Here is a 144179-nt window from a genome sequence, read left to right as displayed (position 1 = left end):
CTCCCCTCCTCCCCTCCTCCCCTCCTCCCTCCATCCTCCTCCCTCCACCCTCCTCCCCACCCTCCCCCCTCCCTCCCACCCCCACCTCCCCTCCACCCCTCCTCCCTCCATCCCCCACCCCTCCACCCTCATCCCCACCTCCCTCCACCCCTCCCCCACCACCCCCTCCCACCACCCTCCACCCCACCACACCCACCACCCCACCACCCCCACCCACCCCCACCTCTCCTCCTCCCCCTCCTCCCCCTCCTCCACTCCACCCCTCCACCCCCTCCCCACCCCCCCACCTCCCCACCTCACCCCACCACTCCACCCACCACCCACCTCCCCTCCACCCCTCCTCCCCACCCCCTCAAACCACTCACCCTCCTCCACTCCTCCCCTCCTCCCTCAACCCACCTCCCTCCACCCACCACCCTCCTCCCCTCCTCCCTCCCACCCTCCTCCCCCCCACCCCTACCACTCACCCTCCACCCCTCCACCCCCAACCCACCACCCCTCCACCTCCACCCCTCCACCCCACCACCCACCACCACCATCCCCTCCTCCCCTCCTCCCCACCTCCCCTCCTCCCACCAACCCTCTACCACTCACCCTCCTCCCCTCCTCCCCACCATCCCCACCTCCCCTCCTCCCTCCTCCCCTCCTCCCCACCTCCCCCCACCCACCACCCTCCTCCCCTCCACCCACCCTCCACCCTCCCACCTCCCCCCTCCCCTCCTCCCCTCCTCCCTCCACCCCCTCCCCTCCTCCACTCCTCCCCACCATCCCTCCTCCCCTCCTCCCCTCCTCCCCACCTCCCCTCCTCCCTCTACCACTTCACCCTCCTCCCCTCCTCCCTCCATCCCTCCACCCCTCCACCCTCCTCCCCACCACCCCCTCCTCCCTCCACCCCACCTCCCTCCTCCCCTCCACCCCTCCTCCTCAACCACTTCACCCTCCCCCCTCCTCCCTCCACCTCCTCCCTCCTCCCCACCTCCCTCATCCCTCCATCCCCCTCCCCTCCTCCCCTCCTCCCCTCCTCCTCAACCACTTCACCCTCCTCCCCCCACCCCTCCACCCTCCTCCACTCCACCCTCCATCCCTCCTCCCCTCCTCCCCTCCTCCCCACCTCCCTCTACCACTTCACCCTCCTCCCCTCCTCCCCTCCTCCACTCCTCCCTCCATCCCTCCTCCCCTCCTCCCCTCCTCCCCTCCTCCCTCTACCACTTCACCCTCCTCCCCTCCTCCCCTCCTCCCACCTCCCCTCCTCCCCTCCTCCACTCCTCCACTCCTCCACTCCTCCCTCCTCCCCTCCTCCCTCTACCACTTCACCCTCCTCCACTCCTCACTCCTCCACTCCTCCCTCCTCCCCTCCTCCCTCTACACTTCACCCTCCTCCCCTCCTCCCTCCTCCACTCCTCCCTCCATCCCTCCTCCCCTCCTCCCCTCCTCCCTCTACCACTTCACCCTCCTCCCCTCCTCCCCTCCTCCCTCCTCCCTCCTCCACTCCTCCCTCCATCCCTCCTCCCCTCCTCCCCTCCTCCCCTCCTCCCTCTACCACTTCACCCTCCTCCCCTCCTCCCCTCCTCCCTCCTCCACTCCTCCCTCCATCCCTCCTCCCCCTCCTCCCCTCCTCCCCTCCTCCCTCTACCACTTCACCCTCCTCCACTCCTCCCTCTCACTCCTCCCTCCTCCACTCCTCCCTCCTCCACTCCTCCCTCTACCACTTCACCCTCCTCCACTCCTCCACTCCTCCACTCCTCCTCCCCTCCTCCCCTCCTCCCTCTACCACTTCACCCTCCTCCACTCCTCCACTCCTCCACTCCTCCCTCCTCCCCTCCTCCCTCTACCACTTCACCCTCCTCCCCTCCTCCCTCCTCCACTCCTCCCTCCATCCCTCCTCCCCTCCTCCCCTCCTCCCTCTACCACTTCACCCTCCTCCCCTCCTCCCCTCCTCCCCTCCTCCCTCCTCCACTCCTCCCTCCATCCCTCCTCCCCTCCTCCCCTCCTCCCCTCCTCCCTCTACCACTTCACCCTCCTCCCCTCCTCCCCTCCTCCCTCCTCCACTCCTCCCTCCATCCCTCCTCCCCTCCTCCCCTCCTCCCCTCCTCCCTCTACCACTTCACCCTCCTCCACTCCTCCCTCCTCCACTCCTCCCTCCTCCACTCCTCCCTCCTCCACTCCTCCCTCCTCCACTCCTCCCTCCTCCACTCCTCCCTCCTCCACTCCTCCCCTCCATCCCTCCTCCCCTCCTCCCTCTACCACTTCACCCTCCTCCCCTCCTCCCTCCACACCTCCTCCCCTCCTCCCTCCTCCACTCCTCCCCTCCTCCCTCCTCCACTCCTCCACTCCTCCACTCCTCCCTCCTCCCCTCCTCCCTCTACCACTTCACCCTCCTCCACTCCAACCTTTAAAAAACCTCTTATGAACCTGTTCATCTAGTCAATACAAAAGTGCTCATTAAGGGAATACAAACCTGTTATAAATCTATTATAAACATGTTATAAACCTATTTCATATAGTCAATACAACCTGTTATAGACCTGTTCATATAGGCAATACAAACCTGATATGAACCTGTTCATATAGTAAATACCAATCTGCTATGAACGTGTTTGGAACCTGCTTATATATTCAATACAAACCTGTTATAAACCAGTTAAGAAACTGCTCATAAAGCCAATAAAACCTGTTATAAACCTGTTCATATATTCAATACAAACCTGTTATGAACTTATTATAAACCTCTTATAAACCTGTTCATTTAGTCAGTACAAACCTGTTATAAACCTGTTCATATATTCAATACAAACCTGTTATGAACTTATTATAAACCTCTTATAAACCTGTTCATTTAGGCAATACAATATTTTTATAAACCTGTTAAGAACCTGTTCCTATAGTCACTACACACATGTTATAAACCTGTTATAGACCTGTTATAAACCGGTTCCTATAGTCACTACACACATGTTATAAACCTGTTATAGACCTGTTATGAAGCTTTCTATATAGTCAATACAAACTTGTTTTAATGCTGTACATATACCCAATAAAAGCTCTTTTACACTTATTATAAACTTGCTATAAACCTGTTATAAACCTGTTCATATAGGCAATGCAAACCTGTTATAAACCTGTTCATATAGGCAATGCAAACCTGTTATAAACCTGTTCATATAGTCATTATTAATCTGTTAATAACCTGTTCATATAGTCAGTATAAACCTGTTATAAACGGGTTCATATGTCAATATAAACATCTTATAAACCTGTTATGAACCTGTCATGAACTAGTTCATTTAGGCAACACAAACCTGTTATAAACCGATTCATATAGGCAAAACCAACCTTCTATAAACCTGTTCAGATGGTCACATGGTATGGTTGGGAGGGATGAGGCAAAAGGTCTGTTGCCCAACTGATTGGCAAACATACTGCAAATTAAGAAATCATGTGACTAAACTTCATAAATCCAAAAGGAAACTATACTATGAAACAAAAATAAATGACATAAAGAATGATAGTAAAAATCGTTGGAGCACCTTCAATGACATTTTGGGGAAAAAGACAAACTCGGCTCCCTCATTCATTGAATCAGATGGATCATTCATCACAAAACCCTCTGATATTGCCAACTACTTTAATTACTTTCTAATTGGCAAGATAAACAAATGTAGGTATGACATGCCAGGAACCAACGCTGACACTACATGACATGCCAGGAACCAACGCTGACACTACATGACATGCCAGGAACCAACGCTGACACTACATGACATGCCAGGAACCAACGCTGACACTACATGACATGCCAGGAACCAACGCTGACACTACATGACATGCCAGGAACCAACGCTGACACGTCATGTAGTGGTTCCTGGCATGTCATGTAGTGTCAGCGTTGGTTCCTGGCATGTCATGTAGTGTCAGCGTTGGTTCCTGGCATGTCATGTAGTGTCAGCGTTGGTTCCTGGCATGTCATGTAGTGTCAGCGTTGGTTCCTGGCATGTCATGTAGTGTCAGCGTTGGTTCCTGGCATGTCATACCTACATTTGTTTATCTTGCCAATTAGAAAGTAATTAAAGTAGTTGGCAATATCAGAGGGCTGACACTACATGACATGCCAGCAACCAACGCTGACACTACATGACATGCCAGGAACAAACGCTGACACTACATGACATGCCAGGAACCAACGCTGACACTACATGACATGCCAGCAACCAACGTTGACACTACATGACATGCCAGGAACCAACGCTGACACTACATGACATGCCAGCAACCAACGTTGACACTACATGACATGCCAGGAACCAACGCTGATACTACATGACATGCCAGGAACCAACGCTGACACTACATGACATGCCAGGAACCAACGCTGATACTACATGACATGCCAGGAACCAACGCTGACACTACACATCCAACTATATCTGACCAAATTATGAAAGACAAGAATTGTACTTTTGAATTCTGTAAAGTCAGTGTGGAAGAGGTGAAAATGTTATTGTTGTCTATCAACAATGACAAGCCACCAGGGTCTGACAATCTGGATGGATAATTACTGAGGATAATAGCGGACGATATTGCCACTCCTATTTGACATATCTTCAATCTAAGCCTACTAGAAAGTGTGTGCCCTCAGGCCTGGAGGGAAGCAAAAGTCTTTCCACTACCCAAGAATGGTAAAGCCCCCTTTACTGGCTCAAATAGCTGACCAATCAGCCTGTTACCAACCCTTAGTAAACTTCATGAAAAAATGGTGTTTGACCAGATACAATGTTTTTTCACAGTAAACAAATTGACAACAGACTTTCAGCACGCTTATAGGGAAGGACACTCAACAAGCACAGCACTTACACAAATGACTGATGATTGGCTGAGAGAAATTGATGATAAAATGATTGTGGGGGCTGTTTTGCTAGACTTCAGTGCAGCTTTTGACATTATCAACCATGGTCTGCTGCTGGAAAAACGTATGTGTTATGGCTTTACACCCCATGCCATAATGTGGCTAAAGAGTTACTTATCTAACAGAACACAGAGGGTGTTCTTTAATGGAAGCCTCTCAAACATAATCCAGGTAGAATCAGGAATTCCCCAGGGCAGCTGTTTGGGCCCCTTACTTTTTTTCAATCTTTACTAACGAGATGCCACTGGCTTTGAGTAAAACCAGTGTCTCTATGTATACGGATGACTCCACACTATACACGTCAGCTACTACAACAACTGAAATAACTGAAGCACTTAACAAAGAGCTGCAGTTAGTTTCGGAATGGGTAGCAAGGAATAAGTTAGTCCTAAATATTTCCAAAACTAAAAGCATTGTATTTGGGACAAATCATTCACTAAACCCTAAACCTCAACTACTAATTGAGCAAGTTGAGGAGACTAAACTGCTTGGAGTAACCTTGGTTTGTACACTGTCATGGTCAAAACATATTGATACAACAGTAGCTAAGATGGGGAGAGGTCTGTCCATAATAAAGCACTGCTCTACCTTCTTAACAACACTATGAACAAGGCAGGTCCTACAGGCTCTAGTTTTGTCGCATCTGGACTACTGTTCAGTCGTGTGGTCAGGTGCAACAAGGAGGGACTTGGGAAAATTGCAGTTGGCTCAGAACAGGGCAGCACGGCTGGCCCTTGGATGTACACAGAGAGCTAACATTAATAATATGCATGTCAATCTCTCCTGGCTCAAAGTGGAGGAGAGATTGACTTCATCACTACTTGTATTTGTGAGAGGTATTGACATGTTGAATGCACCGAGCTGTCAGTTTAAACGACTAGCACACAGCTCAGACACCCATGCATACCCCACAAGACATGCCACCAGAGGTCTCTTTACAGTCCCCAAGTCCAGAACAGACTATGGGAGGCGCACAGTACTACATAGAGACATGACTACATGGAACTCTATTCCACATCAGGTAACTGATGCAAGCAGTAGAATCAGATTTAAAAAACAGATAAAAATACACCTTATGGAACAGCGGGGACTGTGAAGCAACACACACATAGGCACAGACACATGCATACAAACACATGATAACATACGCACTATACACACACGTACACATGGATTTTGTACTGTAGATATGTGGTAGTGGAGTAGGGGCCTGAGGGCACACACTTAGTGTGTTGTGAAATCTTTTATGAATGTATTGTAATTTTTTTTTTTTTTTATAACTTTCTTAATTTTGCCGGACCCCAGGAAGAGTAGCTACTGACTTGGCAACAGCTAATGGGGATCCACAATAAATACAAATACAAATACAAACGGATTAAAAACCTCTTGAGAACCTTTTCATATTGTCAATACAAACCTTTCATAAATCAATTACAAACATGTTGTGAAGGTGTTTATATAGTCATTACAAAAGTGCTATAAACCTGTTCATTAAGGGAATACAAACCTGTTATAAATCTATTATAAACATGTTATAAACCTATTTCATATAGTCAATACAACCTGTTATAGACCTGTTCATATAGTCAATACAACCTGTTATAGACCTGTTCATATAGTCAATACAACCTGTTATAGACCTGTTCATATAGTCAATACAACCTGTTATAGACCTGTTCATATAGTCAATACAACCTGTTATAGACCTGTTCATATAGTAAATATAAATCTGCTATGAACTTGTTTAGAACCTGCTTATATATTCAATACAAACCTGATATAAACCTGTTCATATAGTAAATACAAATATGCTATGAACTTGTTTAGAACCTGCTTATATAACCAATACAACCTGTTATAAACCTGTTCATTAAGGGAATACAAACCTGTTATAAACCTATTATAAACCTATTAACTTCTACTGGATGGGTGTCCCGAAATCGGGACAGTTGTTGCTCAATATGGATAATGTGACTACAATGACGTTGTAAACAAAAGCACATGTTCACTGACATATACATGTCTTATATGGGCCGAAAGCTTAAATTATTGTTAATTTAACTGCATTGTCCAATTTACAGTAGCTATTACAGCGGAAAAATACCATGCTATTGTTTGAGGATGGTGCACAACAACAAAACACTTTTATCAAGACAACTGGTTTGATACATTCACCTCTGAAGGTAAATAATGCACTTACATTCAGTAATCTTGCTCTGATTTGTCATCCTGAGGGTCCCAGAGATACAATATAGCGTAGTTTTTATATCCTTATACGATCCATGTTGTATTCCCACTTGTTCAACTTGCAAAGAAAGAAATCTTTGAAAATCGAAAGCTAAACCTTGTTTCAGCCAGTCAAGTTAGGTTCCTATTTATTGCTCAGACACTCCAGAAGGTAACCAGCTTTTCCTTCATCATTCTGCATCTATATCTGATACAGAAACAATTTTAGCCACGAAGACACGACTTCATTACGCGCCAATGAGACGGGCGGTGTTCACTTGATTTTTTCTTTGATTGCTATATATACAGTGGGGAAAAAAAGTATTTAGTCAGCCACCAATTGTGCAAGTTCTCCCACTTAAAAAGATGAGAGAGGCCTGTAATTTTCATCATAAGTACACGTCAACTATGACAGACAAATTGAGAATTTTTTTTCCAGAAAATCACATTGTAGGATTTTCTATGAATTTATTTGCAAATTATGGTGGAAAATAAGTATTTGGTCACCTACAAACAAGCAAGATTTCTGGCTCTCACAGACCTGTAACTTCTTCTTTAAGAGGCTCCTCTGTCCTCCACTCGTTATCTGTATTAATGGCACCTGTTTGAACTTGTTATCAGTATAAAATACACCTGCCCACAACCTCAAACAGTCACACTCCAAACTCCACTATGGCCAAGACCAAAGAGCTGTCAAAGGACACCAGAAACAAAATGGTAGACCTGCACCAGGCTGGGAAGACTGAATCTGCAATAGTTAAGCAGCTTGGTTTGAAGAAATCAACTGTGGGAGCAATTATTAGGAAATGGAAGACATACAAGACCACTGATAATCTCCCTCGATCTGGGGCTCCACGCAAGATCTCACCCCGTGGGGTCAAAATGATCACAAGAACGGCGAGCAAAAATCCCAGAACCACACGGGGGGACCTAGTGAATGACCTGCAGAGAGCTGGGACCAAAGTAACAAAGCCTACCATCAGTAACACACTACGCCGCCAGGGACTCAAATCCTGCAGTGCAGACGTGTCCCCCTGCTTAAGGCAGTACATGTCCAGGCCCGTCTGAAGTTTGCTAGAGTGCATTTGGATGATCCAGAAGAGGATTGGGAGAATGTCATATGAAACCAAAATATAACTTTTTGGTAAAAACTCAACTCGTCGTGTTTGGAGGACAAAGAATGCTGAGTTGCATCCAAAGAACACCATACCTACTGTGAAGCATGAGGGTGGAAACATCATGCTTTGGGGCTGTTTCTCTGCAAAGGGACCAGGACGACTGATCCGTGTAAAGGAAAGAATGAATGGGGCCATGTATCATGAGATTTTGAGTGAAAACCTCCTTCCATCAGCAAGGGCATTGAAGATGAAACGTGACTGGGTCTTTCAGCAGGACAATGATCCCAAACACACCGCCCGGGCAACGAAGGAGTGGCTTCGTAAGAAGCATTTCAAGGTCCTGGAGTGGCCTAGCCAGTCTCCAGATCTCAACCCCATAGAAAATCTTTGGAGGGAGTTGAAAGTCCGTGTTGCCCAGCGACAGCCCCAAAACATCACTGCTCTAGAGGAGATCTGCATGGAGGAATGGGCCAAAATACCAGCAACAGTGTGTGAAAACCTTGTGAAGACTTACAGAAAACGTTTGACCTGTGTCATTGCCAACAAAGGGTATATAACAAAGTATTGAGAAACTTTTGTTATTGACCAAATACTTATTTTCCACCATAATTTGCAAATAAATTCATTAAAAATCCTACAATGTGATTATCTGGAGAAAAAAAATCTCCTTTTGTCTGTCATAGTTGACGTGTACCTATGATGAAAATTACAGGCCTCTCTCATCTTTTTAAGTGGGAGAACTTGCACAATTGGTGGCTGACTAAATACTTTTTTCCCCACTGTATATACAGTACCAGTCAAAAGTTTGGACACACCTACTCATTCAAGGGTTTTTATTTATTTTTTACAATTTTTTACATTGTAGAATAATAGTGAAGACATCAAAACTATGAAATAACACATATGGAATCATGTAGTAACCAAAAAACGTGTTAAACAAATCATCATATATTTTATATTTGAGATTCTTCAAATAGCCACCCTTTGCCTTGATGACAGCTTTGCACACTCTTGGCATTCTCTCAACCAGCTTCACCTGGAATGCTTTTCCAACAGTCTTAAAGGAGTTCTCACACATGCTGAGCACTTGTTGGCTGCTTTTCCTTCATTCTGCCATCCAACTCATCCCAAACCATCTTAATTGGGTTGAGGTCGGGGGATTGTGGAGGCCAGGTCATCTGATGCAGCACTCCATCACTCAGTCATCTAAAAAAAAACAGTGAAGGACCTCTGCGTTAAAAAATTTGATCATATTACTCCAGTGCTGGCCTCTCTACACTGGCTTTCTGTTAAGGCTAGGGCTGATTTCAAGGTTTTACTGCTAACCTACAAAACATTACATGGGCTTGCGCCTACCTATCTCTCTGATTTGGTCCTGCCGTACATACCTACACGTACGCTACGGTCACAAGACGCAGGCCTCCTTATTGTCCCTATAATTTCTAAGCAAACAGCTGGAGGCAGGGCTTTCTCCTACAGAGCTCCATTTATTATGGAATGGTCTGCCTATCCATGTGAGAGACGCAGACTTGGTCTCGATCTTTAAGTCTTTACTGAAGACTCATCTCTTCAGTAGGTCCTATGATTGACTGTAGTCTGGCCCAGGGATGCCTGATACCATTCCACTGGTGAACAAAAAATGGTTGCATTAAGTTTCCTTAAAGGGTCTCTTCCCATCAGCCACAGGAGTTGTAGCGCTTACTATAAATTAATGTTGAAAATTAATATCGTCCAAATCAATTTGTAACGGGAGAGAAACAGGATCAGTTTGTAACGGGAGAGAAACAGGATCAGTTTGTAACGGGAGAGATACAGGATCAGTTTGTAACGGGAGAGATACAGGATCAGTTTGTAACGGGAGAGATACAGGATCAGTTTGTAACGGGAGAGATACAGGATCAGTTTGTAACGGGAGAGATACAGGATCAGTTTGTAACGGGAGAGATACAGGATCAGTTTGTAACGGGAGAGATACAGGATCAGTTTGTAACGGGAGAGATACAGGATCAGTTTGTAACGGGAGAGATACAGGATCAGTTTGTAACGGGAGAGATACAGGATCTGCGGAGTTCCGCTAATTCCGATAGACTGGACCTTCTGATTACTTAAAGGACACTTTAAATCTCCTTGCCTTAAACATGACATGAGTTTCCCCAGTATCTATTAGAAATTGAATTATTTTACCAGATACACGTAAACTTAACTGTGGTATTTCCAATGGGTTATCCGAAATATGCAATTGTGGGTCATTGATCATGTATTTAATATTCTCCTTGCCTATCGGTGTTGTATGTCATTGTCCCCATAAAAGATTACCCAGAGTCTCCTCTCTAGGTTTATTCTGGGGTTCAGGGTGCGGTTGGGTGGATTCCAATTCCCCCTCTCTCTATCTATCTTCTCTATCTCCATATCTTAGCCTCTCCTCATCCTGTATTCCAACCCAATGTCCCCAGTGTTGACAATAAATGCAAGTATCCATGTCTCTGTTAAACCTCCTTCTTCCTCCTCTGGAATTACCATTGGCCCTTCCTCTCCCTCCATTATTATTATAAGGTACGAATTGCCCGTTTTAAAGGCTGCTGAAATGGGACCATTTTATCCTGCTGTTTGTATTGGGGAAATTGTAGTGCCTGAATTGTAGGTTTCTGTTCATTGAATAATCCTACTGCCTCTAATTCCCTACTATTTTGTAATAACTGTAATGGTTTTATTGAATATATTTCTGGTGTAGACAGTTTCAGAGTATACGCAGACTCTTGGTCCATGCCATTAAAAAACATGCTTATGAAAAAAGTGTCCTCCAAATCATTGATTTCCAATTTACCCTCCTCTCTCCATGATTTTTGAAAACGCGTTGCATATTCAGACATTGTTTCATTTGGTTTACGTTTACAATTTAACAATTGGGTAACATCTCGTTCCTGACTAGCATGTTATTTTAAGAATACTTTAAGTTCTTCGATATGTGCTTCTTTATGATCCCTATTCAACCAAGGAAACCTGACTTCTGGATCCCTCCCATCTCTAGGACCATCGTTATCGTATGATCAAGTCTCACATGAAGTTATCAATGTTTCCATGTTAACATTTGGCATTAGAGTATTTAAAATGTATCTGAAGTCTTTACCACTCATAGATCCATGCATTAAAGCTGTGCGCCACCAATTTATAAATCCTAGTGGGTTGATTAATGGCTGCGGTGCATCTTTTGTAATTTGAGAAATTTCAGCTAAAGTAAGCGGCTTATCCAAAACCCTGTCTTCCATAACTAACAGCGGTGCCATCACTTGGTCCTCCTGTATATTATCCTCTTCATATGGTCTACTTCCACCTCTACATGCCAAATCATCCACAATCAATTGAACTTTCTGAGAAATATTTTTCACTTCACTAAAATACAAGATACAACTCCTTTTATATCCCTTGTATGAACTGAGGATGTTGGATCAAGTTTAATCTTTTTCTCTAATTGGTATCGTTTCACTGCTTCAACAAAAAAATCCATAATTTTATTTGCTAATCTATCGTTTAAATCAACGTTTTGGCTTTGTCTGACTATTGCAAATACCTTTTTATATTGACTTTCCATACTTTCTCTAGTATATTTCATTTTTTCAATTTCTATTCATCCTGCATTACCTCTAAACCTTCTTTCTGCCATTTCGATAGCTCTACTAAATCGTTGTAACCACAATTTTTATTTTTTTATTTTTTTATTTCACCTTTATTTAACCAGGTAAACCAGTTGAGAACAAGTTCTCATTTACAACTGCGACCTGGCCAAGATAGAGCAAAGCAGTGCGATAAAAACAACAACACAGAGTTACATATGGGGTAAAACAAAACAAAGTCAAAAATACAACAGAAATAAATATATATACAGTGTGTGCAAATGTAGCAAGTTATGGAGGTAAGGCAATAAATAGGCTATAGTGCAAAATAATTACAATTAGTATTAACACTGGAATGATAGATGTGCAAGAGATGATGTGCAAATAGAGATACTGGGGTACAAATGAGCAAAATAAATAACAATATAGGGATGAGGTAGTTGGGCGGGCTAATTTCAGATGGGCTGTGTACAGGTGCAGTGATCGGTAAGGTGCTCTGACAACTGATGCTTAAAGTTAGTGAGGGAGATAAGTGTCTCCAGCTTCAGAGATTTTTGCAATTTGTTCCAGTCATTGGCAGCAGAGAACTGGAAGGAATGGCGGCCAAAGGAGGTGTTGGCTTTGGGGATGACCAGTGAGATATACCTGCTGGAGCGCAGACTATGGGTGTTGCTATGTGGGTGTTGCTATGGTGACCAATGAGCTAAGATAAGGTGGGGATTTGCCTAGCAGTGATTTATAGATGGCCTGGAGCCAGTGGGTTTGGCGACAAATATGTAGTGAGGACCAGCCAACAAGAGCGTACAGGTCACAGTGGTGGGTAGTATATTGGGCTTTGGAGACAAAACGGATGGCACTGTGATAGACTACATCCAATTTGCTGAGTAGAGTGTTGGAGGCTATTTTGTAAATGACATCGCCGAAGTCAAGGATCGGTAGGATAGTCAGTTTTACGAGGGCATGTTTGGCAGCATGAGTGAAGGAGGCTTTGTTGCGAAATAGGAAACCGATTCTAGATTTAACTTTGGATTGGAGATTCTTAATGTGAGTCTGGAAGGAGAGTTTACAGTCTAACCAGACACCTAGATATTTGTAGTTGTCCACATACTCTAGGTCAGACCCGTCGAGAGTAGTGATTCTAGTCGGGTGGGCGGGTGCAAGCAGCGTTCGGTTGAAGAGCATGCATTTAGTTTTACTAGTGTTTAAGAGCAGTTGGAGGCTACTGAAGGAGTGTTGTATGGCATTGAAGCTCGTTTGGAGGTTTGTTAACACAGTGTCCAATGAAGGGCCAGATGTATACAAAATGGTGTCGTCTGCGTAGAGGTGGATCTGAGAGTCACCAGCAGCAAGAGCGACGTCATTGATATACACAGAGAAAAGAGTCGGCCCAAGAATTGAACCCTGTGGCACCCCCATAGAGACTGGCATAGGTCCAGACAACAGGCCCTCCGATTTGACACATTGAACTCTATCAGAGAAGTAGTTGGTGAACCAGGCGAGGCAGTCATTTGAGAAACCAAGGCTATTTAGTCTGCCAATAAGAATGCGGTGGTTGACAGAGTCGAAAGCCTTGGCCAGGTCAATGAAAACGGCTGCACAGTACTGTCTATTATCGATCGCGGTTATAATATCGTTTAGGACCTTGAGCGTGGCTGAAGTGCACCCATGACCAGCTCGGAAACCGGATTGCATAGCGGAGAAGGTACGGTGGGTTTCGAAATGGTCGGTGATCGGTTTGTTGACTTGGCTTTCAAAAACTTTTGAAAGGCAGGGCAGGATGGATATGGGTCTGTAACAGTTTGGCTCTAGAGTGTCACCCCCTTTGAAGAGGGGGATGACCGCGGCAGCTTTCCAATCTTTGGGGATCTCAGACGTTACGAAAGAGAGGTTGAACAGGCTAGTAATAGGGGTTGCGACAATTTCGGCGGCTAGTTTTAGAAAGAAAGGGTCCAGATTGTCTAGCCCAGCTGATTTGTAGGGGTCCAGATTTTGCAGCTCTTTCAGAACATCAGCTGTCTGGATTTGTGTGAAGGAGAAGCGGGGGGGGGGGCATGGGCAAGTTGCAGCGGAGGGTGCAGAGCTGGTGGCTGGGGTAGTGGTAGCCAGGTGGAAAGCATGGCCAGCCGTAGCATAATGCTTGTTGAAATTCTCGATTATTGTAGATTTATCGGTGGTGATAGTGTTTCCTAGCCTCAGTGCAGTGGGCAGCTGGGATGAAGTGCTCTTATTTTCCATGGACTTTACAGTGTCCCAAAACTTTTTGGAGTTAGTGCTACAGGATGCAAATTTCTGTTTGAAAAAGTTAGCCTTTGCTTTCCTGACTGCTTGTGTATATTGGTTCCTAACTTCCCTGAAAAGTTGCATATCGTGGGGGCTATTTGATGCTAATGCAGTACGCCACAGGATGTTTTTGTGCTGGTCAAGGGCAGTCAAGTCTGAGGAGAATGTCATGAGGTGAGGTGTATGTGTGGTGGAAGTCAGGCGCAGGACACCGAGGCTCAGTCCAACAGAGTTTACTCAGAATTCCAAAAAGGACACGGTAAACTAACGACCTCAAACAAAAAGAGGCGAGCATTTACGCACATGCGTAAAACACTAAAATAACAAACAAGAAACGTAACACGCAACACAAGACAGGCGAACAACAACACACAATCCTACCAAGCAAAAAGACGGAACTTATAGGACAGGTGATGAATACACAATAGGACACAGGTGTGACAGACAGACAAAAGCAATCACACACAGAAACATAGATCGGTGGCAGCTAGTACTCCGGGGACGGCGACCGCCGACGCCTGCTCGTACCAGGAGGGGGAGCAGCCTCGGCAGAATCCGTGACAGTACCCCCCCCTTGACGCGCGGCTCCAGCCGTGCGCCGACCCCGGCCTCGGGGACGGCCAGGAGGACGCGGACCCGGGCGCGTGGGATGCCCACGGTGGAAATCAGTCAGGAGGGATGGATCGAGGATGTCCCTCCTGGGCACCCAGCACCGTTCCTCCGGACCGTACCCCTCCCACTCCACGAGATACTGGAGACCACTCATCCGGCGCCTCGAGTCCAAGATGGTCCGGACTCTGTACGCCGGGGCCCCCTCGATGTCCAAAGGGGGCGGAGGGGTCTCTCCTATCTCATTATCCTGGAGTGGACCAGCTACCACCGGCCTGAGAAGAGACACATGGAACGAGGGGTTAATATTTTTGTACTCTATAGGCAGTTGTAACCTGTAACACACCTCGTTCAACCTTCTCAGGACTTTAAAGGGCCCCACAAACCGCCGACCCAGCTTCCGGCAGGGCAGGCGGAGGGGCAGGTTTCGAGTCGAGAGCCAGACTCGATCTCCCGGTGCGTACACCGGCCCCTCACTGCGGTGGCGATCGGCGCTCGCCTTTTGTTGACGGATGGCACGCTGCAGATGGACATGGGCAGCGTCCCACGTCTCCTCCGAGCGCCGAATCCACTCGTCCACCGCAGGGGCCTCGGTCTGGCTCTCGTGCCACGGTGCCAGGACCGGCTGATACCCTAAAATACACTGGAAAGGTGTTAATCCGGTGGAGGAGTGGCGGAGAGAGTTCTGGGCCATCTCTGCCCAGGGGATATACCTCGACCACTCCTCCGGCCGGTCCCGGCAATAGGACCTCAAAAACCTACCCACATCCTGGTTCACACGTTCAACCTGCCCATTGCTCTCTGGGTGGTACCCCGAGGTAAGGCTAACCGAGACCCCCAGGCGTTCCATGAAAGCCCCCCAGACTCTGGAGGTGAACTGGGGACCTCGGTCGGACACAATATCCTCGGGGACCCCATAGTGCCGGAACACGTGGGTAAAGAGGGCCTCGGCGGTCTGTAGGGCAGTAGGGAGACCCGGCAGTGGGAGGAGACGACAGGCCTTAGAAAACCGATCCACAACGACCAAAATGGTGGTATTACCCTGGGAAGGGGGTAGATCGGTCACAAAATCTACCGAGAGGTGGGACCATGGTCGTTGTGGAACGGGCAGAGGATGTAACTTACCTCTGGGCAAATGTCTAGGTGCCTTACACTGGGCACATACCGAGCAGGAGGAGACATAAACCCTCACATCCCTGGCTAACGTTGGCCACCAGTATTTTACGCTAAGGCAGTGCACCGTCCGACCAATACCAGGATGTCCAGAGGAGGGTGATGTATGAGCCCAAGAAATAAGCCGATCACGAACCTCGAGCGGAACGTACGTCCGCCCCACAGGACACTCGGGGGGAGTAGGGTCGGTACGCAGCGCCCGCTCGATTTCCGCATCGACCTCCCATACTACCGGAGCCACCAGACAAGACTCCGGCAGTATGGAAATAGGCTCAATGGACCTCTCCTCTGTGTCATACTGCCGGGACAGGGCGTCTGCCTTACCGTTCTGGGACCCAGGGATGTATGTGATCTTAAAAACAAACCGGGTCAGGAACATGTTCCACCTAGCCTGACGAGGGTTCAATCTCCTAGCTGCCCGGATGTACTCCAGGTTACGGTGATCAGTCAGAATGAGGAAAGGGTGTTGAGCCCCCTCAAGCCAATGCCTCCACACCTTTAGGGCCTGGACTACAGCTAACAGCTCTCTGTCCCCAACGTCATAATTGCGCTCCGCCGAGCTGAGCTTCTTAGAGTAGAATGCACAGGGGCGGAGCTTAGGTGGCGTGCCGGACCGTTGTGACAGGACTGCCCCAATACCGGTCTCGGACGCGTCCACCTCTACTTGGAAAGGCAAAGAGGGATCCGGATGCGCCAGCACCGGGGCCGAGGCGAACAGGTTCTTCAGCTTGACAAATGCCATGTCCGCCTCAGCTGACCACTGCAAGCGCACCGGACCCCCCTTTAGCAGGGACGTAATGGGAACTGCAACCTGTCCAAAGCCCCGGATAAACCTCCGGTAGTAATTAGCAAAACCCAAGAACCGCTGCACCTCTTTTACGGTGGTTGGAGTTTGCCAATTACGCACAGCCGATACCCGATCTACCTCTATCTCCACGCCAGACGCGGACAACCGATAACCCAAAAAGGAGACGGACTCCTGGAAGAACAGGCATTTCTCTGCCTTGACATACAAGTCATGCTCCAACAGTCGTCTCAATACTCGGCGCACCTGGGCTACATGCTCGGCTCGTGTAGAAGAGTACACCAGGATGTCGTCGATGTAAACTACTACACCTTGCCCATGCATGTCCCGGAAAATCTCGTCAACAAAGGATTGGAAGACTGAAGGAGCATTCATTAACCCGTATGGCATGACGAGATACTCGTAATGACCCGAGGTGGTACTAAATGCTGTCTTCCATTCATCCCCCCCCTTAATGCGCACCAGATTGTACGCGCTCCTGAGATCTAACTTTGTGAAGAATCGCGCTCCGCGTAATGATTCCGTCATCGTCGCAATCAGTGGCAGTGGGTAGCTGTATTTAACTGTAATCTGATTGAGACTACGATAATCAATACACGGGCGCAATCCCCCGTCCTTCTTCTTCACAAAGAAGAAACTCGAGGAGACTGGGGAAGTAGAAGGCCGTATGTATCCCTGTGCCAAGGACTCGGCTATGTATGTCTCCATAGCCGCTGTCTCCTCTTGAGACAGGGGATACACATGACTCCTGGGAAGAGCTGCTCCAGTCTGGATATTTATCGCACAGTCCCCCTGTCTATGAGGAGGTAGCCTTGTTGCCCTCGATTTACTAAAGACCAGTGCTAAATCCTCATACTCGGGGGGAATGCGCAGTGCGGGCACTTGGTTCGGACTCTCTACCGAGGTCGCCCCTAAGGAAACACCTAGACATCTCCCTACACACTGGGCAGACCACTCCATAAGAGCCCTCTGTTGCCACGCTATGGTAGGATCGTGGGTACTTAACCAGGGAAGCCCCAACACCACTGGGTACGCAGGAGAGTCAATCAGATAGAACTGAATGATCTCCTCATGACCCCCCTGCGTAGTCATCGTCAGCGGTGCTGTGACATCCCTGATCAGACCCGACCCCAACGGCCGGCTGTCTAATGCATGGACAGGGAATGGAACTTCTACCGGCCGAAGGGGAATTCCTAACCTAGCACAAAATTTACGATCAATAAAGTTCCCAGCTGCGCCTGAATCTACTAGCGCCTTATGCTGGGAATGAGGTGCCACCTGTGGAAAACGCACAGGAATACTCATGTGACCAACAGAGAGCTCTGGGTAAGTGGGGCGCCTACTCACCTGAAATGACTCCCCAGTGCGTGACCTGTTGTCCCCTCTCTCAGAAGACCCTCCCCAGCACCTGGCCGTGGTGTGTCCTCCACGGCCACACTTGGTGCAGGGGTGGGCCCTCCTCGGGTTCTCCCTCCTCCTCTCTCTAGCGCCAGCACCCCCGAGCTCCATAGGAATAGGCTCGGAGGTGCTGGAGGATGGAATGGACGACCCCCACTCGGGACGTCCGCGGGTAGCCAGCAGGGTGTCTAGACTGATGGAGATGTCCACCAGCTGGTCGAACGACAGGTTGGTGTCCCTGCAGGCCATCTCACGACGAACGTCCTCTCGTAGGCTACACCGATAGTGGTCAATGAGGGCCCTCTCATTCCATCCCGCATCCGCTGCTAGTGTCCGGAACTCCAGTGCGAACTCCTGTGCGCTCCTCTTCCCCTGTCGGAGGTGGAATAGACGCTCTCCCGCCGCTTTCCCCTCAGGTGGATGATCGAAGACAGTCCTGAAGCGGCGGGAAAACTCCGCGTAGGTGATGGTGGCGGCGTCTATTCCCCTCCATTCGGCGTTGGCCCACTCCAACGCCTTCCCGGAGAGACAGGAGATGAGGGCGGAGACGCTCTCGTATCCCGAGGGCGCCGGGTGTATGGTGGCAAGGTAAAGTTCTACCTGTAGGAGAAAGCCTTGACACCCGGCTGTAGAACCGTCATATGCCCTCGGGAGCGAGAGCCGAATGCCACTGGGTTCCGGTGCTGAGAGAGGAGGACTGGCCGTTGGTGCTGGGATGGTGTGAGAAGGCGTGGGCACCTCCCGATTCATCAACCGGCGCAGACTGTTGGACACCTCGTCCATGGCGACCCCGAGTTGCCGGATCATGGCGTCCTGGTAATTAATCCGGTCCTCCAGGGAATCGGGTATCGCCGCTGTTCCTGCTGACTCCATGGAGATGGTGTGTTGTTCTGTCATGAGGTGAGGTGTATGTGTGGTGGAAGTCAGGCGCAGGACACCGAGGCTCAGTCCAACAGAGTTTACTCAGAATTCCAAAAAGGACACGGTAAACTAACGACCTCAAACAAAAAGAGGCGAGCATTTACGCACATGCGTAAAACACTAAAATAACAAACAAGAAACGTAACACGCAACACAAGACAGGCGAACAACAACACACAATCCTACCAAGCAAAAAGACGGAACTTATAGGACAGGTGATGAATACACAATAGGACACAGGTGTGACAGACAGACAAAAGCAATCACACACAGAAACATAGATCGGTGGCAGCTAGTACTCCGGGGACGGCGACCGCCGACGCCTGCTCGTACCAGGAGGGGGAGCAGCCTCGGCAGAATCCGTGACAGAGAACCAGGGGCTATATCTGTTCTTAATTCTGTATTTTTTGAATGGGGCATGTTTATTTAAGATTGAGAGGAAATTACTTTTAAAGAACAACCAGGCATCCTCTACTGACGGAATGAGATCTATATCCATCCAGGATACCTGGGCCAGGTCAATTAGGAAGGCCTGCTCGCTGAAGTGTTTTTGGGAGCGTTTGACAGTGATGAGGGGTGGTCGTTTGACCGCGGACCCGTTACGGACACAGGCAATAAGGCAGTGATCGCTGAGATCCTGGTTGAAGACAGCGGAGGTGTATTTAGAGGGTAAGTTAGTCGGGATGATATCTATAAGGGTACCCATGTTTACGGATTTAGGGTTGTACCTGGTAGGTTCGTTGATAATTTGTGTGAGATTGAGGGCATCTAGTTTAGATTGTAGGATGGCCGGGGTGTTAAGCATATCCCAATTTAGGTCACCAAGCAGTACGAACTCTGAGGATAGATCTTATGATAAGTATCTTATGATAAGCTGTAGACCACACTATTTACCAAGAGAGTTTTCATCTATATTTTTCATAGCTGTCTATTTACCACCACAAACCAATGCTGGCATTAAGATTGCACTGAATGAGTTGTACAAGGCCATTAATCAACAGGAAAACGCTCATCCAGATGCAGCGCTCCTAGTAGCCGGGGACTTTAATGCAGGGAAACTTAAATCCGTTCTACCTCATTTCTACCAGCATGTTAAATGTGCAACCAGAGGGGAAAAAACTCTAGACCACCTTTACTCCACACACAAAGACGCATACAAAGCTCTCCCTCGCCCTCCATTTGGCAAATCTGACCATAACTCTATCCTCCTGATTCCTGCTTATAAGCAAAAACTGAAGCAGGAAGCACCAGTGATTCGGCTAATAAAAAAGTGGTCAGATGACGCAGATGCTAAGCTACAGGACTGTTTTGCTAGCACAGACTGGAACATGTTCCGGGATTCTTCAGACAGCATTGAGGAGTACACCACATCAGTCACTGGCTTCATCAATAAGTGCAACGATGATGTCGTCCCCACAGTGACCGTACGTACATACCCCAACCAGAAGCCATGGATTACAGGAAACATCCGCACTGAGCTAAAGGGTAGAGCTGCCGCTTTCAAGGAACGGGACTCTAACCCGGACGCTTATAAGAAATCCCGCTATGACCTCCGACGAACCATCAAACAGGCAAAGAGTCAATACAGGTCTAAGATTGAATCATACTACACTGGCTCTGACGCTCGTCGGATGTGGCAGGGCTTGAAAACTATTACAGACTACAAAGGGAAGCACAGCCGCGAGCTGCCCAGTGACACAAGCCTACCAGACGAGCTAAACCACTTCTATGCTCGCTTCGAGGCAAGCAACACTGAAGCATGCACGAGAGCACCAGCTGTTCCGGACGACTATGTGATCACGCTCTCCGTAGCCGATGTGAGTAAGACTTTTAAGTAGGTCAACATTCACAAGGCCGCAGGGCCAGACGGATTACCAGGACGTGTACTCCGAGCATGTGCTGACCAACTGGCAAGTGTCTTCACTGACATTTTCAACATGTCCCTGACTGAGTCTGTAATACCAACATGTTTCAAGCAGACCACCATAGTCCCCGTGCCCAAGAACTCTAAGATAACCTGCCTAAATGACTACCGACCCGTAGCACTGACGTCTGTAGCCATGAAGTGCTTTGAAAGACTGGTCATGGCTCACATCAACAGCATAATCCCAGAAACCCTAGACCCACTCCAATTTGCATACCGCCCCAACAGATCCACAGATGATGCAATCTCTATCGCACTCCACACTGCCCTTTCCCACCTGGACAAGAGGAACACCTACGTGAGAATGCTATTCATTGACTACAGCTCAGCATTCAACACCATAGTGCCCTCTAAGCTCATCACTAAGCTAAGGATCCTGGGACTAAACACCTCCCTCTGCAACTGGATCCTGGACTTCCTGACGGGCCGCCCCCAGGTGGTAAGGGTAGGTAACAACACATCTGCCACACTGATCCTCAACACGGGGGCCCCTCAGGGGTGCGTGCTCAGTCCCCTCCTGTACTCTCTGTTCACCCATGACTGCATGGCCAGGCACGACTCCAACACCATCATTAAGTTTGCCGACGACACAACAGTGGTAGGCCTGATCACCGACAACGATGAGACAGCCTATAGGGAGGAGGTCAGAGATCTGGCCGTGTGGTGCCAGGACAACAACCTCTCCCTCAACGTGACCAAGACAAAGGAGATGATTGTGGACTACAGGAAAAAAAAGAGGACTGAGCACGCCCCCATTCTCATCGACGGGGCTGTAGTGGAACAGGTTGAGAGCTTCAAGTTCCTTGGTGTCCACATCACCAACGAACTATCATGGTCCAAACACACCAAGACAGTCGTGAAGAGGGCACGACAAAGCCTATTCCCCCTCAGGAGACTAAAAAGATTTGGCATGGGTCCTCAGATCCTCAAAAAATTCTACAGCTGCACCATCGAGAGCATCCTGACTGGTTGCATCACCGCCTGGTATGGCAACTGCTTGGCCTCTGACCGCAAGGCACTACAGAGGGTAGTGCGTACGGCCCAGTACATCACTGGGGCAAAGCTCCCTGCCATCCAGGACCTCTATACCAGGTGGTGTCAGAGGAAGGCCCTCAAAATTGTCAAAGACTCCAGCCACCCTAGTCATAGACTGTTCTCTCTGCTACCGCACGGCAAGCGGTACCGGAGTGCCAAGTCTAGGTCCAAAAGACTTCTCAACAGCTTCTACCCCCAAGCCATAAGACTCCTGAACAGCTAATCATGGCTACCCGGACTATTTGCACTGCCCCCCCCACCCCATCCTTTTTACGCTGCTGCTACTCTGTTAAGTATTTATGCATAGTCACTTTAACTCTACCCACATGTACATATTACCTCAACTACCTCAACTAGCCGGTGCCCCCGCACATTGACTATGCAACGGTACCCCCCTGTATATATAGCCTCCCTACTGTCACTTTATTTTACTGTATATATAGCCTCCCTACTGTCACTTTATTTTACTTCTGCTCTTTTTTTCTCAACACTTTTTTGTTGTTGTTTTATTCTTACTTTTTTGTTTAAAATAAATGCACTGTTGGTTAAGGGCTGTAAGTAAGCATTTCACTGTAATGTCTGCACCTGTTGTATTCGGCGCATGTGACCAATACAATTTGATTTGATTTGATTTGATTTGAGATGGGGGGCAATCAATTCACATATGGTGTCCAGGGCACAGCTGGGGGCTGAGGGGGGTCTGTAGCAAGCGGCAACAGTGAGAGATTTATTTCTGGAAAGGTGGATTTTTTGAAGTAGAAGCTCAAACTGTTTGGGCACAGACCTGGATAGTATGATAGAGCTCTGCAGGCTATCTCTACAGTAGATTGCAACTCCACCCCCTTTGGCAGTTTTATCTAGACGGAAAATGTTATAGTTGGGGATGGACATTTCAGAATTTTTGGTGGCCTTCCTAAGCCAGGATTCAGACACTGCTAGAACATCAGGGTTGGCGGAGTGTGCTAACGCAGTGAATAACTCAAACTTAGGAAGGAGGCTTCTGATATTTACGTGCAGAAAACCAAGACTTTTACCGTTACAGAAGTCAACAAATGATAGCTCCTGGGGAGTAGGAGTGATACTGGGGGCTGCAGGGCCTGGGTTAGCCTCTACATCACCAGAGGAACAGAGGAGGACTAGAATAAGGATACGACTAAAGGCTTTAAGAACTGGTCTTCTAGTGCGTTGGGTACATAGAATAAAGGGGGCAGTTCTCCGGGCGTTGTAGAAAAGATTCAGGGCATTATGTACAGAAAAGGATATGGAAGGATATGAGTACAGTTCAGGTAACCCTAAGCGTTGGGTAACAATGAAAGAGATAGCATCACTGGAGGCACCGATTGAGCCGGTCTCGGCGTGTGTATGGGGGGTGGAACAAAGGAACTATTTGAGGCAGTTTGAGAGGGACTAGGGGTTCTACAGTGAAATTGTATAATAAGAACTAACCCAAACAGCAATAGGCATAATTGACATGGGAGAGAGGCATAAAGCAGTCACAGGTGTTATTAGAGAGAGCTAAGACAACAACTGGTAATAGCGATAACGTTTGGGCTAAGGCTAAACAGAATTAACAGGACAGGGTACCGTGTAAAGGAACAGTCCAGCAGGCATCAGCTGTGCAGCTGAGTGATCATAAGGTCATAAGGTCCAGTGAACAGCAATATGTGAGTCCGAGAGCAGTTCAAATTGGTGCTTCAGCACAATGCCCTACATTCCTCACACCACCGTCTTATCTCAAAGTTATCTGTTAACTATAGGAAACATGTATGTTGAACTGATTTTAGGAATACTTTTTTTCTTAGCCTGACTTTCCATAAGATTCTATAAATAACCAATCACTAAATCCCATTTCGGGTTGCTTACAGCTGTATTATCAATTATATATTTTCTCGCTACCTGTAATTTATCCCTTTTAAAACTACCATCTTGAGGATAGTCATTATCTGTCCATGCTGATAAATCACTGAGATATGGTTCCACATAGAAAAATCCTAATTTAATTAACATCCATTCGCATGGTGTTTGATCTTCGATACTTTTAAAAGAGATATGTTTTAGATGCGGATTTGTCTGCAATAATTTCGTCATTACCTTTCATTCTCTACGAGGTAAATCAAGTTCTGATTTATTCTTAATGGTCACTGTCCTGCCAGATACCGGTCTACTGAGTTGACTTCCTCAACAACATCTGGTAACCATCAGTGGGCACTCCCCACTCTGATGGTATCACCTTGTACCCAAGTCAGTATATTCCATCTATCAATCTTTCTAAGATAAACACGAGTAAGCTCCCTCGACATACTGGAATCCTTGGCATTCAGACTCTGTGGCACCAAGAGTTACCTATCTAACATATTTAAATTTGTTCCTACAACACTATGAAAAGACGTCATATCAAAACCTGTTATAAACCTATTAAGAGCCTGTTCATATAGTCAATACAAACCTGTTATAAACAGTGTCCCCAGCAAAGCACCCCCACAACATAACACCTCCTCCTCAGTGCTTTACGGTGGGAACTACACATGCAGAGATCATCCGTTCACCCACACTGCGTCACGGCGGTTGGAACCAAAAATCTCAAATTTGGACTCCAGACCAAAGGACAGATTTCCTCCAGTCTAATGTCCATTGATCGTGTTTCTTGGCCCAAGCAGGTCACTTCTTCTTATCGGTGTCCTTTAGTAGCGGTTTCTTTGCAGCAATTCGACCTGTTCATATAGTCAGTACAAACCTGCTGTAAACCTGTTCATATAGTCAGTACAAACCTGCTGTAAACCTGTTCATATAGTCAGTACAAACCTGCTGTAAACCTGTTCATATAGTCAGTACAAACCTGCTATAAACCTGTTCATATAGTCAGTACAATCCTGCTGTAAACCTGTTCATATAGTCAGTACAAACCTGTTATAAACCTGTTCATATAGTCAGTACAAACCTGCTGTAAACCTGTTCATATAGTCAGTACAAACCTGCTGTAAACCTGTTCATATAGTCAGTACAAACCTGCTGTAAACCTGTTCATATAGTCAGTACAAACCTGCTGTAAACCTGTTCATATAGTCAGTACAAACCTGCTATAAACCTGTTCATATAGTCAGTACAAACCTGTTATAAACCTGTTCATATAGTCAGTACAAACCTGCTGTAAACCTGTTCATATAGTCAGTACAAACCTGCTGTAAACCTGTTCATTAAGGCAATACAAACCTGTTATAAACCTATTATAAAACGTTCATTATAGTCAATACAAAAATGCAATACAAACCTGTTATAAACCTGTTCATATAGGCAATACAATCCTATTATAATCCTATTATAAACCTGTTCATATAGGCAATACAATCCTATTATAATCCTATTATAAACCTGTTCATATAGTCAATACAAACCTGTTATAAACTTATTAGATTTGTAGCTTAAGAAACAAGGTTCATGAAATTAATAAGTTGCTAGTAACAGATGACATTCATATTCTGACAATCTCTGAAACTCACTTAGATAATACCTTTGATGATACAGTGGTAGCAATACAAGGTTATAACATTTACAGAAAATACAGAAATGCCAATGGTGGAGGTGTTGCTGTTTATATTCAGAACCACATTCCTGTAAAGATTAGAGAGGATCTCACGTTAAATACTGTTGAAGTAATATGGCTGCAGGTTCATCTGCCTCACCTAAAGCCCATTCTTGTGGGAAACTGCTATAGACCATGAAGTGTTAACAGTCAGTATCTGGATAACATGTGTGAAATGCTTGATAATGTATATGATATCAACAGAGAGGTATATTTTCTGGGTGATTTAAATATTGACTGGCTTTCATCAAGCTGCCCACTCAAGAGAAAGCTTCAAACCAGTGCCTGCAACCTGGTTCAGGTTATCAGTCTACCTACCAGGGTAGTTACAAACAGCACAGGAATGAAATCATCAACATGTATTGATCACATATTTACTAATGCTGCAGAAATGTGCTTGAAAGCAGTATCCAGATCCATCGGATGTAGTGATCACAATAGGGTATCCATATCTAACCAGTGGTGTAAAGTACTGAAGTAGTTTTTGGTGGTATCTGTACTTTACTATTTATATTTTTGACAACTTTTACTTCACTACATTCCTAAAGAAAATAATGTACTTTTTACTCCATACATTTTCCCTGACACCCAAATGTAACGGTGACTAACCCCAATCCGTACACATTTGTGCAACCGTGGCATTCAAACAAGGCTGCAATGAAAACTAATGAGACTGTAGTGACTGTCTTGGCATCAGAATGAAAACTAATGGGACTGTAGCGACTGTCTTGGCATCAGAATGAAAACTAATGGGACTGTAGCGACTGTCTTGGCATCAGAATGAAAACTAATGGGACTGTAGCGACTGTCTTGGCATCAGAATGAAAACTAATGGGACTGTAGCGACTGTCTTGGCATCAGAATGAAAACTAATGGGACTGTAGCGACTGTCTTGGCATCAGAATGAAAACGAATGGGACTGTAGCGACTGTCTTGTCATCAGAATGGAAACTAATGCAACTGTAGCGACTGTCTTGGCATCAGAATGAAAACTAATGGGACTGTAGCGACTGTCTTGGCATCAGAATGAAAACTAATGGGACTGTAGCGACTGTCTTGGCATCAGAATGGAAACTAATGGGACTGTAGCGACTGTCTTGGCATCAGAATGAAAACTAATGGGACTGTAGCGACTGTCTTGGCATCAGAATGGAAACTAATGGGACTGTAGCGACTGTCTTGGCATCAGAATGAAAACTAATGGGACTGTAGCGACTGTCTTGGCATCAGAATGAAAACTAATGGGACTGTAACGACTGTCTTGGCATCAAAATCCGTGGTGTGAACTACGTTTCATTCAAGCGTTGATTGACATGGTAATAGCCCAATAGTATCGGGGAAAAGTTGAAAAAAACGGACCCCTCTGACGCTGTACGTTAAATTGTGTTGTGTCACGACGCATTATTCAACTCATTCTGGCCGTACAGCCTCTTTCATCCAGGTGTAGCGCTTCTCTCGCCGATAAAAAACAAGAAATGATCAATGGTGATTGTAAAGTTAATTACTCGTGAGTTCATCAATAGTTAATTCAATCAATTGTACATTTTTTGCGTAATCACTGCGAGCCATCATGACTCTCAAAAACCGTGACAGCCGCAGTTTAATTGTGAATATAAATTTAGCGCCACCTTAAAAACCCTATTCAAATTTGACACAAATCTTCAAATAGGTATGTTCTTTGGCTTGCAAGCCCCCCCCCCCCTTTTCCCTCCAAACATAACAATGGTCATTATGGCCAAACAGCTCTATTTTTGTTTCATCAGACCAGAGGACATTTCTCCAAAAAGTGCGATCTTTGTCCCCATGTGCAGCTGCAAACCGTAGTCTGGCTATTTTTATGGCGGTTTTGGAGCAGTGGCTTCTTCCTTGCTGAGCGGCCTTTCAGGTGATATAGGACTCATTTCACTGTGGATATAGATACTTTTGTACCTGTTTCATCCAGCATCTTCACAAGGTCCTTTGCTCTTGTTCTGGGATTGATCCTTAGGAGACAGAACACGTTGTGGAAATTGCTCCCAAGGATGAACCAGACTTGTGGAGGTCTACACATGCCAAGCAAAGAGGCACTGAGTTTGAAGGTAGGCCTTGAAATTCATCCACAGGTACACCTCCAATTGACTCAAATGATGTCAATTAGCCTATCAGAAGCTTCTAAAGCCATGACGTCATTTTCTGGAATTTTCCAAGCTGTTTAAAGGCACAGTCAACTTACTGTATGTAAACTTCTGACCCACTGGAATTGTGATACAGTGAATTATAAGTGAAATAATCTGTCTGTAAACAATTGTTGGAAAAATTACTTGTGTCATGCACAAAGTAGATGTCCTAACCGTCTTGCCAAAACGATAGTTTGTTAACAAGAAATTTGTGGAGTGTTTGAAAAACGAGTTTTAATGACTCCAACGTAAGTGTATGTAAACTTCCGACTTCAACTGTACTCATTCAAGGGTTTTTCTTGATTTTTACTATTTTATTTACATTGTAGATTAATACTGAAGACATCAAAACTATGAAATAACACATATGGAATCATGTAGTAACCAAAAAAGTTTTTTCTTTTTTAAATCAAATTATATTGTCACACTCGTCGGAGGAAGAAGTGGACCAATGCGCAGCGTGATAAGTGAACATACTTCTTTTATTCCAGAACAAAACAACAAACGATACGAAACGTGCAGTCCTACGGTTACACAAACCAAACGGAACAAGATCCCACAACACACTGTGGAAAACAGGCTGCCTAAGTATGGTTCCCAATCAGAGACAACAAGCAACAGCTGATTCACGTTGCCTCTGATTGAGAACCACACCGGCAAACATAGAAACAAATGAACTAGAATATCACCCTAGCACACAAAACACAAAGAAACAACACACCCTGGCTCAACATAACAGAGTCCCAGAGCCAGGGCGTGACATATATTTTATATTTGAGATTCTTCTAATAGCCACCCTTTGCCTTGATGACAGCTTTGCACACATTCTCTCAACCAGCTTCATGAGGTAGTCACCTGGAATGTATTTCAATTAACAGATGTGCCTTGTTAAGAGTTAATTTATGGAATTTCTTTCCTTCTTAATGCATTTGAGCCAATCAGTTGTGTTGTGACAAGGTAGGGGTGGTATACAGAAGATAGCCCTATTTGGTAAAAGACCAAGTCCATATTATGGCAAGAACAGCTCAAATAAGCAAAGAGAAACGACAGTCCATCATTACTTTAAGACATGAAGGTCAATCAGTACAGAAAATTTGAAGATCTTTCTTCAAGTGCAGTCGCAAAAAACATAAAGCACTATGATGAAACTGGCTCTCATGAGGACCGCCACAGGAATGGAAGACCCAGAGTTACCTCTGCTGCAGAAGATAAGTTCATTAGAGTTACCAGCCTCAGAAATTGCAGCCCAAATAAATGCTTCACAGAGTTCAAGTAACAGACACATCTCAACATCAACTGTTCAGAGGAGACTATGTGAATCAGGGCTTCATGGTTGAATTGCTGCAAAGAAACCACTACTAACGGACACCAATAAGAAGAAGAGACTTGCTTGGGCCAAGAGGTGTTATGGTGTGGGGGTGCTTTGCTGGTGACACTGTCTGTGATTTATTTAGAATTCAAGGCACGCTTAACCAGCATGGCTACAACAGCATTCTGCAGCGATACACCATCCCATCTGGTTTGGGCTTAGCTATCATTTGTTTTTCAACAGGCCAATGACCCACACACCTCCAGGCTGTGTAAGGGCTATTTTACCAAGAAGGAGAGTGATGGAGTGCTGCATCAACCAAATTGAGATGGTTTGGGATGAGTCGGACTTTGCTTTGAGACACACTGCTTTGAGTAAAGCCAGTGTGTCTATGTATACGGATGACTCAACACTATACACCTCAGCTACTGCAGCGACTGAAATGACTGCAACACTTAACAAAGAGCTGCAGTTAGTTTCAGAATGGGTGGCAAGGAATAAGTTAGTCCTAAATACTTCAAAAGCAATGTATTTGGGACAAATTATTCACTAAACCATAAACCTCAACTAAATCTTGTAATAAATAATGTGGAAATTGAGCAAGTTGAGGTGACTAAACTGCTTGGAGTAACCCTGGATTGTAAACTGTCATGGTCAAAACATACTGATACAACAGTAGCTAAGATGGGGAGAAGTCTGTCCATAATAAAGCGCTGCTCTGCCTTCTTAACAGCACTATCAACAAGGCAGGTCCTACAGGCTCTAGTTTTGTCACACCTGGACTACTGTTCTGAAATCTGTTATGAATGTATTGTAATGTTTTTAGAAAGAGTATCTGCTACCTTGGCAGCAGCTAATGGGGATCCATAATAAATACAAATGCAAATACACCTTTTATAAACCTGTTCACATAGTCAATGCAAATCCGTTATAAACCTGTTCATATAGGCTTACGAAATACGAACATGTTGTAAACCTATTATAAACCTGTTAAAAATCTGTTCATATAGTCAATACAAACATGTTATAAACCAGTTCATATAGTCAATACATACCTGATATAAAACTATTCATATAGTCAACACATACCTGTTAAAAACCTATTATAAATCTGTTCATATAGTCAATATATACCTCTTATAAACCTGTTCATACAGTCAATACAATCCTGCTATAAACCTGTTATAAACCTGTTCATATAGGCAATACGTCATTTTTACATCATTTGAATATGTCATTTGAATATGTCAGGTGAGTATGTCATGTGAATATGTCATGTGAATATGTCAGGTGAATATGTCAGGTGAGTATGTCATTTGAATATGTCAGGTGAGTATGTCATGTGAATATGTCAGGTGAGTATGTCATGTGAATATGTCAGGTGAGTATGTCATGTGAATATGTCAGGTGAGTATGTCATGTGAATATGTCATGTGAATATGTCAGGTGAATATGTCAGGTGAGTATGTCATGTGAATATGTCAGGTGAGTATGTCATGTGAATATGTCAGGTGAGTATGTCATGTGAATATGTCAGGTGAATATGTCATGTGAATATGTCATGTGAATATGTCATGTGAATATGTCAGGTGAGTATGTCATGTGAATATGTCATGTGAATATGTCAGGTGAGTATGTCATTTGAATATGTCAGGTGAGTATGTCATGTGAATATGTCAGGTGAGTATGTCATGTGAATATGTCAGGTGAGTATGTCATTTGAATATGTCATGTGAATATGTCAGGTGAATATGTCAGGTGAATATGTCAGGTGAGTATGTCATGTGAATATGTCAGGTGAATATGTCAGGTGAATATGTCAGGTGAGTATGTCAGGTGAATATGTCATGTGAGTATGTCATGTGAATATGTCAGGTGAGTATGTCATGTGAATATGTCAGGTGAGTATGTCATGTGAATATGTCAGGTGAGTATGTCATGTGAATATGTCAGGTGAGTATGTCATGTGAATATGTCAGGTGAATATGTCAGGTGAATATGTCAGGTGAGTATGTCAGGTGAATATGTCATGTGAGTATGTCATGTGAATATGTCATGTGAATATGTCATGTGAATATGTCAGGTGAGTGTGTCATGTGAATATGTCATGTGAGTGTGTCATGTGAATATGTAATCTGAACATTCTTTCAAAGAGTCAATAAATGACAGTCAGTCAGTCGGTCCGTTTTTATACGTCTGAACTTTACTGGAGAATAAGAAGCATAACATTATGAGATACATTTTAGAAACATCATGTTCACACACACACACACACACACACACACACACACACACACACAGGTGTCCATATTGTGTCCAGTGCGTCTATATCATCTGTGTCTGGGAGTTGCAGCGCGGCCACCGGGATCGGAGACTGAGGAAGAGGAGGAAGAGGAGGAAGAAGAAGAGGAGGAGAGAGATGAAGAATTGGACGGTGATGTAGCCGGCGTGAGGAAGAGGAGGAGTGTCTGGAGCCTCGGCTGGAATCATATTGGTCAGATTCAGCATGTAGCCCAACGTCCAACCTGCATCACTACCTGAAATCTACACACACACACACACAAACACACAAAACATCACAGTCAGTGTTGAAGATATATTTCAGAAAGTCAAGAGAACAGGATATAGAATCTAAATGATCCTCAGTAGAGAACATTGTTCAGGTCAAATCAAAATCAAATCAAATCAAATGTATTGGTCACATACACATGGTTAGCAGATGTTATTGCTAGTGTAGTGAAATGCTTGTGCTTCTAGTTCCGACAGTGCATTAATATCTAGCAAGTAATATCTAACAGTTCCACTACAAATATCTAATACACAGAAATCTAAGTAAAGGAATGGAATAAGAATATATACAGTGATGGAAAAGAAGTATTTGATCCCCTGCTGATTTTGTAAGTTTGCCCACTGACAAAGAAATGATCAGTCTATAATTTTAATGGTAGGTTTATTTAAACAGTGAGAGACAGAATAACAACAAATAAAGTGGCATTATTAAAGTGACCTGTGTTCCATTTATTAAAGTGGCCAGTGATTTTCAAGTCTGTATGTAGGCAGCTGCCTCTCTGTGCTAGTGATGGCTATTTAACAGTCTGATGGCCTTGAGATAGAAGCTGTTTTTCAGTCTCTCGGTCCCAGCTTTGATGCACCTGTACTGACCTCGCCTTCTGGATGATAGCGGGGTGAACAGGCAGTGGCTCGGGTGGTAGTTGTCCTTGATTATCTTTTTGGCCTTCCTGTGACATCGGGTGCTGTAGGTGTCCTGGAGTGCGGGCAGTGTGCCCCCGGTGATGCGTTGGGCAGACCGCACCACCCTCTGGAGAGTCCTGCGGTTGTGGGCGGTGCAGTTGCTGTACCAGGCGGTGATACAGCCCGACAGGATGCTCTTAATTGTGACTCTGTAAAAGTTTGTGAGGATCTTAGGGGCCAAGCCAAATTTCTTCAGCCTCCTGAGGTTGAAGAGGCTCTGTTGCGCCTTCTTCACCACACTGTCTGTGTGGGGTGGACCATTTCAGTTTGTCAGTGATATGTACGCCGAGGAACTTAAAACTTTCCACCTTCGCCACTGCTGTCCCGTCAATGTGGATAGGGGGGTACTCCCTCTGCTGTTTCCTGAAGTCCACGATCATCTCCTTTGTTTTGTTGATGTTGAGTGAGAGGTTATTCTCCTGACACCACACTCTGAGAGCCCTCACCTCCTCCCTGTAGGCTGACTCATCGTTGTTGGTAATCAAGCCTACTACTGTTGTGTCGTCTGCATACTTGTTGGAGGCGTGCATGGCTATGCAGTCATGGGTGAACAGGGAGTACAGGAGGGGGCTGAGCACACACCCTTGTGGGGCCCCAGCGTTGAGGATCAGTGAAGTGGAGATGAGCTTGGAAGGTACTACGGTGTTGAATGCTGAGCTATAGTCAATGAACAGCATTCTTACATAGGTATTCCTCTTGTCCAGATGGGATAGGGCAGTGTGCAGTGTGATGGCGATTGCATCATCTGTGGACCTATTGGGGCGGTGAGCAAATTGAAGTGAGTCTAGGGTGACAGGTAAGGTAAATAATAATAATAATATAATATGCCATTTAGCAGACGCTTTTATCCAAAGCGACTTACAGTCATGCGTGCATACATTTTTTTGTGTATGGGTGGTCCCGGGGATCGAACCCACTACCTTGGCGTTACAAGCGCCGTGCTCTACCAGCTGAGCTACAGAGGACCATGAGGTGATATGATCCTTGACTAGTCTCTCAAAGCACTTCATGATGATAGAAGTGAATGCTACGGGGCGATAGTCATTATAGTCATTTAGCTCAGTTACCTTTGTATTCTTGGGTACAGGAACAATGGTGGCCATCTTGAAGCATGTGGGGACCGCAGACTGGGATTGGGAGAGACTGAATATGTCCGTAAACTCACCAGCCAGCTGGTCTGCACATGCTCTGAGGACGCGGCTAGGGATGCCGTCTGGGCCTGCAGCCTTGCGGGGGTTAACACGCTTAAATGTCTTACTCACGTCGGCCATGGAGAAGGAGAGCCCACAGTCCTTGGTAGCTGGCCGCGTCGGTGGCACTGTGTTATCCTCAAAGTGGGCAAAGAAGATGTTTAGCTTGTCTGGAAGCAAGACGTCGGTGTCCGCGATGTGGCTGGTTTTCCTATTGTAGTCCGTGATTGTCTGTAGACCCTGCCACATACGTCTCGTGTCTGAGCCGTTGAATTGTGACTCCACTTTGTCTCGATATTGACGTTTAGCCTGTTTGACTGCCTTGCGGAGGGAACGACCACTCTGTTTGTATTCTGCCATATTCCCAGTCACCTTGCCATGGTTAAATGCGGTGGTTCGTGCTTTCAGTTTTTCGCGAATGCTGCCATCTATCTACGGTTTCTGGTTAGGGTAGGTTTTAATAGTCAGAGTGGGTACACCATCTCCTATACACTTCCTTATAAACCCACTCACTGAATCAGTGTATGCGTCTATATTATTCTCAGAGGCTACCCGGAACATATCCCAGTCTACGTGATAAGGGGAGTGATATACAGTTGAAGTCGGAAGTTTACATACACTTAGGTTGGAGTCATTAAAACTAGTTTTTCAACCACTCCACAAATGTCTTGTTAACAAACTATAGTTTTGGCATGTCGGTTAGGACATCTACTTTGTGCATGACACAAGTCATTTTTCCAACAATTGTTTACAGACAGATGATTTCACTTATAATTCACTGTATCACAATTCCAGTGGGTCAGAAGTTTACATACACTAAGTTGACTGTGCCTTTAAACAGCTTGGAAAATTCCAGAAAATGATGTCATGGCTTTAGAAGCTTCTGATAGGCTAATTGACATCATTTGAGTCAATTGGAGGTGTACATGTGGATGTATTTCAAGGCCTACCTTCAAAATCAGTGCCTCTTTGCTTGACATCATGGGAAAAATCAAAAGAAATCAGCTAAGACCTCAGAAAATAAATTGTAGACCTCAACAAGTCTGGTTCATCCTTGGGAGCAATTTCCAAATGCCTGAAGGTACCACGTTCATCTGTACAAACAATTGTATGCAAGTATGAACACCATGGGACCACGCAGCCGTCATACCGCTCAGGAAGGAGACGCGTTCTGTCTCCTAGAGATGAACGTACTTTGGTGCAAAAAGTGAAAATCAATCCCAGAACAACAGCAAAGGACCTTGTGAAGATGCTGGAGGAAACGGGTACAAAAGTATCTATATCCACAGTAAAACGAGTCCTATATCGACATCACCTGAAAGGCTGCTCAGCAAGGAAGAAGCCACTGCTCCAAAACCGCCATAAAAAAGCCAGACTACGGTTTGCAACTGCACATGGGGACAAAGATCGTACTTTTTTGAGAAATGTCCTCTGGTCTGATGAAACAAAAATAGAACTGTTTGGCCATAATGACCATCGTTATGTTTGGAGGAAAAAGGGGAAGGCTTGCAAGCCGAAGAACACCATCCCAACCGTGAAGCACGGGGGTGGCAGCATCATGCTGTGGGGGTGCTTTGCTGCAGGAGGGACTGGTGCACTTCACAAAATAGATGGCATCATGAGGAAGGAAAATTATGTGGATATATTGAAGCAACATCTCAAGACATCAGTCAGGATGTTAAAGCTTGGTCGCAAATGGGTCTTCCAAATGGACAATGACCCCAAGTATACTTCCAAAGTATTGGCAAAACGGCTTAAGGACAACAAAGTCAATGTATTGGAGTGGCCATCACAAAGCCCTGACCTCAATCCTATAGAAAATGGGTGGGCAGAACTGAAAAAGTGTGTGCGAGCAAGGAGGCCTACAAACCTGACTCAGTTACACCAGCTCTGTCAGGAGGAATGGGCCAAAATTCACCCAACTTATTTTGGGAAGCTTGTGGAAGGCTATCTGAAACATTTGACCCAAGTTAAACAATTTAAAGGCAATGCTACCAAATACTAATTGAGTGTATGTAAACTTCTGACCCACTGGGAATGTGATGAAAGAAATAAAAGCTGAAATAAATCATTCTCTCTACTATTATTCTGACATTTCACATTCTTAAAATAAAGTGGTGATCCTAACTGACCTAAGACAGGGAATTTGTACTAGGATTAAATGTCAGGAATTGTGAAAACTGAGTTTAAATGTATTTGGCTAAGGTGTATGTAAACTTCCGACTTAAACTGTAGATCTAAATGATCCTCAGTAGAGAACATTGTTCAGGTCAGGATATAGAATCTAAATGATCCTCAGTAGAGAACATTGTTCAGGTCAGGATATATAATCTAAATGATCCTCAGTAGAGAACATTGTTCAGGTCAGGATATATAATCTAAATGATCCTCAGTAGAGAACATTGTTCAGGTCAGGATATATAATCTAAATGATCCTCAGTAGAGAACATTGTTCAGGTCAGGATATAGAATCTAAATGATCCTCAGTAGAGAACATTGTTCAGGTCAGGATATAGAATCTAAATGATCCTCAGTAGAGAACATTGTTCAGGTCAGGATATATAATCTAAATGATCCTCAGTAGAGAACATTGTTCAGGTCAGGATATATAATCTAAATGATCCTCAGTAGAGAACATTGTTCAGGTCAGGATATAGAATCTAAATGATCCTCAGTAGAGAACATTGTTCAGGTCAGGATATAGAATCTAAATGATCCTCAGTAGAGAACATTGTTCAGGTCAGGATATATAATCTAAATGATCCTCAGTAGAGAACATTGTTCAGGTCAGGATATATAATCTAAATGATCCTCAGTAGAGAACATTGTTCAGGTCAGGATATAGAATCTAAATGATCCTCAGTAGAGAACATTGTTCAGGTCAGGATATAGAATCTAAATGATCCTCAGTAGAGAACATTGTTCAGGTCAGGATATATAATCTAAATGATCCTCAGTAGAGAACATTGTTCAGGTCAGGATATAGAATCTAAATGATCCTCAGTAGAGAACATTGTTCAGGTCAGGATATAGAATCTAAATGATCCTCAGTAGAGAACATTGTTCAGGTCAGGATATAGAATCTAAATGATCCTCAGTAGAGAACATTGTTCAGGTCAGGATATAGAATCTAAATGATCCTCAGTAGAGAACATTGTTCAGGTCAGGATATAGAATCTAAATGATTGGTATTTTTTGTATTTTATTAGGATCCCCATTAGCTGTTGTGAAAGCAGCAGCTACTCTTCCTGGGGTCCACACAAAACATGAAACATGACATAATACAGAACATGAATAGACAACAACAGCTCAAGGCACACGTAGCCTACATATCAATACATACACACAAACTATCTAGGTCAAATAGGGGAGAGGCGTTGTGCCGTGAGGTGTTGCTTTATCTGTTTTTTGAAACCAGGTTTTGCTGTTCATTTGAGCAATATGAGATGGGACGGAGTTTCATGCAATAATGGCTCTATATCATACTGTACACTTTCTTGAATTTGTTCTGGACCTGGGGACTGTGAAAAGACCCCTGGTTGCATGTCTGGTGGGGTAAGTGTGTGTGTCAGGACTGTGAAAAGACCCCTGGTGGCATGTTCTGGTGGGGTAAGTGTGTGTGTCAGCTGTGTGTAAATTGACTATGCAAAAGATTTGGGATTTTCAACACATTAATGTTTCTTATAAAAACAAGAAGTGATGCAGTCAGTCTCTCGTCAACTCTTAGCCAAGAGAGACTGGCATGCATAGTATTTATATCAGCCCTCTGATTACAATGAAGAGCAAGACGTGCTGTTCTGTTCTGACAAAGCTAGAGCCTGCAGGAATTGCTTTTTGGAGGGTGGTGTCAAAACAGCAGAGCATCTCTTTATTATGGACAGACCTCTCCCCATCTGTACAACCATTGAATCTCTATGTTTTGACCATGACAGTTTACAATCTAAGGTAACGCCAAGTAATTGAGTCTCCTCAACTTGTTCAACACTCTGTTGATCATATATCCTGATGCCTAGTCACCTTCCCCCCGTGTAACTCAGTTGGTAGAGCATGGCCTTTGCAACGCCAGGGTGGTGGGTTCGATTCCCACGGGGGCCAGTATGAAAAAATTAAAATGTACGCACTCACTAACTGTTAGTCGCTCTGGATAAGAGCAGCTGCTAAATAACTAAAAAAAAATATATATATATCAAACATACAAAATAAAAACATATCTATCACTCCATTTACGTCATTTAGCAGACGCTCTTATCCAGAGCGACTTACAACTTGGTGCATTCACCTTATAGCCAGTGGGATAACCACTTTACAATATGTTTTTTTTTTTGGGGGGGGGGGGGGGGTAAGGGGGGGGGGGGTAGAAGGATTACTTTATCCTATCCCAGGTATTCCTTAAAGAGGTGGGGTTTCAAGTGTCTCCGGAAGGTGGTGAGTGACTCCGCTGTCCTGGCGTCGTGAGGGAGCTTGTTCCACCATTGGGGTGCCAGAGCAGCGAACAGTTTTGACTGGGCTGAGCGGGAACTATGCTTCCGCAGAGGAAGGGGAGCCAGCAGGCCAGAGGTGGATGAACGCAATGCCCTCGTTTGGGTGTAGGGACTGATCAGAGCCCGAAGGTACGGAGGTGCCGTTCCCCTCACAGCTCCGTAGGCAAGCACCATGGTCTTGTAGCAGATGCAAGCTTCAACTGGAAGCCAGTGGAGTGTGCGGAGGAGCGGGGTGACGTGAGAGAACTTGGGAAGGTTGAACACCAGACGGGCTGTGGCATTCTGGATGAGTTGTAGGGGTTTAATGGCACATATCCCTATACATATCTACCTCCATCACTACAGTATCCCTGCACATCGTTAATATGGTATTGGAACTGACCATGTATACAGCTTACATACTTTATAATGTTCTCCTTATTTCTTATTTGTATATTTCTACTGTGTTTTTGTTAGACTTTACTCTAGTTTATAGTACTATACTGATATTGATTACTGCATTGTTGGGAAAAGGCATTTCACTGCACATGAATAAAAACTTGAACATGAAGACTGATAGTATGACATGAATGCATATTTTACTACTAACAACATGCCAACTCTCTGCTAAATGGCATATTATATTATATTATATTATATTATAACTCTTAACAGTCATCAGCTATCAATACAGATAACATGTTTCTACCAACTCTTAACAGTCATCAGCTATCAATACAGAGAACATGTTTCTACCAACTCTTAACAGTCATCAGCTATCAATACAGAGAACATGTTTCTACAGGCCTGTTTATATCGACAGGTGTGTGTGTCTGACCTTCTTGATGAATGTGATGTGTGTCCAGGTGTCTGAGGTGAAGTTGTATCCGTCAGTCAGTAGAGAGAGGATGTAGCTCCCGGAGAAACAGTACTCTGCCAGATACTTCTCCTTCACATCAGGATGCTGCTGCTTGATCTGCACACACACACACATTACACACTGAGTGGGAGTGGGAGAAAGTGCATGTGTGTGCTTACGTGTTTGTGTGTGTTGCGTCAAAAGACAGGTATTCATATTCAAGGCATTCACATTTTCAACTTATTTCAAAGATAAAATACCAGCAGGGGGCGAAAAAGTGTATGCATTGTGGAACCCATCATTAGCTTGTGTTTCCCTGGGGAACATATATACAGGTGCACCTTTGTGACAGCAGGTGGTGAAATGTTTGGTGAAAAATCATTTCACTGGAGTTCCTTCATGGAAGAGGAGACTCTCATTCATACACATTCAGCTCATTTAGGATTCTGGAGACTCAACCGGTCGGCACATGGACATTGGTGTGTAAAATTGTTGCCAGTTAGGTGTTTATTTGTGTTGAGAATTGAGACCAATTGTCTAATTTAGTATATATAGTATAATTTAGATAATATGACTACATTGAGATTATATATTTAATTTGAAATGACCTTACTTGAAGTAATGTATATTTATTTATGTGTTTTGCCTTTAAAGGTTATCAACCTAACTATCTAACTAACTAACTGACTAACTGACTAACTAACTAACTAACTATCTAACGAACTGGAATTAAATAAAATAAGTCAGAAGAAAATTGAGTTGTCCCTTGCGTCCTTCAGTCCTTAAAGAGGCCTTTTTCAAGTTTGGTCAAAGAGCTGCAGTGTGAACCATACACAACTTGACAGTTGATAACCGGCGTGGCAGTGAAGACAAAAGGATTAACGGCCTGAAGTCAGGAAAGCTGTCGTCGCAGAGAGGAGTATTGACTGACATCTCAACATGGCGGAGGAAGCTCTTGGAATAACAGTGAAGGAGCTGAAGCAAAAAATAACTTTAGCTAAAAGCACTTTTACCAAGCAGGCAAACTTCCTCAGCAGAGGCGCAAAGCACATGACTAAAAGAGAACTACAAGAGGAGTTCAAGAAGCTCAAGTCGGAGGCGAGGACGGTCAGTGAGACAAATGACGAATACAGGGCTGGCCTTCTGGCAGACATTGAAGCTGGAACCGATGAGGGTGAAGAAGCTGAACTGAGCAAGGAGCAGCAGACTGAACTTGAGAAGACGTTCCAAGAATGCGAAGCACGATTGGATGAAGGTCAGGGAGATGGTCCAATCTATGGCCTAGATACGGTGAGAATGAGGTGAAGTCTGCAATCCATGAAGCCGAGACAGCCAGTGATGGAGTTGCTCAGATACCTGTTACCGCTGTAAACAGAGATGGCTTTGAGCTACGGTGGGATAGTGTGAAAACACTATTCCAAAATGCAATCCAAAATGCAATCGCAAGCCTAGCAGAGTGGGAGATGTGGATTCCAGTGGCGGAAAAGGAAAGGCTGGGAGGCAGAGTGAAGGATCTGAAGGCATTCGGCAACAACCTTGAAGCAAGGAGGGCAGGATTTCTCACAGCACTGAGGATAAAGCCAATCTGTCTACCCAGGTTCAGTGGGTATAAAAGAAATGTCCATCGATGGAGAAGAGACTGGGAGAGTCTGCAAAAGCAGGGGGAACCAACAGGCTCAGTCGAAGTAAAGAAGATCCAACTCATTGACAGGAGAGATGAGAGGATATGCAGAGACCTCCGTTTGTCTTCTCACAACACTGCTGAGGACATGTTCAGGGTGCTGGAGAACAGGCCCTCCTTGCTTCAAGGTTGTTTCAAGGTTGTTGCCGAATGCCTTCAGATCCTTCACTCTGCCTCCCAGCCTTTCCTTTTCCGCCACTGGAATCCACCCTCATTGCCACTCTGCTAGGCTTGCGATTGCATTTTGGATTGCATTTTGGAATAGTGTTTTCACACTATCCCACCGTAGCTCAAAGCCATCTCTGTTTACAGCGGTCCTCTGTAGCTCAGCTGGTAGAGCACGGCGCTTGTAACGCCAAGGTAGTGGGTTTGATCCCCGGGACCACCCATACACAAAAAAAATGTATGCACGCATGACTAAGTCGCTTTGGATAAAAGCGTCTGCTAAATGGCATATTAAATTAAATTAAATTTAGGTATGGAAACAAGTCTACAATTGCCTTGGAGATAATGGAGGATCTGGAGAAAAGTCCTGCTTTAAGGGCAAAACAGCCTAGGAAAGTTATCGACATGATCCAAACTATAGAGAAGGCCCTGGATGACCTCACGGAGCTTGGAAACACAGGCGCCATCAACAACCCTCTAGTGATCAGATCCATAGAAAGCAAGTTACCTGACAACATCAAGAGAGATTGGCTTGTCTTCATGGTTAATCCGTGGAATAATGTCACACCAGACAATCACTTTGAGAACCTTCTTAAATTCCTGAAAACACGAGGAAATTCTTGAAAAACTGGAGCAGCTGGGAGTGAGTGAAAGGCCTGAATAGAAAAATGCTTGCATGGAGAGGAAATATGCGTCCACGCGGTCCACAACGAAAGGCGGCTGTGTTGTGTGTGGAGATGAAAAGCACAGAGAAAATATATTATTTTGCAAGCGTTTCAAAGAACTGAAGCCGGTGGAAAAGTTGGCTGCTGTAGAAAAGCTGGGGGCCTGCAAGAGGTGCTTGGTCTGTCATGGAGAAGATGATGAATGCAAAGAGACATACCTTTGCAGGAACAGAAACTGTAAAAAAGACCACAATTTCTTTCTATGCCTGAAGGGAGACTTCAAGAGGAGTGACTCAGAAAGAAGACAATTCAATGTGAGAAGGCATAAGTGGACTGAGGAGCAGGAGGAATTTGTATCTAAACTCTCCCCAGAGATGGCGGACAAATTCAAGAGAGCGTTCACCAACATCACCGCAAAGACAAACTGTGTTGAAAAGATCCAGCTTGGAGAGATTGTGCCAAGTGCAGTATAATAATTGCCAGTTATTCTAATGCTGCTCGAGGTAACTGCCAATGCAGGACAAAAATTGGAACCCTGATCGACTTGGCATCGGACACAAATTATATCACCCACAGAGCTGCCAGGAGATTAAATCTTCGAAGTGAAAACATCACTTTAGTCGTCCATGGAGTTGGGGGAATGGCCATGAAGGTTACAACCAGAAGATATCTCCTCAGAGTGAGGGTCAAAATGCCTAGAGGCACAGAAAGAGCCCATGAGCTTGTCTGCTATGGTTTGAATGAAATTGCCAACATCCACAGAGTCATCAAACCTGAGCAACTCAAGAAGTTCTTCCCAGAAGTCAATCTAGGAGATCTGAGGGGACCAGAGAGCATTGAGCTACTGATAAGCCACCGCGAAGGAAGACTTGCTCTGCAAAGAGTGAAGGTGATTGGAGACCTTGTTTTATGGGAGAGCCCACTAGGAAAGACTGTTGGTGGAGCACATCCAGATCTGTTTGAAGAAGTCGATATGGCCGCACACAGGTCTGGAACGCACTTTGCTCGATCCATGAGAGCAACCGCTGTCAAGTATCAAGAGATAACTAAAACACAAGAGTTCACAGCTGAAACCAAAAGCACAGTTGCTCGCAGAGAGTTCTTGGATTGGTGGAAATGGGATAGCATTGGAGAAGCTGGCGAACCGAAGTGTGGAGGATGCCGGTGCGGCAATTGTCAACCAGGAGGCAAGGAAATGACTCTGAGTGAGGAAAGAGAGCTGGAGATCATAAGGAAAGGCCTCACCTACATCAAAGCAGATGCTCACAGCGATGAACCACACTGGGACACAAAATACCCCTGGATTCAAGATCCATGGTCCCTTCCCTACAACAGGAGTGGGGTTGAAGCCACCTTCTTAAGAACAGAAAAACAACTCAAAAAAGAGCCAGAGTGGAAAATAGCATACACAGCTCAAGTGCATGAAATGGTGGAGAGAAGAGCAGCAAAGAAACTCACCAAAGAGATGATCACCAGCTGGAAAGGACCAGTATGGTATGTCATCCACTTGGTGGCGCCAAACCCACACTCTGTCACAACACCTGTGCAACTGTTTTTGAACAGCAGCCAGAAGTTTAAAGGGGTCAGCATGAATGACCTGCTGCTGAAAGGGCCTGATGTCCTCAATCCCATCCGAGCAGTACAACTCAGGTTCAGAAGAGGTGTCCATGCTGCTCTTGGCGACATCAGGAAGATGTACAATTCGGTGTGGTTAGAAAACCTGGAGATGCATCTCCACAGATTTCTCTGGAGAAACACTGAGGAAGAAGAGATTGAAGAGTATGCCATCACCAGAGTCAACATTGGCGATCGACCAGCAGGGTGCATTGCACAACTGGCCATGTTCGCACACCTGGAGGAGGAACGTAGGATCCTTGAAGAGGATGCCTATGTCGATGACATCCTGACTTCCCATAATGACTTACAAAAGCTGGACAAGGACACCAAAAGAGTTGAAGAGATCCTGAGGACAGGCGGATTCTTCCTCAAACCCTGGGTCCGGTCAGGCCAAAGTGGGAGGCGGGAGATCGTACCAGGAGAACAAGGAGCGGAATCAAGCACAGTACTTATTCTCCCAAACCAGATGAGGAAACGAGACACTAAAGCCCTTGGAGTTGGATACATTGTTGAAGAGGATAAACTGTACCTTATGACTTCAATCAATTTCTCAAAGAGGAAAAAGAAGATGAGTCGGACAAAATCTCCTTGAAGAAGAGGTGAGAGGGAAAACTCCAAACCCACTGATGAGAAGAGAACTGCTAAGCCAAGTAGCTACCCTGTATGACCCAATAGGCCTCGTCACACTTGCCAAACAAAAGGGTGCTATTCTTGTCAGAAAGGCGTTTTAAGAAGCTGGAGGCAAAACTCTGACCCGAAACACGTGGGACAAACCTCTGTCTGAACAATTGAGAGAAGAAGCCATCAAACTGTTTGAGGAGTACACACGTCTTGGCCAAATCACCTTCCACAGAAGCCTCACACCAGTCAACTGGATTGGTGAACCTTGGGGAATAACATTCTCTGACGGAAGTGGAATGGAGCTGGAAGATCCACCCGGCAGACTCCCCTCACAGGAATGGAGCTGGAAGATCCACCCGGCAGACTCCCCTCACAGGAATGGAGCTGGAAGATCCACCCGGCAGACTCCCCTCACAGGAATGGAGCTGGAAGATCCACCCGGCAGACTCCCCTCACAGGAATGGAGCTGGAAGATCCGCCCGGCAGACTCCCCTGACAGGAATGGAGCTGGAAGATCCACCCGGCAGACTCCCCTCACAGGAATGGAGCTGGAAGATCCACCCGGCAGACTCCCCTCACAGGAATGGTGCTGCAGAAGCAGCTGTTCGCACTGTGAAACGGGCCTTGCACAATATGAGAGGAGAAGGACTCTTCACACGGAGTGAATATCAAACATTTATGTTCATGGCTGCTAACCTTGCCAATGAAAGGCCCATAGGTGCCAGGACTCAGAGCCGGGAGGACTGCATAGAATACATCAGCCCTAATTCTCTTCTGCTTGGAAGGACTGGACCTAGGGGAGACTTAGGAAGCTTTGAGTTTGAAGAATACTCCTACAAACGGTTAAGAGTCATTCAAGCGGAAGTTAACTGGTTCTGGAGGAAGTGGAGTCAGTTGGCTGGACCTAACCTGTTTGTGAGGAGTAAGTGGCACACAAAGCAGCGAAACGTGGCCGTTGGAGACGCCGTCTAGCTTGCAGACCAGAACGCTTTAAGGAGTCAGTATAAGCTTGGTAGGGTCATCAATGTCAACGCTGACAAGAAGGGCATTGTGAGAGATGCAAATATATGAACCTTCCCAAGTTATCCCATCTCAACTTTGAAGCATGTTCATGGAGACAAAACAAAGAAACGTTCAACCAAAATACCTGCTACAATTCTTCACAGGGACGTCAGGCGTTTGGTTGTGTTATTACCTGTAGAAGAGCAGAAGTAAAGGCATCGAAGATGAAGCCGATGTGACCTCCTTGGGTTCAACAACCAGGAGATCAAGTGGGAGGTGTTGCGTCAAAAGACAGGTATTCATATTCAAGGCATTCACATTTTCAACTTATTTCAAAGATAAAACACCAGCAGGGGGCGAAAAAGTGTATGCATTGTGGAACCCATCATTAGCTTGTGTTTCCCTGGGGAACATATATACTGGTGCACCTTTGTGACAGCAGGTGGTGAAATGTTTGGTGAAAAAGCATTTCACTGGAGTTCCTTCATGGAAGAGGAGACTCTCATTCATACACATTCAGCTCATTTAGGATTCTGGAGACTCAACCGGTCGGCACATGGACATTGTTGTGTAAAATTGTTGCCAGTTAGGTGTTTATTTGTGTTGAGAATTGAGACCAATTGTCTAATTTAGTATATATAGTATAATTTAGATAATATGACTACATTGAGATTATATATTTAATTTGAAATGACCTTTACTTGAAGTAATGTATATTTCTTTTTGTGTTTTTCCTTTAAAGGTTATCAACCTAACTAACTGACTAACTAACTAACTAACTAACTAACTAACTGACTGACTGGAATTAAATAAAAGAAGTCAGCAGAAAATGTAGTTGTCCCCTTGTCCTTAAAGAGGCCTTTTTCAAGTTTGGGCAAAGAGCTGCAGTGTGAACCATACACAACTTGACAGTGTGTGTGTATTTGTATTAATTATGGATCCCCATTAGTTCCTGCCAAGGCAGCGGCTACTCTTCCTGGGGTTTATTATGGATCCCCATTAGTTCCTGCCAAGGCAGCGGCTACTCTTCCTGGGGTTTATTATGGATCCCCATTAGTTCCTGCCAAGGCAGCGGCTACTCTTCCTGGGGTTTATTATGGATCCCCATTAGTTCCTGCCAAGGCAGCGGCTACTCTTCCTGGGGTTTATTATGGATCCCCATTAGTTTCTGCCAAGGCAGCAGCTACTCTTCCTGGGGTTTATTATGGATCCCCATTAGTTCCTGCCAAGGCAGCAGCTACTCTTCCTGGGGTTTATTATGGATCCCCATTAGTTCCTGCCAAGGCAGTGGCTACTCTTCCTGGGGTTTATTATGGATCCCCATTAGTTCCTGCCAAGGCAGCAGCTACTCTTCCTGGGGTTTATTATGGATCCCCATTAGTTCCTGCCAAGGCAGCAGCTACTCTTCCTGGGGTTTATTATGGATCCCCATTAGTTCCTGCCAAGGCAGCAGCTACTCTTCCTGGGGTTTATTAAGGATCCCCATTAGTTCCTGCCAAGGCAGCAGCTACTCTTCCTGGGGTTTATTAAGGATCCCCATTAGTTCCTGCCAAGGCAGCAGCTACTCTTCCTGGGGTTTATTATTGATCCCCATTAGTTTCTGCCAAGGCAGCAGCTACTCTTCCTGGGGTTTATTATGGATCCCCATTAGTTCCTGCCAAGGCAGCAGCTACTCTTCCTGGGGTTTATTATGGATCCCCATTAGTTCCTGCCAAGGCAGTGGCTACTCTTCCTGGGGTTTATTATGGATCCCCATTAGTTCCTGCCAAGGCAGCAGCTACTCTTCCTGGGGTTTATTATGGATCCCCATTAGTTCCTGCCAAGGCAGCAGCTACTCTTCCTGGGGTTTATTATGGATCCCCATTAGTTCCTGCCAAGGCAGCAGCTACTCTTCCTGGGGTTTATTAAGGATCCCCATTAGTTCCTGCCAAGGCAGCAGCTACTCTTCCTGGGGTTTATTAAGGATCCCCATTAGTTCCTGCCAAGGCAGCAGCTACTCTTCCTGGGGTTTATTATGGATCCCCATTAGTTCCTGCCGAGGCAGCGGCTACTCTTCCTGGGGTTTATTATGGATCCCCATTAGTTCCTGCCGAGGCAGCGGCTACTCTTCCTGTGGTTTATTATGGATCCCCATTAGTTCCTGCCAAGGCAGCGGCTACTCTTCCTGGGGTTTATTATGGATCCCCATTAGTTCCTGCCAAGGCAGCAGCTACTCTTCCTGGGGTTTATTATGGATCCCCATTAGTTCCTGCCAAGGCAGCGGCTACTCTTCCTGGGGTTTATTATGGATCCCCATTAGTTCCTGCCAAGGCAGCAGATACTCTTCCTGGGGTTTATTAAGGTTCCCCATTAGTTCCTGCCAAGGCAGCAGCTACTCTTCCTGGGGTTTATTATGGATCCCCATTATTTCTAAAAACTACATGAGATTACATTTCATAACACTTTTCACAACACATTAAGTGTGTTCCATCAGGCCACTACTCTTACCACATACTGCATATACAACACAAAGTTAATGTGTACGTGTGTAGAGTGCGTGTCTTGTGTGTGTGTGTGTGTGTGTGTGTGTGTGTGTGTGTATGTGTAAGCGTGTGTGTATACCTGGGTCCAGGGTGTAGAACAGTAGAGCGCCAGCTTCTCCCTGCTCCTTTCCAGAGAGTCTGATGTCAAGTTCAGAAAGTTCATCACAAAGTAGAATGCTGAGAATGCCTGAGAGAGAGAGAAGAGAGAGAGAGGGAGAAGAGAGAGACATGAAGAGAGGGAGAAGAGAAGAGAGAAATAAATAGAGGGAGAGAGAAGAGAGAGAAATAAAGAGAGGGAGAGAGAAGAGAGAAATAAAGAGAGAGAGAGAAGAGAGAGAGAGAGACAGAAAGAGAGGGAGAGAGAGAGAGAGAGAGAGAGACAGAAAGAGGGAGAGAGAAGAGAGAGACAGAGACAAAGAGGGAGAGAGAAGAGAGAGAGACAGAGAGGAACAGAAAGGGAGGGAGAGAGAAGAGAGAGACAGACAGGGAGACATAAAGAGAGGGAGAGAGAAGAGAGAGACATAAAGAGAGGGAGAGAGAAGAGAGAGAAATAAAGAGTTGGAGAGAGAAGAGTGAGAAATAAAGAGAGGGAGAGAGAAGAGAGAGAAATAAAGAGAGGGAGAGAGAAGAGAGAGACAGAGACAGAAAGAGAGGGAGAGAGAAGAGAGAGACAGATAGACAGAGAGAGAGACAGAAAGAGAGAGAGAGAAAGAGAGTGAGAGAGAAGAGAGAGACAGACAGAGAGACAGAAAGAGAGTGACAAAGAGAGAGAGAGAAAGAGACAGTTAAATTAAAAAGATAGAGATGATTCTGTGCATTTTCTCACAACTTGTCATTCTCATCGCTAAGAAGTGTTCTGCATTTTTAAATCCCAGAAGGGGTTACCAGGGGTTGACAAGACCCTGTCGAATGAGCCCTTTGAAGAATCCTTTTGGGTTCCATGAATAACCCTTTCCACAGACGGTTCTACATGGAACCCAAAAGGGTTCTACCTGGAACCAAAAACGGTTATCCTATAAGGACAGCCGAATAACCCTATTTTTTCTAAGAATGTAGGGTTAGGGTAAAAGTTAAGCTCACCCCAAACGGCCCCTGTAGTGGTGGCTGGTAGACCCCGTTGAAAGAACAGCGACTGAAGCTGCAGCCACTGAAGTTGAAGATTCTTCGGACTACTTCCTGGCACTGCGATGCGTTTCCTGTTCCTATGTGGGTGAAACTGTCCCTGGAGACGAGGGGTTTCCCAGTCATGACGCAGGGGCTGGAGTACACGCTAGAGTAGTCCCGATCAACACTGTAACCTGGGTGGAAACACGGGTCCAGCACTGAGCTGTCCCCAGACTGACACACAGACAGAGAGTTAACCCTAACCCTAACCTGGGTGGAAACACGGGTCCAGCACTGAGCTGTCCCCAGACTGACACACAGACAGAGAGTTAACCCTAACCCTAACCTGGGTGGAAACACGGGTCCAGCACTGAGCTGTCCCCAGACTGACTCACAGACAGAGAGTTAACCCTAACCCTAACCTGGGTGGAAACACGGGTCCAGCACTGAGCTGTCCCCAGACTGACACACAGACAGAGAGTTAACCCTAACCCTAACCTGGGTGGAAACACGGGTCCAGCACTGAGCTGTCCCCAGACTGACACACAGACAGAGAGTTAACCCTAACCCTAACCTGGGTGGAAACACGGGTCCAGCACTGAGCTGTCCCCAGACTGACACACAGACAGAGAGTTAACCCTAACCCTAACCTGGGTGGAAACACGGGTCCAGCACTGAGCTGTCCCCAGACTGACACACAGACAGAGAGTTAACCCTAACCCTAACCTGGGTGGAAACACGGGTCCAGCACTGAGCTGTCCCCAGACTGACACACAGACAGAGAGTTAACCCTAACCCTAACCTGGGTGGAAACACGGGTCCAGCACTGAGCTGTCCCCAGACTGACTCACAGACAGAGAGTTAACCCTAACCCTAACCTGGGTGGAAACACGGGTCCAGCACTGAGCTGTCCCCAGACTGACACACAGACAGAGAGTTAACCCTAACCCTAACCTGGGTGGAAACACGGGTCCAGCACTGAGCTGTCCCCAGACTGACACACAGACAGAGAGTTAACCCTAACCCTAACCTGGGTGGAAACACGGGTCCAGCACTGAGCTGTCCCCAGACTGACACACAGACAGAGAGTTAACCCTAACCCTAACCTGGGTGGAAACACGGGTCCAGCACTGAGCTGTCCCCAGACTGACACACAGACAGAGAGTTAACCCTAACCCTAACCTGGGTGGAAACACGGGTCCAGCACTGAGCTGTCCCCAGACTGACACACAGACAGAGAGTTAACCCTAACCCTAACCTGGGTGGAAACACGGGTCCAGCACTGAGCTGTCCCCAGACTGACACACAGACAGAGAGTTAACCCTAACCCTAACCTGGGTGGAAACACTGGTCCAGCACTGAGCTGTCCCCAGACTGACACACAGACAGAGAGTTAACCCTAACCCTAACCTGGGTGGAAACACGGGTCCAGCACTGAGCTGTCCCCAGACTGACACACAGACAGAGAGTTAACCCTAACCCTAACCTGGGTGGAAACACGGGTCCAGCACTGAGCTGTCCCCAGACTGACACACAGACAGAGAGTTAACCCTAACCCTAACCTGGGTGGAAACACGGGTCCAGCACTGAGCTGTCCCCAGACTGACACACAGACAGAGAGTTAACCCTAACCCTAACCTGGGTGGAAACACGGGTCCAGCACTGAGCTGTCCCCAGACTGACTCACAGACAGAGAGTTAACCCTAACCCTAACCTGGGTGGAAACACGGGTCCAGCACTGAGCTGTCCCCAGACTGACACACAGACAGAGAGTTAACCTTAACCCTAACCTGGGTGGAAACACGGGTCCAGCACTGAGCTGTCCCCAGACTGACACACAGACAGAGAGTTAACCCTAACCCTAACCTGGGTGGAAACACGGGTCCAGCACTGAGCTGTCCCCAGACTGACACACAGACAGAGAGTTAACCCTAACCCTAACCTGGGTGGAAACACGGGTCCAGCACTGAGCTGTCCCCAGACTGACACACAGACAGAGAGTTAACCCTAACCCTAACCTGGGTGGAAACACGGGTCCAGCACTGAGCTGTCCCCAGACTGACACACAGACAGAGAGTTAACCCTAACCCTAACCTGGGTGGAAACACGGGTCCAGCACTGAGCTGTCCCCAGACTGACACACAGACAGAGAGTTAACCCTAACCCTAACCTGGGTGGAAACACGGGTCCAGCACTGAGCTGTCCCCAGACTGACACACAGACAGAGAGTTAACCCTAACCCTAACCTGGGTGGAAACACGGGTCCAGCACTGAGCTGTCCCCAGACTGACTCACAGACAGAGAGTTAACCCTAACCCTAACCTGGGTGGAAACACGGGTCCAGCACTGAGCTGTCCCCAGACTGACACACAGACAGAGAGTTAACCCTAACCCTAACCTGGGTGGAAACACGGGTCCAGCACTGAGCTGTCCCCAGACTGACACACAGACAGAGAGTTAACCCTAACCCTAACCTGGGTGGAAACACGGGTCCAGCACTGAGCTGTCCCCAGACTGACACACAGACAGAGAGTTAACCCTAACCCTAACCTGGGTGGAAACACGGGTCCAGCACTGAGCTGTCCCCAGACTGACACACAGACAGAGAGTTAACCCTAACCCTAACCTGGGTGGAAACACGGGTCTAGCACTGAGCTGTCCCCAGACTGACACACAGACAGAGAGTTAACCCTAACCCTAACCTGGGTGGAAACACGGGTCCAGCACTGAGCTGTCCCCAGACTGACACACAGACAGAGAGTTAACCCTAACCCTAACCTGGGTGGAAACACAGGTCCAGCACTGAGCTGTCCCCAGACAGAGAGTTAGGAGCCAGGGATCAAAGGTAAGACATCAGGGTTTAGAGGTTAGGGGTCAGGGGTCAGGGGTCAGGGTCAGGGGTTAGGGGTCAGTGGTCAGGATTACCTGAGTCTGCTGAGAAAGTGCCAGTTTGAGCACCTGGTCTTTCCCGTAGCACAGGAAGCTGTGTGTGTAAAGGAAGTAGTCATTTCCATAGAGACGGAAGGTCACAGCGTTCTCCGCCGATTCCTCCGCCCCATCCTGATTGGCCACAAAGCTGATCTGAGTGGAGGCTCCGCCCAGGTCAAGAGCTCCGGTGGTCCCTGAGCCCTGCAGCACACACACACACACATACACACACACACACACACACACACACACACACACACACACACACACACACACACACACAGAGCCATATTACAACCTATGTGATGTGGTAATTGCATTGTTTGCTCTATAACCTGTTACTTCATATGCCTTGCGACCGTGATATACAGTTGAAGTCAGAAGTTTACATACACCTCAGTTTTTCACAATTCCTGATATTTAATCCTAGTAAAAAATTCCATGTTTTAGGTCAGTTAGGATCACCACTTTTTTTAAGAATGTGAAATGTCAGAATAATAGTAGAGAGAATTATTTATTTAAGCTTTTCTTTCTTTCATCACATTCCCAGTGGGTCAGAAGTTTACATACACTCAATTAGTATTTGGTAGCGTTGCCTTTAAATTGTTTAACTTGGGTCAAACGTTTCGGGTAGCCTTCCACAAGCTTCCCACAATAAGTTGGGTGAATTTTGGCCCATTCCTCCTGACAGAGCTGGTGTAACTGAGTCAGGTTTGTAGGCCTCCTTGCTCGCACACGCTTTTTCAGTTTTGCCCACAAATGTTCTATAAGATTGAGGTCAGGGCTTTGTGATGGCCACTCCAATACCTTGACTTTGTTGTCCTTAAGCCGTTTTGTCCATTTGGAAGACCCATTTGCGACCAAGCTTTAACTTCCTGACTGATGTCTTGAGATGTTGCTTCAATATATCCATATAATTTTCCTTCCTCATGATGCCATCTATTTTGTGAAGTGCACCAGTCCCTCCTGCAGCAAAGCACCCCCACAGCATGATGCTGCCACCCCAGTGCTTCACGGTTGGGATGGTGTTCTTCGGCTTGCAAGCATCCCCCTTTTTCCTCAAAACATAACGATGGTCATTATGGCCAAACAGTTTTATTTTTGTTTCATCAGACCAGAGGACATTTCTCCAAAAGGTACAATCTTTGTCCCCATGTGCAGTTGCAAACCGTAGTCTGGCTTTTTTATGGCGGTTTTGGAGCAGTGGCTTCTTCCTTGCTGAGCAGCCTTTCAGGTTATGTCAATATAGGACTCGTTTTACTGTGGATATAGATACTTTTGTACCTGTTTCCTCCAGCATCTTCACAAGGTCCTCTGCTGTTGTTCTGGGATTGATTTTCACTTTTCGCACCAAAGTACGTTCATCTCTAGGAGACAGAACGCGTCTCCTTCCTGAGCGGTATGACGGCTGCGTGGTCCCATGGTGTTTATACTTGCATACTATTGTTTGTACAGATGAACGTGGTACCTTCAGGCGTTTGGAAATTGCTCCCAAGGATGAACCAGACTTGTGGAGGTCTCCAATTATCCTAGATTCCTTTTGATTTTCCCATGATGTCAAGCAAAGAGGCACTGAGTTTGAAGGTAGGCCTTGAAATACATCCACAGGTACACCTCCAATTGACTCAAATGATGTCAATTAGCCTATCAGAAGCTTCTAAAGCCATGATGTCATTTTCTGGAATTTTCTAAGCTGTTTAAAGGCACAGTCAACTTAGTGTATGTAAACTTCTGACCCACTGGAATTGTGATACAGTGAATTATAAGTGAAATAAACTGTCTGTAAACAATTGTTGGAACAGTTACTTGTGTCATGCACAAAGTAGATGTCCTAACCGACTTGCCAAAACTATAGTTTGTTAACAAGACATTTGTGGAGTGGTTGAAAAACAAGGGTTAGGGTTAGTAAACTTCAGGCCAGATGCTCGCTGGCTTCCCAATGCTACGGGGTTAGGGTTAGTAAATTTCAGGCCAGATGCTCGCTGGCTTCCCAATGCTACGGGGTTAGGGTTAGTAAACTTCAGGGCAGATGCTCGCTGGCTTCCCAATGCTACGGGGTTAGGGTTAGTAAACTTCAGGCCAGATGCTCGCTGGCTTCCCAATGCTACGGGGTTAGGGTTAGTAAACTTCAGGCCAGATGCTCGCTGCCTTCCCAATGCTACGGGGTTAGGGTTAGTAAACTTCAGGCCAGATGCTCGCTGGCTTCCCAATGCTACGGGGTTAGGGTTAGTAAACTTCAGGCCAGATGCTCGCTGGCTTCCCAATGCTACGGGGTTAGGGTTAGTAAACTTCAGGCCAGATGCTCGCTGGCTTCCCAATGCTACGGGGTTAGGGTTAGTAAACTTCAGGCCAGATGCTCGCTGGCTTCCCAATGCTACGGGGTTAGGGTTAGTAAACTTCAGGCCAGATGCTCGCTGGCTTCCCAATGCTATGGGGTTAGGGTTAGTAAACTTCAGGCCAGATGCTCGCTGGCTTCCCAATGCTACGGGGTTAGGGTTAGTAAACTTCAGGCCAGATGCTCGCTGGCTTCCCAATGCTATGGGGTTAGGGTTAGTAAACTTCAGGCCAGATGCTCGCTGGCTTCCCAATGCTACGGGGTTAGGGTTAGTAAACTTCAGGCCAGATGCTCGCTGGCTTCCCAATGCTACGGGGTTAGGGTTAGTAAACTTCAGGCCAGATGCTCGCTGGCTTCCCAATGCTACGGGGTTAGGGTTAGTAAACTTCAGGCCAGATGCTCGCTGGCTTCCCAATGCTACGGGGTTAGGGTTAGTAAACTTCAGGCCAGATGCTCGCTGGCTTCCCAATGCTATGGGGTTAGGGTTAGTAAACTTCAGGCCAGATGCTCGCTGGCTTCCCAATGCTACGGGGTTAGGGTTAGTAAACTTCAGGCCAGATGCTCGCTGGCTTCCCAATGCTACGGGGTTAGGGTTAGTAAACTTCAGGCCAGATGCTCGCTGGCTTCCCAATGCTATGGGGTTAGGGTTAGTAAACTTCAGGCCAGATGCTCGCTGGCTTCCCAATGCTACGGGGTTAGGGTTAGTAAACTTCAGGCCAGATGCTCGCTGCCTTCCCAATGCTATGGGGTTAGGGTTAGTAAACTTCAGGCCAGATGCTCGCTGGCTTCCCAATGCTACGGGGTTAGGGTTAGTAAACTTCAGGCCAGATGCTCGCTGGCTTCCCAATGCTACGGGGTTAGGGTTAGTAAACTTCAGGCCAGATGCTCGCTGGCTTCCCAATGCTATGGGGTTAGGGTTAGTAAACTTCAGGCCAGATGCTCGCTGGCTTCCCAATGCTACGGGGTTAGGGTTAGTAAACTTCAGGCCAGATGCTCGCTGGCTTCCCAATGCTATGGGGTTAGGGTTAGTAAACTTCAGGCCAGATGCTCGCTGGCTTCCCAATGCTACGGGGTTAGGGTTAGTGATGCTACGGGCGGCAACAACGTCCTACTCTTTTGAACCAACAGCATCAGATAGATGACCTACACATGCAGAGACAGAGGGGCGCTGTTTCGCTCACTCTAATGCTTTCTCAGGTGAGATACAGTGCATTCAGAAAGTATTCAGACCCCTTCCCTTTTTCCACATTTTGTTACAATACAGCATTATTATAAAATTGATTAAATAAAGAATTTCCTCATCAATCTACACACAATACCCCATCATGACAAAGTGAAAACAGGTTTTAGAAATTGTTGCAAATGTATATAAAATAAAAAACAGAAATACCTTCATTACATGGGCTGCTTTAATATTAGTTTGTCCAGCATGAGGAAGACAAAAGCAGTTTAATTCATAACTATCAGTGGTGTAAAGTACTTCAGCACTTCATTAGGGGCTGTGTGTTCACCTAATCACAGTGGTGTAAAGTACTTCAGCACTTCATTAGGGGCTGTGTGTTCACCTAATCACAGTGGTGTAAAGTACTTCAGCACTTCATTAGGGGCTGTGTGTTCACCTAATCACAGTGGTGTAAAGTACTTCAGCACTTCATTAGGGGCTGTGTGTTCACCTGATCACAGTGGTGTAAAGTACTTCATCACTTCATTAGGGGCTGTGTGTTCACCTAATCACAGTGGTGTAAAGTACTTCAGCACTTCATTAGGGGCTGTGTGTTCACCTAATCACAGTGGTGTAAAGTACTTCAGCACTTCATTAGGGGCTGTGTGTTCACCTAATCACAGTGGTGTAAAGTACTTCAGCACTTCATTAGGGGCTGTGTGTTCACCTAATCACAGTGGTGTAAAGTACTTCAGCACTTCATTAGGGGCTGTGTTCACCTAATCACAGTGGTGTAAAGTACTTCAGTAAAAATACTTTAAAGTACTACTTAAGTTGTGTTTTGAGGTATCTGTACTGTACTTTACTATTTATATTTTTGACAACTTGTACTTTTACTTCACTACATTCCTAAAGAAAATCATGTACTTTTTACTCCATACATTTTCCCTGACAGCCAAAAGTACTTGTTACATTTTGAATGCTTAGCACGACAGGAAGATATTCTAATTCACACACTAATCAAGAGAACATCCCTGGTCATCCCTGCTGCCTCTGATCTGGTCATCCCTGCTGCCTCTGATCTGGTCATCCCTGCTGCCTCTGATCTGGTCATCCCTGCTGCCTCTGATCTGGTCATCCCTGCTGCCTCTGATCTGGTCATCCCTGCTGCCTCTGATCTGGTCATCCCTGCTGCCTCTGATCTGGTCATCCCTGCTGCCTCTGATCTGGCGGACTCACTAAACACACATGCTTCGTTTGTATAGATGTTGGAGTGTGCCCCTGGCTATCCGTAAATTTAAAAAACAAGAAAATGGTGCTGTGTGGTTTGCTTAATATAAGGAATTTAAAATGATTTATACTTTTACTTTTGATACTTCAGTATATTTTAGCAATTACATTTACTTTTGATATTTAAGCATATTTAAAACCAAATACTTCTAGACTTTTACTCAAGTAGGATTTTACTGGGTGACTTTCACTTTTACTTGAGTCATTTTCTATTAAGGTATCTTTACTTTTACTCAAGTATGACAATTGGGTACTTTTTCCACCACTGCTTCTCGATTTGTCTTTTCGGATAATGGGATAATTTGGAGTACAGCTACACCTTCCACCCCTAGATTGAGGGACGTTGACGAGGCATATCCCGCATCCGGCACCGGGGTGCAAACATTATGGATGAGCTGTGTTTCAATGCGAAAGAGAAGTCCAGTTTTGTCTAGTTTCAGTTGATCACTCACCTGTTTCAGTCGGTCACTCAGGTAGTTAACAGTGACCCAGCCGAAGGCTCCCTCCTCCTGGCCTGTGATGATGCGAGCGCCCTGATAGGAGAACGGAGAGGAACGCAACGCCTCCTCTACCGACCCAAGCACCAGATCAGACAAACTCTGGTTCTCCATCCTAAACACATACACACACACACACACACACACACACACACACACACACACACACACACACACACACACACACACACACACTTTCTGGTTAGAGTCCAGTGTTTTCATATTAACTTCCTAGTTAGTGTCTAGTGTTTTCATATTAACTTCCTGGTTAGTGTCCAGTAACTTCCTAGTTGGTGTCCAGTGCTTTCATAAAAACTTCCTGGTTAGTGTCTAGTGTTTTCATATTAACTTCCACGTTAGTGTCCAGTGTTTTCATATTAACTTCCTGGTTAGTGTCCAGTGTTTACAAATTAACTTCCTGGTTAGTGTCCAGTGTTTATATATTAACTTCCTGGTTAGTGTCTAGTGTTTACATATTAACTTCCTGGTTGTTGTCCAGTGTTTTCATATTAACTTGCTGGTTAGTGTCCAGTAACTTCCTAGTTAGTGTCCAGTGTTATCATATTATCTTCCTGGTTAGTGTCCAGTAACTTCCTAGTTGGTGTCCAGTGCTTTCATAATAACTTCCTGGTTAGTGTCTAGTGTTTTCATAATAACTTCCTGGTTAGTGTCTATTGTTTTCATAATAACTTCCTGGTTAGTGTCTAGTGTTTTCATAATTACTTCCTGGTTAGTGTCCAGTGTTTTCATAATTACTTCCTGGTTAGTGTCCAGTGTTTACATATTAACTTCCTGGTTAGTGTCTAGTGTTTTCATAATTACTTCCTGGTTAGTGTCCAGTGCTTTCATATTCACTTTCTGGTTAGTGTCCAGTTTTTTCATATTAACTTCCTGTATAGTGTCCAATGTTTTCATATTAACTTCCTGTTTAATGTCCAGTGTTTTCATATTAACTTCCTGTTTAATGTCCAGTGTTTTTATGTTAACTTGCTGGTTAGTGTCCAGTGTTTTTATGTTAACTTGCTGGTTAGTGTCCAGTGTTTTTATGTGAACTTCCTGGTTAGTGTCCTGGGGGCGACATTTCCTTTCATATTATAGCCGGAGGCAAAGTCAATAATATCCATGAGTCTGGTGATTGGTTGAGCCTTCTTGGGCATGTGGACCCCTGGCTAATAGCTAATATGGATCCCAATAACATCCCAATAACACTGATCCGCTGCAGAGCTGTCTATTTAGCTGGCTGGCCAGCATTAGCAGTAAGCGCTGAACGACTTGGGAAACCCAGCTTCAGCTTCATTCATTGGGAAATAAACGAAAGCCTCACAAGCTATTTTATACTGAACAAAAATATAAACGTAACATGCAACAATTTCAAAGATTTTACTGAGTTACAGTTCATATAAGGATATCAGGAAATGGAAATAAATAAATTACAACCTAATCTATGGATTTCACGACTGGGAATAAAGATATGCATCTGTTGGTCACAAAGAAAAGTAGGGGTGTGGATCAGAAAACCAGTCAGTATCTGGTGTGACCACGATTTGCCTCATGCAGCGCGACACATCTCCTTCGCATAGAGTTGATCAGGCTGTTGATTGTGGCCTGTGGAATGTTGTTCCACTCCTCTTCAATGGCTGTGTGAAGTTGCTGGATATTGCCGGGAACTGGAACACACTGTCGTACACGGCGGTCCAGAGCATCCCAAACATGCTCAATGGGTGATATGTCTGGTGAGTATGCAGGACATGGAAGAACTGGGACATTTTCAGCTTCCAGGAATTGTGTACAGATCCTTGCGATATGGGGCCTTGCATTATCATGCTGAAACATGAGGTGATGGCGGCAGATGAATGGCACGACAATGAGCCTCAGGATCTCGTCACGGTATTTCTGTGCATTAAAATTGCCATCGATAAAATGCAATTGTGTTCACTGTCCGTAGATTGTGCCTGCCCATTCCATAACCCCACCGTCACTATTGGGCACTTCGTTCACAATGTCGATATTAGCAAACCGCTCGCCCACACAACGCCATACATGTGGTCTGCGGTTGTGAGGCCGGTCTCTAAAACAACTTTGGATGGTAGAAAAAGGAATATTCAATTATCTGGCAACACTAATGGTGGACATTCCTGCAGTCAGCATGCCAATTGTAGGCTCCCTCAAAACTTGAGACATCTGTGGCATTGTGTTGTGTCACAAAACTGCACATTTTAGAGTGGCCTTTCATTGTCCCCAACACAAGGCACACCTGTGTAATGATCATGCTGTTGAATCAACTTCTTGATATGCCACACCTGTCAGGTGGATGGATTATCTTGGCAAAGGAGAAATGCTCACTAACAGGAATGTAAATACATTTGTGCACAAAATAAGCTTTTTGTGCGTCTGGAAAATGTCAGGGATCTTTTATTTCAGCTTCATGAAACATGGGACCAACACGTTTTGTTTATATTGTTGTTCAGTGAAGTTTCACTGTCTGATCATTCATAAAACGAGTCCACTAATTGTTATTTTTACCTTTCCACAAACTGTCTATTGCTTGATATAAGCAAGATTAGCCAAATGTGTCAAAGAATAAGTAATCCCCTATTAGATGGCTAGTAGTGGCTAATGCCTGGCCTGAGAGTCATTTCAGTCATTTTTGCTATCTTCCTAAATGCGGTGATCAGTGGATAACTTTAAGATAAGCATCATTGAAGTTGGGGGTTCGTTACTACTAATTTCTGATCTGTCGTCACTAGTTACCAGAGCCACAAAGTCAGAAACCCCGCCTATTTCTACAATTTATCATCTTAAAATTAGGTTTTAAACCTAAACCTAACCCTAACCCTAACCGTAACCGTAACCACATTGCTAACCTTATGCCTAACCCTAACCTTTAATTTTAGTTTATTTTTACTATATAGCCAATTTTGACTTTGTGGCTGTACTATCTGGTGGAAATCTTTCAGATCTGAGGCGAGAGAAATTGTCTGCCATATTTTGTGTTTTGGTAAGGGCTCGGAGTGGTCACGCACCCAAGAAAGCTCAACCAATCATCCAACTGATAATATTGGCTTTGCCTCCGGCTTTCCTACGAAAGGACATGTTGTGTCCAAGGGTCAGGGTACCTGAGCAGCCTCATTCCGGCGGTGGCCCCCAGGTAGAGAGGGGTCTCGTGGTGCCTGCGTAGGGGGATGAGGCTCTCTGCTTCCTTCATACAGCTCTTCAGAGACGCCCCTGCCTGCCCTGGAAACACAGAGTAGCTGGAGATACCAGCACCTGGACACGAAACACACACACACACACACACACACACATATTAGCTAGATAACGTTAGCATTGTTAGGTTTTTATGATTATAGTGTGTGTTTGTCTACCTTTGACTTTGCAGGCATGTGTCTGCTGCACTCTTCCTGTGTCATTCTCCTTCTCTGCCGGCCACTCGTAGATATACACTGCTGTATGTGAGGAGCCAGCATCCAGGACGATTCCATACTGAGAGAGGGAGAGAGAGACATTTTCAACCGCTCTCTGACCCAGTCTGTAATACTGAGAGAGGGAGAGAGAGACATTTCCAACCGCTCTCTGACCCAGTCTGTAATACTGAGAGAGGGAGAGAGAGACATTTCCAACCGCTCTCTGACCCAGTCTGTAATACTGAGAGAGGGAGAGAGAGACATTTCCAACCGCTCTCTGACCCAGTCTGTAATACTGAGAGAGGGAGAGAGAGACATTTCCAACCGCTCTCTGACCCAGTCTGTAATACTGAGAGAGGGAGAGAGAGACATTTCCAACCGCTCTCTGACCCAGTCTGTAATACTGAGAGAGGGAGAGAGAGACATTTCCAACCGCTCTCTGACCCAGTCTGTAATACTGAGAGAGGGAGAGAGAGACATTTCCAACCGCTCTCTGACCCAGTCTGTAATACTGAGAGAGGGAGAGAGAGACATTTCCAACCGCTCTCTGACCCAGTCTGTAATACTGAGAGAGGGAGAGAGAGACATTTCCAACCGCTCTCTGACCCAGTCTGTAATACTGAGAGAGGGAGAGAGAGACATTTCCAACCGCTCTCTGACCCAGTCTGTAATACTGAGAGAGGGAGAGAGAGACATTTTCAACCGCTCTCTGACCCAGTCTGTAATACTGAGAGAGGGAGAGAGAGACATTTCCAACCGCTCTCTGACCCAGTCTGTAATACTGAGAGAGGGAGAGAGAGACATTTCCAACCGCTCTCTGACCCAGTCTGTAATACTGCGAGAGGGAGAGAGAGACATTTCCAACCGCTCTCTGACCCAGTCTGTAATACTGAGAGAGGGAGAGAGAGACATTTCCAACCGCTCTCTGACCCAGTCTGTAATACTGAGAGAGGGAGAGAGAGACATTTCCAACCGCTCTCTGACCCAGTCTGTATACTGAGAGAGGGAGAGAGAGACATTTCCAACCGCTCTCTGACCCAGTCTGTATACTGAGAGAGGGAGAGAGAGACATTTCCAACCGCTCTCTGACCCAGTCTGTAATACTGAGAGAGGGAGAGAGAGACATTTCCAACCGCTCTCTGACCCAGTCTGTAATACTGAGAGAGGGAGAGAGAGACATTTCCAACCGCTCTCTGACCCAGTCTGTAATACTGAGAGAGGGAGAGAGAGACATTTCCAACCGCTCTCTGACCCAGTCTGTAATACTGAGAGAGGGAGAGAGAGACATTTCCAACCGCTCTCTGACCCAGTCTGTATACTGAGAGAGGGAGAGAGAGACATTTCCAACCGCTCTCTGACCCAGTCTGTAATACTGAGAGAGGGAGAGAGAGACATTTCCAACCGCTCTCTGACCCAGTCTGTAATACTGAGAGAGGGAGAGAGAGACATTTCCAACCGCTCTCTGACCCAGTCTGTATACTGAGAGAGGGAGAGAGAGACATTTCCAACCGCTCTCTGACCCAGTCTGTAATACTGAGAGAGGGAGAGAGAGACATTTCCAACCGCTCTCTGACCCAGTCTGTAATACTGAGAGAGGGAGAGAGAGACATTTCCAACCGCTCTCTGACCCAGTCTGTAATACTGAGAGAGGGAGAGAGAGACATTTCCAACCGCTCTCTGACCCAGTCTGTAATACTGAGAGAGGGAGAGAGAGACATTTCCAACCGCTCTCTGACCCAGTCTGTAATACTGAGAGAGGGAGAGAGAGACATTTCCAACCGCTCTCTGACCCAGTCTGTAATACTGAGAGAGGGAGAGAGAGACATTTCCAACCGCTCTCTGACCCAGTCTGTAATACTGAGAGAGGGAGAGAGAGACATTTCCAACCGCTCTCTGACCCAGTCTGTAATACTGAGAGAGGGAGAGAGAGACATTTCCAACCGCTCTCTGACCCAGTCTGTAATACTGAGAGAGGGAGAGAGAGACATTTCCAACCGCTCTCTGACCCAGTCTGTAATACTGAGAGAGGGAGAGAGAGACATTTCCAACCGCTCTCTGACCCAGTCTGTAATACTGAGAGAGGGAGAGAGAGACATTTCCAACCGCTCTCTGACCCAGTCTGTAATACTGAGAGAGGGAGAGAGAGACATTTCCAACCGCTCTCTGACCCAGTCTGTATACTGAGAGAGGGAGAGAGAGACATTTCCAACCGCTCTCTGACCCAGTCTGTAATACTGAGAGAGGGAGAGAGAGACATTTCCAACCGCTCTCTGACCCAGTCTGTAATACCTACATGTTTCAAGCAAACCGACATAATCCCTGTGCCTAAGAATGTAACCTGTCTAAATGACTACCACCCCGTAGCCAAGGTAACCTGTCCAAATGACTACCACCCCGTAGCACTCACATCTGTAGGCATGAAATGCTTTGAAAGGCTGGTCATGGCTCACATCAACACCATCATCCCAGAAACCCTGGACACACTCCAATTCGCATACCGCCCCAACATATCCACAGATGACGCAATCTCTAATGCACTCCACACTGCCCTTTCCCACCTGGACAAAAGGAACACCTACGTGAGAATGCTGTTCATTGAATACAGCTCAGCGATCAACACCATAGTGCCTTCCAAGCCCATCACTAAGCTAAGGACCCTCGGACTGAACACCACCCTCTGCAACTGGATCCTGGACTTCTTGACGGGCTGCCGCCAGGTGGTGAGGGTAGGCAACAACACATCCGCCAATCTGACCCTCAACACGGGGGCCCCTCAGGGGTGCATGCTTAGTCCCCTCCCTTACTGCCTGTTCACCCACAACTGCTTTGCCGTGCACAACTCTAACACCATCATTAAGTTTGCAGATGATCCAACGGTGGAAGGCCTGATCACCGACAATGAAGAGACAGCCTATAGGGAGGAGGTCAGAGACAACAACCGCTCTCTCAACTTGGGCAAGACAAAGGGGCTTAGTGTGGACTACAGCAAACAGAGGGCTGGACACGCCCCCATTCACATCGACGAGGCAGTTATGGAGCGGGTCGAGAGCGTCAAGTTCCTCAGTGTCCACATCACTAAGGACCTATCATGGTCCAAACACACCAACACAGCCATGAAGACGACACGACAACGCCTCTTCCCCCTCAGGAGGCTGAAAAGATTTGGCATTGTAAGAATATTCAAAGATAAATACACAATGCAGAGGACTAGAGGTCAAGAGAGAATTAACGATCAATGGAAATAGTTGTTATCAGTTCAACATCTGTTTAGAATCTGTGTAGGGGCTCCAGTCTGGGACTTATAGCTACATGTGGCAAGTTCCCATTGGTCCAAATTGTCTATACATTGAGCCTGAAACGGGATACTTGGTATTTGGCCATTGGCCCAATTTTATTGCAAGGAATTCTAATTGGTCAACCACAGGCTAGGCTTGGGTATAAACTACATTTGTTCAGTGGAGAAACATTGAGGACAGGGAAGAATGAACGTCTACCATCTACTTTCCAGCATAACAACTATGATTTGTTCTCTTTGAATAAATATATTTTTCTCCCCCTGATTTGCTTTGGGGTCTGTGTTATTGAAGAATAACATAAACTGCTAACACATTGTGCCGTGACCCGGATGAATTGGTCTGGACCAACAACAATAAAAAACGAATCAACTGTGTGTTGATCCAGGGGAAAGAGAGAGGGCTGTGGGAGTCAGCTCTTCATCTCCTGATAGACGGCATATTGCTGGATGAGTCTAGACCATCATCTAAAAGAACCAAATCAGGTTAATAGAAGAGTGATACCTATCTGTGATTTATAGGGGTTTGAGTCCTTTGTAAAAGCTCTATCAGTTAAAATGAGCTATGATTGATTAAGGGTGTGAAACCTTCTTGTTGCATAGAAGTGAGTTGCTAGTTAAGTAGCAATTTAGGGTAATGTAAGCCTTGTACAAGCTTTTGAAGTGAACACAAGTTTTAGGAGGTTCGAGTCCTCAACAAGCTTTTGAAGTAAACACAAGTTTTATGGTTAACAAGTTGTGTTCTATAGATAGAGGTTTGAGTCCTCAGGGGGTTATAAATATATAAACACATACAGAGCATCTGGTCAGCGTGGCGGTGGCACAGGAATCCTCATCTCTCCCAAGTGGACATTCTCTCTTTTTCCCCTGACCCATCTGTCTATCTCCTCATTTGAATTCCATGCTGTCACAGTCACTAGCCCATTCAAGCTTAACATCCTTGTCATTTATCGCCCTCCTGGTTCCCTTGGAGAGTTCATCAATGAGCTTGACTCATTGATAAGTTCCTTTCTTGAGGATGGCTCACCCCTCACAGTCCTGGGTGACTTTGACCTCCCTACGTCTACCTTTGACTCATTTCTCTCTGCCTCCTTCTTTCCACTCCTCTCCTCTTTTGACTTCACCCTCTCACCGTCCCCCCCTACTCACAAGGCAGGCAATACGCTTGACCTCATCTTTACTAGATGCTGTTCTTCTAACCCTAACCCTAACCCTTCTCCCACCAATCTCCTGATTCTGCCTCCTCAACCCTCCTCTCCTCCCTTTCTGCATCCTTTGACTCTATATGTCCCCTATCCTCCCGGCCGGCTCGGTCCTCCCCTCCTGCTCCGTGGCTTGACAACTCATTGCGAGCTCACAGAACAGGGCTCCGGGCAGCCGAGCGGAAATGGAGGAAAACTAGACTCCCTGCGGACCTGGCATCTTTTCACTCCCTCCTCTCTACATTTTTCCCTCTGTTTCTGCTGCTAAAGCCACTTTCTACCACTCTAAATTCCAAGCATCTGCCTCTAACCCTAGGAAGCTCTTTGCCACCTTCTCCTCCCTGCTGAATCCTCCTCCCCCTCCCCCCCGGTTCCCTCTCTGTGGATGACTTCGTCAACCATTTTGAATAGAAGGTAGACGACATCCGATCCTCGTTTGTTAAGTCGAATGACACTGCTGGTCCTGCTCACACTGCCCTACCCTATGCTTTTACTTCTTTCTCCTCTCTCTCTCCAGATGAAATCTTGCGACTTGTGATGGCTGGCCGCCCAACAACCTGCCCGCTTGACCCTATCCCCTCCTCTCTTCTCCAGACCATCTCCGGTGACCTTCTCCCTTACCTCACCTCGCTCATCAACTCATCCTTGACCGCTGGCTATGTCCCTTCCGTCTTCAAGAGTGCGAGAGTTGCACCCCTTCTCAAAAAACCTACACTCGATCCCTCTGATGTCAACAACTACAGACCAGTATACCTTCTTTCGTTTCTCTCCAGAACTCTTGAGTGTGCCGTATTTAGCCAACTCTCTTGCTATCTCTCTCAGAATTACCTTCTTGATCCAAACCAGTCAGGTTTCAAGACTTGTCATTCAACTGAGACTGCTCTTCTCTGTGTCACGGAGGCTCTCCGCACTGCTAAAGCTAACTCTCTCTCCTCTGCTCTTGTCCTTCTAGACCTGTCTGCTGCCTTTGATACTGTGAACCATCAGATCCTCCTCTCCACCCTCTCCGAGTTGGGCATCTCCGGCGCGGCTCACTCTTAGATTGCGTCCTACCTGACCGGTCGCTCCTACCAAGTGGCGTGGCGAGAATCTGTCTCCGCACCACGTGCTCTCACCACTGGTGTCCCCCAGGGCTCAGTTCTAGGCCCTCTCCTATTCTCGCTATACACTAAGTCACTTGGCTCTGTCATATCCTCACATGGCCTCTCCTATCATTGCTACGCAGACGACACACAACTAATCTTCTCCTTTCCCCCTTCTGATAACCAGGTGGCGAATCGCATCTCTGCATGTCTGGCAGACATATCAGTATGGATGACGGATCACCACCTCAAGCTGAACCTCGGCAAGACGGAGCTGCTCTTCCTCCAGGGGAAGGACTGCCCACTCCATGATCTCGCCATCACGGTTGACAACCCCGTTGTGTCCTCCTCCCAGAGTGCGAAGAGCCTTGGCGTGACCCTGGACAACACCCTGTCGTTCTCTGCTAACATCAAGGCGGTGACCCGATCCTGTAGGTTCATGCTCTACAACATTCGGAGAGTATGACCCTGCCTTACACAGAAAGCGACACAGGTTCTAATCCAGGCACTTGTCATCTCCCGTCTGGATTACTGCAACTCGCTGTTGGCTGGGCTCCCTGCCTGTGCCATTAAACCCCTACAACTCATCCAGAATGCCGCAGCCCGTCTGGTGTTCAACCTTCCCAAGTTCTCTCACGTCACCCCGCTCCTCCGCACACTCCACTGGCTTCCAGTTGAAGCTCACATCTGCTATAAGACCATGGTGCTTGCCTACGGAGCTGTGAGGGGAACGGCACCTCCTTACCTTCAGGCTCTGATCAGTCCCTACACCCAAGCGAGGGCATTGCGTTCATCCACCTCTGGCCTGCTGGCCCCCCTTCCTCTGCGGAAGCACAGTTCCCGCTCAGCCCAGTCAAAACTGTTCGCTGCTCTGGCACCCCAATGGTGGAACAAGCTCCCTCACGACGCCAGGACAGCGGAGTCACTCACCACCTTCCAGAGACACTTGAAACCCCACCTCTTTAGGGAATACCTGGGATAGTATAAAAGTAATCCTTCTACCTCCCCCACCCCACCCCCACGAAATATATAAAATAATAATAATAATTAAAAATAATAATAATAATAATTTACAAATATATATTTACAATTTGTAAGTCGCTCTGGATAAGAGCATCTGCTAAATGACTTAAATGTAAATGTAAGGACCTTACAGATAATTGTATGTGTGTGGTACAGAGATGAGGTAGTCATTTAAAAATCATGTTAAACACTATTATCGCATACAAAGTGAGTCCATGCTAATTATTATGTGACTTGTTAAGCACATTTTTACATCTGAACTTATTTAGGCTTGTCATAACAAAGTGCTTGAATACTTATTGACTCAAGACATTTCAGCTTTCATTTTTCATGAATTGGTAAACGTTTCAAAAAACATAATTCCATTTATGACAAAAAATCTCAACTTAATCAATTTTAAATTCAGGCTGTAACACAACAACATGTGGAAAAAGTCCAGGGGTAGGAAGCTCTCTCATCCATTTATATACAGATGATACAGTCTAATATTCAGCTGGCCCCTCCCCGGATTTACTGCCTGTGAGGGTTTAGAGCTTGAGGTAGTCACCTCATACAAGTCCTTGGGAGTACGGCTAGACGGTACACTGTCCTTCTCTCAGCACATATCAAAGCTGCAGGCTAAGGTTAAATCTAGACTTGGTTTCCTCTATGGTAATCACTCCTCTTTCACCCCAGAAGCCAACTAACCCTGATTCAGATGACCATCCTACCCATGCTAGATTACGGAGACGTAAGTTATAGATCAGCAGGTAAGGGTGCTCTCGAGTGGCTAGATGTTCTTTACCAGCTCCTGAGTGGCGCAGTGGTCTAAGGCACTGCATCGCAGTGCTAACTGTGCCACTAGAGATCCTGGTTCGAATCCAGGCTCTGTCGCAGCCGGCCGCGACCGGGAGACTCATGGGCGGCGCACAATTGGCCCAGCGTCGTCCAGGGTAGGGGAGGGAATGGCCGGCAGGGATGTAGCTCAGTTGATAGAGCATGGCGTTTGCAACGCCAGGGTTGTGGGTTCGATTCCCACGGGGGGCCAGTATAAAAAAAATATGTATTCACTAACTGTAAGTCGCTCTGGATAAGAGCGTCTGCTAAAAATGACTAAAATGTTTTTAAAAAATACCATTCGGCCATCAGATTTGCCACCAATGCTCCTTATAGGACACATCACTGCACTCTATAATCTGTAAACTGTCCATCTCTGTATAACGCAAGACACACTGGTCAATGTTTATTTATAAAACCCTCCTATGACTGGGTGTATTGATACACCATCCAAAACGTAATGAATAACTTCACCATGCTAAAAGGGATATTCAGTGTCTGCTTTTTTTTACCCATCTACCAATAGGTGTCCTTCTTTGCGAGGCACTGGGAAACCTCCATGGTCTTTGTGGTTGAATCTGTGCACCTCCCTGGTCTTTGTGGTTGAATCTGTGCACCTCCCTGGTCTTTGTGGTTGAATCTGTGCTTGAAATTCACTACTCGACTGTGGGACCTTACAGGTAATTGTATGTGTGGGGTACAGAGATGGGGTAATCCCTCAAAAATCATGTTAACCACTATTATTGCACACAGTGAGTCCATGCAACATATTATATAAGAGAAAAAAACATTAATGTGACTTGTTTATTTTTACTCCTGACTGTATTTAGGCTTGCCATTACAAAGAGGTCAAATACTTATTGACTCAAGACATTTTAGCTTTACATTTTTAAATAATTGGTAAAAATGTCTATAACCAAAATTCCACTTTTTACATTGTGGGATATTGTGTGTAGATCAGTGCACAAAATCTCAATGTTAACCATTTTAAATTCAGGCTGTAAGACAACAAAATGTGGAAAAAGTCAAGGGGTGTGAATACTTTCTGAAGGCACTGTATGGCATAGTCTCGTTGGCTTGTGACTACTGGCTACTGGCTAATTGGCTAGCTAACTGGTTATAATAGCAGCCAAGGACGTTCGCTAGCTTGTTTGTTTGTGCTCTGATTTATTTTACACAGATGACTTCAGCCATATGAAAAACCTTCCATAGAAAAATACACCTATCTAGCTAGCTTCCTTTGCTTGTAGCTTGCTTCTCATCTGACTGGTGTTAGCTAGTTAGCTACAGCTGCTAGCCTGCTACTAGCTAGCTGCTGCTGTTACGCAGCAATCGAGTTGCTGGTCCTGGTAGCACATCGTTGGTTCTTAATGGACAGAAATGAGCATGTGATAAATTATACATTTAATAAAAACTGATGCACCTACAACCTTAGCCAATCAGACATTGTTTAAGTCCAATGGTCACTTTATGGATGCTACAGTCTCGTTTTAATCCGACATCTAGAATTTGAGCTAGGTAGACGCAGAAAATACTCTGAAAACTAAATAGTCAACGACCCTGTTAAGATATCCGGTATGTGGTTCTTGGTAATGGCCGGACAGCTCATGAGGAGAGGTGGGGAGTGTGCTGTGTACCTCCAATCAAGTTGATTTGTGAATTTTCATAAACATTGGTGTCATATTGGCTTAGATATGATGGTAGGGATATTTAAATGCAACATCGAGCTTCAACCAATGCATACTATAGTTTCTCCGACTGGCACGACTACAATATTATGACATTTTCCATCCAAGCCACAGAATCTGAAAAATCTGGTACCTTGTACTTCTGTAGGAGAGGCTGGTTCTGCAATACTGCTGTTGTCACCAGGGCAACTATCGCTGTGATAACAAGCACAGTGATGAAGAGGATCACAGCCTTATGCCAGGCGTTATTTTCTTTAATCTCTGAGGAAGAGGGAGAAGATGAGAGAGGAGGAGAGAGGGTGAGAGGGAGGAGAGAGGAGGTGAAGAGAGGACGGAGAGAGAAATGGAGGAGGAGAGAAGGAGAGAGGGAGAGAGGTAAGAAGAGAGGGAAAGTTGGAGAGAGAGAGTTAGCATCTTCCATCTAGCTGTTGATGATGTCACATCTGTATTATTGATGACATTAGGGTTCTGAGTGTTGTTGTTATTGTTGCTTCTGTTGTTGTTGTTGTTGTTGTTGTGTAACTAGGGACTCGTTCTAAATGTGTTTTAAATGTCCACATGAACTCAAGTTACGCTCTAACCAGAGGTTCCCCCCTAGGAAACTATTTTCCACCTTCTCCTCCCTTCTTCATCCTGCACCCCTCTCCTTCCCTCCTCCCTCTCTGCGGACTACTTTGAAAAGGTTGACAACATCCTCTCCTCATTCACTCAGCCTATTGAGTCCACTGGTCACACTCACACAGAACTACCCTACGGCTTGAACTCTTTCTCAAATCAAATACAATGTTATTGGTAGCATACACATATTTAGCAGATGTTAGAGACAAATTCTCATTTTCTTTATTTGTGCTCTATTTATTGTTTTACTCCATTTAGAAAAATATGATTATTGAATATAAGTATATGTTTTGTATTAGGAATGATGGAGTATGGTTGATGAGCTCATGTTGTTTGGTTGTCTATGGTTATCATGGGTATTTGATAGAATGATGGAGCCTTTCCTGGGCCACTCCCTTTACCTATTTGTTCTCCTTCCCTTTACCTATTTAGGTTTTTGGCAGTATGGGTCTACTAGGCCTCAGGCATGGCGGTACCTTACAGTGTTTTGACCGCTACACTACGCCATGCCACGTCACGCCACGTCATGCCACTTCACGCCACACCACGTCACGCCACGCCACTAAGAAAGTTGCTACCTTTTGTTTACAATTTAAATCTGATCGCTTTGACTTTGTTCATCGATGGAATGTAGCCTATGCAATTATCTTTTGTTTGGAAAATAAATGTTAGTTTTTTACACTTGGAACTTTGGATGAACTGTTCTGTGGTTACTTTGGAAGCACGTCTGACTACTGCATCACATACCTGTCGCCTCAAGGCTAGTTTGTTATTGGATTACGAATTGCCTTTATATTTGTCAAAAAACTACAGCTGGATGGAATGCCGACGAATGGTTTATCAGCTTGATCAAACATCGGATCGGAGGTAAAGATTTCATCTGAACAAGGTAAAACAAGCTGCTACTCTACTGTATATTCCAAGTGAAGAAGTGACTGACGCTATTGTAGCTCTCTGACTTGGCGCTACTCACTGTGGAGAGAGGGGAATGGTGTCTGGTTGCTCTGACTTGGCGCTACTCACTGTGGAGAGAGGGGAATGGTGTCTGGTTGCTCTGACTACTCACTGTGGAGAGAGGGGAATGGTGTCTGGTTGCTCTGATTACTCACTGTGGAGAGAGGGGAATGGTGTCTGGTTGCTCTGATTACTCACTGTGGAGAGAGGGGAATGGTGTCTGGTTGCTCTGACTTGGCGCTACTCACTGTGGAGAGAGGGGAATGGTGTCTGGTTGCTCTGACTTGGCGCTACTCACTGTGGAGAGAGGGGAATGGTGTCTGGTTGCTCTTTCTATTGCTCCAGGTGTTGGATGAATTGGGGGAACTTTTGAGAATTGTGGAGCTTGGACTTCACTCGTGGAGCTTGAATTGTGTGCGTCTTCTGTTGTTTGGATTCGTGCTCTGAGTTGAGAACTCGCTGTGGAGCGGAGAGAAAATCGTATCCTTTGCTGATTGGCTGTTGTGTCTGTTGTGATGATGTCATGTGTTGGGCTCAAACTCCACAAACAAAGAGAGACCCAGTACAGACAAACAACCTGCTGAGAAAGTATGTTTTGTTTTTACATACTGGTAACCAGAGTCGTTCAAGGGGATTTGGGACATGGGTGACTAGTTAACGTTAGCTTGGCTCTCTCTGTGTGTTCGTGCCGTGGGAGGAGGGGTTGGTTCGTTGGCAGAGAGCAATGGCTAGCTAGTATGCTAACTATTCTAGCTAACTAACTGGCTGAATAAGTTGACGACGTACTCACTCAAACTGTCAAAACTAACCCAAAGTTAGACACGAATGATCTGCTTGGCGTGTTAACACACTGGTGGGTATTGGTGCTAAACCGTATTATTGGAAGCTAGCATGCTAGTTGGCTATTTACAGTCATTTAGCAGACGCTCTTATCCAGAGCGACTTACAGTTAGTTAATGCCTATATATTTTTTTTTCATACCCCCTGTGGGAATTGAACCCACAACCCTGGCATTGCAAACACCATGCTCTATCAACTGAGCTATGTCCCTGCGGCCATTCCCTCCCCTACCCTGGACAACGCTGGGCCAATTGCGCGCCACCCCATGGGTCTCCCGGTCGCGGCCGGCTACGACAGAGCCTGGATTCGAACCAGGATCTCTAGTGGCACAGCTAGCACTGCGATGCAGTGCCTTAGACCAAGGATGGCTATGGTGTCTATGCTACCCTCCAGTCCCTCGACTTCTTGGCACTGACGGAAACTTGGATTACCACAGAAAACACTGCTACTCCTACGGCTCTTTCCTCATCTGACCATCTGGTCAGCGCGGCGGTGGCACAGGAATCCTCATCTCTCCCAAGTGGACATTCTCTCTTTTTCCCCTGACCCATCTGTCTATCTCCTCATTTGAATTCCATGCTGTCACAGTCACTAGCCCATTCAAGCTTAACATCCTTGTCATTTATCGCCCTCCAGGTTCCTTTGGAGAGTTCATCAATGAGCTTGACGCCTTGATAAGTTCCTTTCCTGAGGATGGCTCACCCCTCACAGTTCTGGGTGACTTTAACCTCCCTACGTCTGCCTTTGACTCATTTCTCTCTGCCTCCTTCTTTCCACTCCTTTCCTCTTTTGACCCCACCCTCTCACCGTCCCCCCCTACTCACAAGGCAGGCAATACGCTTGACCTCATCTTTACTCGATGCTGCTCTTCTACTAATCTCACTGCAACTCCCCTCCAAGTCTCCGACCACTACTTTGTATCCTTTTCTCTCTCGCTCTCTTCCAACACTACTCACTCTGCCCCTACTTAGATGGTAATGTGCCGTCGCAACCTTCGCTCTCTCTCCAGCTACTCTCTCCTCTTCCATCCTATGATCTCTTCCCTCTGCTAAATCCTTCTTCCTCCGATCTCCTGATTCTGCCTCCTCAACCCTCCTCTCCTCCCTTTCTGCATCTTTTGACTCTCTATGTCCCCTATCCTCCCGGCCGGCTTGGTCCTCCCCTCCTGCTCCGTGGCTTGACGACTCATTGCGAGCTCACAGAAGAGGGCTCCGGGCAGCCGAGTGGAAATGGTGGAAAACTAGACTCCCTGCGGACCTGTCATCTTTTCACTCCCTCCTCTCTACATTCTCTTCCTCTGTTTCCGCTGCTAAAGTAACTTTCTACCACTCTAAATTTCAAGCCTCTGCCTCTAACCCTAGGAAGCTCTTTGCCACCTTCTCCTCCCTGCTGAATCCTCCTCCTCCTCCTCCCTCCTCCCTCTCTGTGGATGTCTTCGTCAACCATTTTGAAAAGAAGGTTGACGACATCTGATCCTCATTTATTAAGTCAAATGACACCGCTGGTCCTGCTCACACTGCCCTACCCTATGCTTTGACTTCTTTCTCCCCTCTCTCTCCAGATGAAATCTTACAAACTTGTGATGGCCGGCCGCCCAACAACCTGCCCGCTTGACCCTATCCCCTCCTCTCTTCTCCAGACCATTTCCGGAGATCTTCTCCCTTACCTCACCACGCTCATCCACTCATCCTTGACTGCTGGCCATGTCCCTTCCGTCTTCAAGAGAGCGAGAGTTGCACCTCTCCTCAAAAAACCTACACTCGATCCCTCCGATGTCAACAACTACAGACCAGTATCCCTTCTTTCTTTTCTCTCCAAAACTCTTGAGCGTGCTGTCTCTAGCCAACTCTCCTGCTATCTCTCTTAGAATGACCTTCTTGATCCAAACCAGTCAGGTTCCAAGACTGGTCATTCAACTGAGACTGCTCTTCTCTGTGTCACAGTGGCTCTCCGCACTGCTAAAGGTAACTCTCTCTCCTCTGCTCTTATCCTTCTAGACCTATCCACTGCCTTTGATACTGTGAACCATCAGATCCTCCTCTCCACCCTCTCTGAGTTGGGCATCTCCGGCGCTGCTCACTCTTGGATTGCGTCCTACCTGACAGGTCGCTCCTACCAGGTGGCGTGGCGAGAATCTGTCTCCGCACCACGTGCTCTCACCACTGGTGTCCCCCAGGGCTCAGTTCTAGGCCCTCTCCTATTCTCTCTATACATCAAGTCACTTGGCTCTGTCATATCCTCACATGGTCTCTCCTATCATTGCTACGCAGACGACACACAATTGATTTTCTCCTTTCCCCTTCTGATAACCAGGTGGCGAATCGCATCTCTGCATGTCTGGCAGACATATCAGTGTGAATGTCGGATCACCACCTCAAGCTGAACCTTGGCAAGACGGAGCTGCTCTTCCTCCCGGGGAAGGACTGCCCACTCCATGATCTCGCCATCACAGTTGACAACTCCATTGTGTCCTCCTCCCAGAGTGCAAAGAGCCTTGGCTTGACCCTGGACAACACCCTGTCGTTCTCCGCTAACATCAAGGCGGTGACCCGATCCTGCAGGTTCATGCTCTACAACATTCGCAGAGTACCACCCTACCTTACACAGGAAGCGGCACAGGTCCTAATCCAGGCACTTGTCATCTCCCGTCTGGATTACTGAAACTCGCTGTTGGCTGGGCTCCCTGCCTGTGCCATTAAACCCCTACAACTTATCCAGAACGCTGCAGCCCGTCTGGTGTTCAACCTTCCCAAGTTCTCTCATGTCACCCCGTTCCTCCGCACACTCCACTGGCTTCCAGTTGATGCTCGCATCTACTACAAGAACATAGTGCTTGCCTACGGAGCTGTGAGGGGAACGGCACCTCCTTACCTTCAGGCTCTGATCAGACCCTACACCCAAACGAGGGCACTACATTCATCCACCTCTGGCCTGCTAGCTCCCCTACTTCTACGGAAGCACAGTTCCCGCTCAGCCCAGTCAAAGCTATTTGCTGCTCTGGCACCCCAATGGTGGAACAAGCTCCCCCACGACACCAGGACAGCGTAGTCACTGACCACCTTCCAGAGACACTTAAAACCCTACCTGATAGAACTTGGGAAGGTTGAACACCAGACGGGCTGCGGCATTCTGGATGAGTTGTAGGGGTTTAATGGCACAGGCAGGGAGCCCAGCCAACAGCGAGTTGCAGTAATCCAGACGGGAGATGACAAGTGCCTGGATTAGGAACTGTGCCGCTTCCTGTGTAAGGCAGGGTCATACTCTCCGAATGTTGTAGAGCATGAACCTACAGGATCGGATCACCACCTTGATGTTAGCAGAGAATGACAGGGTGTTGTCCAGGGTCACGCCAAGGCTCTTTGCACTCTGGGAGGAGGACACAACGGAGTTGTCAACCATGATGGCGAGATCATGGAACAGGCAGTCCTTCCCCGGGAGGAAGAGCAGCTCCGTCTTTTCGAGGTTCAGCTTGAGGTGGTGATCCGTCATCCACACTGATATGTCTGCCAGACATGCAGAGATGCGATTCGCCACCTGGTTATCAGAGGGGGGAAAGGAGAAGATTAGTTGTGTGTCGTCTGCGTAGCAATGATAGGAGAGGCCATGTGAGGATATGACAGAGCCAAGTGGCTTGGTGTATAGCGAGAATAGGAGAGGGCCTAGAACTGAGCCCTGGGGGACACCAGTGGTGAGAGCACGTGGTGCGGAGACAGATTCTCGCCACGCCACTTGGTAGGAGCGACCTGTCAGGTAGGACGCAATCCAAGAGTGAGCCGCGCCGGAGATGCCCAACTCGGAGAGGGTGGAGAGGAGGATCTGATGGTTCACAGTATCAAAGGCAGCAGACATGTCTAGAAGGACAAGAGCAGAGGAGAGAGAGTTAGCTTTAGCAGTGCGGAGAGCCTCCATGACACAGAGAAGAGCAGTCTAAGTTGAATGACCAGTCTTGAAACCTGACTGCTTTGGATCAAGAAGGTAATTCTGAGAGAGATAGCAAGAGAGTTGGCTAAAGACGGCACGCTCAAGAGTTTTGGAGAGAAAAGAAAGAAGGGATACTGGTCTGTAGTTGTTGACATCGGAGGGATCGAGTGTAGGTTTTTTGAGAAGGGGTGCAACTCTCGCTCTCTTGAAGACGGAAGGGACATAGCCAGCGGTCAAGGATGAGTTGATGAGCGAGGTGAGGTAAGGGAGAAGGTCACCGGAGATGGTCTGGAGAAGAGAGGAGGGGATAGGGTCAAGTGGGCAGGTTGTTGGGCGGCCGGCCATCACAAGTCGCAAGATTTCATCTGGAGAGAGAGGGGAGAAATAAGTCAAAGCATAGGGTAGGGCAGTGTGAGCAGGACCAGCAGTGTCATTTGACTTAACAAACGAGGATCGGATGGACGGAGGGGGGGGGATTCAGCAGGGAGGAGAAGGTGGCAAAGAGCTTCCTAGGGTTAGAGGCAGATGCTTGGAATTTAGAGTGGTAGAAAGTGGCTTTAGCAGCAGAAACAGATGAAGAAAATGTAGAGAGGAGGGAGTGAAAAGATGCCAGGTCTGCAGGGAGTCTCGTTTTCCTCCATTTCCGCTCGGCTGCCCGGAGCCGAGTGGAAATCAATATGATTGATCAATATGATTGATTTTGTTACATTGGATAAACTCGACAACGATACTGGAGGGGATGCATCACTGGAGTCAAAGGATTCTTCAAGGGATGGAAAACTGGCAGAGCGAGCAAACGTGAATGTTGTAAACCATTCTTCTTCAGACAGGAGGCATGGTTAGAGCTTGATACTACCGATGAAGCACATAAGATGGTGAAATTCTACAAAGGCAAAGGACAGATGCTGGGGAAACCTGTCGATGTTAGCATGTGATTTTCACAGAAACAGTTGGAGAGTCCCAATGGGAGATCCATATATATTTGAAAGCTTCCACTCCAGAAGTACTCAGACATTGATACTACTTACTACGAAGACAGACAGAGTAGAAACAGAGAGAGTGTGGACAGAGAAAGAGAGAGAATAGACAGAGGGAGAACAGAGAGAGAGAGGGAGGACAGTGAGAGGAATAGAGAGAGGGATAGAGAGAGGAATAGAGAGAGGGATAGAGAGAGGAATAGAGAGAGGGATAGAGAGAGGGATAGAGAGAGGGATAGAGAGAGGGATAGAGAGAGAAAGATAGAAAGAAAGGGAAAGAATAGAGAGAGGGATAGAGAGAGGGATAGAGAGAGGGACAGAGAGAGAAAGATAGAAAGAAAGGGGAAGAAGAGAGTGGGAGAGAGGGAGAGCTAACAGTTAACTATGTGATATGGCTGGTCTTTTCTAGAACCAGGAGGTTCATCCATCTCAAAAGAACTGAGTTGCAGCCCTGTGTGTTTGTGTTTGTGCATTTCATAGGAACAGGCACTGAGACACAGAGTTTGGCATTTCCTCTCCAAGCCTGGGCAGTGCATCCTGTCGGCATGGAAACTCAGCTGAAGTGTGTGTGTGTCTGTGTGTGTTAAACTCTGAAAGGGGCTTATTAGGGGAGCCAATGTCTGTCTCGAAGCTGTGTGTGTGTTTGGGGAGGAGGAAGTGGGGACTCCCTTCCTGCAGTAGTTCTGTCAGCCTTAGGACCCTTCTGGGTTAGCTTCCCTTCCTGCAGTAGTTCTTTCAGCCTTAGATCCCATGTGGGTTAGTTTCCCTTCCTGCAGTAGTTCTTTCAGCCATAGATCCCATGTGGGTTAGCCTCCCTTCCTGCCCGTGCCTGCGCACACAGACAAGCACGCACAAGCACCACACACACACATCCACACACACGCAGGAAAGCACAAACACGCAAACGGACATATACACACGCGCACACACACTCACACACATTTCCCCCTTAACTTTTCTGTTAAAGTTACCGTAACTTTAAGACAGTTGCAGAAAATATTTGAAGCTACATTTTCCCCTTAAATTATGTTTACAAAAATCAAGGGTGCCCCTGAGGTCCCTTAACTGCTTCATTCAGTGTGGATATCAATGTGAACAGCAATTCCTATCCCCTCATTGCAAAGCAAAACTTAAACCGCCTAGCTAGTTAGCTAGCTAACTAAATTACGGAAAATAGTAGTTTTATTCTAGGTTGAAGATAGATACAGTGAGCTCCAACAGTTTAGGGACAGTGACAAGTCGTTTGTTGATTTGGGTCTGTACTCCCGCCCCTCTTATAATAATGGCGAGAGGTTAGCATGTCTTGGGGATATGATATTTGTTAATGGCGAGAGGTTAGCATGTCTTGGGGATATGATATTAGTTAATGGCGAGAGGTTAGCATGTCTTGGGGATATGATATTTGTTAATGGCGAGAGGTTAGCATGTCTTGGGGATATGATATTTGTTCATCTGTAACTTTCTCACTCATCAGTATTCACGATTCATTCAGGATTATCCTTACTCATGGTAGCTTCACATTAATTTAGAAGTGTTTAGAAACATATTATATTCTTATTTACAATTAAAGTGACTCCAAAATGACACAATACATTATTTACCAGTCATTTCTATTGGGCACAAAATAATCTGAAACACAACCAAAAAAAGCAAATGCATCCAACAAGTTTGTACAGTCACAAGCTTAATATAGTCATTGCGTGCTAGGAATATGGGACCAAATACTCATCTTTTTATTCCTTTAATAACACCCCTTGACTTTTTCCACATTTTGTTGTTTTACAGCCTTCAATTAAAATGGATTACACATATATATTTAGTCACTGACCTATACAAAATACCACATAATGTCAAAGTGGAATTATTATTTTAATTAATAAAAAATGAAAAGCTGAAATGTCTTGAGTCAATAAGTATTCAACCCTTTCATAATGGCAAGCCTAAATAAGTCCAGGAGAACAATTTGCTTAACAAGTCACATACTGTAATAAGTTGCATAGACTATAGTGTTTAACATGATTTTTGAATGGCTACCTCATCTCTGTACCACACACATACAATTATCTGTAAGGTCCTTCAGTCGAGCAAAGAATGAGCTTTTCAATTAGCCGAAATACATGCTAAGAGCCGACAACAACAACGCATGTGGAGGTATAAGATGGGGAAAATGTAGCTGGCAATTATGAATGATCATCAATGCCTCGCAAAGAAGGGCACCTATTGGTAGATGGGTTTTTAAAAATTTGAAGCAGACATTGAATATCCCTTTGAGCATGGTGAAGTTATTAATTACACTTTGGATGGTGTATCAATACACTCAGTCACTACAAAGATACAGGCATCCTTCCTAACTCAGTTGCCGGAGAGGAAGGAAACCGCTCAGGGATTTCACCACGAGGCCAATGGTGACTTTAAAACAGTTACAGAGTTTAATGGCTGTGATAGGAGAAAACTGAGGATGGATCAACAACATTGTAGTTACTCCACAATACTAACCTAATTGACAGAGTGAAAAGAAGGAACCCTGAACAGAATACAAATATTCCAAAACATGCATCCTGTTTGCAACAAGGCACTAAAGTAATACTGCAAAAAATGTGGCAAAGCAATTAACTTTATGTCCTGAATACAAAGCATTATGTTTGGGGCAAATCCAATACAACACATTACTGAGTACCACTCTCCATATCTTCAAGCATAGTGGTGGCTGCATCATCTTATGAGTATGCTTGTAATCGTTCAGGACTGGGGAGTTTTTCAGGATAAAAAATAAATGGAATGGAGCTAAACACAGGCAAAATCCAAGAGGAAAACCTGGTTCTGTCTGCTTTACACCAGACACTGGGAGATGAATTCACCTTTCAGCAGGACAATAACCTAAAACACAAGGCCAAATCTACACTAGAGTTGCTTATCAAGAAGACATTGAACGTTCCTGAGTGGCCGAGTTTCAGTTTTGACTTAAATCTGCTTGAAATGTATAGCAACACCTGAAAATGGTTTTCTAGCAATGATCAACAACCAATTTGACAGAGCTTGAAGAATTGTGAAAAGAGTAATGGGCTAATATTGTACAATCCAGGTGTGGAAAGCTCTTAGAGACTTACCCAGAAAGACTCACAGCTGTAATCGCTGCCAAAGGTGATTCTAACATGTATTGACTCAGGGGTTTGCCTACTTATCTAATCAAGATATAACAGTTTTTTATTTTTCATATTATTCTACAAATGTTCGAATTTGTCTTCCACTTTGACATTACAGAGTATTTTGTGTAGAGCGTAGACAAAAAATGACAATTAAATCAATTTTCATCCCGCTTAGTATTGTACTGTTCAATGAGAGAAGTTAATCAGCCTTGGATTAGGGTTAGGCTTAGTATTGTACTGTTTAATGAGAGGAGTTAATCAGCCTTGGGTTAGGCTTAGTATTGTACTGTTTAATGAGAGAAGTTAATCAGCCTTGGGTTAGGGTTAGGCTTAGTATTGTACTGTTTAATGAGTTAATCAGCCTTGGGTTAGGTTAGGCTTAGTATTGTACTGTTCAATGAGAGAAGTTAATCAGCCTTGGGTTAGGCTTAGTATTGTACTGTTTAATGAGAGAAGTTAATCAGTGAAGCCTTGGGTTAGGGTTAGGCTTAGTATTGTACTGTTTAATGATAGGAGTTAATCAGCCTTGGGTTACAGTTAGGCTTAGTATTGTACTGTTTAATGAGAGAAGTTAATCAGCCTTGGGTTAGGCTTAGTATTGTACTGTTTAATGAGAGAAGTTAATCAGCCTTGGGTTAGGGTTAGGCTTAGTATTGTACTGTTTAATGAGTTAATCAGCCTTGGGTTAGGGTTAGGCTTAGTATTGTACTGTTTAATGAGAGAAGTTAATCAGCCTTGGGTTAGGTTAGGCTTAGTATTGTACTGTTCAATGAGAGAAGTTAATCAGCCTTGGGTTAGGGTTAGGGTTAGTATTTTACTGTTCAATGAGAGAAGTTAATCAGCGAAGCCTTGGGATAGGGTTAGGGTTAGTATTGTACTGTTTAATGAGAGAAGTTAGTCAGCGAAACCTTGGGTTAGGGTTAGGCTTAGTATTGTACTGTTCAATGAGAGAAGTTAATCAGTGAAGCCTTGGGTTAGGGTTAGGCTTAGTATTGTACTGTTTAATGAGAGAAGTTAATCAGCGAAGCCTTGGGTTAGGGTTAGGCTTAGTATTGTACTGTTCAATGAGAGAAGTTAATCAGTGAAGCCTTGGGTTAGGGTTAGGCTTAGTATTGTACTGTTCAATGAGAGAAGTTAATCAGCGAAGCCTTGGGTTAGGGTTAGGCTTAGTATTGTACTGTTTAATGAGAGGAGTCGATCAGTGAAGCCTTGGGTTAGGGTTAGGCTTAGTATTGTACTGTTTAATGAGAGAAGTTAATCAGCGAAGCCTTGGGTTAGGCTTATTATTGTACTGTTTAATGAGAGAAGTTAATCAGCGAAGCCTTGGGTTAGGGTTAGGCTTAGTATTGTACTGTTTAATGAGAGAAGTTAATCAGCGAAGCCTTGGGTTAGGCTTAGTATTGTACTGTTTAATGAGAGAAGTTAATCAGCGAAGCCTTGGGTTAGGGTTAGGCTTAGTATTGTACTATTTAATGAGAGGAGTCGATCAGTGAAGCCTTGAGTTAGGGTTAGGATTGTGCTGTTTAATGAGAGGAGTCAATCAGTGAAGCCTTGGGTTTGGGTTAGGGTTGGTATTGTGCTGTTTAATGAGAGGAGTCAATCAGTGAAGCCTTGGGTTAGGGTTAGGAATGTGCTGTTTAATGAGAGAAGTTAATCAGCCTTGGGTTAGGCTTAGTATTGTACTGTTTAATGAGAGAAGTTAATTAGCCTTGGGTTAGGGTTAGTATTGTACTGTTTAATGAGAGAAGTTAATCAGCGAAGCCTTGGGTTAGGCTTAGTATTGTACTGTTTAATGAGAGAAGTTAATCAGTGAAGCCTTGGGTTTGGGTTAGGGTTGGTATTGTGCTGTTTAATGAGAGGAGTCAATCAGTGAAGCCTTGGGTTAGGGTTAGGATTGTGCTGTTTAATGAGAGGAGTCAATCAGTGAAGCCTTGGGTTAGGGTTAGGGTTAGGGTTAGTATTTTACTGTTGAATGTGATTAGTTAATCAGTGAAGCACATTAAGTGTGTGCCCTCAGGCCTCTACTCTACTACCACATATCTACAACACAAAATCCATGTGTACGTGTGTGTATAGTGGGTATGGGTCATGTGTGTGTGTGTATGTGTCTGTACCTGTGTGTGTGTGTCTCTTCACAGTCCCCGCTGTTCCAGAAGGTGTATTTTTATCTGTTTTTAAATCTGATTCTACTGCTTGCATGAATTACTTGATGTGGAATAGAGTTCCACCACACTATCACAAGGGGGAGTTAGAACGCTGATCTATCGGTAGTCTAAACTGTGGCACAAATTGACTATCTTTTGGTAAATTAATGGAGGTGTGAATGTTTCAGTCCGAGAGTCTCTCTTCTCTGGCGCTAGAGTCCTGCATCAGGGAAAAAAGAAATAGCTGGCGGTGGTCCCGGAGTTGAGAGAGAACTTGAGTAAGTACAATGCCGCAATTACACTTGACATGTGGACTGACGATTTTCAAAAAATAGGCACGGTGGGCTTTTGGTTTCTCTCCCTTTAAAAACAGAAATAAATCATTCTAAATAACAAACTGGCTTTATTTACCACAATGTGAAAGAGTGACAGCCCATCTATATAAAGTGGGTTTCTGAAACACAGTGTCCTTCTTTACTGATGTGAAGAAGAAACTGAATGAAAGAGTCCAGGGAGGACAGGAGGACAGGGAGGACAGGGGGACAGGGAGGACAGGAGGACAGGGAGGACAGGGAGGACAGGGAGGACAGGGAGGACAGGAGGACAGGGAGGACAGGAGGACAGGGAGGACAGGGAGGACAGGGAGGACAGGGAGGACAGGAGGACAGGGAGGACAGGGAGGACAGGGAGGACAGGGAGGACAGAAGGACAGGGAGGACAGGGAGGACAGGGAGGACAGGAGGACAGGGGGACAGGGAGGACAGGGGGACAGGGAGGACAGGGAGGACAGGGAGGACAGGGAGGACAGGGAGGACAGGGAGGACAGGAGGACAGGGAGGACAGGGAGGACAGGGAGGACAGGAGGACAGGGAGGACAGGGAGGACAGGGAGGACAGGGAGGACAGGAGGACAGGGGGACAGGGAGGACAGGGGGACAGGGAGGACAGGGAGGACAGGGAGGACAGGGAGGACAGGGAGGACAGGGAGGACAGGAGGACAGGGAGGACAGGGAGGACAGGAGGACAGGGAGGACAGGGAGGACAGGGAGGACAGGAGGACAGGGGGACAGGGAGGACAGGGGGACAGGGAGGACAGGGGGACAGGGAGGACAGGGGGACAGGGAGGACAGGGAGGACAGGAGGACAGGGGGACAGGGAGGACAGGAGGACAGGGAGGACAGGGAGGACAGGAGGACAGGGGGACAGGGAGGACAGGGGGACAGGGAGGACAGGGGGACAGGGAGGACAGGGTGGACAGGAAGGACAGGGAGGACAGGAGGACAGGGAGGACAGGGAGGACAGGGAGGACAGGGAGGACAGGGAGGACAGGGGGACAGGGAGGACAGGGGGACAGGGAGGACAGGGGGACAGGGAGGACAGGGAGGACAGGAGGACAGGGAGGACAGGAGGACAGGGAGGACAGGGAGGACAGGGAGGACAGGGAGGACAGGGAGGACAGGAGGACAGGGAGGACAGGGAGGACAGGGAGGACAGGGAGGACAGGAGGACAGGGAGGACAGGGAGGACAGGGAGGACAGGAGGACAGGGAGGACAGGGAGGACAGGGAGGACAGGGAGGACAGGAGGACAGGGAGGACAGGGAGGACAGGGAGGACAGGAGGACAGGGAGGACAGGGAGGACAGGAGGGCAGGAGGACAGGGAGGACAGGGAGGATATGGAGGGGAAAAAGGTTTTCCGTATTTTCAAGTCCTGAGCTTCTTCATTTATTTATGAAACGTACTAGTTTATTTAGGCAATTTAATATATTCCTTTAGGCTTGGCCTATTTAGTCGGCTATTTAATATATTCCTTTAGGCTTGGCCTATTTAGTCGGCTATTTAATATATTCCTTTAGGCTTGGCCTATTTAGTCGGCTATTTAATATATTCCTTTAGGCTTGGCCTATTTAGTCGGCTATTTAATATATTCCTTTAGGCTTGGCCTATTTAGTAGGCTATTTAATATATTCCTTTAGGCTTGGCCTATTTAGTCGGCTATTTAATATATTCCTTTAGGCTTGGCCTATTTAGTCGGCTATTTAATATATTCCTTTAGGCTTGGCCTATTTAGTCGGCTATTTAAAATATTCCTTTAGGCTTGGCCTATTTAGTCGGCTATTTAATATATTCCTTTAGTCTTGGCCTATTTAGTTGGCTATTTAATATATTCCTTTAGGCTTGGCCTATTTAGTAGGCTATTTAATATATTCCTTTAGGCTTGGCCTATTTAGTCGGCTATTTAATATATTCCTTTGCTCTGCCAGCCATTCCCTCCACTACCCTGGGCCAATTGTACGCCGCCCCATGGGTCTCCCTGTCGCGGCCAGCTACGACAGAGCCTGGATTCAAACCAGGATCTCTAGTGGCACAGCTAGCACTGCAATGCAGTGCCTTAGACCACTGCGCCACTCAGGAGACAATTTGTTTTTTGTTTCTACTTTGTCAGAAGAATCTGTAACTGGACCGTAGCTTATTACTTACTAAAACTGTTGTTACACTGGAAGGTTTTTATTCTAAGAGAAACTAAAATGTCATGTTATATTCCATTATAATCTTAAAATATATGTGTTGACTGAATATACGCAAGTGATGTCTGCTAAATGAACAGGTTGATGGCGAAGCCATGAAGCCTCGGCTACTCAGCACGGATAAATAAAACATTTTTAACAGTTTAAACAGCACAACAAATACAATAATGATTTACAAACAAATTATAATCAATCCCATATAGTCGGATCTAACGTAACAAGGTTTTAAAGTCTCTTGTACAGCCAATATAAACAGCTTCTACCCCCAAGCCATAAGACTCCTTAACATCTAATCAAATGGCTACCCAGACTATTTGCATTGCACCCCCCCCCCCCCCCTCCCTCTCCCCCCCACACACACTTTTACGCTGCTGCTACTCTCTATTCATTATCTATGCATAGTCACTTTAATAACTCTACCTACATGTACATACAGTGGCCTGCGAAAGTATTCACCCCCCTGCCTTACAACCTGGAATTTAAAATGATTTTTTGTGAAACAAAATCAATACTTTGTAGAACCACCTTTTGCAGCAATTACAACTGCAAGTCTCATGGGGTATGTCTCTGTAAGCTTGGCACATCTAGCCACTGGGATTGTTGCCCATTCTTCAAGGCAAACCTGCTCCAGCTCCTTCAAGTTGGATGGGTTCCACTGGTGTACAGCAATCTTTAAGTCATACCACAGATTCTCAATTGGATTGAGGTCTGGGTTTTGACTAGGGCATTTCAAGACATTTAAATGTTTCCTCTTAAACCACTCGAGTGTTGCTTTAGCAGTATGGTTAGGGTCATTGTCCTGCTGGAAGGTGAACCTCCGCCCCAGTCTCAAATCTCTGGAAGACTGAAACAGGTTTCCCTCAAGAATTTCCCTGTATTTAGTGCCATCCATCATTCCTTCAAATCTGACCAGTTTCCCAGTCCTTGCTGATGAAAAACATCCCCACAGCATGATGCTGCCACCAACATGCTTCACTATGGGGATGGTGTTCTCGGGGTGATGAGAGGTGTTGGGTTTGCGCCAGACATAGCGTTTTCCTTGATGGCCAAATAGCTCAAGAGTACCTTCTTCCATATGTTGTCCATATGGAGCCTCCCACATGCCCTTTGGCGAACACCAAATGTTTTGCTTATTTTTTTCTTTAAGCAATGGCTTTTTTCTGGCCACTCTTCCGTAAAGCCCAGCTCTGTGGAGTGTACGGCTTGAATTGGTCCTATGGACAGATACTCCAATCTCCGCTGTGGAGCTTTGCAGCTCCTTCAGGGTTATCTTTGGTCTCTTTGTTGCCTCTCTGATTAATGCCCTCCTTGCCTGGTCCGTGAGTTTTGGTGGGTGGCCTTCTCTTGGCAGGTTTGTTGTGGTGCCATATTCTTTCAATTTTCTAATAATGGATTTAATGGTGCTCCGTGGGATGTTCAAAGTTTCGGATATTTTTTTATAACCCAACCCTGATCTGTACTTCTCCACAACTTTGTCCCTGACCTGTTTGGAGAGCTCCTTGGTCTTATGGTGCCCCTTGCTTAGTGGTGTTGCAGACTCTGGGGCCTTTCAGAACAGGTGTATATATACTGAGATCATGTGACAGATCATGTGACACTTAGATTGCACACAGGTGGACTTTAACTAATAAATGTGACTTCTGAAGGTAATTGGTTGCACCAGATCTTATTTAGGGGCTTCATAGCAAAGGGGGTGAATACATATGCACACACCACTTTTCCGTTATTAATTTTTTTGAATTTGTTTGAAACAAGTTATTTTTTTCATTTCACTTCACCAATTTGGACTATTTTGTGTATGTCTATTAAATGAAATCCAAATAAAAATCCATTTAAATTACAGGTTGTAATGCAACAAAATAGGAAAAACGCCAAGGGGGATGAATACTTTTGCAAGGCACTGTATTACCTCAATTACCTTGACTTACCGGTGCCCCCGCACATTAACTCAGTACCGGTACCCCCTGTAAATAGCCTCGCTATTGTTATTTTACTGGTGCTCTTTAATTATTTGTTACTTTTTGTCCTTATTTTTTTTAGGTATTCTTTCTTAAAACTGCATTGTTGGTTAAGGACTTGTAAGGAAGCATTTCACTGTAAGGTCTACACCTGTTGTATTCGGCGCATGTGACAAATACAATTTGATTTTATTTGATTTATTAATGCATTTGTGAATTAAATCACTTTAGCTGACGTTGCGATTTATTCATTGTTTAATTATTCAAGGCTCCCTTTGTTATTTCGTTTTATAACTAAAATGCTTGACTGTATTTGAAGACATGGATGACTTGTATGCTGTGTGACGACACGCACAAATGAATGAATAATTGATTGATATAATGTATTTTGAAGAAGGTCTTTATGCCAATAAGTAAGTTCCACTAAAACAGCTACAGTAAACAGGGCTCTTAGGCCTACAGCTCCATGGCATTTCAATAACTTCATTTAAATAAAAGCCTTAAACCCACCTGTCCCTGACTTTTCCCTAATATATTTATTTCCCACTCTAGCAGTAGGCCTACATTGAGATAAATATCATAATAGACTAAAACTTTCGGAGCATTTTATCCTCAAAGCCGCATGTGCTGAGGCTCTGGCTGCGCCAATGGAATGAACTTGCTTATATTCCCCAGCCCTTTACAATATGCATATGGTGGAATATAAGAGAATAAAATCGAAAGGATATTTTCCCCAAATGGGTATTTGCTGATTGTCATCAGTATTTATGGAGCTGTGGTTATTCTAGGAAAACCTATTTTGAAAGAGAGACCATCTGTAAAATATTTTGTGTTGTTTGGCAAAACTACGTTAATTACAAACCTTGGAATATGGTCTTTCGGATAGGGTATCGCAATCAAAACGTCTGGCCTGCATGGACCTCTGTAGGATTATTTGGAAAAGTAAGCAAACACAAACAAGTTTCATAAAGACGCCATCAAAGATGCCCTCTGGTGGTCAAACTAGCATAAATGGCAACAACGGCTGACAGTAAAATACTATGGCTTCATGCCCTCCCCAGTAAAATACTATGGCTTCATGCCCTCCCCAGTAAAATACTATGGCTTCATGCCCTCCAACATGTCATAACACTCAGCAGCAAGATGTGCTGCAGTATGACACTACTTTTAAACGAGGATCCACTGTAGTAGTTTTAACAGACAGCTCATTACTTCTCACAAAAACAAATAGTGATGAAGTCAATCTCTCCTCCACTTTGAGCCAGGAGAGATTGACATGCATATTATTAATGTTAGCTCTCTGTATACATCCAAGGGCCAGCCGTGCTGCCCTGTTCTGAGCCAATTGTAAGTCCATCTTTGTGGCACATGACCCCACGACTGAACAGTAGTCCAGGTGCGACAAAACTTGAGATAATCAGTGAAGCCCTGGGTTAGGGTTAGTATTGTGCTGTTTAAAGTGATGAGTTAATCAGTAAAGCTTTGGGTGAGGGTTAGGGTTAGTATTGTGCTGTTTAAAGTGATGAGGTAATCAGTGAAGCCTTGGGTTAGGGTGTGGTTAGTATTGTGCTGTTTAAAGTGATGAGTTAATCAGTAAAGCCTTGGGTTAGGGTTAGTATTGTGCTGTTTAAAGTGATGAGTTAATCAGTAAAGCCTTGGGTGAGGGTTAGGGTTAGTATTGTGCTGTTTAAAGTGATGAGTTAATCAGTAAAGCCTTGGGTTAGGGTTAGTATTGTGCTGTTTAAAGTGATGAGTTAATCAGTAAAGCCTTGGGTGAGGGTTAGGGTTAGTATTGTGCTGTTTAAAGTGATGAGGTAATCAGTGAAGCCTTGGGTTAGGGTGTGGTTAGTATTGTACTGTTTAATGTGATGAGGTCATCAGTGAAGTCTTGGCTTAGGGCCAGGGTTAGGGCCAGGGTTAGGGCCAGGGTTAGGGCCAGGGTTAGGGCCAGGGTTAGGGCCAGGCTTAGGGCCAGGGTTAGGGCCAGGGTTAGGGCCAGGGTTAGGGCCAGGGTTAGGGCCAGGGTTAGGGCCAGGGTTAGGGCCAGTTGACGTAAGGGAAAAGGAAAGACAGTGTCTCTTCTCGCGTGTTAGATATTAATGTTGCTCCATTCTTGTGTTCAATCTGACGACACCACTACACACACACACACTCCAACACACACACCTTCCACCCTCAGAGTACAGAGTCCTGTGTGTCATGATAGATTTGTAAAATAAAATCCATTCATTATAGTTTTTGTCATGGACGAAATTCAGACCACAGTTCTTTAGCACTCTAACAACACCGGAAACCACAGTTCTTTAACCTTCTAAAAACAATGGAAATAGTTTTTACTTTCAGCAAACCAACACGTTTCTGCCTTACATATTAGCTCAAGATGCCTTAGAGTTGTACCTTAAGCTTCTGGTGAATGACCCTTTAACAATGTAGGTTTCAATATATAAATATATTGATATCACCTTCTACTGTCCCCTAACCCTTTAACAATGTAGGTTTCAATATATCAATATATTGATATCACCTTCTACTGTCCCCTAACCCTTTCACAATGTAGGTTTCAATATATAAATATATTGATATCACCTTCTACTGTCCCCTAACCCTTTCACAATGTAGGTTTCAATATATAAATATATTGATATCACCTTCTACTGTCCCCTAACCCTTTCACAATGTAGGTTTCAATATATAAATATATTGATATCACCTTCTACTGTCCCCTAACCCTTTCACAATGTAGGTTTCAATATATAAATATATTGATATCACCTTCTACTGTCCCCTAACCCTTTAACAATGTAGGTTTCAATATATCAATATATTGATATCACCTTCTACTGTCCCCTAACCCTTTCACAATGTAGGTTTCAATATATAAATATATTGATATCACCTTCTACTGTCCCCTAACCCTTTCACAATGTAGGTTTCAATATATAAATATATTGATATCACCTTCTACTGTCCCCTAACCCTTTCACAATGTAGGTTTCAATATATAAATATATTGATATCACCTTCTACTGTCCCCTAACCCTTTCACAATGTAGGTTTCAATATATAAATATATTGATATCACCTTCTACTGTCCCCTAACCCTTTAACAATGTAGGTTTCAATATATAAATATATTGATATCACCTTCTACTGTCCCCTAACCCTTTCACAATGTAGGTTTCAATATATAAATATATTGATATCACCTTCTACTGTCCCCTAACCCTTTCACAATGTAGGTTTCAATATATAAATATATTGATATCACCTTCTACTGTCCCCTAACCCTTTCACAATGTAGGTTTCAATATATAAATATATTGATATCACCTTCTACTGTCCCCTAACCCTTTCACAATGTAGGTTACAATATATAAATATATTGATATCACCTTCTACTGTCCCCTAACCCTTTAACAATGTAGGTTACAATATATAAATATATTGATATCACCTTCTACTGTCCCCTAACCCTTTCACAATGTAGGTTTCAATATATAAATATATTGATATCACCTTCTACTGTCCCCTAACCCTTTAACAATGTAGGTTTCAATATATAAATATATTGATATCACCTTCTACTGTCCCCTAACCCTTTCACAATGTAGGTTTCAATATATCAATATATTGATATCACCTTCTACTGTCCCCTAACCCTTTCACAATGTAGGTTTCAATATATAAATATATTGATATCACCTTCTACTGTCCCCTAACCCTTTCACAATGTAGGTTTCAATATATACATATATTGATATCACCTTCTACTGTCCCCTAACCCTTTCACAATGTAGGGTCAGGGTTCAATATAGAAACATATTTATATCAACTATAACTGTCCTCTAACCTTAACCCTTTCACATTATAGAAACATGTTTACAGTGCCATCAGAAAGTCTTCACACCCCTTGACTTTTTCCACATTTTGTTGTGTTACAGCCTGAATTTAAAATTGATTAAATTGAGACTAATTAATTAACAATGAAAAGCTGAAATGTCTTCAGTCAATAAGTATTCAACTCCTTTGTTATGAAAAGCCTAAATAAGTTCAGGAGTAATAATCTGCTTCACAAGTCACATAATACGATGCATGGACTCACTGTGGGATAATACGTTGCATGGACTCACTGTGTGGGATAATACGCTGCATGGACTCACTGTGTGGGATAATACGCTGCATGGACTCACTGTGTGGGATAATACGTTGCATGGACTCACTGTGTGGGATAATACGTTGCATGGACTCACTGTGTGGGATAATACGCTGCATGGACTCACTGTGTGTGATAATACGCTGCATGGACTCACTGTGTGGGATAATACGCTGCATGGACTCACTGTGTGGGATAATACGTTGCATGGACTCACTGTGTGTGATAATACGTTGCATGGACTCACTGTGTGGGATAATACGTTGCATGGACTCACTGTGTGTGATAATACGCTGCATGGACTCACTGTGTGGGATAATACGTTGCATGGACTCACTGTGTGGGATAATACGCTGCATGGACTCACTGTGTGTGATAATACGTTGCATGGACTCACTGTGTGGGATAATACGTTGCATGGACTCACTGTGTGGGATAATACGTTGCATGGACTCACTGTGTGCGATAATACGTTGCATGGACTCACTGTGTGGGATAATACGTTGCATGGACTCACTGTGTGATAATACGTTGCATGGACTCACTGTGTGGGATAATACGTTGCATGGACTCACTGTGTGGGATAATACGTTGCATGGACTCACTGTGTGGGATAATACGCTGCATGGACTCACTGTGTGGGATAATACGTTGCATGGACTCACTGTGTGGGATAATACGTTGCATGGACTCACTGTGTGGGATAATACGTTGCATGGACTCACTGTGTGCGATAATACGCTGCATGGACTCACTGTGTGCGATAATTTTTTTTGTGTATGGGTGGTCCCGGGGATCGAACCCACTACCTTGGCGTTACAAGCGCCGTGCTCTACCAGCTGAGCTACAGAGGACCACATGTTTAATGTGTTTGGACCCCAGGAAGAGTAGCTGCTGCCTTGGCAGGAACTAATGGGGATCCATAATAAACCCCAGGAAGAGTAGCTGCTGCCTTGGCAGGAACTAATGGGGATCCATAATAAACCCCAGGAAGAGTAGCTGCTGCCTTGGCAGGAACTAATGGGGATCCATAATAAACCCCAGGAAGAGTAGCTGCTGCCTTGGCAGGAACTAATGGGGATCCATAATAAACCCCAGGAAGAGTAGCTGCTGCCTTGGCAGGAACTAATGGGGATCCATAATAAACCCCAGGAAGAGTAGCTGCTGCCTTGACAGGAACTAATGGGGATCCATAATAAACCCCAGGAAGAGTAGCTGCTGCCTTGACAGGAACTAATGGGGATCCATAATAAATCCCAGGAAGAGTAGCTGCTGCCTTGGCAGGAACTAATGGGGGTCCATAATAAACCCCAGGAAGAGTAGCTGCTGCCTTGGCAGGAACTAATGGGGATCCATAATAAACCCCAGGAAGAGTAGCTGCTGCCTTGGCAGGAACTAATGGGGATCCATAATAAACCCCAGGAAGAGTAGCTGCTGCCTTGGCAGGAACTAATGGGGGTCCATAATAAATACAAATGCAAATACAAAAGTAATGCTGCTTAAAATGTGGCAAAGCAATTAACTTTTTGTCCTGAATACAAAGTGTTATGCTTGGGGCAAATCCATTATAAAACATTACTGAGCATAGTGGTGGCTGCATCATGTTAAGGGTATGCTTGTCATCGTTAAGGACTGAGGAGTTTATCAGGATAAAAAAGAAAATGGAACGGAGCTAAGCACAGGCAAAATCCTAGATGAAAACCTGGTTCAGTCTGCTTTCCTCCAGACACTGGGAAATGAATTCAACTTTCAGCAGGACAATAACCTTAAACACACAAAAAGGCCAAATACAGTGCTTTGCAAATGTATTCATCCCCCTTGGCGTTTTTCCTATTTTGTTGCATTACAACCTGTAATTTAAATGGATTTTTATTTGGATTTCATGTAATGGACATAAACAAAATAGTCAAAATTGGTGAAATGAAAAAAATAACTTGTTTCAAAAAATTCTAGAAAATTAATAACGGGAAAGTGGTGCGTGCATATGTTTTCACCCCCTTTGCAATGAAGCCCCTAAATAAGATCTGGTGCAACCAATTACCTTCAGAAGTCACATTTATTATTTAAATAAAGTCCACCTGTGTGCAATCTAAGTGTCACATGATCTGTCACATGATCTCAGTATATATACACCTGTTCTGAAAGACCCCAGAGTCTGCAACACCACTAAGCAAGGGGCACCACCAAGCAAGCGGCACCATGAAGACCAAGGAGCTCTCCAAACAGGTCAGGGACAAAGTTGTGGAGAAGTACAGATCAGGGTTGGGTTATAAAAAAAGTATCAGAAACTTTGAACATCTCACGGAGGACCGTTAAATCCATTATTAAAGAATGGAAGGAATATGGCACCACAACAAACCTGCCAAGAGAGGGCCGCCCACCAAAACTCACAGACCAGGCAAGGAGGGCATTAATCAGAGAGGCAACAAAGAGACCAAAGATAACCCTGAAGGAGCTGCAAAGCTCCACAGCGGAGATTGGAGTATTTGTCCATAGGACCACTTTAAGCCGTACACTCCACAGAGCTGGGCTTTACGGAAGAGTGGCCAGAAAAAAGCCATTGCTTAAAGAAAAAAATAAGCAAACACGTTTGGTGTTCGCCAAAAGGCATGTGGGAGACTCCCCAAACATATGGAAGAAGGTACTCTGGTCAGATGACACTAGAATTGAGCTTTTTGGTGATCAAGGAAAACGCTATGTCTGGCGCAAACCCAACACCTATCATCACCCAGAGAACACCATCCCCATTGTGAAGCATGGTGGCGGCAGCATCATGCTGTGGGGATGTTTTTCATCAGCAAGGACTGGGAAACTGGTCAGAATTGAAGGAATGATGGATGGCGCTAAATACAGGGACATTCTTGAGGGAAACCTGTTTCAGTTTTCCAGAGATTTGAGACTGGGACGGAGGTTCACCTTCCAGCAGGACAATTACCCTAAGCATACTGCTAAAGCAACACTTGAGTGGTTTAAGGGGAAACATTTAAATGTCTTGGAATGGCCTAGTCAAAGCCCAGACCTCAATCCAATTGAGAATCTGTGGTATGACTTAAAGATTGCTGTACACCAGCGGAACCCATCCAACTTGAAGGAGCTGGAGCAGTTTTGCCTTGAAGAATGGGCAACAATCCCAGTGGCTAGATGTGCCAAGCTTATAGAGACATACCCCAAGAGACTTGCAGCTGTAATTGCTGCAAAAGGTGGCTCTACAAAGTATTGACTTTGGGGGGGGGGGGGGGGGGGGTGAATAGTTATGCACGCTCAAGTTTTCAGTTTTTTTGTCTTATTTCTTGTTTGTTTCCAAAAAAAAAAGATTTTGCATCTTCAAAGTGGTAGGCATGTTGTGTAAATCAAATGATACAAACCCCAAAAAAATCCATTTTAATTCCAGGTTGTAAGGCAACAAAATAGGAAAAATGCCAAGGGGGGTGAATACTTTTGCAAGCCACTGTATACACTGTAGTTGCTTACCAAGACTACATTGAACGTTCCTGAGTTGCCTAGTTACAGTTTTGACTTAAATCGGCTTGAAAATCTATGGCAAGACTTGAAAATGGCTGTCTAGCAAGGATCAACAACCAACTTGACAGAGCTTGAATAATTTTTTTATAATAATTTGCAAATATTGTACAATCCAGGAGTGGAAAACTCTTAGCGACTGACCCAGAAACACTCACAGCTGTAATCAAAGGTGATTGTAACATGTATTGACTCAGGGGGGTGAATACTGATGGAAATGAGATATTTCTGTCTTTCATTTTCAATACATTTGCAAACATTTCTAAAAACATATTTTCACTTTGTCATTATGGGGTATTGTGTGTAGACGGGTGAGAGAAAAAAATATATTTAATCCATTTTGAATTTAGGCTGTAACCCAACAAAATGAGGAAAAAGTCCTCTAAGCCTTTCACATTAAATTCCACTGTCCTCTCACCCTTCCAATGTCCTCTGAGACCGAACACCCTTAAAAGAATCCTAAACCTAAAGAAACTAACCTCAACCCTCAGAGTCTCTCATCTAGTCACTTCCTGTTAAAAGTGGACCCTCTGACTGACATGACTCAGCAACAGGAAGTTGGCTTCCTCTTTGAGAAAGCAAAGCATCATGGGAGCTTGGAGGACAGACACCATATTACACATACTAACCTAAAACGATCCTCTAATCCCTAAAGCCCCTTAGAACTAACCTCTAACCCTTAACCGTAACACCTAACCCTAACACAAAACCAGACACTAAACCTAACTCTACATTCATTAGAACCCTCAGGCACCTGCTGTAGAACACTCAGACACTATTTAGAACACTCAGACACTATTTAGAACACTCAGATACTATTTAGAACACTCAGATATTATTTAGAACACTCAGACACTATTTAGAACATTCAGATATTATTTAGAACACTCAGACACTATTTAGAACATTCAGACACTATTTAGAACACTCAGACACTATTTAGAACATTCAGACACTATTTAGAACATTCAGACACTATTTAGAACATTCAGACACTATTTAGAACATTCAGACACTATTTAGAACATTCAGACACTATTTAGAACATTCAGACACTATTTAGAACACTCAGACACTATTTAGAACATTCAGACACTATTTAGAACACTCAGACACTATTTAGAACATTCAGACACTATTTAGAACATTCAGACACTATTTAGAACATTCAGACACTATTTAGAACACTCAGACACTATTTAGAACATTCAGACACTATTTAGAACACTCAGACACTATTTAGAACATTCAGACACTATTTAGAACACTCAGACACTATTTAGAACATTCAGACACTATTTAGAACACTCAGACACTATTTAGAACATTCAGACACTATTTAGAACATTCTGTCCTGGGGACCCCAAGGGGTGCACATTTTGGGTTTTTTACACAGCTGATTCAAATGATCAAAGCTTGATGATTAGTTGATCATGTGCATCAGCTGTGTTGTGCTAGGGCAAAAAACTAAAAATGCACCCCTTGGGGTCCAGAGGACCGAGTTTGGGAAATTCTTATTTAGAACATTCAGACACTATTTAGAACATTCAGACACTATTTAGAACAACGTCCTGCGTCCCATTGACCTCTTTACTGCATCAATTGTAACGTTGTCACAGAAAAGGAAGTGGTGTGTGTGTGTGTGTGTGTGTGTGTGTGTGTGTGTGTGTGTGTGTGTGTGTGTGTGTATGTGTGTGTGTGTGTGTCAGGCAGAGCTGTAACCCTACCTCTCTGTTCAGCCATGGTCTGTATCGCTCAGCAGTGATATAATGGTCTTTCTATTCTCTCTCTCTCCCCTCTTCTCTCTATAACCTTCCCCCTCCCTCTCTCTCCCCTCTTCTCTCTGACACACAAACGGCTCTCTTTGCTCTCTTTCTTTCCTCTCTCTTTCCTCTCTCTCTCTTCTCTCCTCCCCCTCTCTCTTCCCTCCTCCCCCTTTCTCTTCCCTCCTCCCCTCTCTCTTCTCTCCTCCCCCTCTCTCTTCTCTCCTCCCCCCTCTCTCTCCCCTCCTCCCCTCTCACTTCCCTCCTCCCCCTGCCTCTTCCTGCCTCCCCTCTCTCTTCCCCAATCCCACTCGCTCTTCCTCCTCCCTGTCTCTCTTCCTCCTCCCCGTCTCTATTCCCTCCTCCCGTCTCTCTTCTCCCCTCTCTCTTCCCTCCTCCCCGTCTCTCTTCCCTCCTCCCCGTCTCTCTTCCCTCCTCCCCTCTCTCTTCCCTCCTCCCCCTCTCTATTCCCTCCTCCCCTCTCTCTTCCCTCCTCCCCTCTCTCTTCCCTCCTCCCCTCTCTCTTCCTCCCCATCTCTCTTCCCTCCTCCCCTCTCTCTTCCTCCTCCCCGTCTCTCTTCCCTCCTCCCCTCTCTCTTCCCTCCTCCCCCTCTCTCTTCCCTCCTCCCCCTCTCTCTTCCCTCCTCCCCCTCTCTCTTCCTCCTCCCCGTCTCTCTTCCATCCTCCCCTCTCTCTTCCCTCCTCCCCCTCTCTCTTCCCTCCTCCCCCTCTCTCTTCCCTCCTCCCCCTCTCTCTTCCCTCCTCCCCTCTCTCTCTTCCCTCCTCCCCCTCTCTCTTCCCTCCTCCCCTCTCTCTCTTCCCTCCTCCCCCTCTCTCTTCCTCCCCGTCTCTCTTCCCTCCTCCCCTCTCTCTTCCTCCTCCCCGTCTCTCTTCCCTCCTCCCCTCTCTCTTCCCTCCTCCCCCTCTCTCTTCCCTCCTCCCCTCTCTCTTCCCTCCTCCCCCTCTCTCTTCCCTCATCCCCTCTCTCTTCCCTCCTCCCCCTCTCTCTTCCCTCCTCCCCCTCTCTCTTCCCTCCTCCCCCTCTCTCTTCCCTCCTCCCCTCTCTCTTCCCTCCTCCCCCCTCTCTCTTCCCTCCTCCCCCTCTCTCTTCCCTCCTCCCCTCTCTCTTCCCTCCTCCTCCCCTCTCTCTTCTATCCTCCCCCCTCTCTCTTCTCTCCTCCCCGTCTCTCTTCTCTCCTCCCCCCTCTCTCTTCTCGCCTCCCCCTCTCTTCTCGCCTCCCCCTCTCTCTTCCCTCCTCCCCCTCTCTCTTCTCTCCTCCCACTCCAACCTCTCAACACTCCCCTCCTCTCTCTCTTCTCTCCTCCCACTCCAACCTCTCAACACTCCCCTCCTCTCTCTCTTCTCTCCTCCCACTCCAACCTCCCCTCAACACACCCTCCTCTCTCTCTTCTCTCCTCCCCCTCTCTCTTCTCTCCTCCCACTTCAACCTCCCCTCAACACACCCTCCTCTCTGTTCCTCTCTCTGGGTTCAAGGAGGGCTGGGTACATCTAAATGTGTGTGGGTGAGTGGGTGTGGGTGAGTGGGTGAGTGTGTGGGTGAGTGGGTGGGTATGTGGGTGAGTGGGTGAGTGGGTGAGTGGGTGTGTGAGTGTGTGTACACATACAGTACCAGTCAAAAGTTTGGACACACCTACTCATTGAAGGGTTTTTCTTTATTTCTACTATTTTCTACATTGTAGAATAATAGTGAAGACATCAGAACTATGAAATAACACACATGGAATCATGTAGTAACCAAAAAAGTGTTAAACAAATGAAAATATATTTTATATTTGAGATTCTTCAAATAGCCACCCTTTGCCTTGATGACAGCTTTGCACACTCTTGGCATTCTCTCAACCAGCTTCACCTGGAATGCTTTTCCAACAGTCTTGAAGGAGTTCCCACATATGCTGAGCACTTGTTGGGTTGAGGTCGGGGGATTGTGGAGGCCAGGTCATCTGATGCAGCACTCCATCACTCTCCTTCTTGGTAAAGTAGCCCTTACACAGCCTGGAGGTGTGTTGGGTCATTGTCCTGTTGAAAAACAAATGATAGTCCCACTAAGCCCAAACCAGATGGGATGGTGTATCGCTGCAGAATGCTCTGGTAGCCATGCTGGTTAAGTGTGCCTTGAATTCTAAATAAATCGCAGACAGTGTCACCAGCAAAGCCCCCTCACACCATAACACCTCCTCCTCCATGCTTTACAGTGGGAAATACACATGCGGAGATCATCCGTTCACACACACCGCGTCTCACAAAGCCACAGCGGTTGGAAACAGTTTGGACTCCAGACCAAAGGACACATTTCCACCGGTCTAATGTCCATTGCTCATTATGCATTTCTCTTTCGGTGCTTCTTCATAGTTTCCTAATTTTTCATTTTGATAGTCTGAAAGTGATTAATCAGCTCTTTTAGTTCCTCAAACACACAGACTGTCTGCATCACTTCCAATCCCCCAAATGCTCCACGCAAGATCTCACCCCGTGGGGTCAAAATGATCACAAGAACGGTGAGCAAAAATCCCAGAACCACACGGGGGGACCTAGTGAATGACCTGCAGAGAGCTGGGACCAAATTAACAAAGCCTACCATCAGCAACACACTACGCCGCCAGGGACTCAAATCCTGCAGTGCCAGACGTGTCCCCCTGCTTAAGCCAGTACATGTCCAGGCCCGTCTGAAGTTTGCTAGAGTGCATTTGGATGATCCAGAAGAGGATTGGGAGAATGTCATATGGTCAGATGAAACCAAAATATAACTTTTGGGTAAAAACTCGTCATGTTTGGAGGACAAAGAATGCTGAGTTGCATCCAAAGAACACCATACCTACTGTGAAGCATGGGGGTGGAAACATCATGCTTTGGGGCTGTTTTTTTGCAAAGGGACCAGGACGACTGGGGACCAGACGAGCTAAACCACTTCTATGCTCGCTTCGAGGCAAGCAACACTGAAGCATGCATGAGAGCACCAGCTGTTCCGGACGACTATGTGATCACGCTCTCCGTAGCCGATGTGAGTAAGACTTTTAAGCAGGTCAACATTCACAAGGCCGCAGGGCCAGACGGATTACCAGGACGTGTACTCCGAGCATGTGCTGACCAACTGGCAAGTGTCTTCACTGACATTTTCAACATGTCCCTGACTGAGTCTGTAATACCAACATGTTTCAAGCAGACCACCATAGTCCCCGTGCCCAAGAACTCTAAGATAACCTGCCTAAATGACTACCGACCCGTGGCACTGACGTCTGTAGCCATGAAGTGCTTTGAAAGACTGGTCATGGCTCACATCAACAGCATAATCCCAGAAACCCTAGACCCACTCCAATTTGCATACCGCCCCAACAGATCCACAGATGATGCAATCTCTATCGCACTCCACACTGCCCTTTCCCACCTGGACAAGAGGAACACCTACGTGAGAATGCTATTCATTGACTACAGCTCAGCATTCAACACCATAGTGCCCTCAAAGCTCATCACTAAGCTAAGGATCCTGGGACTAAACACCTCCCTCTGCAACTGGATCCTGGACTTCCTGACGGGCCGCCCCCAGGTGGTAAGGGTAGGTAACAACACATCTGCCACACTGATCCTCAACACGGGGGCCCCTCAGGGGTGCGTGCTCAGTCCCCTCCTGTACTCTCTGTTCACCCATGACTGCATGGCCAGGCACGACTCCAACACCATCATTAAGTTTGCCGACGACACAACAGTGGTAGGCCTGATCACCGACAACGATGAGACAGCCTATAGGGAGGAGGTCAGAGATCTGGCCGTGTGGTGCCAGGACAACAACCTCTCCCTCAACGTGACCAAGACAAAGGAGATGATTGTGGACTACAGGAAAAAAAAGAGGACTGAGCACGCCCCCATTCTCATCGACGGGGCTGTAGTGGAACAGGTTGAGAGCTTCAAGTTCCTTGGTGTCCACATCACCAACGAACTATCATGGTCCAAACACACCAAGACAGTCGTGAAGAGGGCACGACAAAGCCTATTCCCCCTCAGGAGACTAAAAAGATTTGGCATGGGTCCTCAGATCCTCAAAAAATTCTACAGCTGCACCATCGAGAGCATCCTGACTGGTTGCATCACCGCCTGGTATGGCAACTGCTTGGCCTCTGACCGCAAGGCACTACAGAGGGTAGTGCGTACGGCCCAGTACATCACTGGGGCAAAGCTCCCTGCCATCCAGGACCTCTATACCAGGCGGTGTCAGAGGAAGGCCCTCAAAATTGTCAAAGACTCCAGTCACCCTAGTCATAGACTGTTCTCTCTGCTACCGCACGGCAAGCGGTACCGGAGTGCCAAGTCTAGGTCCAAAAGACTTCTCAACAGCTTCTACCCCCAAGCCATAAGACTCCTGAACAGCTAATCATGGCTACCCGGACTATTTGCACTGCCCCCCCACCCCATCCTTTTTACGCTGCTGCTACTCTGTTAAGTATTTATGCATAGTCACTTTAACTCTACCCACATGTACATATTACCTCAACTAGCCGGTGCCCCCGCACATTGACTATGCAACGGTACCCCCCTGTATATATAGCCTCCCTACTGTCACTTTATTCTATTGTATATATAGCCTCCCTACTGTCACTTTATTTTTTACTTCTGCTCTTTTTTTCTCAACACTTTTTTGTTGTTTTATTCTTACTTTTTTGTTTAAAATAAATGCACTGTTGGTTAAGGGCTGTAAGTAAGCATTTCACTGTAATGTCTGCACCTGTTGTATTCGGCGCATGTGACCAATAAAATTTGATTTGATTTGATTTGATTTGACTGATCCGTGTAAAGGAAAGAATGAATGGGGCCATGTATCGTGAGATTTTGAGTGAAAACCTCCTTCCATCAGCAAGGGCATTGAAGATGAAACGTGGCTGGGTCTTTCAGCATGACAATGATCCAGAGAGGTTAGAAAATGTGTCTAGATCCTCTATGAGGCTGTGGAGGGATTCAAGTTGTGGATTTAAAAGATAACATGAATCAACAGCGTACAATGACACCTTTGTTTTTAAGCCCTGGATTTCTAATCCCTTGAAATTATTGTTGGATCTGATTTTAATAGCGATGGCCATAATAAATAGATATGCCAATAGTGGACAACCTTTTTTCACTCCTCTTGACAGTTTTAAACTTTAGGAGAAATAGCCATTATTTACTATTTTACACCTAGGGTTACTATACATGATTTTAACCCATTTTATAAGAGATTCTCCAAAATTGATATGCTCCAGGCATTTATATATAAACCCCAGTCGTACTTTATCAAATGCCTTTTCAAAGTGTGCTATGAATAGCAGGCCTGGTTTCCCAGATGTTTCATAGTGGTCTATTGTTTCCAGACTGGTTGGCTAATAACCCTTACCCAGGGGGGAACTGAGACTGGAAGCGTTAGGGAGACAGACAGAGAGATGGTGAGAGAGAGAGAGAGACAGTTAGAGTGAGACAGTGAGAGAGTAGCATTTTTCAAGTAGAATTTTCCGTAGTGTAGTGGCTATCGTGTTTGCCTCACTGTCGGAATTCAAATACATGCAACGAATATCAGTGAAAATCCGTTTACTCCTTGTAGATGCTTCAAGCAGCAGTTTCCTTAGTGTAGTGGTTAATCAGTTTACTCCTTGTAGATGCTTCAAGCAGCAGTTTCCGTGGTGTAGTGGTTAATCAGTTTACTCCTTGTAGATGCTTCAAGCAGCAGTTTCTGTAGTGTAGTGGTTAATCAGTTTACTCCTTGTAGATGCTTCAAGCAGCAGTTTCTGTAGTGTAGTGGTTAATCAGTTTACTCCTTGTAGATGCTTCAAGCAGCAGTTTCTGTAGTGTAGTGGTTAATCAGTTTACTCCTTGTAGATGCTTCAAGCAGCAGTTTCCTTAGTGTAGTGGTTAATCAGTTTACTCCTTGTAGATGCTTCAAGCAGCAGTTTCTGTAGTGTAGTGGTTAATCCGTTTACTCCAGCAGTTTCTGTAGTGTAGTGGTTAATCAGTTTACTCCCTGTAGATGCTTCAAGCAGCAGTTTCCTTAGTGTAGTGGTTAGTTTCTGTGGTGTAGTGGTTAATCAGTTTACTCCAGCAGTTTCCTTAGTGTAGTGGTTATCACGTTAGACTAACATGCAGTGGCCTGTCATGGATAGGGTTAGGGTTAGTGTAGTGGTTAATCATTTTACTCCAGCAGTTTCCTTAGTGTAGTGGTTAGTTTCTGTGGTGTAGTGGTTAATCAGTTTACTCCAGCAGTTTCCTTAGTGTAGTGGTTATCACGTTAGACTAACATGCAGTGGCCTGTCATGGATAGGGTTAGGGTTAGTGTAGTGGTTAATCAGTTTACTCCAGCAGTTTCCTTAGTGTAGTGGTTATCACGTTAGACTAACATGCAGTGGCCTGTCATGGATAGGGTTAGGGTTAGTGTAGTGGTTAATCAGTTTACTCCAGCAGTTTCCTTAGTGTAGTGGTTAGTTTCTGTAGTGTAGTGGTTAATCAGTTTACTCCAGCAGTTTCCTTAGTGTAGTGGTTAGTTTCTGTAGTGTAGTGGTTAATCAGTTTACTCCAGCAGTTTCCTTAGTGTAGTGGTTATCACGTTAGACTAACATGCAGTGGCCTGTCATGGATAGGGTTAGGGTTAGTGTAGTGGTTAATCAGTTTACTCCAGCAGTTTCCTTAGTGTAGTGGTTAGTTTCTGTGGTGTAGTGGTTAATCAGTTTACTCCAGCAGTTTCCTTAGTGTAGTGGTTATCACGTTAGACTAACATGCAGTGGCCTGTCATGGATAGGGTTAGGGTTAGTGTAGTGGTTAATCAGTTTACTCCAGCAGTTTCCTTAGTGTAGTGGTTATCACGTTAGACTAACATGCAGTGGCCTGTCATGGATAGGGTTAGGGTTAGTGTAGTGGTTAATCAGTTTACTCCAGCAGTTTCCTTAGTGTAGTGGTTATCACGTTAGACTAACATGCAGTGGCCTGTCATGGATAGGGTTAGGGTTAGTGTAGTGGTTAATCAGTTTACTCCAGCAGTTTCCTTAGTGTAGTGGTTAGTTTCTGTAGTGTAGTGGTTAATCAGTTTACTCCAGCAGTTTCCTTAGTGTAGTGGTTAATCAGTTTACTCCAGCAGTTTCCTTAGTGTAGTGGTTAGTTTCTGTAGTGTAGTGGTTAATCAGTTTACTCCAGCAGTTTCCTTAGTGTAGTGGTTATCACGTTAGACTAACATGCAGTGGCCTGTCATGGATAGGGTTAGGGTTAGTGTAGTGGTTAATCAGTTTACTCCAGCAGTTTCCTTAGTGTAGTGGTTATCACGTTAGACTAACATGCAGTGGCCTGTCATGGATAGGGTTAGGGTTAGTGTAGTGGTTAATCAGTTTACTCCAGCAGTTTCCTTAGTGTAGTGGTTAGTTTCTGTAGTGTAGTGGTTAATCAGTTTACTCCAGCAGTTTCCTTAGTGTAGTGGTTAATCAGTTTACTCCAGCAGTTTCCTTAGTGTAGTGGTTAATCAGTTTACTCCTTGCTTCAAGCAGCAGTTTCCTTAGTGTAGTGGTTAGTTTCTGTGGTGTAGTGGTTAATCAGTTTACTCCAGCAGTTTCCTTAGTGTAGTGGTTATCACGTTAGACTAACATGCAGTGGCCTGTCATGGATAGGGTTAGGGTTAGTGTAGTGGTTAATCAGTTTACTCCAGCAGTTTCCTTAGTGTAGTGGTTATCACGTTAGACTAACATGCAGTGGCCTGTCATGGATAGGGTTAGTGTAGTGGTTAATCAGTTTACTCCAGCAGTTTCCTTAGTGTAGTGGTTATCACGTTAGACTAACATGCAGTGGCCTGTCATGGATAGGGTTAGGGTTAGTGTAGTGGTTAATCAGTTTACTCCAGCAGTTTCCTTAGTGTAGTGGTTATCACGTTAGACTAACATGCAGTGGCCTGTCATGGATAGGGTTAGGGTTAGTGTAGTGGTTAATCAGTTTACTCCAGCAGTTTCCTTAGTGTAGTGGTTATCACGTTAGACTAACATGCAGTGGCCTGTCATGGATAGGGTTAGGGTTAGTGTAGTGGTTAATCATTTTACTCCAGCAGTTTCCTTAGTGTAGTGGTTAGTTTCTGTGGTGTAGTGGTTAATCAGTTTACTCCAGCAGTTTCCTTAGTGTAGTGGTTATCACGTTAGACTAACATGCAGTGGCCTGTCATGGATAGGGTTAGGGTTAGTGTAGTGGTTAATCAGTTTACTCCAGCAGTTTCCTTAGTGTAGTGGTTATCACGTTAGACTAACATGCAGTGGCCTGTCATGGATAGGGTTAGGGTTAGTGTAGTGGTTAATCAGTTTACTCCAGCAGTTTCCTTAGTGTAGTGGTTAGTTTCTGTAGTGTAGTGGTTAATCAGTTTACTCCAGCAGTTTCCTTAGTGTAGTGGTTAGTTTCTGTAGTGTAGTGGTTAATCAGTTTACTCCAGCAGTTTCCTTAGTGTAGTGGTTATCACGTTAGACTAACATGCAGTGGCCTGTCATGGATAGGGTTAGGGTTAGTGTAGTGGTTAATCAGTTTACTCCAGCAGTTTCCTTAGTGTAGTGGTTATCACGTTAGACTAACATGCAGTGGCCTGTCATGGATAGGGTTAGGGTTAGTGTAGTGGTTAATCAGTTTACTCCAGCAGTTTCCTTAGTGTAGTGGTTATCACGTTAGACTAACATGCAGTGGCCTGTCATGGATAGGGTTAGGGTTAGTGTAGTGGTTAATCAGTTTACTCCAGCAGTTTCCTTAGTGTAGTGGTTAGTTTCTGTAGTGTAGTGGTTAATCAGTTTACTCCAGCAGTTTCCTTAGTGTAGTGGTTAATCAGTTTACTCCTTGCTTCAAGCAGCAGTTTCCTTAGTGTAGTGGTTAGTTTCTGTGGTGTAGTGGTTAATCAGTTTACTCCAGCAGTTTCCTTAGTGTAGTGGTTATCACGTTAGACTAACATGCAGTGGCCTGTCATGGATAGGGTTAGGGTTAGTGTAGTGGTTAATCAGTTTACTCCAGCAGTTTCCTTAGTGTAGTGGTTATCACGTTAGACTAACATGCAGTGGCCTGTCATGGATAGGGTTAGGGTTAGTGTAGTGGTTAATCAGTTTACTCCAGCAGTTTCCTTAGTGTAGTGGTTATCACGTTAGACTAACATGCAGTGGCCTGTCATGGATAGGGTTAGGGTTAGTGTAGTGGTTAATCAGTTTACTCCAGCAGTTTCCTTAGTGTAGTGGTTATCACGTTAGACTAACATGCAGTGGCCTGTCATGGATAGGGTTAGTGTAGTGGTTAATCAGTTTACTCCAGCAGTTTCCTTAGTGTAGTGGTTATCACGTTAGACTAACATGCAGTGGCCTGTCATGGATAGGGTTAGGGTTAGTGTAGTGGTTAATCAGTTTACTCCAGCAGTTTCCTTAGTGTAGTGGTTATCACGTTAGACTAACATGCAGTGGCCTGTCATGGATAGGGTTAGGGTTAGTGTAGTGGTTAATCAGTTTACTCCAGCAGTTTCCTTAGTGTAGTGGTTATCACGTTAGACTAACATGCAGTGGCCTGTCATGGATAGGGTTAGGGTTAGTGTAGTGGTTAATCAGTTTACTCCAGCAGTTTCCTTAGTGTAGTGGTTATCACGTTAGACTAACATGCAGTGGCCTGTCATGGATAGGGTTAGGGTTAGTGTAGTGGTTAATCAGTTTACTCCAGCAGTTTCCTTAGTGTAGTGGTTAGTTTCTGTGGTGTAGTGGTTAATCAGTTTACTCCAGCAGTTTCCTTAGTGTAGTGGTTATCACGTTAGACTAACATGCAGTGGCCTGTCATGGATAGGGTTAGGGTTAGTGTAGTGGTTAATCAGTTTACTCCAGCAGTTTCCTTAGTGTAGTGGTTATCACGTTAGACTAACATGCAGTGGCCTGTCATGGATAGGGTTAGGGTTAGTGTAGTGGTTAATCAGTTTACTCCAGCAGTTTCCTTAGTGTAGTGGTTAGTTTCTGTAGTGTAGTGGTTAATCAGTTTACTCCAGCAGTTTCCTTAGTGTAGTGGTTAATCAGTTTACTCCAGCAGTTTCCTTAGTGTAGTGGTTAGTTTCTGTAGTGTAGTGGTTAATCAGTTTACTCCAGCAGTTTCCTTAGTGTAGTGGTTATCACGTTAGACTAACATGCAGTGGCCTGTCATGGATAGGGTTAGGGTTAGTGTAGTGGTTAATCAGTTTACTCCAGCAGTTTCCTTAGTGTAGTGGTTATCACGTTAGACTAACATGCAGTGGCCTGTCATGGATAGGGTTAGGGTTAGTGTAGTGGTTAATCAGTTTACTCCAGCAGTTTCCTTAGTGTAGTGGTTAGTTTCTGTAGTGTAGTGGTTAATCAGTTTACTCCAGCAGTTTCCTTAGTGTAGTGGTTAATCAGTTTACTCCAGCAGTTTCCTTAGTGTAGTGGTTAATCAGTTTACTCCTTGCTTCAAGCAGCAGTTTCCTTAGTGTAGTGGTTAGTTTCTGTGGTGTAGTGGTTAATCAGTTTACTCCAGCAGTTTCCTTAGTGTAGTGGTTATCACGTTAGACTAACATGCAGTGGCCTGTCATGGATAGGGTTAGGGTTAGTGTAGTGGTTAATCAGTTTACTCCAGCAGTTTCCTTAGTGTAGTGGTTATCACGTTAGACTAACATGCAGTGGCCTGTCATGGATAGGGTTAGGGTTAGTGTAGTGGTTAATCAGTTTACTCCAGCAGTTTCCTTAGTGTAGTGGTTATCACGTTAGACTAACATGCAGTGGCCTGTCATGGATAGGGTTAGGGTTAGTGTAGTGGTTAATCAGTTTACTCCAGCAGTTTCCTTAGTGTAGTGGTTATCACGTTAGACTAACATGCAGTGGCCTGTCATGGATAGGGTTAGGGTTAGTGTAGTGGTTAATCAGTTTACTCCAGCAGTTTCCTTAGTGTAGTGGTTATCACGTTAGACTAACATGCAGTGGCCTGTCATGGATAGGGTTAGGGTTAGTGTAGTGGTTAATCAGTTTACTCCAGCAGTTTCCTTAGTGTAGTGGTTATCACGTTAGACTAACATGCAGTGGCCTGTCATGGATAGGGTTAGGGTTAGTGTAGTGGTTAATCAGTTTAGTCCAGCAGTTTCCTTAGTGTAGTGGTTATCACGTTAGACTAACATGCAGTGGCCTGTCATGGATAGGGTTAGGGTTAGTGTAGTGGTTAATCAGTTTACTCCAGCAGTTTCCTTAGTGTAGTGGTTATCACGTTAGACTAACATGCAGTGGCCTGTCATGGATAGGGTTAGGGTTAGTGTAGTGGTTAATCAGTTTACTCCAGCAGTTTCCTTAGTGTAGTGGTTATCACGTTAGACTAACATGCAGTGGCCTGTCATGGATAGGGTTAGGGTTAGTGTAGTGGTTAATCATTTTACTCCAGCAGTTTCCTTAGTGTAGTGGTTAGTTTCTGTGGTGTAGTGGTTAATCAGTTTACTCCAGCAGTTTCCTTAGTATAGTGGTTATCACGTTAGACTAACATGCAGTGGCCTGTCATGGATAGGGTTAGGGTTAGTGTAGTGGTTAATCAGTTTACTCCAGCAGTTTCCTTAGTGTAGTGGTTATCACGTTAGACTAACATGCAGTGGCCTGTCATGGATAGGGTTAGGGTTAGTGTAGTGGTTAATCAGTTTACTCCAGCAGTTTCCTTAGTGTAGTGGTTAGTTTCTGTAGTGTAGTGGTTAATCAGTTTACTCCAGCAGTTTCCTTAGTGTAGTGGTTAATCAGTTTACTCCAGCAGTTTCCTTAGTGTAGTGGTTAATCAGTTTACTCCTTGCTTCAAGCAGCAGTTTCCTTAGTGTAGTGGTTAGTTTCTGTGGTGTAGTGGTTAATCAGTTTACTCCAGCAGTTTCCTTAGTGTAGTGGTTATCACGTTAGACTAACATGCAGTGGCCTGTCATGGATAGGGTTAGGGTTAGTGTAGTGGTTAATCAGTTTACTCCAGCAGTTTCCTTAGTGTAGTGGTTATCACGTTAGACTAACATGCAGTGGCCTGTCATGGATAGGGTTAGGGTTAGTGTAGTGGTTAATCAGTTTACTCCAGCAGTTTCCTTAGTGTAGTGGTTATCACGTTAGACTAACATGCAGTGGCCTGTCATGGATAGGGTTAGGGTTAGTGTAGTGGTTAATCAGTTTACTCCAGCAGTTTCCTTAGTGTAGTGGTTATCACGTTAGACTAACATGCAGTGGCCTGTCATGGATAGGGTTAGGGTTAGTGTAGTGGTTAATCAGTTTACTCCAGCAGTTTCCTTAGTGTAGTGGTTATCACGTTAGACTAACATGCAGTGGCCTGTCATGGATAGGGTTAGGGTTAGTGTAGTGGTTAATCAGTTTACTCCAGCAGTTTCCTTAGTGTAGTGGTTATCACGTTAGACTAACATGCAGTGGCCTGTCATGGATAGGGTTAGGGTTAGTGTAGTGGTTAATCAGTTTACTCCAGCAGTTTCCTTAGTGTAGTGGTTAGTTTCTGTGGTGTAGTGGTTAATCAGTTTACTCCAGCAGTTTCCTTAGTGTAGTGGTTATCACGTTAGACTAACATGCAGTGGCCTGTCATGGATAGGGTTAGGGTTAGTGTAGTGGTTAATCAGTTTACTCCAGCAGTTTCCTTAGTGTAGTGGTTATCACGTTAGACTAACATGCAGTGGCCTGTCATGGATAGGGTTAGGGTTAGTGTAGTGGTTAATCAGTTTACTCCAGCAGTTTCCTTAGTGTAGTGGTTATCACGTTAGACTAACATGCAGTGGCCTGTCATGGATAGGGTTAGGGTTAGTGTAGTGGTTAATCAGTTTACTCCAGCAGTTTCCTTAGTGTAGTGGTTATCACGTTAGACTAACATGCAGTGGCCTGTCATGGATAGGGTTAGGGTTAGTGTAGTGGTTAATCAGTTTACTCCAGCAGTTTCCTTAGTGTAGTGGTTAGTTTCTGTAGTGTAGTGGTTAATCAGTTTACTCCAGCAGTTTCCTTAGTGTAGTGGTTATCACGTTAGACTAACATGCAGTGGCCTGTCATGGATAGGGTTAGGGTTAGTGTAGTGGTTAATCAGTTTACTCCAGCAGTTTCCTTAGTGTAGTGGTTATCACGTTAGACTAACATGCAGTGGCCTGTCATGGATAGGGTTAGGGTTAGTGTAGTGGTTAATCAGTTTACTCCAGCAGTTTCCTTAGTGTAGTGGTTATCACGTTAGACTAACATGCAGTGGCCTGTCATGGATAGGGTTAGGGTTAGTGTAGTGGTTAATCAGTTTACTCCAGCAGTTTCCTTAGTGTAGTGGTTATCACGTTAGACTAACATGCAGTGGCCTGTCATGGATAGGGTTAGGGTTAGTGTAGTGGTTAATCAGTTTACTCCAGCAGTTTCCTTAGTGTAGTGGTTATCACGTTAGACTAACATGCAGTGGCCTGTCATGGATAGGGTTAGGGTTAGTGTAGTGGTTAATCAGTTTACTCCAGCAGTTTCCTTAGTGTAGTGGTTATCACGTTAGACTAACATGCAGTGGCCTGTCATGGATAGGGTTAGGGTTAGTGTAGTGGTTAATCAGTTTACTCCAGCAGTTTCCTTAGTGTAGTGGTTATCACGTTAGACTAACATGCAGTGGCCTGTCATGGATAGGGTTAGGGTTAGTGTAGTGGTTAATCAGTTTACTCCAGCAGTTTCCTTAGTGTAGTGGTTATCACGTTAGACTAACATGCAGTGGCCTGTCATGGATAGGGTTAGGGTTAGTGTAGTGGTTAATCAGTTTACTCCAGCAGTTTCCTTAGTGTAGTGGTTAGTTTCTGTAGTGTAGTGGTTAATCAGTTTACTCCAGCAGTTTCCTTAGTGTAGTGGTTATCACGTTAGACTAACATGCAGTGGCCTGTCATGGATAGGGTTAGGGTTAGTGTAGTGGTTAATCAGTTTACTCCAGCAGTTTCCTTAGTGTAGTGGTTATCACGTTAGACTAACATGCAGTGGCCTGTCATGGATAGGGTTAGGGTTAGTGTAGTGGTTAATCAGTTTACTCCAGCAGTTTCCTTAGTGTAGTGGTTATCACGTTAGACTAACATGCAGTGGCCTGTCATGGATAGGGTTAGGGTTAGTGTAGTGGTTAATCAGTTTACTCCAGCAGTTTCCTTAGTGTAGTGGTTATCACGTTAGACTAACATGCAGTGGCCTGTCATGGATAGGGTTAGGGTTAGTGTAGTGGTTAATCAGTTTACTCCAGCAGTTTCCTTAGTGTAGTGGTTAGTTTCTGTGGTGTAGTGGTTAATCAGTTTACTCCAGCAGTTTCCTTAGTGTAGTGGTTATCACGTTAGACTAACATGCAGTGGCCTGTCATGGATAGGGTTAGGGTTAGTGTAGTGGTTAATCAGTTTACTCCAGCAGTTTCCTTAGTGTAGTGGTTATCACGTTAGACTAACATGCAGTGGCCTGTCATGGATAGGGTTAGGGTTAGTGTAGTGGTTAATCAGTTTACTCCAGCAGTTTCCTTAGTGTAGTGGTTATCACGTTAGACTAACATGCAGTGGCCTGTCATGGATAGGGTTAGGGTTAGTGTAGTGGTTAATCAGTTTACTCCAGCAGTTTCCTTAGTGTAGTGGTTATCACGTTAGACTAACATGCAGTGGCCTGTCATGGATAGCCGTAGCACAATTTTGGTGACCTTAGTTGACCTTTTCTGTCATTTTATTTGACAGGGTTCGATCCCACCCAGGGACACATGATTATTTACAATACTTGTTACACTGTACTTAAAACATGAATCACATGATAACAAAGTTTACTCTGTTTATTAAAATAAACACAATAGTTTATTCCCTCAGAAGTTGGTACCCTGCACTTAAAACAATAATTACATTACAAGTTTTAATAAAGTTTAATCAGTTTATGGATTTTTTTCAATTGTCTTCAATTATTTATTATAATAAGGTTTATTCCCTCAGACCAAATAGTTTTACAGGAGAGGAAGATACCCACTGTGATTAACTAGTTTTACAGGAGAGCAGGGGACCCACTATGTTTAACTAGTTTTACAGGAGAGGAGGGGGCCCACTGTGATTAACTAGTTTTACAGGAGAGGAGGGGACCCACTGTGATTAACTAGTTTTACAGGAGGAGGGGACCCACTGTGATTAACTAGTTTTACAGGAGAGCAGGGGACCCACTATGTTTAACTAGTTTTACAGGAGAGGAGGGGGCCCACTGTGATTAACTAGTTTTACAGGAGAGGAGGGGACCCACTGTGATTAACTTGTTTTACAGGAGAGGAGGGGACCCACTGTGATTAATTAGTTTTACAGGAGAGGAGGGGACCCACTGTGATTAATTAGTTTTACAGGAGAGGAGGGGACCCACAGTGATTAACTAGTTTCACAGGAGAGGAGGGGACCCACTGTGATTAACTAGTTTTACAGGAGAGGAGGGGACCCACAGTGATTAACTAGTTTCACAGGAGAGGAGGGGACCCACTGTGATTAACTAGTTTCACAGGAGAGGAGGGGACCCACTCTGATTAACTAGTTTTACAGGAGAGGAGGGGACCCACTGTGATTAACTAGATTTACAGGAGAGGAGGGGACCCACTGTGATTAACTGAGTGCCTCTTCAGAGCAAGGCATCTATATCCTGTGAGATGTAACGTTTTTAAAAGCACAATCTGAAGATAATCTAATAAAATGGAATGTTCCACTTTCAATATTCTACCTCGGCAGTTACACGCTTCATGATCAACACCTATTTATTAATTTCTTAATGGAACAAACCTAGATAGTTGTTTTAGGTATGTTTATTGTAAACAGTTTGATATATGAATGTACATACATTGCTTTTTATTTCCTTAAAATGGCTCTCGTCTCCTTTTCACCTCATGTAACACCTGATTTACTGAACAAGAGGTGCATCTCAATAGGTGGTCCAGGTAAGTCATGACGTGGCACAAGTGGGGGATTTCCTCTTTTGTTCTCTATTGTTCCTCTATTGTTCCTCATGCAAGATGACAACACAGATTCCCATCAGACCAACACCTTGAATACCTAAAAAGTTGTCTAAAATATATTTATTCGTTATATATTATTTTGTTACCCTTTTGTGTGTGTTCTTTACTGCATTTATACCTGGGATATCGCTTTTCAAAAGTAAAAGTTCAGACATGGCTGGAGGACGTCTTGCATTTAGAGGACGTTGCATTTGCCATTTTATTGCATATAAAGACAAAATTTAAATTAAAAAAACAAGAGAAGATTGCTTAACATTGAGATTGAATTTAATGAAATCAATGGCATATTTATGAGTGTTTGGTATTTTGGTATTTGGTATTTTACTAGGATCCCCATTAGCTGTTGTTTTCTTGAATTTGTTCTGGATTTGGGGACTGTGAAAAGATCCCTGGTGGCATGTCTGGTGGGGTAAGTGTGTGTGTCAGAGCTGTGTGTAAATTGACTATGCAAACAATTTGGGATTTTCAACACATGAATGTTTCTTTTAAAAAGAAGAAGTGATGCAGTCAGTCTCTCCTCAACTCTTAGCCAAGAGAGACTGGCATGCATATTATTTATATCAGCCCTCTGATTACAATGAAGAGCAAGACGTGCTGCTCTGTTCTGGGCCAGCTGCAGCTTAACTAGGTCTTTCCTTGCAGCACTGTGGTCCTCTGTAGCTCAGCTGGTAGAGCACGGCGCTTGAAACGCCAAGGTAGTGGGTTTGATCCCACTACCACCCATACACAAAAATGTATGCACGCATGACTGTAAGTTGCTTTGGATAAAAGCTTCTGCTAAATGGCATATTATTATTAGCACTGGACCACAGGACTGGACAATAATCATAAGACAAAACTAGAGCCTGCAGGAATTGTTTTTTGGAGTGTGGTGTCAAAAAAGCAGAGCATCTCTTTATTACGGACAGACCTCTCCCCATCTTTACAACCATTGAATCTATATGTTTTGACCATGACAGTTTACAATGTAAGGTAACGCCAAGTAATTTATCTCCTCAACTTGTTCAACAGCCACACCATTCATTACCAGATTCAGCTCAGGTCTAGAACTTAGGGAATGATTTGTACCAAATACAATGCTCTTAGTTTTAGAGATGTTCAGGAACAGTTTATTACTGGCCACCCATTCCAAAACAGAATGCAACTCTTTGTTAAGGGTTTCAGTGACTTCATTAGCTGTGGTTGCTGATGCGTATATGGTTGAATCATCAGCATACATGGACACACATGCTTTGTTTAATGCCAGTGGCAGGTCATTAGTAACAATAGAAAAGTGTAGAGGGCCTAGAGAGCTGCCCTGCGGTACACCACACTTTACATGTTTGACATTAGAGAAGCTTCCATTAAAGAAAACCCTTTGAGTTCTATTAGATAGATAGCTCTGAATCCACGATATGGCAGATGTTGAAAGCCATAACAAGTTTTTTCAACAACAGGTTATGGTCAATAATATCAAAGGCTGCACTGAAATCTAACAGTACAGCTCCCACAATCTTCGTATTATCAATTTCTTTCAACCAATCATCAGTCATTTGTGTCAGTGCAGTACATGTTGAGTGCCCTTCTCTATAAGCATGCTGAAAGTATGTTGTTAATTTGTTTACAGAGAAATAGCATTGTATTTGGTCAAACATCATTTTTTCCAACAGTTTGCTAAGAGCTGGTAGCAAGCTGATAGGTCTACTGTTAGAACCAGTAAAGGCCGCTTTGCCACTCTTGGGTAGCGGAATTACTTTGGCTTCTCCCCAGGCCAGAGGACAAAGACTTTCCTCTAGGCTCAGATTAAAGATATGACAGATAGGAGTGGCTATAGAGTCAGCTACCATCCTCAGTAGCTTTCCATCTAAGTTGTCAATGCCGGAGGTTTGTCATTATTGATCGATAACAATAATTTTCCAGCTCTCCCACACTAACTTTACAAAATTCAAACTTGCTTTTCTTTCATTATTTGTTTTTTTTCATGCATAAATACGATGGCTCAATGTTCGTTGTTGGCATTTTCTGCCTAAGTTTGCCCACTTTGCCAATGAAGTAAACATTAAAATAATTGGCAACATCAAATGCTTTTGTGATGAATAAGCCACCTGACTCGATGAAAGATGGAGTTGAATGTGTCTTTCTGCCCATAATTTCATTTAAAGTACTCCAAAGTGTTTTTCCATCATTCTTTATATCATTGATCTTGGCTTCATAATACAGTTTCTTCTTCTTTTTGTTGAGTTTAGTCACTTAATTCCTCAATGTGCGTTAAGTCAGCCAGTCAGAAGTGCAGCCAGACTTATTAGCCACTCCTTTTGCCCCATCTCTTTTGTAAAGACTGTCCACGAGAATCCAAATAGGTCAGATCAGGTTTGCAATGAATAACTTCAATAAGACCCACTCTCACCCGTAGAGGGGGGTTAAGAGCTCACACCCTGTTGTAAATCAACAAAGAAGGCCCTCCCTCTCAAGATTCACCATAGAGGGGGGTTAAGAGCTCACACCCTGTTGTAAATCAACAAAGAAGGCCAGGCTCTCCCTCTCAAGATTCACCAAAGGAATGTCCTTTGTCTCCACAGACCGTTTCCCGCTGAAACTCCAACACATTCAAAAGAGAATATTGGAACAATATTTCTAACATAGAACGTGGGGAATGGTCGGAGGCGATCTATAGAATGTCATTTGGTTTATTATTTTGTGATGTCATTAAAAATGTTATAAAGGAAATACTGTAACTTGGAAAGTATACCCACTACATATACGAAGTGTCCATCCTATGCATTGGGCATATAATATGAAAAATGATGAAAGTGTTTTTATTAAAAGAGGGATGTGATTTGAGAACTTACATGAGATAATTGTTTTTCATAACTTTGCACAGTTAGTAGTCACCACCCAAAGTGAGGTCAGAAAGCGTGTCAACCTGACGGAACCACCCCCTTTCGAGCAGAGTGTATAAAAGTTAGGTTACGAATGAACACATTAGACCAGAAAAGCGTGAGCTGGCAGCCACACGTTTAAAATGGTTGGAACTTTGAATCTCAACACGAGGTGAAGAAAATAAACCCACCTCCCGGATAATCACTGGTACGGCTGATTACCTTTCCTAAGCAGTGGTGTAAAGTACTTAAGTAAAAATACTTAAGTCGTTTTTTGAGTATCTGTACTTCACTTTACTATTTATATTTTTGCCAACTTTTACTTTTATTCCACTACATTCCTAAAGAAAATAATGTACTTTTTACTCCATACATTTTCCCTGACACCCAAAAGTACTTGTTACATTTTGACAAGAAAATTGTCCAATTTATGCACTTATCAAGAGAACATCCCTGGTCACCCCTACTGCCTCTGATCTGGCAGACTCACTAAACACACATTCTTCGTTTATAAATGATGACTGAGTGTTGGCACGTGGCCCTGGCTATCTGTAAATTAAAAAAACAAGAAAATGGCGCCGTCTGGTTTGCTTAATATAAGGAATTTGAAATGATTTACACTTTTACTTTTGATACTTAAGTATATTTGAGCAATTCCATTTACTTTTGATACTTAAGTATATTTAAAACTACTTTTAGACTTTTACTCAAGTAGTATTTTACTGGTTGACTTTCACTTTTACTTGAGTCATTTTCTATTAAGGTATCTTTACTTTTACTCAAGTTTGACAATTGAGTACTTTTTCCACCACTGGTCCTAAGTAAGGTTTCTTGGAAAGTGAATTTAAGTAGGACCATCTGCTACTCTGCTCAAACTATCGTATTAAGCTACTCTCATCACCCCACTGGGGAACCATCGATACGGCTGGCTAGCCTATCTTCAAAGAACCAACCTCTCATCACCCCACTGAGGAACCATCGATATGGCTGGCTAGCCTATCTTCAAAGAACCAACCTCTCATCACCCCACTGAGGAACCATCGATACGGCTGGCTAGCCTATCTTCAAAGAACCAACCTCTCATCACCCCACTGAGGAACCATCGATACGGCTGGCTAGCCTATCTTCAAAGAACCAACCTCTCATCACCCCATTGGGGAACCATCGATACAGCTGGCTAGCCTATCTTCACAGAACCAACCTCTCATCACCCCACTGAGGAACCATCGATATGGCTGGCTAGCCTATCTTCAAAGAACCAACCTCTCATCACCCCACTGGGAAACCATCGATACGGCTGGCTAGCCTATCTTCAAAGAACCAACCTCTCATCACCCCACTGAGGAACCATCGATACGGCTGGCTAGCCTATCTTCAAAGAACCAACCTCTCATCACCCCACTGAGGAACCATCGATACGGCTGGCTAGCCTATCTTCAAAGAACCAACCTCTCATCACCCCACTGGGGAACCATCGATACGGCTGGCTAGCCTATCTTCAAAGAAGCAACTTCAAGAGCAAATGGAAGGAAAATCTATTCTGTAGTTCTGTTCAGGACTATGTGACAAGTTATCGGAGACTGGACAACTACGAAGAAAGACAACAGTAGAAGACTATTGGAACCATTTTTAACAATAAGAGACTTACAAGCGTGCCGTGAACAGGCCCACCCCCCTTCCAAGGTAGCCCAGTTCACCGAGAGATCCCTGGTGAACTAAGACATTTCACGTAAATACATTCATGATTTCTTACTCAATGTGGGCGGCGGCTCATGTGCCAAGTATGTAATTACTGTAGGTGAGAGTAGTTTCTGAATGTGTCAAGGTTAAGTGTCTCTGTCCCTCTCTTTCTTCCTCTCCATCTCTTCTGTTGAAAAAGCAGCCATGTTGTTGTCATTCTGCTAGGGACTTGTTTTCTCCAGTCACTAACCGGTGCAGAGAGTGTATGTTTATCCTGTGTTCCCATTTAATAAGCTAGTAAATAAATAGTTAAACACTTTTGTGTAGTATTGAGTCATAAGTAAGGCTAGAGTTTTTGCAGATGCAAGGAGGTTATGAATTTCAGAATGATGACATGATACGAGGTTATGATTAATAAGTTCACTATTTATAGATGCGATAGGTAAAGACCTTTTAGAGTTTAATTCAGGAGATGGTAACTCTTTAAAGCTCTCGTGGTGCCCCAGATCCTGATGAGTTAATTGTTACATGATTCATTTAATCGGGTAACAATTAAACATAGTTAGTTAATTAGAGCTAACAGTCTTCAGAATAATGTTAAAGTCACGTCACGACACTTTCAACCATACAGTTTTTCAATTCCTCATCAATCCATGGAGCCTTAACAGTTCTAACAGTCAGTTTCTTAACAGGTGCATGTTTATCAATAATTGGAAGAAGCAATTTCCTAAATTCATCAAGTGCAGCGTCTGGATGCTTCTTATTAATCACATCAGACCAACAAATATTTTTAACATCATCCACATAAGAGTCACAGCAAAATCTTTTGTATGATCTCTTATACACTATTTTAGGCCCAGCTTTTGGAACTTTGGCTTTCCTGGATATAGCCACTATATTGTGATCACTGCATCCAATGGGTACGGATACAGCTTTAGAACAAAGTTCTACAGTATTAGTAAAAATGTGATCAATACATGTGGATGATCTTGTTCCTGTAGTGTATGTAAACACACTGGTAGGTTAATGAATAACCTGAACCACATTACATGCACTGGTTACAGTGAGAAGCTTCCTCTTGAGCGGAAAGCTTTCTGAAAACCAGTCAATATTCAGGTCCCCAAGAAAGTAGACCTCTATGTTTACATCACACACACTATCAAGCATTTCACACATACAGTGCATTCGGAAAGTATTCAAACCCCTTGACTTTTCCCACATTTTGTTACGTTACAGCCTTATTCTAAAATTGATTAAATTGTTTTTCCCCCCTCATCAATCTACACACAATACCCCATTAATGACAAAGCAAAAACAGGTTTTTAGACATTTTTGCAAATGTTATAAAAAATAACAAACTAACAAGAGTTCAATCTTGGTTTCATCAGACCAGAGAATCTTGTTTCTCATGGTCTGAAAGTCTTTAGGTGCCTTTTTGCAAATTCATAGCGGGCTGTCATGTGCCTTTTACTGAGGAGTAGCTAATGTTATAGTATTGACAGACAGTAGCCTATAGGGTGTGGAACAGAGCCACAAAACCAACCAGTGGCCAGAGATATATTACACCCATAGTGACATGACTATAGAGAATTAATAGGACAAATTAAGGAAAGGAAAGCTTTACTATATCCGGCTCACACACCAAAGGTCCCCGGTTCAAAAACGGGCGGAAAAAGAGATCTCTGACACATGTGAGAAGTACCTGATTCATAACAGAGAACTCTGCTTTTCATCAATGCCTCATGAACTCTGTTAACTCCAAGTAGGTGCTTCATGCAGCGGTTTCTGTAGTGTAGTGATTATCACATCCGAGAAGTACCTGATTCATAACAGAGAAGTCCACTTTTCATTCATGTCTCATTATGGGAATTCATATAAATGCAAGGAATATCCGTAGAATACAGTTAACTTCTTGTTTATGGACCAACCAGCATTTTCAGTAGTGTAGTGGTTATCACGTTAGCCTCACATGTGAAAGGTCCCTGGTTCAAAATCGGGCGGAAACAGACATCTCTGAAACAGTAGAGGAGAACACTCCTTTTCATGAGTGCCTCGTTATGGGAATTCATTTAAATGCAAAGAAAATCAGTAAAATTCTGTTTACTCCTTGTAGACTGTTCAACTAGCAGTTTCCGTAGTGTAGCGGTTATCACGTTTGACTCAACAGCTCTAGGTCCCTGTTTCAAAACCGTGCGGAAGCAGAGACCTCTGAGACATAAAGGAAAACTCTGTGTCTTATGTGCTCCTCATTATGGGAATGCAAATACATGCAAAGAATATAAGTAAAATTCTATATACTCATTGTAGATTTTTAAACATGTAGTTTCCGTAGTGTAGTGGTTATCACGTTCGCCTCACACGCGAAAGGTCCCCGGTTCAAAACCGGGCGGAAACAGTAGCGGAGAACAATCCTTTTCATGAGTGCCTCGTTATGGGAATTCATATAAATGCAAAGAAAATCAGTAAAATTCTGTTTACTCCTTGGACACTCTTCAACTAGCAGTTTCCGTAGTGTAGCGGTTATCACGTTTGACTCAACCGCTCTAGGTCCCTGTTTCAAAACCGTGCGGAAGCAGAGACCGCTGACACATACAAGACGTAACAGAAAACTCTGCGTTTTATGTGCTCCTCATTATGGGAACTCAAATACATGCAAAGAATATAAGTAAAATTCTATATACTCATTGTAGTTTTTGTAACATGTAGTTTCCGTAGTGTAGTGGTTATCACGTTCGCTTCACACGCGAAAGGTCCCCGGTTCAAAACCGAGCGGAAACAGACATCTCTGAAACATTAGCGGAGAACAATCCTTTTCATGAGTGCCTCGTTATGGGAATTCATATAAATGCAAAGAAAATCAGTACAATTCTGTTTACTCCTTGTAGACTGTTCAACTAGCAGTTTCCGTAGTGTAGCGGTTATCACGTTTGACTCAACAGCTCTAGGTCCCTGTTTCAAAACCGTGCGGAAGCAGAGACCGCTGACACATACAAGACGTAACAGAAAACTCTGCGTTTTATGTGCTCCTCATTATGGGAACGCAAATACATGCAAAGAATATAAGTAAAATTCTATATACTCATTTTAGTTTTTTTAACATGTGGTTTCCGTAGTGTAGTGGTTATCACGTTTGCCTCACATGTGAAAGGTCCCTGGTTCAAAATCGGGTGGAAACAGACATCTCTGAAACAGTAGAGGAGAACACTCCTTTTCATGAGTGCCTCGTTATGGGAATTCATTTAAATGCAAAGAAAATCAGTAAAATTCTGTTTACTCCTTGTAGACTGTTCAACTAGCAGTTTCCGTAGTGTAGCGGTTATCACGTTTGACTCAACAGCTCTAGGTCCCTGTTTCAAAACCGTGCGGAAGCAGAGACCTCTGAGACATAAAGGAAAACTCTGTGTCTTATGTGCTCCTCATTATGGGAATGCAAATACATGCAAAGAATATAAGTAAAATTCTATATACTCATTGTAGATTTTTAAACATGTAGTTTCCGTAGTGTAGTGGTTATCACGTTCGCCTCACACGCGAAAGGTCCCCGGTTCAAAACCGGGCGGAAACAGTAGCGGAGAACAATCCTTTTCATGAGTGCCTCGTTATGGGAATTCATATAAATGCAAAGAAAATCAGTAAAATTCTGTTTACTCCTTGGACACTCTTCAACTAGCAGTTTCCGTAGTGTAGCGGTTATCACGTTTGACTCAACCTCTCTAGGTCCCTGTTTCAAAACCGTGCGGAAGCAGAGACCGCTGACACATACAAGACGTAACAGAAAACTCTGCGTTTTATGTGCACCTCATTATGGGAACGCAAATACATGCAAAGAATATAAGTAAAATTCTATATACTCATTGTAGTTTTTGTAACATGTAGTTTCCGTAGTGTAGTGGTTATCACGTTCGCTTCACACGCGAAAGGTCCCCGGTTCAAAACCGAGCGGAAACAGACATCTCTGAAACATTAGCGGAGAACAATCCTTTTCATGAGTGCCTCGTTATGGGAATTCATATAAATGCAAAGAAAATCAGTACAATTCTGTTTACTCCTTGTAGACTCTTCAACTAGCAGTTTCCGTAGTGTAGCGGTTATCACGTTTGACTCAACCGCTCTAGGTCCCTGTTTCAAAACCGTGCGGAAGCAGAGACCTCTGAGACATAAAGGAAAACTCTGTGTTTTATGTGCTCCTCATATGGGAACGCAAATACATGCAAATAATATAAGTAAAATTCTATATACTCATTGTAGTTTTTTTAACATGTAGTTTCCGTAGTGTAGTGGTCATCACGTTCGCCTCACACGCGAAAGGTCCCGGTTCAAAACGGGCGGAAACAGAGATCTCTGAAACAGTAGCGGAGAACAATCCTTTTCATGAGTGCCTCGTTATGGGAATTCATATAAATGCAAAGAAAATCAGTAAAATTATGTTTACTCCTTGTAGACTCTTCAACTTGCAGTTTCCGTAGTGTAGCGGTTATCACGTTTGACTCAACCGCTCTAGGTCCCTGTTTCAAAACCGTGCGGAAGCTGAGACCGCTGACACATACAAGACGTAACAGAAAACTCAGTGTTTTATGAGCTCCTCATTATGGGAATGCAAATACATGCAAAGAATATAAGTAAAATTCTATATACTCATTGTAGTTTTTTAACATGTAGATTCCGTAGTGTGGTGGTTATCACGTTCGCCTCACATGTGAAAGGTCCCCAGTTCAAATCCGGGCGGCAACAGACATCTCTGAAACAGTAGAGGAGAACACTCCTTTTCATGAGTGCCTCGTTATGGGAATTCATTTAAATGCAAAGAAAATCAGTAAAATTCTGTTTACTCCTTGTAGACTCTTCAACTAGCAGTTTCCGTAGTGTAGCGGTTATCACGTTTGACTCAACCGCTCTAGGTCCCTGTTTCAAAACCGTGCGGAAGCAGAGACTTCTGAGACATAAAGGAAAACTCTTTGTTTTATGTGCTGCTCATTATGGGAATGCAAATACATGCAAATAATATAAGTAAAATTATATATACTCATTGTAGTTTTTTAAACATGTAGTTTCAGTAGTGTAGTGGTTATCACGTTTGCCTCACATGTGAAAGGTCCCAGGTTCAAAACCGTGCGGAAACAGACATCTCTGAAACAGTAGAGGAGAACACTCCTTTTCATGAGTGCCTCGTTATGGGAATTCATTTAAATGCAAAGAAAATCAGTAAAATTCTGTTTACTCCTTGTAGACTGTTCAACTAGCAGTTTCCGTACTGTAGCGGTTATCACGTTTGACTCAACAGCTCTAGGTCCCTGTTTCAAAACCGTGCGGAAGCAGAGACCTCTGAGACATAAAGGAAAACTCTGTGTCTTATGTGCTCCTCATTATGGGAATGCAAATACATGCAAAGAATATAAGTAAAATTCTATATACTCATTGTAGATTATTAAACATGTAGTTTCCGTAGTGTAGTGGTTATCACGTTCGCCTCACACGCGAAAGGTCCCCGGTTCAAAACCGGGCGGAAACAGTAGCGGAGAACAATCCTTTTCATGAGTGCCTCGTTATGGGAATTCATATAAATGCAAAGAAAATCAGTAAAATTCTGTTTACTCCTTGTACACTCTTCAACTAGCAGTTTCCGTAGTGTAGCGGTTATCACGTTTGACTCAACCGCTCTAGGTCCCTGTTTCAAAACCGTGCGGAAGCAGAGACCGCTGACACATACAAGACGTAACAGAAAACTCTGCGTTTTATGTTCTCCTCATTATGGGAACGCAAATACATGCAAAGAATATAAGTAAAATTCTATATACTCATTGTAGTTTTTTTAACATGTAGTTTCCGTAGTGTAGTGGTTATCACGTTCGCTTCACACGCGAAAGGTCCCCGGTTCAAAACCGAGCGGAAACAGACATCTCTGAAACATTAGAAGAGAACATTCCTTTTCATGAGTGCCTCGTTATGGGAATTCATTTAAATGCAAAGAAAATCAGTAAAATTCTGTTTACTCCTTGTAGACTTTTCAACTAGAAGTTTCTGTAGTGTAGCGGTTATCACGTTTGACTCAACCGCTCTAGGTCCCTGTTTCAAAACCGTGCGGAAGCTGAGACCGCTGACACATACAAGACGTAACAGAAAACTCAGTGTTTTATGAGCTCCTCATTATGGGAACGCAAATACATGCAAAGAATATAAGTAAAATTCTATATACTCATTGTAGTTTTTTAACATGTAGATTCCGTAGTGTAGTGGTTATCACGTTCGCCTCACATGTGAAAGGTCCCCAGTTCAAATCCGGGCGGCAACAGAGGTCTCTGAAACAGTAGAGGAGAACAGTCCTTTTCATGAGTGCCTCGTTATGGGAATTCATTTAAATGCAAAGAAAATCAGTAAAATTCTGTTTACTCCTTGTAGACTCTTCAACTAGCAGTTTCCGTAGTGTAGCGGTTATCACGTTTGACTCAACCGCTCTAGGTCCCTGTTTCAAAACCGTGCGGAAGCAGAGACTTCTGAGACATAAAGGAAAACTCTTTGTTTTATGTGCTCCTCATTATGGGAATGCAAATACATGCAAATAATATAAGTAAAATTATATATACTCATTGTAGTTTTTTAAACATGTAGTGTCCGTAGTGTAGTGGTTATCACGTTTGCCTCACATGTGAAAGGTCCCAGGTTCAAAACCGTGCGGAAACAGACATCTCTGAAACAGTAGAGGAGAACATTACTTTTCATGAGTGCCTCGTTATGGGAATTCATATAAATGCAAAGAAAATCAGTAAAATTATGTTTACTCCTTGTAGACTCTTCAACTAGCAGTTTCCGTAATGTAGCGGTTATCACGTTTGACTCAACCGCTCTAGGTCCCTGTTTCAAAACCGTGCGGAAGCTGAGACCGCTGACACATACAAGACGTAACAGAAAACTCAGTGTTTTATGAGCTCCTCATTATGGGAACGCAAATACATGCAAAGAATATAAGTAAAATTCTATATACTCATTGTAGTTTTTTAACATGTAGATTCCGTAGTGTGGTGGTTGTCACGTTCGCCTCACATGTGAAAGGTCCCCAGTTCAAATCCGGGCGGCAACAGACATCTCTGAAACAGTAGAGGAGAACACTCCTTTTCATGAGTGCCTCGTTATGGGAATTCATTTAAATGCAAAGAAAATCAGTAAAATTCTGTTTACTCCTTGTAGACTCTTCAACTAGCAGTTTCCGTAGTGTAGCGGTTATCACGTTTGACTCAACCGCTCTAGGTCCCTGTTTCAAAACCGTGCGGAAGCAGAGACTTCTGAGACATAAAGGAAAACTCTTTGTTTTATGTGCTGCTCATTATGGGAATGCAAATACATGCAAATAATATAAGTAAAATTATATATACTCATTGTAGTTTTTTAAACATGTAGTTTCCGTAGTGTAGTGGTTATCACGTTTGCCTCACATGTGAAAGGTCCCAGGTTCAAAACCGTGCGGAAACAGACATCTCTGAAACAGTAGAGGAGAACACTCCTTTTCATGAGTGCCTCGTTATGGGAATTCATTTAAATGCAAAGAAAATCAGTAAAATTCTGTTTACTCCTTGTAGACTGTTCAACTAGCAGTTTCCGTACTGTAGCGGTTATCACGTTTGACTCAACAGCTCTAGGTCCCTGTTTCAAAACCGTGCGGAAGCAGAGACCTCTGAGACATAAAGGAAAACTCTGTGTCTTATGTGCTCCTCATTATGGGAATGCAAATACATGCAAAGAATATAAGTAAAATTCTATATACTCATTGTAGATTATTAAACATGTAGTTTCCGTAGTGTAGTGGTTATCACGTTCGCCTCACACGCGAAAGGTCCCCGGTTCAAAACCGGGCGGAAACAGTAGCGGAGAACAATCCTTTTCATGAGTGCCTCGTTATGGGAATTCATATAAATGCAAAGAAAATCAGTAAAATTCTGTTTACTCCTTGTACACTCTTCAACTAGCAGTTTCCGTAGTGTAGCGGTTATCACGTTTGACTCAACCGCTCTAGGTCCCTGTTTCAAAACCGTGCGGAAGCAGAGACCGCTGACACATACAAGACGTAACAGAAAACTCTGCGTTTTATGTTCTCCTCATTATGGGAACGCAAATACATGCAAAGAATATAAGTAAAATTCTATATACTCATTGTAGTTTTTTTAACATGTAGTTTCCGTAGTGTAGTGGTTATCACGTTCGCTTCACACGCGAAAGGTCCCCGGTTCAAAACCGAGCGGAAACAGACATCTCTGAAACATTAGAAGAGAACATTCCTTTTCATGAGTGCCTCGTTATGGGAATTCATTTAAATGCAAAGAAAATCAGTAAAATTCTGTTTACTCCTTGTAGACTTTTCAACTAGAAGTTTCTGTAGTGTAGCGGTTATCACGTTTGACTCAACCGCTCTAGGTCCCTGTTTCAAAACCGTGCGGAAGCTGAGACCGCTGACACATACAAGACGTAACAGAAAACTCTGCGTTTTATGTGCTCCTCATTATGGGAACGCAAATACATGCAAAGAATATAATAAAATTCTACATACTCATTGTAGTTTTTTTAACATGTAGTTTCCGTTGTGTAGTGGTTATCATGTTTGCCTCACACGTGAAAGGTCCCCGGTTCAAAACCGGGAGGAAACAGAGATCTCTGAAACAGTAGAGGAGAACATTCCTTTTCATGAGTGCCTCGTTATGGGAATTCATTTAAATGCAAAGAAAATCAGTAAAATTCTGTTTACTCCTTGTAGACTCTTCAACTAGCAGTTTCCGTAGTGTAGCGGTTATCACGTTTGACTCAACCGCTCTAGGTCCCTGTTTCAAAACCGAGCGGAAGCAGAGACCTCTGAGACATAAAGGAAAACTCTGTGTTTTATGTGCTCCTCATTATGGGAACGCAAATACATGCAAAGAATATAAGTAAAATTCTATATACTCATTGTAGTTTTTGTAACATGTGGTTTCCGTAGTGTAGTGGTTATCAAGTTCGCCTCACATGCGAAAGGTCCCGGTTCAAAACCGGGCGGAAACAAACATCTCTGAAACAGTAGAGGAGAACATTCCTTTTCATGAGTGCCTCGTTATGGGAATTCATATAAATGCAAAGAAAATCAGTACAATTCTGTTTACTCCTTGTAGAATCTTCAACTAGCAGTTTCCGTAGTGTAGCGGTTATCACGTTTGACTCAACCGCTCTAGGTCCCTGTTTCAAAACCGTGCGGAAGCAGAGACCGCTGACACATACAAGACGTAACAGAAAATTCTGCGTTTTATGTGCTCCTCATTATGGGAACGCAAATACATGCAAACAATATAATAAAATTCTATATACTCATTGTAGTTTTTTTAACATGTAGTTTCCGTAGTGTAGTGGTTATCACGTTCGCTTCACACGTGAAAGGTCCCCGGTTCAAAACCGGGCGGAAACAGAGATCTCTGAAACATAAAGGAAAACTCTGTGTTTTATGTGCTCCTCATTATGGGAACGCAAATACATGCAAAGAATATAGGTAAAATTCTATATACTCATTGTAGTTTTTTAAACATGTAGTTTTTGTAGTGTAGTGGTTATCACGTTCGCCTCACACGCGAAAGGTCCCCGGTTCAAAACCGGGCGGAAACAGAGATCTCTGAAACAGTAGCGGAGAACAATCCTTTTCATGAGTGCCTCGTTATGGGAATTCATATAAATGCAAAGAAAATCAGTAAAATTCTGTTTACTCCTTGTAGACTCTTCAACTAGCTGTTTCCGTAGTGTAGCGGTTATCACGTTTGACTCAACCGCTCTAGGTCCCTGTTTCAAAACCGAGCGGAAGCAGAGACCTCTGAGACATAAAGGAAAACTCTGTGTTTTATGTGCTCCTCATTATGGGAACGCAAATACATGCAAAGAATATAAGTAAAATTCTATATACTCATTGTAGTTTTTGTAACATGTGGTTTCCGTAGTGTAGTGGTTATCAAGTTCGCCTCACATGCGAAAGGTCCCCGGTTCAAAACCGGGCGGAAACAAACATCTCTGAAACAGTAGAGGAGAACATTCCTTTTCATGAGTGCCTCGTTATGGGAATTCATATAAATGCAAAGAAAATCTGTAAAATTCTGTTTACTCCTTGTAGAATCTTCAACTAGCAGTTTCCGTAGTGTAGCGGTTATCACGTTTGACTCAACCGCTCTAGGTCCCTGTTTCAAAACCGTGCGGAAGCAGAGACCTCTGAGACATAAAGGAAAACTCTGTGTTTTATGTGCTCCTCATTATGGGAACGCAAATACATGCAAAGAATATAGGTAAAATTCTATATACTCATTGTAGTTTTTTAAACATGTAGTTTTTGTAGTGTAGTGGTTATCACGTTCGCCTCACACGCGAAAGGTCCCCGGTTCAAAACCGGGCGGAAACAGAGATCTCTGAAACAGTAGCGGAGAACAATCCTTTTCATGAGTGCCTCGTTATGGGAATTCATATAAATGCAAAGAAAATCAGTAAAATTCTGTTTACTCCTTGTAGACTCTTCAACTAGCTGTTTCCGTAGTGTAGCGGTTATCACGTTTGACTCAACCGCTCTAGGTCCCTGTTTCAAAACCGAGCGGAAGCAGAGACCTCTGAGACATAAAGGAAAACTCTGTGTTTTATGTGCTCCTCATTTTTGGAACGCAAATACATGCAAATAATATAAGTAAAATTCTATATACTCATTGTAGTTTTTTCAACATGTAGTTTCCGTAGTGTAGTGGTTATCAAGTTCGCCTCACATGCGAAAGGTCCAGGTTCAAAACCGGGCGGAAACAAACATCTCTGAAACAGTAGCGGAGAACATTCCTTTTCATGAGTGCCTCGTTATGGGAATTCATATAAATGCAAAGAAAATCAGTACAATTCTGTTTACTCCTTGTAGAATCTTCAACTAGCAGTTTCCGTAGTGTAGCGGTTATCACGTTTGACTCAACCGCTCTAGGTCCCTGTTTCAAAACCGTGCGGAAGCAGAGACCGCTGACACATACAAGACGTAACAGAAAACTCTGCGTTTTATGTGCTCCTCATTATGGGAACGCAAATACATGCAAAGAATATAGGTAAAATTCTATATACTCATTGTAGTTTTTTAAACATGTAGTTTTTGTAGTGTAGTGGTTATCACGTTCGCCTCACACGCGAAAGGTCCCCGGTTCAAAACCGGGCGGAAACAGAGATCTCTGAAACAGTAGCGGAGAACAATCCTTTTCATGAGTGCCTCGTTATGGGAATTCATATAAATGCATAGAAAATCAGTAAAATTCTGTTTACTCCTTGTAGACTCTTCAACTAGCTGTTTCCGTAGTGTAGCGGTTATCACGTTTGACTCAACCGCTCTAGGTCCCTGTTTCAAAACCGTGCGGAAGCAGAGACCGCTGACACATACAAGACGTAACAGAAAACTCGGTGTTTTATGTGCTCCTCATTATGGGAACGCAAATACATGCAAAGAATATAATAAAATTCCACATACTCATTGTAGTTTTTTTAACATGTAGTTTCCGTTGTGTAGTGGTTATCACATACGCCTCACACGTGAAAGGTCCCTGGTTCAAAACCGGGCGGAAACAGAGATCTCTGAAACAGTAGAGGAGAACATTCCTTTTCATGAGTGCCTCGTTATGGGAATTCGTTTAAATGCAAAGAAAATCAGTAAAATTCTGTTTACTCCTTGTAGACTCTTCAACCAGCAGTTTCCTTACTGTAGCGGTTATCACGTTTGACTCAACCGCTCTAGGTCCCTGTTTCAAAACCGTGCGGAAGCAGAGACCTCTGAGACATAAAGGAAAACTCTGTGTCTTATGTGCTCCTCATTATGGGAATGCAAATACATGCAAAGAATATAAGTAAAATTCTATATACTCATTGTAGATTATTAAACATGTAGTTTCCGTAGTGTAGTGGTTATCACGTTCGCCTCACACGCGAAAGGTCCCCGGTTCAAAACCGGGCGGAAACAGTAGCGGAGAACAATCCTTTTCATGAGTGCCTCGTTATGGGAATTCATATAAATGCAAAGAAAATCAGTAAAATTCTGTTTACTCCTTGTACACTCTTCAACTAGCAGTTTCCGTAGTGTAGCGGTTATCACGTTTGACTCAACCGCTCTAGGTCCCTGTTTCAAAACCGTGCGGAAGCAGAGACCGCTGACACATACAAGACGTAACAGAAAACTCTGCGTTTTATGTTCTCCTCATTATGGGAACGCAAATACATGCAAAGAATATAAGTAAAATTCTATATACTCATTGTAGTTTTTTTAACATGTAGTTTCCGTAGTGTAGTGGTTATCACGTTCGCTTCACACGCGAAAGGTCCCCGGTTCAAAACCGAGCGGAAACAGACATCTCTGAAACATTAGAAGAGAACATTCCTTTTCATGAGTGCCTCGTTATGGGAATTCATTTAAATGCAAAGAAAATCAGTAAAATTCTGTTTACTCCTTGTAGACTTTTCAACTAGAAGTTTCTGTAGTGTAGCGGTTATCACGTTTGACTCAACCGCTCTAGGTCCCTGTTTCAAAACCGTGCGGAAGCTGAGACCGCTGACACATACAAGACGTAACAGAAAACTCTGCGTTTTATGTGCTCCTCATTATGGGAACGCAAATACATGCAAAGAATATAATAAAATTCTACATACTCATTGTAGTTTTTTTAACATGTAGTTTCCGTTGTGTAGTGGTTATCATGTTTGCCTCACACGTGAAAGGTCCCCGGTTCAAAACCGGGAGGAAACAGAGATCTCTGAAACAGTAGAGGAGAACATTCCTTTTCATGAGTGCCTCGTTATGGGAATTCATTTAAATGCAAAGAAAATCAGTAAAATTCTGTTTACTCCTTGTAGACTCTTCAACTAGCAGTTTCCGTAGTGTAGCGGTTATCACGTTTGACTCAACCGCTCTAGGTCCCTGTTTCAAAACCGAGCGGAAGCAGAGACCTCTGAGACATAAAGGAAAACTCTGTGTTTTATGTGCTCCTCATTATGGGAACGCAAATACATGCAAAGAATATAAGTAAAATTCTATATACTCATTGTAGTTTTTGTAACATGTGGTTTCCGTAGTGTAGTGGTTATCAAGTTCGCCTCACATGCGAAAGGTCCCGGTTCAAAACCGGGCGGAAACAAACATCTCTGAAACAGTAGAGGAGAACATTCCTTTTCATGAGTGCCTCGTTATGGGAATTCATATAAATGCAAAGAAAATCAGTACAATTCTGTTTACTCCTTGTAGAATCTTCAACTAGCAGTTTCCGTAGTGTAGCGGTTATCACGTTTGACTCAACCGCTCTAGGTCCCTGTTTCAAAACCGTGCGGAAGCAGAGACCGCTGACACATACAAGACGTAACAGAAAATTCTGCGTTTTATGTGCTCCTCATTATGGGAACGCAAATACATGCAAACAATATAATAAAATTCTATATACTCATTGTAGTTTTTTTAACATGTAGTTTCCGTAGTGTAGTGGTTATCACGTTCGCTTCACACGTGAAAGGTCCCCGGTTCAAAACCGGGAGGAAACAGAGATCTCTGAAACAGTAGAAGGGAACATTCCCTTTCATGAGTGCCTCGTTATGGGAATTCATATAAATGCAAAGAAAATCAGTAAAATTCTGTTTACTCCTTGCAGACTCTTCAACCAGCAGTTTCCGTAGTGTAGCGGTTATCACGTTTGACTCAACCGCTCTAGGTCCCTGTTTCAAAATCGTGCGGAAGCAGAGACCTCTGAAACATAAAGGAAAACTCTGTGTTTTATGTGCTCCTCATTATGGGAACGCAAATACATGCAAAGAATATAGGTAAAATTCTATATACTCATTGTAGTTTTTTAAACATGTAGTTTTTGTAGTGTAGTGGTTATCACGTTCGCCTCACACGCGAAAGGTCCCCGGTTCAAAACCGGGCGGAAACAGAGATCTCTGAAACAGTAGCGGAGAACAATCCTTTTCATGAGTGCCTCGTTATGGGAATTCATATAAATGCAAAGAAAATCAGTAAAATTCTGTTTACTCCTTGTAGACTCTTCAACTAGCTGTTTCCGTAGTGTAGCGGTTATCACGTTTGACTCAACCGCTCTAGGTCCCTGTTTCAAAACCGAGCGGAAGCAGAGACCTCTGAGACATAAAGGAAAACTCTGTGTTTTATGTGCTCCTCATTATGGGAACGCAAATACATGCAAAGAATATAAGTAAAATTCTATATACTCATTGTAGTTTTTGTAACATGTGGTTTCCGTAGTGTAGTGGTTATCAAGTTCGCCTCACATGCGAAAGGTCCCCGGTTCAAAACCGGGCGGAAACAAACATCTCTGAAACAGTAGAGGAGAACATTCCTTTTCATGAGTGCCTCGTTATGGGAATTCATATAAATGCAAAGAAAATCTGTAAAATTCTGTTTACTCCTTGTAGAATCTTCAACTAGCAGTTTCCGTAGTGTAGCGGTTATCACGTTTGACTCAACCGCTCTAGGTCCCTGTTTCAAAACCGTGCGGAAGCAGAGACCTCTGAGACATAAAGGAAAACTCTGTGTTTTATGTGCTCCTCATTATGGGAACGCAAATACATGCAAAGAATATAGGTAAAATTCTATATACTCATTGTAGTTTTTTAAACATGTAGTTTTTGTAGTGTAGTGGTTATCACGTTCGCCTCACACGCGAAAGGTCCCCGGTTCAAAACCGGGCGGAAACAGAGATCTCTGAAACAGTAGCGGAGAACAATCCTTTTCATGAGTGCCTCGTTATGGGAATTCATATAAATGCAAAGAAAATCAGTAAAATTCTGTTTACTCCTTGTAGACTCTTCAACTAGCTGTTTCCGTAGTGTAGCGGTTATCACGTTTGACTCAACCGCTCTAGGTCCCTGTTTCAAAACCGAGCGGAAGCAGAGACCTCTGAGACATAAAGGAAAACTCTGTGTTTTATGTGCTCCTCATTTTTGGAACGCAAATACATGCAAATAATATAAGTAAAATTCTATATACTCATTGTAGTTTTTTCAACATGTAGTTTCCGTAGTGTAGTGGTTATCAAGTTCGCCTCACATGCGAAAGGTCCAGGTTCAAAACCGGGCGGAAACAAACATCTCTGAAACAGTAGCGGAGAACATTCCTTTTCATGAGTGCCTCGTTATGGGAATTCATATAAATGCAAAGAAAATCAGTACAATTCTGTTTACTCCTTGTAGAATCTTCAACTAGCAGTTTCCGTAGTGTAGCGGTTATCACGTTTGACTCAACCGCTCTAGGTCCCTGTTTCAAAACCGTGCGGAAGCAGAGACCGCTGACACATACAAGACGTAACAGAAAACTCTGCGTTTTATGTGCTCCTCATTATGGGAACGCAAATACATGCAAAGAATATAGGTAAAATTCTATATACTCATTGTAGTTTTTTAAACATGTAGTTTTTGTAGTGTAGTGGTTATCACGTTCGCCTCACACGCGAAAGGTCCCCGGTTCAAAACCGGGCGGAAACAGAGATCTCTGAAACAGTAGCGGAGAACAATCCTTTTCATGAGTGCCTCGTTATGGGAATTCATATAAATGCATAGAAAATCAGTAAAATTCTGTTTACTCCTTGTAGACTCTTCAACTAGCTGTTTCCGTAGTGTAGCGGTTATCACGTTTGACTCAACCGCTCTAGGTCCCTGTTTCAAAACCGTGCGGAAGCAGAGACCGCTGACACATACAAGACGTAACAGAAAACTCGGTGTTTTATGTGCTCCTCATTATGGGAACGCAAATACATGCAAAGAATATAATAAAATTCCACATACTCATTGTAGTTTTTTTAACATGTAGTTTCCGTTGTGTAGTGGTTATCACATACGCCTCACACGTGAAAGGTCCCTGGTTCAAAACCGGGCGGAAACAGAGATCTCTGAAACAGTAGAGGAGAACATTCCTTTTCATGAGTGCCTCGTTATGGGAATTCGTTTAAATGCAAAGAAAATCAGTAAAATTCTGTTTACTCCTTGTAGACTCTTCAACCAGCAGTTTCCTTACTGTAGCGGTTATCACGTTTGACTCAACCGCTCTAGGTCCCTGTTTCAAAACCGTGCGGAAGCAGAGACCTCTGAGACATAAAGGAAAACTCTGTGTTTTATGTGCTCCTCATTATGGGAACGCAAATACATGCAAAGAATATCAGTAAAACTCTATATATTCATTGTAGTTTTTCTACCATGTAGTTTCTGTAGTGTAATGGTTATCACGTTTGCCTCACATGCGAAAGGTCCCCGGTTCAAAACTGGGCGGAAACAGACATCTCTGAAACAGTAGAGGAGAACATTCCTTTTCATGAGTGCCTCGTTATGGGAATTCATATAAATGCAAAGAAAATCAGTAAAATTCTGTTTACTCCTTGTAGACTCTTCAACTAGCAGTTTCCGTAGTGTAGCGGTTATCACGTTTGACTCAACCGCTCTAGGTCCCTGTTTCAAAACCGTGCGGAAGCAGAGACCGCTGACACATACAAGACGTAACAGAAAACTCTGCGTTTTATGTGCTCCTCATTATGGGAACGCAAATACATGCAAAGAATATAAGTAAAATTCGATATACTCATTGTAGTTTTTTTAACACGTAGTGTCCGTAGTGTAGTGGTTATCACTTTCGCTTCACACGCGAAAGGTCCCCGGTTCAAAACCGGGCGGAAACAGACATCTCTGAAACATTAGAAGAGAACATTCCTTTTCATGAGTGCCTCGTTATGGGAATTCATATAAATGCAAAGAAAATCAGTACAATTCTGTTTACTCCTTGTAGAATCTTCAACTAGCAGTTTCCATAGTGTAGCGGTTATCACGTTTGACTCAACCGCTCTAGGTCCCTGTTTCAAAACCGAGCGGAAGCAGAGACCTCTGAGACATAAAGGAAAACTCTGTGTTTTATGTGCTCCTCATTATGGGAACGCAAATACATGCAAATAATATAAGTAAAATTCTATATACTCATTGTAGTTTTTTAAACATGTAGTTTCCGTAGTGTAGTGTTTATCACGTTCGCCTCACATGCAAAAGGTATCCCCGGTTCAAAACCGGGCGGAAACAGAGATCTCTGAAACAGTAGAGGAGAACACTCCCTTTCATGAGTGCCTCGTTATGGGAATTCATATAAATGCAAAGAAAATCAGTAAAATTCTGTTTACTCCTTGCAGACTCTTCAACCAGCAGTTTCCGTAGTGTAGCGGTTATCACGTTTGACTCAACCGCTCTAGGTCCCTGTTTCAAAATTGTGCGGAAGCAGAGACCTCTGAAACATAAAGGAAAACTCTGTGTTTTATGTGCTCCTCATTATGGGAACGCAAATACATGCAAAGAATATAGGTAAAAGTCTATATACTCATTGTAGTTTTTTAAACATGTAGTTTTTGTAGTGTAGTGGTTATCACGTTCGCCTCACACGCGAAAGGTCCCCGGTTCAAATCCGGGCGGAAACAGAGATCTCTGAAACAGTAGAGGAGAACATTCCTTTTCATGAGTGCCTCGTTATGGGAATTCGTTTAAATGCAAAGAAAATCAGTAAAATTCTGTTTACTCCTTGTAGACCCTTCAACCAGCAGTTTCCTTACTGTAGCGGTTATCACGTTTGACTCAACCGCTCTAGGTCCCTGTTTCAAAACCGTGCGGAAGCAGAGACCGCTGACACATACAAGACGTAACAGAAAACTCTGTGTTTTATGTGCTCCTCATTATGGGAACGCAAACACATGCAAAGAATATCAGTAAAACTCTATATACTCATTGTAGTTTTTCTACCATGTAGTTTCTGTAGTGTAATGGTTATCACGTTTGCCTCACATGCGAAAGGTCCCCGGTTCAAAACTGGGTGGAAACAGACATCTCTGAAACAGTAGAGGAGAACTTTCCTTTTCATGAGTGCCTCGTTATGGGAATTCATTTCAATGCAAAGAAAATCTGTAAAATTCTGTTTACTCCCTGTAGACTCTTCAACTAGCAGTTTCCGTAGTGTAGCGGTTATCACGTTTGACTCAACCGCTCTAGGTCCCTGTTTCAAAACCGTGCGGAAGCAGAGACCTCTGAGACATAAAGGAAAACTCTGTGTTTTATGTGCTCCTCATTATGAGAACGGAAATACATGCAAAGAATATAAGTACAATTCTATATACTCATTGTAGTTTTTTAACATGTAGTGTAGTGGTTATCACGTTCGCTTCACATGCGAAAGGTCCCCAGTTCAAAACCGGGCGGAAACAGAGATCTCTGAAACAGTAGAGGAGAACAATCCTTTTCATCAAATCAAATCAAATCAAATTTTATTGGTCACATGCGCCGAATACAACAGGTGCAGACATTACAGTGAAATGCTTACTTACAGCCCTTAACCAACAGTGCATTTATTTTAAACAAAAAAAGTAAGAATAAAACAACAACAAAAAAAAGTGTTGAGAAAAAAAAGAGCAGAAGTAAAATAAAGTGACAGTAGGGAGGCTATATATACAGGGGGGTACCGTTGCAGAGTCAATGTGCGGGGGCACCGGCTAGTTGAGGTAGTGAGGTAATATGTACATGTGGGTAGAGTTAAAGTGACTATGCATAAATACTTAACAGAGTAGCAGCAGCGTAAAAAGGATGGGGTGGGGGGGCAGTGCAAATAGTCCGGGTAGCCATGATTAGCTGTTCAGGAGTCTTATGGCTTGGGGGTAGAAGCTGTTGAGAAGTCTTTTGGACCTAGACTTGGCACTCCGGTACCGCTTGCCGTGCGGTAGCAGAGAGAACAGTCTATGACTAGGGTGGCTGGAGTCTTTGACAATTTTGAGGGCCTTCCTCTGACACCGCCTGGTATAGAGGTCCTGGATGGCAGGAAGCTTTGCCCCAGTGATGTACTGGGCCGTACGCACTACCCTCTTTTAGTGCCTTGCGGTCGGAGGCCAAGCAGTTGCCATACCAGGCGGTGATGCAACCAGTCAGGATGCTCTCGATGGTGCAGCTGTAGAATTTTTTGAGGATCTGAGGACCCATGCCAAATCTTTTTAGTCTCCTGAGGGGGAATAGGCTTTGTCGTGCCCTCTTCACGACTGTCTTGGTGTGTTTGGACATGATAGTTCGTTGGTGATGTGGACACCAAGGAACTTGAAGCTCTCAACCTGTTCCACTACAGCCCCGTCGATGAGAATGGGGGCGTGCTTAGTCCTATTTTTTTCCTGTAGTCCACAATCATCTCCTTTGTCTTGGTCACGTTGAGGGAGAGGTTGTTGTCCTGGCACCACATGGCCAGATCTCTGACCTCCTCCCTATAGGCTGTCTCATCGTTGTCGGTGATCAGGCCTACCACTGTTGTGTCGTCGGCAAACTTAATGATGGTGTTGGAGTCGTGCCTGGCCATGCAGTCATGGGTGAACAGAGAGTACAGGAGGGGACTGAGCACGCACCCCTGAGGGGCCCCCGTGTTGAGGATCAGTGTGGCAGATGTGTTGTTACCTACCCTTACCACCTGGGGGCGGCCCGTCAGGAAGTCCAGGATCCAGTTGCAGAGGGAGGTGTTTAGTCCCAGGATCCTTAGCTTAGTGATGAGCTTAGAGGGCACTATGGTGTTGAATGCTGAGCTGTAGTCAATGAATAGCATTCTCACGTAGGTGTTCCTCTTGTCCAGGTGGGAAAGGGCAGTGTGGAGTGCGATAGAGATTGCATCATCTGTGGATCTGTTGGGGCGGTATGCAAATTGGAGTGGGTCTAGGGTTTCTGGGATAATGCTGTTGATGTGAGCCATGACCAGCCTTTCAAAGCACTTCATGGCTACAGACGTCAGTGCTACGGGTCGGTAGTCATTTAGGCAGGTTATCTTAGAGTCCTTGGGCACGGGGACTATGGTGGTCTGCTTGAAACATGTTGGTATTACAGACTCAGTCAGGGACATGTTGAAAATGTCAGTGAAGACACTTGCCAGTTGGTCAGCACATGCTCGGAGTACACGTCCTGGTAATCCGTCTGGCCCTGCGGCCTTGTGAATGTTGACCTGCTTAAAAGTCTTACTCACATCGGCTACGGAGAGCGTGATCACATAGTCATCCGGAACAGCTGGTGCTCTCATGCATGCTTCAGTGTTGCTTGCCTCGAAGCGAGCATAGAAGTGGTTTAGCTCGTCTGGTAGGCTTGTGTCACTGGGCAGCTCGCGGCTGTGCTTCCCTTTGTAGTCTGTAATAGTTTTCAAGCCCTGCCACATCCGACGAGCGTCAGAGCCAGTGTAGTATGATTCAATCTTAGACCTGTATTGACTCTTTGCCTGTTTGATGGTTCGTCGGAGGTCATAGCGGGATTTCTTATAAGCGTCCGGGTTAGAGTCCCGTTCCTTGAAAGCGGCAGCTCTACCCTTTAGCTCAGTGCGGATGTTTCCTGTAATCCATGGCTTCTGGTTGGGGTATGTACGTACGGTCACTGTGGGGACGACATCATCGATGCACTTATTGATGAAGCCAGTGACTGATGTGGTGTACTCCTCAATGCTGTCTGAAGAATCCCGGAACATGTTCCAGTCTGTGCTAGCAAAACAGTCCTGTAGCTTAGCATCTGCGTCATCTGACCACTTTTTTATTAACCGAGTCACTGGTGCTTCCTGCTTTAGTTTTTGCTTATAAGCAGGAATCAGGAGGATAGAGTTATGGTCAGATTTGCCAAATGGAGGGCGAGGGAGAGCTTTGTATGCGTCTCTGTGTGTGGAGTAAAGGTGGTCTAGAGTTTTTTTCCCTCTGGTTCCACCCCAATGGTGGAACAAGCTCCCTCACGACGCCAGGACAGCGGAGTCACTCACCACCTTCCGGAGACATTTGAAACCCCACCTCTTTAAGGAATACCTGGGATAGAATAAAGTAATCCTTCTGTAAGTCGCTCTGGATAAGAGCTTCTGCTAAATGACGTAAATGTGCCCTTGAGCAAGGCACTTAACCCTAATTGCTCCTGTAAGTCGCTCTGGATAAGAGCGTCTGCTAAATGACTAAAATGTAAATGTAAAATGTAAATTTAACATGCTGGTAGAAATTAGGTAGAACGGATTTAAGTTTCCCTGCATTAAAGTCCCCGGCCACTAGGAGCGCTGCATCTGGATGAGCGTTTTCCTGTTGATTAATGGCCTTGTACAACTCATTCAGTGCAATCTTAATGCCAGCATTGGTTTGTGGTGGTAAATAGACAGCTATGAAAAATATAGATGAAAACTCTCTTGGTAAATAGTGTGGTCTACAGTTTATCATAAGATACTCTACCTCAGGCGAGCAAAACCTCGAGACTTCCTTAGTATTTGATTTTGTGCACCAGCTGTTGTTTACAAATATACACAGACCGCCACCCCTTGTCTTACCGGAGTCGGCCGTTCTGTCCTGCCAATGTAGCGTATAGCCCGCTAGCTGAATGTTATCATTGTTGTCGTTCAGCCACGACTCCGTGAAACATAAGATATTACAGTTTTTAATGTCCCGTTGGTAGGATAACCGTAATCTTAAATCGTCCACTTTATTTTCAAAAGATTGAACGTTGGCTAATAGGATTGATGGAAGAGGCAGTTTACTCGCTCGCCGTCGGATCCTTACAAGGCACCCCGATCTTCGTCCGCGATATCTCCGTCTCTTCCTCACGCGAATGACGGGGATTTGGGCCTTGTCGGGTGTCTGTATGATATCCTTCGCGGCCGCCTCGTTGAAGAAAAAATCTTCGTCCAATACGAGGTGAGTAATCGCTGTCCTGATATCCAGAAGCTCTTTTTGGTTATAAGAGACGATGGCAGAAACATTATGTACAAAATAAATTACAAATAACGCGGAAAAACACACATAATAGTACAATTGGTTAGAGGGCTGTAAAACGGCAGCCATCTTCTCCGGCGCTGTTCTGTTCACTTTTCATGAGTGCCTCGTTATGGGAATTCATTTAAATGCAAAGAAAATCAGTAAAATTCTGTTTACTCCTTGTAGACTCTTCAACTAGCAGTTTCCTTAGTGTAGCGGTTATCACGTTTGACTCAACCGCTCTAGGTCCCTGTTTCAAAACAGTGCGGAAGCAGAGACCGCTGACACATACAAGACGTAACAGAAAACTCTGTATTTTATGTGCTCCTCATTATGGGAACGCAAATACATGCAAAGAATATAAGAAAAATTCTATATACTCATTGTAGTCTTTATATAATAATAATAATATGCCATTTAGCAGACGCTTTTATCCAAAGCGACTTACAGTCATGTGTGAATACATATGGGTGGTCCTGGGGATCGAACCCACTACCCTGGCGTTACAAGCGCCATGCTCTACCAATTGAGCTACAGAGGACCACAGTGTAGTGGTTATCACGTTCGCCTCACATGCGAAAGGTCCCCAGTTCAAAACCGGGCGGAAACAGAGATCTCTGAAACAGTAGCGGAGAACAATCCTTTTCATGAGTGCCTCGTTATGGGAATTCATTTAAATGCAAAGAAAATCTGTAAAATTCTGTTTACTCCTTGTAGACTCTTCACCTAGCAGTTTCCGTAGTGTAGCGGTTATCACGTTTGACTCAACCGCTCTAGGTCCCTGTTTCAAAACCGTGCGGAAGCAGAGACCTCTGAGACATAAAGGAAAACTCTGTGTTTTATGTGCTCCTCATTATGAGAAAGGAAATACATGCAAAGAATATGAGTAAAATTCTATATACTCATTGTAGTTTTTTTAACATGTAGTTTCCGTAGTGTAGTGGTTATCACGTTCACCTCACACGCGAAAGGTCCCGGGTTCAAAACCGGGCGGAAACAGACATCTCTGAAACAGTAGAGGAGAACATTACTTTTCATGAGTGCCTCGTTATGGGAATTCATTTATATGCAAAGAAAATCAGTAAAATTCTGTTTACTCCTTGTAGACTCTTCAACTAGCAGTTTCCGTAGTGTAGCGGTTATCACGTTTGACTCAACCGCTCTAGGTCCCTGTTTCAAAACCGTGCGGAAGCAGAGACCTCTGAGACATAAAGGAAAACTCTGTGTTTTATGTGCTCCTCATTATGGGAATGCAAATACATGCAAAGAATATAAGTAAAATTCTATATACTCATTGTAGTTTTTTAACATGTGGTTTCTGTAGTGTAGTGGTTATCACGTTCGCCTCACATGCAAAAGGTCCCCAGTTCAAAACCAGGCGGAAGCAGAGATCTCTGAAACAGTAGAGGAGAACATTCCTTTTCATGAGTGCCTCGTTATGGGAATTCATTTAAATGCAAAGAAAATCAGTAAAATTCTGTTTACTCCTTGTAGACTCTTCAACTAGCAGTTTCCGTAGTGTAGCGGTTATCACGTTTGACTCAACCGCTCTAGGTCCCTGTTTCAAAACCGTGCGGAAGCAGAGACCTCTGAGACATAAAGGAAAACTCTGTGTTTTATGTGCTCCTCATTATGGGAACGCAAATACATGCAAAGAATATAAGTAAAATTCTATATACTCATTGTAGTTTTTTAAACATATAGTTTCCGTAGTGTAGTGGTTATCACGTTCGCCTCACAAGCGAAAGGTCCCCGGTTCAAAACTGGGCGGAAACAGAGATCTCTGAAACAGTAGAGGACAACAATCCTTTTCATGAGTGCCTCGTTATGGGAATTCATTTAAATGCAAAGAAAATCAGTACAATTCTGTTTACTCCTTGTAGACTCTTCATCTAGCTGTTTCCTTAGTGTAGCGGTTATCACGTTTGACTCAACCGCTCTAGGTCCCTGTTTCAAAACCGTGCGGAAGCAGAGACCGCTGACACATACAAGACGTAACAGAAAACTCGGTGTTTTATGTGCTCCTCATTATGGGAACGCAAATACATGCAAAGAATATAAGTAAAATTCTATATACTCATTGTAGTTTTTTAAACATGTAGTTTCCGTAGTGTAGTGGCTATCACGTTCGCCTCACACGCGAAAGGTCCCCGGTTCAAAACCGGGCGGAAACAGACATCTCTGAAACAGTAGAGGAGAACATTACTTTTCATGAGTGCCTCGTTATGGGAATTCATTTAAATGCAAAGAAAATCAGTACAATTCTGTTTACTCCTTGTAGACTCTTCAACTAGCAGTTTCCTTAGTGTAGCGGTTATCACGTTTGACTCAACCGCTCTAGGTTCCTGTTTCAAAACCGTGAAGAAGCAGAGACCGCTGACGTAACAGAAAACTCTGCGTATTATGGGAGCGCAAATACATGCAAAGAATATAAGTAAAATTATATATACTCATTGTAGTTTTTGTAACATGTAGTTTACGTAGTGTAGTGGTTATCACGTACGCCTTACACGCGAAAGGTCCCCGGTTCAAAACCGGGCGGAAACAGACATCTCTGAAACAGTAGAGGAGAACATTACTTTTCATGAGTGCCTCGTTATGGGAATTCATTTAAATGCAAAGAAAATCAGTACAATTCTGTTTACTCCTTGTAGACTCTTCAACTAGCAGTTTCCTTAGTGTAGCGGTTATCACGTTTGACTCAACCGCTCTAGGTCCCTGTTTCAAAACCGTGCGGAAGCAGAGACCTCTGAGACATAAAGGAAAACTCTGTGTTTTATGTGCTCCTCATTATGGGAATGCAAATACATGCAAAGAATATAAGTAAAATTCTATATACTCATTGTAGTTTTTTAACATGTGGTTTCTGTAGTGTAGTGGTTATCACGTTCGCCTCACATGCAAAAGGTCCCCAGTTCAAAACCAGGCGGAAGCAGAGATCTCTGAAACAGTAGAGGAGAACATTCCTTTTCATGAGTGCCTCGTTATGGGAATTCATTTAAATGCAAAGAAAATCAGTAAAATTCTGTTTACTCCTTGTAGACTCTTCAACTAGCAGTTTCCGTAGTGTAGCGGTTATCACGTTTGACTCAACCGCTCTAGGTCCCTGTTTCAAAACCGTGCGGAAGCAGAGACCTCTGAGACATAAAGGAAAACTCTGTGTTTTATGTGCTCCTCATTATGGGAACGCAAATACATGCAAAGAATATAAGTAAAATTCTATATACTCATTGTAGTTTTTTAAACATATAGTTTCCGTAGTGTAGTGGTTATCACGTTCGCCTCACAAGTGAAAGGTCCCCGGTTCAAAACTGGGCGGAAACAGAGATCTCTGAAACAGTAGAGGACAACAATCCTTTTCATGAGTGCCTCGTTATGGGAATTCATTTAAATGCAAAGAAAATCAGTACAATTCTGTTTACTCCTTGTAGACTCTTCATCTAGCTGTTTCCTTAGTGTAGCGGTTATCACGTTTGACTCAACCGCTCTAGGTCCCTGTTTCAAAACCGTGCGGAAGCAGAGACCGCTGACACATACAAGACGTAACAGAAAACTCGGTGTTTTATGTGCTCCTCATTATGGGAACGCAAATACATGCAAAGAATATAAGTAAAATTCTATATACTCATTGTAGTTTTTTAAACATGTAGTTTCCGTAGTGTAGTGGCTATCACGTTCGCCTCACACGCGAAAGGTCCCCGGTTCAAAACCGGGCGGAAACAGACATCTCTGAAACAGTAGAGGAGAACATTACTTTTCATGAGTGCCTCGTTATGGGAATTCATTTAAATGCAAAGAAAATCAGTACAATTCTGTTTACTCCTTGTAGACTCTTCAACTAGCAGTTTCCTTAGTGTAGCGGTTATCACGTTTGACTCAACCGCTCTAGGTTCCTGTTTCAAAACCGTGAAGAAGCAGAGACCGCTGACGTAACAGAAAACTCTGCGTATTATGGGAGCGCAAATACATGCAAAGAATATAAGTAAAATTATATATACTCATTGTAGTTTTTTAAACATGTAGTTTCCGTAGTGTAGTGGTTATCACATTTGCCTCACACGCGAAAGGTCCCCGGTTCAAAACAGGGCGGAAACAGAGATCTCTGAAACAGTAGCGGAGAATAATCCTTTTCATGAGTGCCTCGTTATGGGAATTCATTTAAATGCAAAGAAAATCTGTAAAATTCTGTTTACTCCTTGTAGACTCTTCAACTAGCAGTTTCCGTAGTGTAGCGGTTATCACGTTTGACTCAACCGCTCTAGGTCCCTGTTTCAAAACCGTGCGGAAGCAGAGACCTCTGAGACATAAAGGAAAACTCTGTGTTTTATGTGCTCCTCATTATGGGAACGCAAATACATGCAAAGAATATAAGTAAAATTCTATATACTAATTGTAGTTTTTTAAACATGTAGTTTCAGTATTGTAGTGGTTATCACGTTCGCCTCACACGTGAAAGGTCCCCGGTTCAAAACCGGGAGGAAACAGAGATCTCTGAAACAGTAGCGGAGAACAATCCTTTTCATGAGTGCCTCATTATGGGAATTCATTTAAATGCAAAGAAAATCTGTAAAATTCTGTTTACTCCTTGTAGACTTTTCAACTAGCAGTTTCCGTAGTGTAGCGGTTATCACGTTTGACTCAACCGCTCTAGGTCCCTGTTTCAAAACCGTGCGGAAGCAGAGACCGCTGACACATACAAGACGTAACAGAAAACTCTGTGTTTTATGTGCTCCTCATTATGGGAATGCAAATACATGCAAAGAATATAAGTAAAATTCGATATACTCATTGTAGTTTTTTTAACATGTGGTTTCCGTAGTGTAGTGGTTATCACATTCGCCTCACACGTGAAAGGTCCCCGGTTCAAAACCGGGCGGAAACAGACATCTCTGAAACAGTAGAGGAGAACATTCCTTTTCATGAGTGCCTCGTTATGGGAATTCATTTAAATGCAAAGAAAATGAGTAAAATTATGTTTACTCCTTGTAGACTCTTCAACTAGCAGTTTCCGTAGTGTAGCGGTTATCACGTTTGACTCAACCGCTCTAGGTCCCTGTTTCAAAACCGTGCGGAAGCAGAGACCTCTGAGACATAAAGGAAAACTCTGTGTTTTATGTGCTCCTCATTATGGGAACGCAAATACATGCAAAGAATATAAGTAAAATTCTATATACTAATTGTAGTTTTTTAAACATGTAGTTTCAGTATTGTAGTGGTTATCACGTTCGCCTCACACGTGAAAGGTCCCCGGTTCAAAACCGGGATGAAACAGAGATCTCTGAAACAGTAGCGGAGAACAATCCTTTTCATGAGTGCCTCATTATGGGAATTCATTTAAATGCAAAGAAAATCTGTAAAATTCTGTTTACTCCTTGTAGACTCTTCAACTAGCAGTTTCCGTAGTGTAGCGGTTATCACGTTTGACTCAACCGCTCTAGGTCCCTGTTTCAAAACCGTGCGGAAGCAGAGACCGCTGACACATACAAGACGTAACAGAAAACTCGGTGTTTTATGTGCTCCTCATTATGGGAACGCAAATACATGCAAAGAATATAAGTAAAATTCGATATACTCATTGTAGTTTTTTTTAAATGTGGTTTCCGTAGTGTAGTGGTTATCACGTTTGCCTCACATGCGAAAGGTCCCTGGTTCAAAACCAGGCGGAAACAGAGATCTCTGAAACAGTAGAGGAGAACATTCCTTTTCATGAGTGCCTCGTTATGGGAATTCATTTAAATGCAAAGAAAATGAGTAAAATTATGTTTACTCCTTGTAGACTCTTCAACTAGCAGTTTCCGTAGTGTAGCGGTTATCACGTTTGACTCAACCGCTCTAGGTCCCTGTTTCAAAACCGTGCGGAAGCAGAGACCGCTGACACATACAAGACGTAACAGAAAACTCTGTGTTTTATGTGCTCCTCATTATGGGAACGCAAATACATGCAAAGAATATAAGTAAAATTCTATATACTCATTGTAGTTTTTTAAACATGTAGTTTCTGTAGTGTAGTGGCTATCAAGTTCGCCTCACACGCGAAAGGTCCCCGGTTCAAAACCGGGCGGAAACAGACATCTCTGAAACAGTAGAGGAGAACATTAATTTTCATGAGTGCCTCGTTATGGGAATTCATTTAAATGCAAAGAAAATCAGTACAATTCTGTTTACTCCTTGTAGACTCTTCAACTAGCAGTTTCCTTAGTGTAGCGGTTATCACGTTTGACTCAACCGCTCTAGGTTCCTGTTTCAAAACCGTGAAGAAGCAGAGACCGCTGACGTAACAGAAAACTCTGCGTATTATGGGAGCGCAAATACATGCAAAGAATATAAGTAAAATTATATATACTCATTGTAGTTTTTTAAACATGTAGTTTCCGTAGTGTAGTGGTTATCACATTCGCCTCACACGCGAAAGGTCCCCGGTTCAAAACAGGGCGGAAACAGAGATCTCTGAAACAGTAGCGGAGAATAATCCTTTTCATGAGTGCCTCGTTATGGGAATTC

General features: G+C 44.3%; 1 protein-coding gene across 1 annotated transcript; it reads right to left on the bottom strand.

Annotated features, from left to right (window-relative positions):
* Window positions 1-31228: 31228 nt before the first annotated feature.
* LOC311118689 (ectonucleoside triphosphate diphosphohydrolase 1-like) lies at window positions 31229-95546 on the bottom strand. Its single transcript, XM_084193476.1, has 10 exons — window positions 95389-95546; window positions 69039-69166; window positions 59764-59881; window positions 59515-59665; window positions 56354-56513; window positions 51112-51315; window positions 48163-48420; window positions 47162-47269; window positions 38789-38926; window positions 31229-31592 (listed from the first exon to the last, which is right to left on the bottom strand). Exons 1-10 carry the CDS (start codon window positions 95402-95404, stop codon window positions 31374-31376), a joined length of 1500 nt encoding a protein of 499 aa, XP_084049602.1. The 5' UTR covers window positions 95405-95546; the 3' UTR covers window positions 31229-31373.
* Window positions 95547-144179: the final 48633 nt, after the last annotated feature.

Source organism: Coregonus lavaretus (genome assembly GCF_964263955.1).
Source record: "Coregonus lavaretus genome assembly, contig: HAP1_SCAFFOLD_207, whole genome shotgun sequence".
Taxonomy (NCBI): Eukaryota; Metazoa; Chordata; class Actinopteri; order Salmoniformes; family Salmonidae; genus Coregonus; species Coregonus lavaretus.
This window is presented reverse-complemented; position numbering and strand designations above follow the sequence as displayed.

Coding starts and splice junctions, on each gene's coding strand:
- LOC311118689 (XM_084193476.1), bottom strand. Junction 48,421..51,111: donor CACTTTCTCAGCAGACTCAG/GTAATCCTGACC, acceptor TCTGTGTGTCAG/TCTGGGGACAGCTCAGTGCT. Junction 47,270..48,162: donor CACTACAGGGGCCGTTTGGG/GTGAGCTTAACT, acceptor TCTCTCTCTCAG/GCATTCTCAGCATTCTACTT.